At 38.6% G+C, this 142,228-nt stretch overlaps 12 protein-coding genes and 5 long non-coding RNA genes across 21 annotated transcripts in view; 7 read left to right on the forward strand and 10 right to left on the reverse strand.

Moving 5' to 3' along the window:
- Window positions 1-10,201: 10,201 nt before the first annotated feature.
- LOC141609329 (uncharacterized) lies at window positions 10,202-12,504 on the reverse strand. 2 transcript variants are annotated; one of them, XR_012527360.1, is made up of 3 exons: window positions 12,188-12,504; window positions 11,800-11,907; window positions 10,202-10,251 (listed from the first exon to the last, which is right to left on the reverse strand). It is a non-coding gene; the product is annotated as an uncharacterized LOC141609329 (long non-coding RNA). The 2 variants fall into 2 exon arrangements; XR_012527359.1 differs by having other exon boundaries at window positions 11,800-11,946; window positions 12,188-12,446.
- Window positions 12,505-22,320: 9,816 nt separating this feature from the next.
- Window positions 22,321-24,040, forward strand: LOC141609330 (uncharacterized). The gene is made up of 2 exons (XR_012527361.1): window positions 22,321-22,763; window positions 23,725-24,040. It is a non-coding gene; the product is annotated as an uncharacterized LOC141609330 (long non-coding RNA).
- A 2,137-nt stretch (window positions 24,041-26,177) lies between these two features.
- Window positions 26,178-28,846, reverse strand: LOC141609331 (UPF0481 protein At3g47200-like). Its single transcript, XM_074428423.1, has 2 exons — window positions 27,984-28,846; window positions 26,178-26,755 (listed from the first exon to the last, which is right to left on the reverse strand). The coding sequence occupies exons 1-2, from the start codon at window positions 28,785-28,787 to the stop codon at window positions 26,243-26,245; spliced, it is 1,317 nt and encodes a 438-aa protein (XP_074284524.1). The 5' UTR covers window positions 28,788-28,846; the 3' UTR covers window positions 26,178-26,242.
- Window positions 28,847-30,387: 1,541 nt separating this feature from the next.
- Window positions 30,388-32,144, forward strand: LOC141606362 (universal stress protein PHOS32). Its single transcript, XM_074425458.1, has 4 exons — window positions 30,388-30,757; window positions 31,402-31,511; window positions 31,615-31,733; window positions 31,863-32,144. Exons 1-4 carry the CDS (start codon window positions 30,577-30,579, stop codon window positions 31,930-31,932), a joined length of 480 nt encoding a protein of 159 aa, XP_074281559.1. The 5' UTR covers window positions 30,388-30,576; the 3' UTR covers window positions 31,933-32,144.
- Window positions 32,145-33,260: 1,116 nt separating this feature from the next.
- Window positions 33,261-36,639, reverse strand: LOC141606361 (jasmonate-induced protein homolog). Its single transcript, XM_074425457.1, has 3 exons — window positions 36,534-36,639; window positions 34,909-35,264; window positions 33,261-33,727 (listed from the first exon to the last, which is right to left on the reverse strand). Exons 2-3 carry the CDS (start codon window positions 35,242-35,244, stop codon window positions 33,530-33,532), a joined length of 534 nt encoding a protein of 177 aa, XP_074281558.1. The 5' UTR covers window positions 35,245-35,264; window positions 36,534-36,639; the 3' UTR covers window positions 33,261-33,529.
- Window positions 36,640-39,698: 3,059 nt separating this feature from the next.
- On the reverse strand, window positions 39,699-41,844 carry LOC141609332 (uncharacterized). The gene is made up of 3 exons (XR_012527362.1): window positions 41,581-41,844; window positions 40,600-40,730; window positions 39,699-39,721 (listed from the first exon to the last, which is right to left on the reverse strand). It is a non-coding gene; the product is annotated as an uncharacterized LOC141609332 (long non-coding RNA).
- Window positions 41,845-44,264: 2,420 nt separating this feature from the next.
- Window positions 44,265-45,512, reverse strand: LOC141609333 (jasmonate-induced protein homolog). 3 transcript variants are annotated; one of them, XM_074428425.1, is made up of 3 exons: window positions 45,425-45,512; window positions 44,818-45,187; window positions 44,265-44,532 (listed from the first exon to the last, which is right to left on the reverse strand). In XM_074428425.1, the coding sequence occupies exons 2-3, from the start codon at window positions 45,157-45,159 to the stop codon at window positions 44,341-44,343; spliced, it is 534 nt and encodes a 177-aa protein (XP_074284526.1). In that variant the 5' UTR covers window positions 45,160-45,187; window positions 45,425-45,512; the 3' UTR covers window positions 44,265-44,340. The 3 variants fall into 3 exon arrangements, with proteins under 3 accessions (XP_074284526.1, XP_074284528.1, XP_074284527.1); XM_074428427.1 differs by having other exon boundaries at window positions 44,818-45,161; window positions 45,425-45,505; XM_074428426.1 differs by having other exon boundaries at window positions 45,397-45,483.
- Window positions 45,513-49,562: 4,050 nt separating this feature from the next.
- LOC141609334 (uncharacterized) lies at window positions 49,563-65,240 on the reverse strand. Its single transcript, XR_012527363.1, has 3 exons — window positions 65,200-65,240; window positions 64,656-65,025; window positions 49,563-50,074 (listed from the first exon to the last, which is right to left on the reverse strand). It is a non-coding gene; the product is annotated as an uncharacterized LOC141609334 (long non-coding RNA).
- Window positions 65,241-73,266: 8,026 nt separating this feature from the next.
- Window positions 73,267-76,489, forward strand: LOC141606367 (mitochondrial import inner membrane translocase subunit PAM16 like 2-like). The gene is made up of 5 exons (XM_074425463.1): window positions 73,267-73,491; window positions 73,596-73,683; window positions 75,674-75,807; window positions 75,900-76,005; window positions 76,197-76,489. Exons 1-5 carry the CDS (start codon window positions 73,489-73,491, stop codon window positions 76,199-76,201), a joined length of 336 nt encoding a protein of 111 aa, XP_074281564.1. The 5' UTR covers window positions 73,267-73,488; the 3' UTR covers window positions 76,202-76,489.
- Window positions 76,375-78,393, reverse strand: LOC141606366 (mitochondrial import inner membrane translocase subunit PAM16 like 2-like). Its single transcript, XM_074425462.1, has 3 exons — window positions 78,226-78,393; window positions 77,338-77,471; window positions 76,375-77,095 (listed from the first exon to the last, which is right to left on the reverse strand). Exons 1-3 carry the CDS (start codon window positions 78,311-78,313, stop codon window positions 76,964-76,966), a joined length of 354 nt encoding a protein of 117 aa, XP_074281563.1. The 5' UTR covers window positions 78,314-78,393; the 3' UTR covers window positions 76,375-76,963.
- A 630-nt stretch (window positions 78,394-79,023) lies between these two features.
- LOC141606365 (universal stress protein PHOS32-like) lies at window positions 79,024-81,398 on the reverse strand. Its single transcript, XM_074425461.1, has 4 exons — window positions 80,945-81,398; window positions 80,719-80,828; window positions 80,482-80,600; window positions 79,024-79,336 (listed from the first exon to the last, which is right to left on the reverse strand). The coding sequence occupies exons 1-4, from the start codon at window positions 81,117-81,119 to the stop codon at window positions 79,246-79,248; spliced, it is 495 nt and encodes a 164-aa protein (XP_074281562.1). The 5' UTR covers window positions 81,120-81,398; the 3' UTR covers window positions 79,024-79,245.
- An 8,391-nt stretch (window positions 81,399-89,789) lies between these two features.
- On the forward strand, window positions 89,790-94,345 carry LOC141606368 (caffeic acid 3-O-methyltransferase-like). Its single transcript, XM_074425464.1, has 4 exons — window positions 89,790-90,304; window positions 92,910-93,220; window positions 93,620-93,684; window positions 93,798-94,345. Exons 1-4 carry the CDS (start codon window positions 89,895-89,897, stop codon window positions 94,092-94,094), a joined length of 1,083 nt encoding a protein of 360 aa, XP_074281565.1. The 5' UTR covers window positions 89,790-89,894; the 3' UTR covers window positions 94,095-94,345.
- A 21,671-nt stretch (window positions 94,346-116,016) lies between these two features.
- On the reverse strand, window positions 116,017-117,908 carry LOC141609335 (caffeic acid 3-O-methyltransferase-like). The gene is made up of 4 exons (XM_074428428.1): window positions 117,394-117,908; window positions 116,832-117,142; window positions 116,553-116,617; window positions 116,017-116,443 (listed from the first exon to the last, which is right to left on the reverse strand). Exons 1-4 carry the CDS (start codon window positions 117,813-117,815, stop codon window positions 116,138-116,140), a joined length of 1,104 nt encoding a protein of 367 aa, XP_074284529.1. The 5' UTR covers window positions 117,816-117,908; the 3' UTR covers window positions 116,017-116,137.
- A 3,070-nt stretch (window positions 117,909-120,978) lies between these two features.
- Window positions 120,979-123,295, forward strand: LOC141609336 (caffeic acid 3-O-methyltransferase-like). The gene is made up of 4 exons (XM_074428429.1): window positions 120,979-121,825; window positions 122,093-122,403; window positions 122,617-122,681; window positions 122,791-123,295. Exons 1-4 carry the CDS (start codon window positions 121,404-121,406, stop codon window positions 123,109-123,111), a joined length of 1,119 nt encoding a protein of 372 aa, XP_074284530.1. The 5' UTR covers window positions 120,979-121,403; the 3' UTR covers window positions 123,112-123,295.
- Window positions 123,296-127,456: 4,161 nt separating this feature from the next.
- LOC141609337 (caffeic acid 3-O-methyltransferase-like) lies at window positions 127,457-130,258 on the forward strand. The gene is made up of 4 exons (XM_074428430.1): window positions 127,457-128,052; window positions 129,105-129,415; window positions 129,617-129,681; window positions 129,784-130,258. The coding sequence occupies exons 1-4, from the start codon at window positions 127,625-127,627 to the stop codon at window positions 130,102-130,104; spliced, it is 1,125 nt and encodes a 374-aa protein (XP_074284531.1). The 5' UTR covers window positions 127,457-127,624; the 3' UTR covers window positions 130,105-130,258.
- A 7,507-nt stretch (window positions 130,259-137,765) lies between these two features.
- LOC141606369 (uncharacterized) lies at window positions 137,766-141,724 on the forward strand. 2 transcript variants are annotated; one of them, XR_012526694.1, is made up of 3 exons: window positions 137,766-138,031; window positions 139,954-140,451; window positions 140,825-141,724. XR_012526694.1 is itself a non-coding variant. In XM_074425465.1 (3 exons), exons 1-2 carry the CDS (start codon window positions 137,872-137,874, stop codon window positions 139,959-139,961), a joined length of 348 nt encoding a protein of 115 aa, XP_074281566.1. In that variant the 5' UTR covers window positions 137,766-137,871; the 3' UTR covers window positions 139,962-140,451; window positions 140,825-141,724. The 2 variants fall into 2 exon arrangements, 1 of the variants encoding a protein (XP_074281566.1); XM_074425465.1 differs by having other exon boundaries at window positions 139,774-140,451.
- The window catches only part of LOC141606370 (uncharacterized), a 1,311-nt gene continuing 285 nt past the window's right edge, over window positions 141,203-142,228 (reverse strand). The window contains exons 2-3 of the long non-coding RNA XR_012526695.1: window positions 141,500-142,089; window positions 141,203-141,278 (exon numbers count right to left, since the gene is read on the reverse strand). This is a non-coding gene — a long non-coding RNA (uncharacterized LOC141606370). The remainder of the gene's footprint in view (window positions 141,279-141,499; window positions 142,090-142,228) is intronic.

Genomic DNA, 142,228 nt, shown 5'->3' on the forward strand with positions numbered 1-142,228 from the left:
CAGAAGAGGTGGCAGCATCCACGACAAGTCATGTGCCAATTGATGGACTGGAGGATTTTCTGTTGAAACATCCTGCAAGTTAATTTTCCTAATTTTGCTTCTCTTCAGCACCCTCTCAAAGAATGTCACCGTGTATTAAATTCCCTCATATATTATAAGCTAAAACAATTAAATTTACTACATTCTTTGCCCACTAATGATAAGGTTAAAGTCGTATCACCTTAATCAAAGTAAACCTAAACTACTACTAACAAAATAGCTAGCGGTAAGTCAGGGTCGAATCCACAGGGAGGCGGTGATTATCTAGTTTGATTATATTTAATTTCGTCTTAAGGTAACCAATTTTGGGGGTTTGATCGTTTGTATGCTAATCAACTAATTGCAAGTAAATAAAAGATGAATAACAATAATATTAAAAGGTCTAGGGATCGGGTTCACTAGGTCGTCGTCAAAGGGTAGAATTTAATTCATTGATTGAGCAATGTATATTGTTGAAAGTCATATGATCGGTCGATTCAATATTTCTTTTAGATCTAATTTAACATGCGGTCGCTATCATTAAATTATCTCTATTCAATTATCGTGGCCTATACTAGTCTTAACCCGGTCGATGATAATCCTAGTTTATGCAAGACTAATTAATCAATTCTGATCAGTAATTAACTAATTGGAAGTAATACGATAATCAAACAACAATTAAGAGCAATTTAACAATCAATTCATAATAATCCCTTTTCTAACAACCTAGATCCCCTTTCACCCTAGATAAGAGATTTAGCTACGCATAATAGAAAGAAGAACAACAATAACATTAATAAGAAACATGATTGCAAGCATAAAAGATGAACAATGAAATAAATGACTAATAATAAAGGAAAGATTAAGAACAATACCGTAAATAGCTAGATCCGGAAGTAAGAACAATAAATAAACTAAACTAAGTATTTTAGAGAGTTTTCTAAGGTATCTATATTAAACCTACTGAAAATAAAGCATAAAATAACCTAGGGTACGAGTTTTGGTATTTATAGCAATACATAACCGACTTAAGGAAAGTTGCGGGAATTATAAAACTGGAAGGTTCCTCGATCGAGCCAAGGGTGACTCGATCGAGGCACCAAAGTTCAAGAACACCCAACTCTCGACATTGCGAAATTTAGTTTATTAGGTTGGTTCCTCGATCGAGTCGAGAGTGACTCGATCGAGCATGAAGTTCCTCGATCGAGCCAAGGTTGACTCGATCGAGGCACCAATTTCCTGCTTCGCGCACTGAACTTCAAACGGCCGCCATTTCTTCGTTACTTGTCAGAAACAAGCGATTTTCACGGCGTTGGAAAGCTAAGAGGATAGGCTTTCACCTCCAATTGGAATCACTTGAAAATCTGTTGTAGAACTCGAGATATGGCTCTTCAAAGTAGGCACTTGTAATAAGAAGCTCTTTTCTTCGTGTTTTCTTCTTAACTTCTCTTCCTTCGTTCTTATGGATTCTCGTGCCATGCTTCGTGTATCCCTTCATGCTCACTCCGCGATGCCCATTTCAATCCTTTGCTCCTCAAATGCATCATTTCTACATTAAACATCAAAAGGCGGAAGTATCAACATTCTAACATAAAAGGCATGTAAATGATATAAACTAGCACGAAAACCGTATCAAAAGTAATTAAGGGGAGGCATAAATATGTATATAATTATGACTCATCAAACTCCCCCAAACCATCTCTTTGCTTGTCCTCAAGCAAAACATCACGCAATACAAAAGGCAATCATACAAATGGCGAATAAACGACTCAGAGCTAATGTTTAATGCACATACAAATCCCAAGCTATCCATATCTCAGAATAAATTAATGACTAAAGTGTACCAATAAAACAAATTCAAAGGTACGGGAAATAGAAAACATAGCTCAAGTCTCAGTCACCATACTATAGACAAATGCCAAATACCTTTCGATCTTGCAAGACAAATTAGTCGGATTCTCGCGGATTCACTCATGCACTCATAAATATACAGGGTGAGTTATATGTGAAGATAGAAAGAAGTAGAAACACTCACTCAACTTATGAAACATGCATGCAATCTAATGTGATAGAGATTTCCCCCAACTAATATGCAATCACATATGTAGACAAAAGTACATGTATCAAGGACAATAAGGGTGGCAAATGGGTTAAAGGGATAGAAATGGTTTGTACCAAAGCACGTTATGGATATGTGGAGCTAAGACGGTAGTCGCAGCGCTAACCAAAACAAAAACAAAATCTTTGATAATAAATGCACCCAACTTAGAGAAATGATCTCAACTTTACAACATATGAGAGCTAATAAATTACTCTCCAATTATGCATTAGACTCTAACAACCATCCTTTTGATCCTTGACAAAACTAAATGAAGCAATCTCTTTTCTTTTCTTTCCTCTTTTTCTATTTTTCTATTTTTTTCTTTCTTCTTTTCTTTTTCTTCTTTTTTCTTTTTTCTTTTTTTTTTTTGCTTCATATTTTTTCTTTTTCCAACACAAGGATACAACACAATCGCTAAAAGTATTTTGCTATACCCACATGACAACAATAAGTCCCAACCCAACCATAATAGCAAAATAAACATGATAAACAAGCAACTGCGACTGTCCCGAAAAGGTAGGCAAATTCTTGGATTGTAGCTAATAGGATGTAATTAATATTGGCTACAAGGGTTCAAACGGGCTAACAAAAGCTAATGTAAGGCTTATTTGAACGATAAGAATCGCCTATCCACATGTACTTAGTCAAATGAAAGCAATAGAAGTATCAAGAAATCAATGTCACACTTATGCAGTTTGATATTACACATTCCACAAGGAGAAACCACACTCAAGCCTAATTGACAATGAGACCAGTTTATTGATGTTCCTGGCCTAGGAAGCTCTATAGACCTCAGAATTTAAGTAGTTTACCAACGTAATTGTGTCAAATCTAATCAATATAAGGCATGTCAATATGGTTAAGACTTGAATTATGAGCTTTGTTTTCATGGCTAACGAGTCAAAACAATGGACATGAACAACTATTTGGGATTCAAATGCAAAAACAATGCAATTTAACATCATTGTTATTCAATTCACCAAGACTCGACCTAAAACAAAGGAAAAACATGTTTTTTGTATTTTATAAAATTTTTAATTTTTATGGATTTTTTATATAAATGCACACAACATAAATAAAAAGCACACAACATTATAAAAGACCCTCCCCCAAACCTAAATGTCACAGTGTCCTCATTGTGACGCCTACAACATAGCAATCACACAAAAATCCAGCAACCTAAAGGACACAACTAACAAAAGGAATGGAGAAGAAAAAGCCAATACAATAAAAGAAGCTACAAGGGAAGAGAATACCGGGTAAGAACTTATGATTCCCCCAAACCAGGAGCAAAACGGGGGAAATGAATCATCCGCGCAAATCCTATCATCGTCTGGCTACGTTATTGACCCAAAAGACGAGGTGACTCGATCGAGCCTCATGACACTCGATCGAGGAACCTTCCTGTCGAGCAGATTTCCTGCATTTAAAATAAATGCGCATACAAGTCATAATCAATACAAGTTAAAGCTCGTAATAGTAAATCAAAAAGTAGCGCATGTGCTACACACAAACATAAGTAGCACCAATAAAAAGTCCAAGCAAAGAATAAAAACAATGTAAAATGTCCTGGCTCATCAAACTCAAAGTCTAATATAAAATATGAACAATGTTCATCGTTCTTCAGGTCATCTTCTTGAGGAAGGAGATAAGGCACTTCGTCTGTCATAAAAGCTTCATCAAAAACTCTAACTGACTCCTTTTTGAAAATCTCAGCTTCCAAAGCATCCAATTCAGCTTCTATTTCAACACTCTCAACACAAACAGAAACCATCTCGGAAGAGGATCATCTCCATAAATCAGCTTCTCTATCTCATCCACTTCCTTGCTCCATGGATATGACGCAGCAGCAGGGGCGTCATATGGATTCCTATCAAAACATAAAGCAAGACAATCATCAAAAGTAGGATCAAGAGCATTAATCATATGACAAGAAGCTTTTAAATCAGGAGGACGTTTTAAAGTATTATCAAGAACAAATCTAATAGTGTCATCCCCAACTCTTAGTGTCAGACTACCATCTCTAACATCTATGAGTGCTCCTGCAGTGTGAAGGAATGGTCTACCAAGAATGATGGGTACTTGAGAGTCCTCAGCCATATCCATAACAATAAAGTCAACTGGAATGAAATACTTCCCTACTCTAACGGGCACATCCTCTAAGACACCCATAGGTTTCTTTAAAGATCTGTCGGCCATTTGTAAGGTCATATTAGTAATACGGAGTTGACCCATATTTAACTTTTTGCAAATTGAATACGGCATGACACTAACACTAGCCCCTAAATCACAAAGGGCTCTATCAATAGCTATACTACCAATATGACAAGGAATAGAAAAACTCCCTGGATCCTTAAGCTTTGGTGGTGAGTTAGCTTGCAATGCGGCCACGCACTCCCGAGTAAATGCTACTGTCTCCACTTCATCAAAAGACCGCTTCTTTGATAAGATTTCTCTTAAAAATTTAGCATACGCCGCACTTGAGTTACCAATTCAAGAAATGGCACTCGTCACTTGAAGATTCTTTACTACCTCCATAAACCTTCCAAACCGCTTATCCAGCTTGGATTTTTGTTGTCGATGAGGAAAAGGTAGTGCAATAGTTATGGGCTCGGCTGGCTTGACCTTAGAAACAACTTTTGAAACACCGCCATCTGTCGAAGAGGTGCCTCGATCGAGTCGAGAGGTGACTCGATCGAGCACGCTGGTTCCTCGATCGAGCCGGGCGACTCGATCGAGGAACCTTTGCGGGTTCGACTCCTTCGTCTTTTTTGCTTTTCGTCAAATCTCGTGTTTCATCTTTGAAAGTTTCTTTTTCATCGTCACTTAGCTCCAAATTTCCCAACCCCTTAGGATGCATGTATGGAGCTTCATCATCTTTAATGGGCATGTCCGGACCGTTATAAGAAGTAGCGCTCCTTAAAGAAATTGCATTAACTTGCTCATGAGCTTGTTTACCTTGAGGAGGAAGACCGGACTGTTTTGATGGATTTTGAGCCGCCATTTGAGCAACTTGAGTATCCAACATCTTATTATGAGCCATAAGTTCGGAGATTTGAGCCGTTTGCTTTTGCAGCATCATCAAAGTTTGTTGCAATAGAGCTTTTAACTCCGATACTTCATTACTTGGAACTTGAGGAGGAGGTTGAAATTGTTGAAAACCTCCTTGATTTGGCCTTTGATAACCTCCTTGTGGCTGATTACCACGATTTGGAGGAATAATATAGGTACCTTGTTGAGGAGCTTGAAAGAAATTAGAATACGGTGTACCTTGCTTGAAAGATTGGAAGGCCTGAACTTGCTCAATAGTACCCATACATTTGGCCGCAGTGTGGCCATCTATACCACATCTCTCGCAGGACACTTCTTGTTGAACCATATGAACCATCTCTTGCTTACCCAAGGATTAGGTAGTCTTCAATTCAGCTATTTGAGCCAATATAGTCTCCAACGTGCCGCGACCGCACTATCTCGAGCCACTTCCTCTCTTACTTCCTCTGGGGGTTACCATACTCACCGTGTGAGTAGCAATCTGATCAATCAACTTCCAAGCATTACTGTCATTAGTGTTATCTTGGAATCTCCCATTAGCAGCAGAATCAAGTAAAGCTCTATGATCATCATACAACCCGTTGTAAAACTGGTTGCAAAGGAACCAAATCTCAAATCCATGGTGAGGTACGGACCGCACTAGTCTTTTGAACCGTATCCAAGCTTCATTAAAATCCTCAGTAGGACCCTGTTTAAAACTTGTAATCTGACTTCTCAATGCATTAGTCTTCTGTGGTGGAAAATACCTTTTGTAGAATGCAAGAGCTAGAGAAGTCCAGTTGGTAATCGCGTCGGTCTCCATGTCTAAGTCCCTTAACCACTCAGCTGCATCATCTCTCAAAGAGAAAGGGAAGAGAGTTTGCTTGACCCGATCTTGAGACACCCCAAATTATTAAAGGAATAGAACAAAGAATAAGTAACGAATTTCTCCATATGCTTTGCGGGGTCCTCTCCTGCTTTTCCTCCAAATAAATTCCTCTCTATCAAGCTTATGTAAGAAGGCTTGATCTCAAAAGTTCCCTTATCAGCGGTAGGGAGCTTGAAGCCTTTAGGAATAGAATCAACCGTGGGTTCGGAGTGACTTGCTAATGTAGGCATCTTTGGTGTTATAGAAGTCACAGCTGCAGAAATAAGTGTGTCCTCTTCTAAGGACGAGTCTTTTGCGAAAGTATACCGCTCGTAGTCAAGTGTACTCAAGTCTTCCACTTGACTTACTTCTCTTTGAAATTTTCGTCTGTAGCGAAAAGTCTTTTCTGGCTCGGGATCAAACGGTAGGATCTCTAACCTGTTAGACCTGGGCATACACGAAAACAACAAGAAAAGATAAAACTGTCTCAAGGAACTGAAGTTCCCTGAAACAAAAGACAAAAAAAAAAAACAAACAGAACAATTGTTGCCTCCCCGGCAACGGCGCCAAATTTGATAAGGTTAAAGTCGTATCACCTTAATCAAAGTAAACCTAAACTACTACTAACAAAATAGCTAGCGGTAAGTCAGGGTCGAATCCACAGGGAGGCGGTGATTATCTAGTTTGATTATATTTAATTTCGTCTTAAGGTAACCAATTTTGGGGGTTTGATCGTTTGTATGCTAATCAACTAATTGCAAGTAAATAAAAGATGAATAACAATAATATTAAAAGGTCTAGGGATCGGGTTCACTAGGTCGTCGTCAAAGGGTAGAATTTAATTCATTGATTGAGCAATGTATATTGTTGAAAGTCATATGATCGGTCGATTCAATATTTCTTTTAGATCTAATTTAACATGCGGTCGCTATCATTAAATTATCTCTATTCAATTATCGTGGCCTATACTAGTCTTAACCCGGTCGGTGATAATCCTAGTTTATGCAAGACTAATTAATCAATTCTGATCAGTAATTAACTAATTGGAAGTAATACGATAATCAAACAACAATTAAGAGCAATTTAACAATCAATTCATAATAATCCCTTTTCTAACAACCTAGATCCCCTTTCACCCTAGATAAGAGATTTAGCTACGCATAATAGAAAGAAGAACAACAATAACATTAATAAGAAACATGATTGCAAGCATAAAAGATGAACAATGAAATAAATGACTAATAATAAAGGAAAGATTAAGAACAATACCGTAAATAGCTAGATCCGGAAGTAAGAACAATAAATAAACTAAACTAAGTATTTTAGAGAGTTTTCTAAGGTATCTATATTAAACCTACTGAAAATAAAGCATAAAATAACCTAGGGTACGAGTTTTGGTATTTATAAAACTGGAAAGTTGCGGGAATTATAAAACTGGAAGGTTCCTCGATCGAGCCAAGGGTGACTCGATCGAGGCACCAAAGTTCAAGAACACCCAACTCTCGACATTGCGAAATTTAGTTGATTAGGTTGGTTCCTCAATCGCGTCGAGAGTGACTCGATCGAGCATGAAGTTCCTCGATCGAGCCAAGGTTGACTCGATCGAGGCACCAATTTCCTGCTTCGCGCACTGAACTTCAAACGGCCGCCATTTCTTCGTTACTTGTCAGAAACAAGCGATTTTCGCGGCGTTGGAAAGCTAAGAGGATAGGCTTTCACCTCCAATTAGAATCACTTGAAAATCTGTTGTAGAACTCGATATATGACTCTTCAAAGTAGGCACTTGTAATAAGAAGCTCTTTTCTTCGTGTTTTCTTCTTAACTTCTCTTCCTTCGTTCTTATGGATTCTCGTGCCATGCTTCGTGTATCCCTTCATGCTCACTCCACGATGCCCATTTCAATCCTTTGCTCCTCAAATGCATCATTTCTACATTAAACATCAAAAGGCGGAAGTATCAACATTCTAACATAAAAGGCATGTAAATGATATAAACTAGCACGAAAACCGTATCAAAAGTAATTAAGGGGAGGCATAAATATGTATATAATTATGACTCATCAACTAACCTTGTGTTTTTTTCACCCCGAGGCCTGATGCACCACTTGAAGCCACTAAAACCTGCAACAATCATGTTCACCCCATAAATTATACTCCCTCCCATCCATCCTTTTTTTCCCCTTTGAAGTGGGCACGGAGATTAAGGGTGGGGAGTATAATATTGATAAAGATATGAGTGGGGTTTGGTAGTTGGAGAGAGGTATGAATAATTATGATTAAATATTAATAAAGGAGATGGGTGGGGTTTGGTTATTGGAGAGAGGTAGGAATAATTAGAATTAAATATTAATAAAGTATATAGTGGGGTTTGATGAGTGGAAAGAGGTAAGAGTATAATATTAATAAAAACTTTCTCAAAAAGGAAAGGGGAAGAAAACCTGAATAATCCGTTTTAGGAAATAGGGAAGAAAAGAGTGGATAGGAGGGAGTAGATCTTTAAATAAACTTCTTCTCATTGGAATGCACCATTAGTTTATAAAGCCAATGATTAATCAGTAAAAAATCAACACTACGGAAAGTTCTTAGCAGAAGCTAATGGACAATAAATTTATAAACCTAAACTGGCAGCAATATTACCTCCACTGGAATATCACAATGTGCGTCCCTAAATCTCTTCCACTCTCGGCCACCACTCGCGGCCTTTGACTTAGATATCTCCTTCTCCAACCTCTGATACCCAGGCACCAACACCAACAAATATTTACCGAGCTACAAAAAAATATTGGAGTGTTGACTAAATATACAGAGTACTACTGAAAGTAAGGAACAAATATGGAATGAATAAACTGCACCACTTACATTGCCAACTGGATCAGAGTTCATCAGAAATCAACATGAAATTCACCTCGAGCAAAGAATATACTACAAAGAAAGAGGGAAATACTCCCAACATTTCCTATACTGTATGGAATTGGTTGAGGCTCACTTTGTTTGGTACCGCTGGTGAGCCCAGGCCGCGTTCAACAAATATCTCTATAACAGCATGCACTCTACTTTCTATACTCGACTTGTCATGAGCAAGATTCAATATCTGCAAATTACAAACAACACAAGTACAAATTATAAAACAAGATACGACTGACAACAATCAAAATTTAGCGTTCAGCTAGATTGTGTTTAAACACCAATAATTTCTCCACATATATGTAGACTTACATTGTAAAAATTCATATTGGACTGACCAGAACAACAATTGCAACTCTCTTATTTTAAAAATCGTAACTATTCTATTATGTGAGAATTTATCGTTCACGGTCAACGTCTCCTTACCCCGAAAGGGTGCAGGAATGCATTGACCAATGGCCTATCAATGCTAAACACAAGGAGTCCAAAATGAGATACTAAATAGGAACGATAGGGGGAAAAAAAAAAAAAACCTTAACCAGCAAAGAAAATCTACTAAACAGGCAGGACCGTCAACAACACGGAAGGCGTTGGAAGCTATAATAATAACCACCATTAGCATATCTAAAAATTATTAGCTAGAATCTAGCCACCAGCAGAAGTGTCAAAACCGGTTAACATAAACGATGGGATTGCGAAGTTCACACGGAACCGTAAACAACCAATATAAAACATAGGAAGCATTATAATGCACTGTGTCAACATAGCCAGTCCTTTTGCGTGAGTGCCTGATTTTAACTCATAAACCTGGACAATAAAACACCGTCCTAAACTCCAGTTTGACGAGAGCGCACCAGAATGGCTGGGCGCACGCTGTTTTCAAAATAAAATCAGAGACGAACAAAGAGAAAATACTGGAAAAATTAGGCAAACACAGTTTCCGAACCACCAAAATCGCAACAAGCAAGATAGATGTGATACTCAGCCGTGACCAAAATGATGATCCTAATTAGTGGTACACATTAAGGCAGAGACAATGACCAATTGAGTTAACCATAGCCCTTCAAAGGTAATGTGAATCATGTGAAATAAGTAATCGAGTAGAAATGAAATAAAACGAGCAAAGGATGAATAATTAAGAGAGAGCTAATAAGGCATTTGAGTGGATGGACGGTCACCAAATGCTAACTAACAATGCAGTTTAAAATGGGTAAATTGATAACACAACTGCGACACCGGTGTATCCATTTAAAACTATAGGAGTTGCAGGAATGAAATGCACATTAACAGGCAAATAAAAGGCAATGGCTCCCGATTCGCAACTCTGCATACTGACAATAAGAAAAAAAAGCCAATTTTAAATCTGAATCAAAAAAGCAAGACAATTTACGAGTAGCAGTCGGTGCAAAGAAAAATAGTCTGTCACAGAGGCACGCAAGTAACTTTCTTCCAAAGGGAAGGCAAAACATGTAACTTAAGTTTATAAAGGAACTGCCTTTGACTCTAAATACTACAATAGCAGGGCCCCTACATAAACAAATCGATGAGATTTCCAATCTCACACAGCACCAACAACAACCAATATAAAAAATGGAATCATTATAAGACCCTAACAAAAATAAGAAAGAAAAAGATCTGAATAAATGAAAAAAAAAACGGAATTCAGAGAAAAGACTTTTTAGAGGATTTGCTAGGGTTGGCGGAAGGAGTTGTATTAAGGAGTGAGAAGAGAGAGTTGGATGAGAATGAAAGGTTAGAACGACAGAATGGAAAGATAAGAATGTGGCTGTGAGTGAAGGAAAAAGGGAGGGTCGAGATACAAAGGGGAAGATCCAACGGCAGAGGGAGACTTGCTTGCACACTATTCATCGCTACAATTACTCCAAGTTCATTCTTTTTAAGAGTTTTAGATAGATACAGTTTGTCTGCTAAAGTCGTCAAGCCTACTGTACCGAACAATCCAAGATGAAAAGTAGGCTATGGAGATACTGGAGCTGGTGAAGAAGAAAGTAGGACTTGGGGAGATTATAGTTCCTTGAGTTGTATCACATTTTATTATGTCGTCGGGAGGTTTCTCTATGTTCTGAATTTTTAGAAATGTTGCAGTTATTGTATTTTGAATAGAAGAACCAATGAAGTCTTGGACTAATGACTGAGACTGAGGTTCGACAGTTTCCTGTTATCGAGTTGTAATTTGATTATTATGTTGAACCAAGTTTCGGAAATATAGTAGGATCCATTCGTGTCGAGTATAAGAACCAGCGAAGTCTTAGACTATTGACTGAGACAGAGGTTCGACAGTTCCTAGGATGTAGATTTATCTTTATCGAGTTGTAATTCGATTATATATGTTGAATCAAGTTCCGAAAATTTTATGATTTATTCAGTTGCAAAGTTCAATTCTAGTATCGAAAATATTATGATGATTTACTCAGGTGCAAAGTTCAATTCTTGGTAGGAGTTGTAATGGCTTGAGTTGTCGAGGTGTTCACACAATAAAAAGGGTAATTACATTGTAAGTACTCCTGTTTAAGTTATCAAGCCTTATTGACCCATCTTATATTAAGACTAATAGCAATTTAATTACCGCTATTTAAATAAACGACTTCAATTGACCTTTCAATTAATCACATGGAGATTTGAAGGATCCAGCTACACAATCAAAGTTGTCAAAACAGCGTAAGATTTAGCCACTGTTGTGGTGTTTGCTACCAACTTTCTGGTGAAGAAGAAAGTAGGCTATAGAGATCACAAACCCAATCAATACTCACCATACTAACCAGAACCAAACTACATAAGCCAGTAGGAAATAGCCAAACAAAACATACTAAAAGCTCGTAAAAGAACTGGATTGTAAATGTACGCAAGAATCAACATACCTGTAACTGTTGATGGTGGAAAAAGTAGCAGCGCACCGAAGTAGAGGAAATTCAGATTGAATTCCAAGTCCTAAGCTAAATAATATCCGAATTGATATGATCTAAAGCCTGAACAAACCTTATCTTACTCATCATCCGTCCCAACAACTACAATCAAATATCAAAGATCGCAATTATACGAGTATGTTGCTAAGAAAAAACAAATGAACCGAAAAACAAATCACATGAGTACACTCACCAAAGCAAGAACAAACAAATATAAAATCTAAACCAATACAAATATACAAACATTCATCAATCGAAATCCACACCAAACTAATTATTACTAAGCAACAAAAAACACACTTGAAATGAAATACACAAGCAGATTGAAAAATATACGGAGTACCTCTTTAGGAAGCTTCATGATTAGACTTTCGCTTGAATTTCGTTCCAACCATTGTACAAAATCAGGAACACCCAAAACTATTAAGAATCGGGAAAAGGAAGATTAAGGGTTAGAGAGGTCGATGAGTTGTTTGGTAGTGAAGAGGACTGAGATGAAAAGGAGTGGATGAGAGTCAAGAATATGTCGTAAAGGTGTGGTTGGGAGTAAAAGAGAAATGGAGGGAGGAGATTGCAAGGAGGGAATCCAACGGTAGAGGGAGAACTTGGCTATACACTATTCATTGCTACAGTGCAGCAAGTTCCCTATTTTTAAAGGGTAGAGATATATGTGTGTGTCGTATCGCTAGGTGTAATGATAAAATGACAACGGAGTGAATCACCGTGACACTTAGGTAGGTTTTGCTGGAGTAGCGTGTTAGCGAGTATCAATTGTGTGGTGAACATAGCTAATGTTTCACTTTTTCTTTCTAATATCTTCAACCTAATATCAAGTCCTTTCTCTGGGTATTCTATCAGTGTTATCTACAGAGTACTATTTTGATTGGTTTAACAATTGGGAAGCAGTATTGCGAACGATTGATTGTTATGGGTGTTCAGATTAAAAACTACTCAGTGAGCATGCATAATCTCATATCTATTAATGGTGGCTGACTGGCTGTCATTGCTAAATTAAGCGTACAACATGCTAAACTAATTGGATTTTTCACCAATTCTGCAGTATAGCTTCATTCTCATACTCGACAATTCGATCTCAACTATAATTTTGAATGCGCCTTTATGTTGTTCTATAACGGTGTTAGCATTCGTAATTACTACACAGCTAAGTCTGAAATTAATGTTTCTTTTACGGTGGAAGGTAAGAATAAAATGGGTAAGTCGTCCTTGCCGGAAATCTGAGGTGGTCGACGACAGTGGTGAAGGGTGTTCGTCAGACTATAGGTTTGGTGCTGGTATGGGGGTCGTTGGTCGAGGAAGGGGTGGTCGGCAGAGAGCATAGGGTGGGTATAGGAGGGGGAAATGGGTGCGTGGTTGAATTTTTTTTTTAATTTGTATCTTAACAGTGTGGGGGGGCAGCGAGTCTGGTAGGGGAGGGGTGGTGTTTCCCGCCGACGAGTTGGGCATGGGAGGGGCGGTGGGGAAGGTGGTTTAGTGGTTCGGTGTTGGTGGTTGGGTCACCCGTTACTGGGTGGTGGTTGAAACTTGAAAAACGAGTAATAATTAGAACGAGAATTGAAAGAGATGGGTTGAGATGGTAGGGGCATATTGGTAAATCATGTCCATGATTGAGTAAATCATGTCCATGAATGAGCACCACCCTTTTTTTAGGTACTCATTATTCACTATTTATTAGGGGTGTTCATAAAAAACCGAACCGGAAAAACCGCTTGTTTTTATGGTTCGGTTAACCGAACCGTTAAGCCACAACCAGTTCGGTGAACCGAACCATTACACATACAAGAACAACGGTTCAGTTTTGGTTCGCTATATAATAACCGCAGTGAACCGAACCGAACCGCTTAAATATACTTTCTTTTATTTTTATTAAAAAATATCTGACTAAAAAAATAAAACCATCACCCTCTCGAATCTCATTTTTTTCATTCTCACCACACATTCTAAATTTAAAAACCCTAAAACCTAATTCTCACACACATTTTGCATCGTCGTCTGCTTATTCCTTTCACTACCTACTCTAGCCGTTTGCTTCTTCCTCTCGCCGCCTCCTTTTGTCAGATCTCATTCATTATCTGGATATCAAACCCGTAAGAGTGAAAGTGTTCTTGATTTCGATTCTTGCAACAATTTCAATTCTTGCTCGATTTTCGATTCTTTATTTTGTTATTTAATTTCAATTCTTATTTCATTGTTGTAGCTTTAGGTGGTGTTTGGTTCAAACACAAAAGGTATGTATAAGTAGAGTAGGAAATGGGTCGTGTTGGGCCGGCCCGCGTGCCGGCCCATTGTGCCTTCCCCCAAAATTGGCCCGGCCCAGGCACGGATACTGGTCTCTTCGGGCCGTGCCGTGCCAGGCCCACTGATCCAAACCTACGCCGCGGCCCGCTCAAGGCACGACCATTTTCGTGCTCGGGTCGTGCCTGGCCCATAGGCTTTTCGTGCCTTGTCCGTGGGGCGGCCCATGTGCTTTAATATTTTTTTTTTATTTTAAAAAAAACGTTATATAATTGATATATTTTTAGTACTTTTTGTTTAATAAATGATGATTAATGGTTTAAATATATATTTTATTAAATATTAGTGTACTTTTAGTTTAATAAATGATGATTAATGGTTTAAATATATATTTTATTAAATATTAATGTACTTTTTATTTAATAAATAATGATAAACGGGTCATTTTTCGTGCCGGGCCGTGCCAAGCCCGTCGTGCCTGGTGCGTGCCGGGCTCCACCGTGCCTGGGCCGTGCCATGCCTAGGCACGGATTTTTGAAGAAAATCGCGTCGGAGCCCGTTCAAAGCCCATTTGTGCCGTGCCCGTGCTTCCTCGATTTTCTCGTCGGGCCGTGTCGTGCCGTGCGTAGTGCCTGGCCGTGCCACCCACTGGCCCGCGGCCCTTAATGCCAACTTTATGTATAAGGTATGGGTTTGAAATGAGACAAACACATACTCTCTCCTATTTTTAATCAATTGGTCTCCCTTGTGACGGGTTACCATTTGTGACGGATATTTTGTGAGATAAAATGGTAACAAAATGGGTTAGTGGAGAAAGGGGACCACATGAATAGTGTTGCAAAGAGAGAAAAAGCGGGTACATTGTGAGGTAAAATGATATCCGTCTTCAGCTTGTGACGGATATGTCATGTCTTCAATGAGAATTTGTGATTTTTAATAACCCTCCCCTTTCATGGGGGCACGAGAATTAAGAGAGGGGAGTATTATATGGTAAAGTATTGTAGTGGGTAGGAGATTGGAGAGAGGGAAGGTATTGCGTGATTAAAATAAGTATTGTTGTGGGGTAAGATGATTAAAATAAGTATTGTTGTGGGGTAAGGTATTAAAATAAGATAAATTATGAGTATTGTGGGGTATTGTTGTGGGGTGGGGTGATTAAAATAAGTATAAAAGTTTATCAAATAAGGAAATAGGGAGAGTAATGTGAATAGACGAAAAATGAAATAGGGAGAGTTATTTAGAATAGGAGGGAGTACAAAATTTTGTTTGACAAATTTGGAGGTTTCGTACCAATGTCTCAAACCATGAGGTATGAGCATCTCATACCCAAGGAGGGGGTGAATATGAGATTGATACCCATGGGTATCAAATTATAATAAACAAAAATGTGAAAATAAATATTATGACATAATATAAACGAAACATTTTATATAATTATTTGTTTAAATCTTTATTTTCATGATTTTATATGTTAAAATTATTATTTAAAGTATTGGATTTTACATATTTCAACTTTAACTTAGTTTCAAACACATACCGCTTACAATCGAAACACACACAAGGTATGGGGAATGGTGTTCCGACCCCATACCACTCAGGTATGATTAATGATTCCAAACTCATACCCATGCGCGAAACAAACGCCCCTTTTAATTTCAACTTATTGTTGTTTTCAGTTATTCCTATTTTCATTGTTGTAGCTTTAATTTCAATTTATTGTTGTTGTTTTCAGTTTAATGTTGATGTTCATTGTTGAAATCTCGACTCTTCCCCAAAAAAGTCGATTCTTGCGCAAAAATTCAATCTCCATTGTTGTTTCCGTTGAACAAAAAATCGTTTCTCACGGCTTATGGTTTACCGTAAAACCGAACCGTTTTGCGCGGTTCGCTGAACTGAAATGAACCGTATAAAACGGTTCAGTTTAGGTTCGCCTTGTAGCTAAACTGCATGTTCGGTTCACCGTACAAACAGTTCGGTTTGGTTCACCGTACAAACGGTTCGGTTCGGTTCACCGAACCATGAATGAACATCCCTACTATTTATTATGCCTTAGAGCATGTGCATTGGTGGATCCATCGATCCATGTCCCCAATTGAAAGACGTTAGAGTAAGATTGACCTTCCTTTGAGCATTCGCAAAAGAGAGAAATCACCTCCCTTTTTACCTTCTTTTTTCTCAAATGAGCAACCTCATTGTTGCACCAACCTCCCTATTATTTGGGGCTCCACTATTTTTAGGGAAGGTTCCCAAAAAAAAGTAAGGCAATTTGTGTTACTTTTGAAGAGGTTCCCAAATTTTTGTGTGTGTATTGGGGAACCTCATTGTTGCATATATGTAGTTATGAAATGAGGAGAATAAACGGAAAAGTTAGTGGAAAATGAAGTGGACGAATAAGAAAAAGAAAGAGAAAATATGAGGTGTCTCACGTTTGCGGATACTCAAATGTATACCTCGCTCATTAAAGTGTAACAATGGGGTTCCCCAACGATATTAATTTACACCCAAAAATTTGGTAGTCAAAATACCTTACTTTTTCTTTGGGGACCTTCCCTACAAATAGAGGAGCCCTATTTATTGGGTGTGTTCAATAATGGGGTTCCCCATTTGAGGAGAAATGGCACATGGTTAGGTTAGCTTCCCATTTCAGTGTAATTTTAGTATCCCAAATGCTACATCTCTCCTCTTATGGGGAGTCCCATGAATGCTCTTACTGTCCCAACAAATGGGGATGCCCAGTATATTGGGTAGGTTCCCAAAAGGTAAAAGCAATGTGAACAACGTATTTTAATTATCGAATATTATAGTCGAAAAATTTTGGTGGGCCTTAAAAAGGTAGAAAAATGACTTTGGGGAACCCCATTGATGTAGGGAATAATTGTGAAATGGAGAGGGTAGATTAAATAATTAGTGGAAACTGATGTGGAAAAGAGAGAGAAGATTTGGGGCACCCCATGAGAGCATGTGCATTGGTGAAAATTTAGTGACCCAAATGCACCCTCTCTCCTCATTTGAGGAGACCCATAAATGCATGTAGGTTTCCATTACATGGGGATCCCCTAATATTAGGGAGGGTTCCCAAATGTAAAAAAATACCATCTTTTTCACTTTACCCATTAATACCTAATAAAATAATATTGTTATAAGAGAGTAAATATGTGGTGGGACATATAAATGTAGAAAAGAGAAATTGTTGGAGAACCCCATTGGTGCAAGAGACGATTATAAAATGGGGAGGGTAGTGTGAAAAGTTAGTGGAAAGTGAGGTGGAAAAGAGAGAGAAGGTTTGGGTCACCCCATTGATGCATATGCTCTGAGTGCACATGTTGAACATGTGCATTGGCGAAAATTTAGTGACCCAAATGCACCATCTTTCCTCATTTGAGGAGGCCCATGAATGCAGGCAGATTTCCATTATATGGGGAGCCTCTAATAGTAGGGAGATTTCCCAAATGTAAAAAATAACATCTTTTTCCATCTATAAAATACTATTAAAAGGCATCCTAAAAATGCCAACTAGACAAAGCCACGTAGGATGTGGAAAAGCCACATAGACATTCACATTGTCACCTTGGTTAAGATTGACACACGTCTACCCAACCATTCTCCACGCAGACATCTATACTATATAGTTAAAATGCTACTTATACCATTTAATTTTATCCCACATGTTATTTTAGATTGGTTAATATTAATTAATTTTAATTTATATTGTTTGGTTAATGACAATTGACAACATAACATTAACTTATAAAATTAACATTTTAATTGAATGTTTTGTAATAAAACATGTTAATGAATTGATTAAAGTTTTTCATAGGTTTTTTTTTAAATTTATTTTCATATGATGAAATATTGGTTGAAAATATTGTAATTTTTTTTTTTTGGTAAAAAGTTAAAACTTAAATTTTCTGAAATTGTACCACTTAAAATTTACACCTATATCTATTTATTTAAGATCGTTATACAATTCCTTTTAACTAAAACTAAAATAATTGTGAAGTTTAATAATATTCTTAAAAGTAAAGGTATGACATTTTATTTCAACCACTATTTAAGATCAATAATAATAATAGTAATTTTCATTAATATTTTTTCCTATTTGTTTTACCTCTTGAGCTTCTCACTAATGAATTATCTTATTTAATAATAGTCATAACTCAAAAATAAATGAAAAGGCAAATTAAAAGATGGGAAGCAATAGTTTATAATGGCTATTAAACATACAATAGTTTTCATTCACTAATCCTCCGTTTAATAACTATTACTCATGAACTTCCAAATTACAAACTATATTTCATGGTTGAATTAAAAAATTCCAAAAAAAAAAAAATATGTAACTTATCAAAATTCACATCAAAATTTCTTAATTTACAATTAAAATTCCCATTTTGCAATAAAAAGAAATGTTAGTGAATCGATTAACATTTTTCATAGTAATATAGCTCATAAAAGCTATACATTTATTTATTTATTTAAAATTACACAAACTTGAAAAGAAAAATAAATGAGCTTAATAATATTCTTAAACGTAAAATTATGGCATTTTATATTCAACTATTATTTAAGTTCAACCCACGATAATTTTCACATAAGTCCAATGATTTTCTTAAAAGCATCGTCGAATTTTCTCACAAGTCTCTTCTAATTCCCTACCCTACCCTAACCGTTACTCCATTTAACTCTCATACTAATTTTGCAATAATTCCTACCACCATAAAGATTGTATAAAGCAACCCACTATATACAACCCTTTGAATGTTTTTGTATTTTTCCTAATTAATATTTATGTCATTTAAAGTTTGTGAACACTAATTTTCTTGTACATTATTTAACTTCCAAATTAACATTATTTAGCCCCTCCTATTTAAGAACGTCTCATTTGTTTTCCTCCAAAACGATCATTTGTGGATGGTAAAAATTTGCAGTATTTTCTTTAACTTGAATTTGGAATGACGAAATACTAATTTGTGTATTATTTTTTGTTGTACTTTTGTTTTGTAGGCAATACGAAAGGAAGACCTTGTGGTGAAGTCATATGGTTAGCGGTTAACTCTTGATGACATGCTCATGCATACTCCACAGGTAAATTTACTTTTTATACAGCTAGCAATTTCAATATTTTAATTTGGTTTTAAGTTTTCTAATTCGTACATAATCAAATTCTAAAATTTATGAATCTTTATTAGTTGATGATCAAAATTAAAGAATAGGCATATGATCAATGATGAAATAAATTCCGATTTCATTTGATATTCACAAAAAAAAAATCAACTATCTAAATTTTTAATTTTCCTAGAGATAACCCGTGATTTTCACGGGTAACAAAATTAGCTTTACCTAAAAAAGATAATAAAAAGAGTAAAAAAAACATGAAAAGGCAAAGTAGCAATTAATATACTGATTTTCCACATTATGTAAACCATCATCTTCCACGCATTACTTCATTTCATAAACACAATATCTCTACTTAATGCCAAACTTTTCATATTCTATAATTATGAGATCAATTCGATAAAATTTTGCCTAAAAAGATGATCAATTGATAAGAACTCTAACACATTCCTAGAAAAAAAAAAGAACATAAAAGGTTGTCTATTTTCACCTATATATTTTATTTTGGTTTGATTTTTCAAAAAAAAAATCATATTTTTCCTTTGTGGTGATTTGGAATCAAATTAATGGATGAGAAATTAAGGGATAAAAGGGAATTAGAATAAAAAAGAGAACAACATGACACGTATTCGTATTGTATAATTCGCTATTGCCATTATCGAATGTTGTTGAAGATACTTAAGATTGTCGATAATTAAATATAATTATCCATTATGCCGAATGGAGGTCCAACTTTGTTGAATAAAACCTTAACTTGATCAAATTGTATAAATTTTTTTAGTCTCACATTTTTTATAGCAATGAAATGTTTTGGGATATTTTTAATATATTCGTAACTGTTAATGTGTATTTAATTTATTGAGACTGATATTAACAACATGTTACAAATGCATCAACCAAAGCAAATTTAGTGTAAATATAGTATTCTTTATGTTTTTTTATCAAGTGACTTCAAAATAAATTTATACTTTCTTTGTAGAAATAGTATACCTTTTAATTTTAATGTAAGAAGGTTGCATGAGTATTGATGTTGCTTTGTCTATTGCACCCTTCTCATTTAAATTGTTTTTATTTGATTAAACGTTCCAACGGTTAATAGAAAATGAGGGAAAATAATAATTAACTTTATAAAATATCATTGTTATTTCCAAACGTACAGAAAAAAAAATAAGTATATATCTATGATTAACACTTCTTATTATCATTTTGATAGAGTTGGACTAAGAAAAATATAATTCAGTCATCGAGCAAAATTTATATAATTCCGTAACAAAAGCTAAAATTAGAATAAAAGAATAATAGGTTACAATAACACACACACACAAAAAAAACTCAACATAATTATGTGAATATCAAGCTATTACAAAAATAGTAAAAAATAATTTACGTGGTTTTCACGAGAAATTAAACTAATATATACTAAAAAAAAGACATGATAAAGCATCACATTCTATTTGACAGAATTTTTGCAAACCACATCGTTATGCATTTATTTTATTTTATTTTATTTTAGCAAAAAAAGAGAAATTGTTGTAAGAGTTTATAGGATTAAACACAATCATTAAAATTGGCTTTTCATTTTCAAACTAATTAAACAATCGTTAAACATCAAAATAAATACTAAATAAATTTTGAATTTTTTTTGTTAGAATAAATTTTACGGATAAAATAATATTTATTCTTTCAACGTTTATAATCCGCACCATATTCTTTCAACACAATATTGACCGATTAATCTACCTTGAATTATACTCCCTCCTATTCACTATTATGTTTCACATTGTTTTTTGAGTAGTTTTTAAGAGAATTGAGATTTGTGGTGCAAAATGGAGGGAATGGAAGGTAAGAGAGAAAATATGAGGTCATAAGTCCTAATAATCACAAATTATAGACTAATAAGGAAATTGGAAGATCTTAGTAAATTTTTCGTTGTAGAAAATGTGGAAGATGTTAGAGAATATGAGGGAGTAGTTCGCAAATAAAAATATAAAAAATTCTATTTTGAAAATTTATTTTTGGTTGAATTAATTAAGTAGCTCAACTGTTTTTAATGAAAGAACAATAAAATAAAATAAATGACTGGAATGGAGGGAGTTTAATAAAAAAAGACTTAAAAAAGTTCAAAGACAACAACAACAATAATAACAATAATCGTGGTAAAACACTAATAAACATAGCAATATTAGTGGCATTATACAAATATACGTATTGATTAATAGATTTTTGTTTCTTCTTACAAGGCCTTTTTGTCCTCAGTATTCAGTGCGATCGCAAACATGGGTTTGCATAACACATTAACAATCTAACACCCCAACATAGCTAGACCCGTGAATTTCACGGGTAATAAAACTAGTTTATTCATTAAAAGCTAATAAAATAATGTTGTTATAAGAGAGTAAATATGTGGCGGGACATAGAAATGTAGGAAAGAGAAATTTTTGGGGAACCCCATTAATGCAATAGACGATTATAAAATGGGGAGGGTAGTGTGAAAAGTGAGGTGGAAAAGAGAGAGAGGGTTTGAGTCACCCCATTGATGCATATGCTGTAAAAGCATCCACATCCATGAACCTCCCCCATATTTTTTTTTCATTCGTTCACATTATTTTCCACTAACTTTTCCAATTACCCTCCCATTTCATTAATAACTCTCGCACTAATGGGGTTCCCCAACAAAAAAACTATCTACTAATATTCCATGCCCCCACTTGCCACATGGTTGTTTTTTATTGGTCTTTCAATATGGGAAGGTTCCCTAAAACTAGGAGAGCCCCAAATTATGGGGAAGCTTTCACATTGATGAGGGTCATGAGGCACCCCAACTAAGGAGAGAGTGTGCATTTGGGGAGGTGAAAGCAACTAAGAGCATCCACATCCATGAACATCCCCATTTTTATTTTTATTTTTCATTCGTTCACATTATTTTCCATTAACGTTTCCAATTACCCTTCCCATTTCATTAATAACTCCCGCACTAACCGGGTTCCCCAACAAAAAAACCTATCTACTAAGAGCATCCGCAACACAGGGGTTCCCCATATTTTATATCTCTTTTTCTTATTTGTCCACCTCATTTTCCACTAATTTTTTCATCTACTCTCCTCAATTTATAACTACATTTGTGCAACAATGAAGTTCCCCATTTACATATAAAAATTTAGGAACCTCCCCAAAGGGAACACAATTTCCTCTACTTTTTTTTTGGGAAGCTCCTCTAAAAATGGTGGAGCCTCGAATTATGGGAAGGTTGGTGCATTTTAGTGAGGTTACCCATATCAGGAGAGATGGTGCATATGAGGAGCTAGTTTTCCACCTTTGCGGATGCTCTAATGTTCCATGTCCCACCTGCCACATGATTGTTTTTTATTGATCTTTCAATGTGGGAAGGCTTCCTAAAAGCATGTGTATTAGTTGAAATTTAGTGACCCAAATACGCTCTCTTTCATTAATTGGGGTGCCACATCAATGTGGGAGGTTCCCCATCATTTGGGGATTCCCTAGTTTAAGGGAACATTCCCAAATTGAACAACAAATGGGACACAGTCATGTGGCAGGTAGGACACATAAAATTAATAGAGGCATATTTGTTGGGGAACCCCATTGATGCAAGAGATAGTAATAAAATGGGGTGGGGAAATGAAAAAAATTAGTGGAAAATGAGGTGAACGAATAAGAAAAAGAGAGAAAATATGGGGAGGTCAATGGATGCAAATGCTCTAAGAGCATCCGCAAATGCGGAAATTTGCCTCCCCATATACCCTCTCTCTCATCATATGGGGCACCCTATTATTGCATTACCCTCGCCCCATCACTTGGGGTTCCTCTACTTTTAGGGGAGGTCCCCAAGAAAATGCAAAGCTTTTTTTGTGTTTTTTTGGGGAGGTTCCCAAAATGTTGTTAGTAATTTAATTTTGTTGGGGAACCTCATTGTTGCGGACATGATATTATAAAATGGGGAGGGTAGATGAAAAAGTTAGTGCAGAATGTGGTGGACGAATAAGAAAATGAGAGAGAAAATACGGGGAGTCTCACCATTGCGGATGCTCTAAAACTAGTGGAGCCCCAAATTATGGGAACCTTTTACATTGATGGGGCACCCCAACTAAGGAGAGAAAGTGCATTTGGGAAGGTGAAAACCAACCAATGTGGATGCTCTAAATGTAGATATAAATTGGAGAGGGTAAGTGGAAAATGAGGTGGACGAATAAGAAAAGAGAAGAGAAAATATGGGAAACCTTACCTTTGTGGATGCTCTAATAGACCTACGAAGAAAAGAAAGAAGAATCCACATGAGGACCCCAGCTTAGGAAGAAAAGAAAGATCACATGGGGACCCCAAAAGAAGTGGCAAGGTGACAAAATATGGGATTTAAATGACTTGTTTTGTTTGCAATTAAAAAAAAAATCTTAACAAAAGAAAATGCCTTGAAAAGCACAAATTCTGATACTTCTCTTCATTTCAGTCAACAACATGACCGAAACTCTTAATTTCATGTTGTAATTCTCTTTATTTCAGGCATCCCAGGGACTTGGAATTTTATCTGATGACCAAGGAAATGCATTCACCAATCCTCCAGGAAATCAGAGAGGACCAAATAACATAATGCCAATTCATCAAGCATCTAGTCAGCTTACTCAAGCTTCAGTGAATCAGCCCTGAAATTATTTATTTGATGTGCCAGACTTATATTATGATGTGTAGTATTTTGAATCAAGCTTTATTGTGTAACATTTGATGTCCCAAACTTAATGTGTAATATTTTGAAACAAGTTTGATTTGCACTCAATGTTTGTATGCATCTTACTTGTAAGGAATTGTCGACAAACATCTTCTGCAATTAATGTCAAACATTTCATTAGTTAGTAATCCTCACAATACAACAAAAGTACAATCAAATTTCAACAACAAACTCAAACACTACTCTTACACATTCAACAAATTGAAAAAAAAAAAGCAAAAAAATAACGGAATTTATTTTCGCAGTACAATTTTTACTCATAGTAGTACATTTTGTATCAAACTTTCCATTATCTACCCTTTGTTAAAAATCTTCAAACCTAATTCGCTCCACCTTCTCTCTACCTTCTCCTATTGTTGACACCCTAACTCTTTTCAATCTCCTTAAAATTCTTCAATTATGAACGATTATTCGAATAAAGATCGGGTATTTAATTCGTTAATCCCATATTAATAATTTAATTGATTCTTTCTTACAATTTTATTCCTTTTTAATTAAGGTTTATGCCTAAATTAATTACGGACTAATTAGCGTGACATTGTGTGGTGGTGATGTTTTATGGCCAGGTGTCGTCGATGTGGTTCGACGATGGTCCGCCGGCGACGTGAGAGTCGCTGTTGGTATGGTGGTATTGTTGTTTGTCGTATAATGGAGCATTACGGTGATTGGTGCGGGAGGGAGGGGCAGTTCGACACGGCAATGGTGGTGTTAGTTCGGTTGGCCGGTGAGGTAGTCGTATAGTTAGGTTTTTAATGATGGTCCATAGTAGTACGTAGTACGGGGGTAGTAGTGTTCAGCATAGTACATTGGTTGAATTTGTTTTTTATTCAATGTGCTGTATCGCCTCTATTTGCAGTAATGGCTTTGTATGCCTTTGATTTTTCTATTTCTTTATTCAATTCATTTTATGAATGTAATACATAATGTTTATGAATGCATTACATAGTATTTGTAATGTTAATTTACGATCAAAGTACATAATTTATCAATGCAATACATATTTATTTGTATTTTATCAAATTAATTTATCAATGTAGTACAAGATTACCATATACTTTAATTTTTTTTCTTGTGAAATTAGAGGGGAATGGATGTTTGAAATTAGAGAGAAAATATTAGAGAGAGATTAGAGAGGGAAAATAGGAGGAGAAATGAAAGGGGTATAATTGTCAACATGTATTACGATGAGTAAAATGTGTACTGCGAAAATCAGGACCCAAAAATAAATAAGCAAGAGACTATCAAGGCAATTAAAGCTGAGACACACAATTAACATTCATCGATTCCACCCATTAAATAAGGATCTATAAAAAAAAACATTCGATATACCACGCAATTTTATAGCTATAAGATCTGAATGGCTAACTTGAAGAGAATCATGTGCAATTAGTTTCGAACTTGGCATTGATTCTAAATGTTTAGGTTTTTAATTTTTTAAGGTTTTCGATTTTGTGAGAAAAGAGAGAAAATATAGCCATTGAAATGCACCAAAATTTGCGGCGGAAAAGAAAGGGAAGAAATCAGAAATAATTTTCTAGTCTAATACCATGAAAGTTTTCATGGATTTTGAGACTCCGATTGGTTTGATCGCCATTAATAAACTTGAAGAAATAATTATAAAATGAATAAACAAAGAATTTCATAGAGAATTAGAAAGAAACACAGAGTAAATATATAAAGTGGACCAGGTATTGAATGTGTCAGTCAATAGAAATATTTGACTAATAAAATGATTAAGTTAGATTATTACACTACTTGAGGGTGATATATATAAGGAGAGTTTCTCTCCCTTTTCTATAAAGAAATGGAGATTTGGTGGGGGAAATATTATTAAATGAGCTTAAGAGAGGAAATGGAGAGGATCCATTTCCGATATATATACCCAAAGCACCATAAGATTTTTGAAAGAAAAAGATTAACAAACTTATAACAACCTATAACTAACTTTGACCAAGGTTGATTAGTTAATTAAATTAGTTAAGGAGGTTAGTAAGAGATGTTGGTCAGCAGTATTTCCATCAAAAGTGGCCTTCCCATATCTTGTGTTAATATCCACTTTAGAATTGAATGGGGCGGGATTCGAATTCGTAATCTCTTGGTCACATTGGCTCTGATACCATGTCAATAAACCATCTCAATTTTAAGCTTTTGTTTTAGATAGTTTCTTGACAGAATTCAATTAAATGAAATAATCAAGTTATTTAAAGCAAATTACAAGTTCTAGGCATCATTTAAAACAACAATTCTCTTCAACTCTTCAAATACATACAAGTGCAACATTGTTCAATCCTCAAGCTAAGAATGATTATGACGGCGAATAAAAAGATAAAGTGCAGAAACCAATATACAAATCAACACAAAAATAAGAATTGCAACACCTAAAACAGCTCCAGAATATTTACAATGAATTCGTCTAGAATTGTGCTTCATTTTGTAACAACAAACATCCCATCTTGTTCTTCCATACCCATTAATTTCTTCCCACATTCCTTCATAATAAAACTTATCTAATTCCACATTTTCGCATAATTTCTTGAATACATTGATCACCTCTTCCTTTTTCCCGACGTAGCTAAGTAAAATTCTTCGTCGAAACAATAAGTTCACATCAAGTTCTGATTTTATTAGGCCTTGCATTAGGTACGCGTAGGATGTAACATGTTTCGTCTTTTCAACGTGACAATGTTCCATTGCAATAAGGTTTCGGAATAAAACTTCCATGTAATTATGGATTACTAAACTTGGGATGATTAGTGATCCTTGAACGAATTTTACATCTAATAAGCTTTCGGCTTCAATTGTTCTTACCTAAATTTTACACAAAGAGAACTATATCATTAGCATTGGACATCAACCAAGTGCAATAACAATGGATGATTCCTACTAATATATCACTCGTAAGTTATTATCAAAATATATAATAATAGAATTATTTATAAAGTGTTTGCTAAAAAAATGCTCGTGACCATCATACAAAAATAATAACAGTAAAGTAAAATATTTCTATCACATCATACGTATAATACAATAATTAGTGCAGTACAATTTCATTTATGTAACAAAATCAGAATATCTAATTAATATGTATGTCTATACAAATTGAAAAAAATAGTATACCCTTTTTAATTGCAGTATCTATTGTTTGTAATAGCATGTGTAAATATGATATAATCTAATTATAGAATACTTCATTTAGGCGAATTTTTTTTATTAATCTCTTATTCTTTTAGTATAAGAGGGATAAAAATGTTTGTTATAATTGTACGTAGCTATCATGATTAGTTTTAAAAATAATAACAGTAAAGTATTTTATTACATCATACGTATAATTAGTACAATTTCATTTATGACAAAATCAGAATATCTTATTAATATATCTATGTAAATTGAAAAATATATTATATATTATATATTATATATTATATATTACAGAATAAGAGATATTTATTGTTAGAAAGTATGACTCATTGTAGATATAATATAATGAAGTCTAATTATAGAATAAATCATTTAGGCGGGAAATTTTTAGTAATCTCTTATTCTTTTAGTAGAAGGGGGATGCATAATGCATATAACAGAAGATGTCAGTTAATCGGCTGGTAAATTCATGACAGGTGGTACTCATGAGTCATGACATGGGAGCTGTTACCGGCTAGTACCGTACCATGTCTCAATACCATCATACTCACAATTTTTTTTTCACTTTTGAAAAATCGTGTTAGTTTATCTTATAACCCTTTGCAAATTTTTGTTTCACATGGATCTTTCCGTCTTAAATAAAACGAACAAATATATATGACAATTTTCTCATAAAATGTAAATATTTTCTAATAAAATATTAACGTTGTTTTTTTGTTAATTATAACATTTTTATCAATAAATGATCAGTTTTTATTACCGAGTATAAAATGTTGACATTTTCTCATGTTATGTTGAGACCGTCTCAAGGGAGACCCACTCATAACCCTTTTACATTCCATAGAACATAAATTATTGGCACCACATAATTCATAACATATCATTTGATTTATCATACCTTGATTCCAGCTTCTTGAAGCTTAGAGGCACTATGAATAGTTCTTCCAAATTCAGAACCCTTACCTAAAGGAACTTTAGATGAAGAAGGAATATAACATTTCCATATTAAATCAAGCAAATGATTACTACCCTCAAAGTTATATTTTTCTTGAAGTAAATCCACATCTCCTGGTATCAAATTCTTGAAAAACCTCAAACTAAGCTCAGAAACATTTTTCTCACATAGCTTAGGAAGCGAAACAAGACGAAAAATCGCCCTTAGGACAAAGAAAGGGACTTGATTCTCTAACAAAATCAAGTCCCTTCTCAAAGTATGGAACTTTTCCGGTGACCGGAACAATGGGTCATCCCTCTTCCTTAAGCCCTTAATAGAATACCTTAGGAAGAGTTCTATGATAAACCCACCATCTAAGAGCATCATACGTAAAAACTCGTCACTTTGGATCGAAAAATTAGTTTTATAACAAGCTCTAATTTTCGGTTCCAATTCCCTCAAGGCCTTAACACATGAATCTATAATGGAGTTATATGAGCCTAAGTTTCTAGTCATAAGGGAATTTAGATAATCCCATTTATGATTTTCCATGTGTTGTACATGGGCTTTACCGTGGTGCATCGGCCCAATCGAGATTAAATTGGGCACATATGCATCGGCATTTTGAGTAAGGAACCGGGTTGGTACCGGGATGATAGAGCATGGAAATGAAATATCTTCCAATTTTTCTTTGATGGAGGAAGTAAGGTTAATTGGTGGCTCTAGTTGAGTGATTTCGAGCGCGACGTGATCACTACTTTTATCCATATCTTCTTAGTTCATATAGAGAAATTAAAATTGAGGTAATATGTTTTGGGAAGTTTTACAAGAAGGATTAAGCATGTAAAGATGAATAAGAGCAAGGTGGTATATTAGGGAATGGAATCTTAAGGTTACTTGATTACAAGGAAGAAGAAAGAATATAACACATGAGCTTAAGGTACATAATAGGACCTAAGTATCTCATGGAGTGTATGTAACTGTGTAAAGTCATTTGGTTACTTGAAAAACAATACAAGGACAAGTATGATAAGACATAAGCCAATTATAGTATTGAATTTTTAAGGTGAAGATACTCTTGGAGGTTATTTGGAAATTGGAATGAGTGGCGGTCTGGTTCATTTATTTACTTTTTTTTTTATTCTTCATGAATGATATTTTAATCAAAGATAACAAATGATTGGACGATAGGTCGATAGGAATATAATGAAAATAATACTCCCTCGCATCCACTCCAAATGTAACATCAATAGGTCTTGGTATAGACGGGTGGGGCGAACAGACGGGTAAAGACCTCTAATAAAATGGGTAGGGGGATAAGGTGGGGGCACCCCCATGTGCTTTCCACTTTATGATAAATGGGTATTTTGTGAGGGGAAATGGTATCCGTCTATACGTATAGACGGATAGTGTCCGTCTATAATGAGAATTTGTGATGTAACATGGACTCACTTTTCCTCTCACAAAAAGTGGGTCATGTTACCTTTGGAGTGGATGGGAGGAAGTATTTGATTGTGCTTTACTTGACGTGTTCAAGATAAGATTTTCACCATTTCCTAAAAGAAATGAATGGTTGATTTTTTCCATTTTAACAATTGCGGAGTATATAATAATGTGATGTCCTTTATACCCCATTATGCCTTTATTTTTATGTATAAATATGATCTTAACCGTTGAGATGAAATGGACTCTCCATTTCTTTTTAGGAAATGGAGAGGATCTTATTCCCACATGTTCATGGAAATAAATGGACCTTTACCACCAAAGACGTGTTTCCCATTATATGGTTACTAGGGTCGAGTCTGTTTGAGCCCGAGTCATTTCGAATATGCTTGCAAATTGCAATTGTACTTGAGTCGAGTCATGCCATTTCATAGGAGAGGATCCTATTCCGAAATATTCATGTAAATAAATGGACCTTTACCACCAAAGTTGTGTATTCCGTTATATGGTTATTAGGGTCGAGTCAATTTGTGCCAGCGTCATTTCGAATATGCTTGCAAATTGCAATTGTACTTAAGTCGAGTCATGCCATTTCATATTTGCGAAAGTCAGAGGTGTGTCGATCGATGTTAAGTCATTTAGGGCCAAAGTCAATTTAGGCCCAACAAATTTCCTAGTAAATACCGATTTTGTCTATCTATTCAATAAGTTATGACTAGCATCGGATCAAGTTATTTGAGTCGATCATGTCAAGTAACCATCTCGACCAAAAGTTTAAACTGATGGTCAGAGTTCCAGGATCGATTTTATACTTTAACAGATTAATGGTATCAAGTATCCACTAGTGCAACAATAGTCCATCATTCTAGATGATGTCAAATGATGTGAGATCCACATAAATCTAGAAATCAAGAAACTAAGACCATAAGAAACAAGAAAAAATAGGCAAGGAAAAGAAGAAATGACCGTAGTTGTAGGAATTTGACCAAGTCCCCATCATTTACCCACCCTACATTTTTCTCTTCATAATTACATATGTAAGTGCATCAATTTTACGCATTTATAATCACTTTACGTAAAACAAGTAAATAATAAATTTGAAAAGAAAGAAAATATGGCAGAGATGGGAAAAAGAGTTGGAGTTGCGGTAGATTTTTCACAATGCAGTAAGAAAGCGTTGAGGTGGGCAATTGATAATCTTCTTAAGAAGGGAGATCATCTTATACTTATCACCGTTCGCAGCGAGCATAATTACGAGTCTGGCGAGATGCAGCTCTGGGAAACCACCGGCTCTCGTAGGCACCCTCTTTTCTCACCTTCCTCTAGCTATCTTCTTTTTCATTTTTTTTTTGTTTTCAATTTAATTGTGTTTAATAAAGTAACGGCTTTAATGCAGCTCTCAAAATAACATGAAAATGATGACGTGGATCAATTGACGATAAATAGTTTGAAATGTACGCTAAAATGATAAATAGTTTCGTGAAAAACCCCAAAACAATTATTTTTTTTTTCTCTCTTATCATCTTGCTATTCGCATATATGATGAAATTAATGGTTTGAGTCGGGTTTGGGGTTGAACAGCTTGAGTCGGATCGGCTAACCCTCAGGTCTCGAAAGAAAAAAAATGACAACTTAGACCTATATTTAACAAGAAATAATTTAAGATATAACACTAATTTGATAAATAGTTTATTCTCGTAATGAGAAATAATTTAAAATAAACACTAATTTGATAAACAGTTTATTCTCGTAATAAAAAATATAAAAAATATTAAAAGCAAAAAAACTACTCACTACTTCACCTGTTATTTCTCCGTTGCAATCATTTATTTACACCGTTAGGATAACTTTTGCTTAAATCGACCATCTTCGTTGTTTGTAAGTGTACGTAACGTAACTTGAATACTATGTTTACGTACGTATGATTTGAAACATGCAGCTTTGATTCCATACAACGATTTCTCGAACCCTAACATCATGAAGAAATATAAAGCAGTACCAGATGAAGAAACCTTGAAGCTAGTAGACAACGCAGCCAAGGAGAAAGAGGCACGTCCAAATTAAATAGTCCATATTTATTTTATGTACTCATCCCGTCCCAATCATTTGTTTAATTTAATCTCGAAGTAGTAATCGTTTTGTGCATTAACAGATTACCGCGCTCTTGAAGATCTTTTGGGGTGATCCACGCGAGAAGCTATGTGAAGCAGTTAATAATATCCCCTTGACCTGTCTTGTTATTGGTAACAGGGGACTTGGCCCTCTTAAGAGGTTGGTTCATTCCGTTCATTTATTTACTTATTCTATTTCATTTTGAAAATGTTTTTAATTCGTAAATTGAACATCCACTTGCTTAATTAAATAGCTAATCGATCACTTGGTGTTACGTTGGTGTGACAGGGTGATCTTAGGGAGTGTGAGCAACCATGTGGTGAACACCGCTACATGCCCGGTCACTGTCGTTCATTAAGCAACTTTTCCGACTCATCTTTAGAAGAGGATCGATGGCCATATATACTAGATAGAAGCACATTTTTACTTAAAACTCGTTTTGTAATCCAAATACGTTGTATTCTTATACACCGGTATTTGTCAAAGTCCCGAACTTGACTTTCCGACTTGTTCTTGTTCAAGAACAAGTAAGTAAAATAAATTGAGAAGTATAATTTATTCGCGTTATGTTAGATGAAAGTGAGTTATTAGATTTCTTTAAAGTCGAGCCGTTTATCATCCTAATTTGACTGATAAGGTAGCTACCACGAAGCACTAACAATCCTAATTTAATTAATTAGATAAATAAAAATCGACAGACCCTAATTTTATCTTTAAAAAATAAATAATTTTTTTTGATTAATTAAAAACTCAACAAATAATATTAATAATTTATAACAAGTAAATTAATTTATTATTTGATAAGTTAGAATCCATCTTATAAGTTTCAAGTCATTTGAGCAATTAAATTATGTTTGAGGGGAAAATATTGATTTAAGAGTTCACTTGGTTCAGTTTTAGGTGAAAAGGGTACAAAATAGAACGTTATGAAAAAGTGTATGTGAAAAAGTAAAGTTCGTATATGAAAAAATAATTAGGTATTAATAATAGTAATATTAAAATTAACAATGTTATTAATAATATTATTATTAATTAATATTCATATTCATATTAATAATAATAATAATAATAGTAGTATTAATTATATTAATATGAATATTATTGATTTTAATAACCATAATATTCATAATAATAACAATAATGAGGATGATTAATTAATAATAAATTAATAATGATGACAATAATAATAAATTAATAATGATGACAATAATAATAATAATAATAAATAATAATAATAATAATAATAATAATAATAATAATAATAATAATAATAATAATAATAATAAAAACATTTAAGTTTAAGATTCGCAAGATTGAAATTGGTTGAATTTAGTGGAGTTTGAAAATTTGAACTGAATGGAGCCGAGTTAATTGAGCTGATCGAATCAATAGAACGAAATTTATCGAATTGCACTTGAATAGAAAATTGAACTGAATCGAAACTAAATCAATCAATAGAGATAAGTTGAAATGAAATGAACTGAAAATAAGCCAGAAAGAACAAGACCTTTGTCTCGCATCGGAAGAAGTAAAAGAAGAGTGCTAACTTTATGAGTTAGTAGCTTATATTCTTCTATCATCGTCAATCGTCAATCGATTTTATGCTTATGATCGATTGTATTTATGATAATATGATCTTATTCAACTCATGGCTGAACTAATAAAATGAGACAATACAAAGTTGAATAAAGTATCAATAACGGCCATACAACATTATTATTCATAGTAGGAAAAACATACGAGTCACATACAACACAACGAGAATACATTATTATAGGCTGCTATTCCCTCCGTTCCATTCATTTGTTCATTCCTTTTTATTTTTTTGAGTGATATTTTTATTAGAAGCAAATAAATAAATAACTAGAACGGAGGGAATACTTAACAAGTCATGACCACACACACGAAAGTTAAAACATAAGACAATCTGGCCGGATACATAACTATAAATATTGTTATGAGGTAAGTTTAAAGTCAGCAATAAGGGAAGCACTGGTGGGTGCAGCGGTATAGTCCTGGATGGTAGCGTCCACGCTGGTCTTTGTACTCGGGTCGGAGTCGGAATAGTCAGTTGGAGCGATATCTAATTTGGACAGTATTTGATCCCATGTTATTGCATCCATCACTTTTTTAGATCCACATTCAGCATATACCTGTAACAACCCAACATCTTAGTTATCACTATCCACTGGAACCGCAATTCTGGTTGAAGCCCAATAATTAGTTCTTTTACATTGTTGTAGCTTAAGGAAACTCCTTATATGTTACCATTATTATTGCTCTTTTTTTCCTTCTTGCTCTCCTAAGTCAACTTGATTTAGAATCTATTTGTATCAAGCAATTGGGGAGCTAGAACATATATTTTTCGAAAATTCAAATTTCAGAGGGTGGGTTCGTCTGGAATTAAAATGTAAGATATTCCATAAAATAAATAAGTGTTACATTAATATTTAATTAAGTTATTTTATGGAAATTAAATTGGTCCATTGTATGGTCGAATTTAGCTACGATTCCGTTTCCACTATTATCTCCCATAATTTATCATTCACAATGTAGGAAACTGTTCAGTTGATTCTTTGATGGCAAGAGTATATAAGGGGAACATATTTATTCTGATTAAATTCAAGAAAATACAACATCTAAATTGTGAGTCTGGAGGTTTAGAAGCCAAGTCGAATTGGGACATAAGAAATTGGATTATTCATTAGGACGGATTAATATTTTCAAGCAATGACTGGAGGTAAGTAATTGATCTCTTTTATCGCTTCTGCTTTCAGTTTATACATGTTCATCATGTTAATTTGGATTATAAAACTTACATAAAACGATGTAACTAGTTAACGATAACACTCTATGATAAAAAAATTTACTGTAAGTTTATATTGTTAAAAGGTACTCATAACAATTTTAGCTATAAATTTCATCGTCAGTTTTTAGTAAAAATGGTGACTTTTTTCTCATTTTAAGCAAACCAATGGTATATTTTTATACTCCCTCCTATTCACTATATTCTTCCCCTTTATTTTTTACCCAAGAAATAAGGAAGTGAATTTGGACCACACAAAATACACTACCCCACATGCCATTGAATTTGGACCACACAAATCAACCCAAAAAAGGAAATTAGGAAGAAAATCTGAATAACCGAATAAGGAAATAGGGAAGAAAACCCTGAATAGGAGGGAGTATGTGATATTGTGATACAATGATAATGATATTATAAATTCTTGTTTAAGACAGAGTAAACAAAGGTAATTTAAAAACCTATCAAGTAAAAGGGTAATTTAGTCAGACTTGTGCAGCATATAATGAGTAAGAATTTAAGATATCATACCCGATTAGGAGGGCAATCAGGTGGAGTGTCGTTAGACGGTGCGTTCCATGCAACGATCCAAGCACATAAAGCACCAAGCGCGTTGTACCCACTGTATTGTACCGCAGCAACTGACCCAAAATTACCACCTCTCACATGTGTAAATTGGGCCGTCCTATTTCGCGCAATAGTAGACGGAAATGAGCCGGTGGCCGGATGTCCTGCCCAATTCATAAACCTGTCGAGCGACATCTGTGATTGTGTTAGGTTATTTATGGTGGCCATTGTTCCGTTTTGAAATTGCTTCGGATTATACTCCTTTTTAGCTACTGCTTGGTGTACTTGCATTGATGCCATGTCTTGTTTATTAGCTTTGCCTACACACGCAACAACGTAAATAACAAGTGAGAAATAAGGTAGTTGGATACAAAGAATGTTATTAGCGGTAGTAGAGTTGCCTACACACGCAACAACGTAAAGTATGGAGACGAAGATTACGACACAACCCTTCTAAGGTCCGTCGATTCAACTGGTCAGTAGACGGGTTGGATAAAATGAGTATTTGTAATAAAGTGCTAATTAAATGTAGAGTAAATTGTAAATTACTCCCTTTTAAGTTCCACTTTTCTAAACTTACTCCCTTATAAGTTTTTTTTTTAAATTACTCCCTTAATTTGACCTCCGACCAAAAGTTGCTATCAAACTAATTCTCAGGTGAAAAAAATAAGTAAGTAGACAAAATTGCCCTTCGAAAAAATTACCCTTCATCCTCTTCCTCATTCCTAAATCCACCCTGCCGCCACCGGCCACCACATCACCGCACAAGCTCCACCACCGTCACCCCAACAACCTCCCTCCCACGACCTGATGTACGACAATGCCCCCACCGCACACGCCACCATCCTCATTTCAATTTGCCGACAATAAGCAGCACCTCGCTCCCTTCCCCACCTAACACACCGACGACTAACCCGACCACCAGCCCCATCATACGTCGGCATAAATTCAAAAAGTTAGATCTACAAAAAAACGACGCAAAAATTCAAAAAGCTAATATCTCCGACTACATCGGCAAAATTAAAGCCCAAAACTGGTTGCATTGACTCGTGGTTGAGTCGCCGGCGACGTCGCTCACCGGATGTGGCCGTTATCGACAAAAAACGCAAATGGGTCGGGCGAGAACGGAGAGATAAGCGCGGATGGTGGAGTTTTCATGAGGAAGGAGAAAAGCGGGGGCTGGGTGTTGGAGAGGAAAGGGGGGGCGGTGGCTGATGGGGCAGTTGAGCGAGATAAGGAGGAAGATGGGTGATTTTAACACAGTGAAGGAATTTCAGGGGCATTTTCGTCATAAATTTAGAGAAATGGAGGGAAAATTCAAAAAGAGGCGAAAATACTGAAAAATGGTAGCAACTTTTGGCCTGAGGTCAACTTAAGGGAGTAATTTTAAAAAAGAAACTTATAAGGGAGTAATTTTAGAAAACTGAAACTTAAAAGGGAGTAATTTATAATTTACTCTTAAATGTATACTTCTTTTATTTCAATCATTTGTTTACCTTATAAAAAAAAAAAAAAAGGTAAACAAATTAACAGGGCAAAGGGAGTACAAAGAAGAGCGAAATAAAAAAACTCGAATTCATAATGTGTACCTTAAGGTGGAAAGGGAATTTGTATGTTGAAAACACTGCCTTTTCTTACTTGGTCGACTCAAATAGTTTGCCATACTACGAATATATAGTGTTTTTGTTATGATTATAACATTAAGAATTCATTAATGGCGTATCTTGAGACGAGAAAAAGAGGACTAGCTAAGAATCGACTGTTGGACCAAAAATTGAAATAGGCCAAGTGTTAGATTTACTAATATTTAACGAATCTTTAAAAAAAATACCTCCTATTTAAGTTTATACCGAAGATATTTTAATTTAGGAGTTCAGAAAGAGGTATAGTGGACAATAACTTCTAGGTAAAATAAAATAGATAGACAAATAATCAGAATAAATGTAATATCTTCTGTTTAATTTAAACTACATTCTACAAACGGTCAATTTATAACCCTTATCATGTTAGAATCATATTCTTTCTCTAGTTGATTCAAGTTATTCACGAATCCCTTTGGTGGAGAATTTATCCAAATAAGAATATATTATTGCACCTTTTTTCCATTATAGCATTTCTTTTTGACATTGAGAATGTGAAGTTTAGGTGTGTCTTGTCTTACTATAAACGGAGTATATCCATACTTGTTCGAGATGACCGAAGGTATAAACGAGTTGATTTATTGTTAAATCATGCATGGACTTAGGTTATACCCGGATCCATATATACATAAGGAGGAACTTTTACGAATTCATTGACCTGGAAGTTAGCTTGTAACGGGTTATCCGTCACATAAGTCAACTAAAGTCAAGATATGTGACGAATCACCCATCACAAGCCAATGCAAGATTGTTATTGGCAGGAAACAGCAGCAGCTCCTGCTGCTTGCCCTAATGCTAGTTGCATTGTTTGAAACCACCAAAATCTGTAATGTCAAGGTCAACCGCAAGAGCGGAAATCAATCAACATCAAATTTCGTACCAACACCAAACAATGGGAAAACATTTAAGTTATTTATTTACATAGAAAGTTAGGTGAAAGTTTGTCAAATTCATACAACATTCTTTTTTTTTTTTTTTTTTTTTTTTTCTTTTTTTTTTGGTAACGAGAGTACACGCACTCGCTACCTTCGGTGCGCACTGGGTAAATCCTTGGTCGGGTATACGTGCGTGATAGCTTGCAAACCACGTATACCAGGCAAGCCACCCGAGGGTGACATACTCGAAGTCTATAAAACATTAACTCAGACCATAAATACTCCACAATATTGTTCTTGGAGAGGCTTGAACCTGGGTCTCCTGGGAATTTTACCAAGTTTTAACCACTAAACTCCACCCTTGCGGACTTCGTACAACATTCTAAATTACAAAGTTTTAAGTTTTGTGTAATACGCGCCCTATTTAAGAGCCCTTTGACCGACCTATTTACTTAAGGAGAGCCGTAGCAAGGGATACAAGAGTGATTGGTTGATCAACGGAGCTTGTTACTCGACCTAGTTAGGGTTACTCGGCCGAGTAACTGTGTTACTCGACCGAGTAGGACGTACTCGACCGAGTATGTCTATACTCGACCGAGTACCCCGTCAGTCAACACGTTATTATAAAAAGTGGAGTCTAAAAATGTAATTCACTTTTCGACGGTTCTTTTCTCTTTATAACCCTAACCCCTCTCTCTTCCAATCATCTCATATCACCTTATACTTCTCACATGGCCTTAGACACTAACCCAAGAAGGGAGATGGTTTGTGCATGAAGTCATCGAGTCGGGTTGTCGCCGTCGTCGGCATCGGCATCGGTTGCGTATCAAGGTGAGTTTGTGTTTAATAGTTATCTTTCAGTAGCTCTTGATTAGTTTAGTAATAGGATATGGTTGTTACTTGTAGAGCTCGTCTTGGAGTCTTGCGTGGCTTGTTTGATGGACGCACTATCATGGAATAGCGAAAAAGGTAGGGTTTCCCTACTCAGTTGCCTGTTTAATTGATTTAATTGATCGTGGTATTGACATGATTAGTATCATTGTTGGAATTGTCTTTCTTGGTTGTTGGATTGGTTGTTGTATGTCTATGTTTGCGAGGTCCTTCCCCGGCTGAGTGGAGTCATCATTCTTGAATGCCTTCACGCCCTTGATTCGCTCCTTGTGGTTCTTGTCACAAAGGGGGGTGTGCACATTAATGGACATGGGTTATTGCTCGTTGCGATGAGCGGGACTTAGTATTTCTTTCAGTTGCTCATGTTGTAATCTTTCACACGTTGGTTATGTTGTAAAGGATATTCAATAAATGTTCTGTTATTGTTTATTTCACTACTACAAAACTTGTGATGGACATCGGACTTTTCACTATATGGACATCGGATACACAACCGATGTAGAGTTTGGTCATGTCCATTGTGGATTAATGGACATCGGATTTTAAACCGATGTCCATTAAAATTTGCACATCGGATTTTTAGGAAAACCGATGTCTATTTGATCAATGGACATCGGATTTTTAGGAAAACCGATGTCTATTTGATCAATGGACATCGGATTTTTAGGAAAACCGATGTCTATTTGATCAATGGACATCGGTTTTTTGCAAAAATCCGATGTCTATAATTATTATTTTTTATAAAAAAAAAATATTACGCTGTTACCCATATTAGTCGTACACATGATGACAATGCAAAATAATTCCATAATCAACAAAAATATCTCAGATACAATCAATCGGTTATCCAAAGCCAATTACAAAAAAATTTCATCTACATAATGTGTCAAATTTACTTAGACGACTAACCTATACAAAAATATAAACCGATATGTAAACTGACTAATTGTTTTAAAAAAAAGACCGATGAGACAAGACTACTTGGCAGCCTCAGATTTGCTCATATAAAGAACATCATGATCCCACCTTCATATAGTTATGCAGATGGGTCAAATTCTCTGGAGCAGACTAACTCTTAAAATGGTCAAGAGCTACTTGGAGATGGTACAGCTTCGGTGCTAAACTCAAGTCAACCGCATTAATCTTTTCTCCACAAACATACGGCCCCTATAAAATTACACGATGTGAATATAAAACGAGGGCACCTCAGATTCTGAAGGTAAAAGAAAAAGGACAAACCATCATCAAGACGAGAAATATAGATAAATAAAATGGAAATGCCAAAGTACATACATGTGATTTGAGATGCTCATTGAGTGCCCTCAACTCATCAAGTAGAGTTTGCTCGGTCCCATCATTGGCATCTTTGCTCTTCAGAAATTGACAAAAGTCGAAAAGATTTTAGATCCCCTGTTTGAAGCAATTAGAAAACACACGCCATATTCGTGTCACGAAAACAAATGCACATAAGCTTTATTTAAATTATTTAATCATTAAAACATGCGAGTACTGGTCTTTTTTGCATCGATTACATACATCATCGTTAACAGAGGCTAGGTAAAACAAAAGGCGTCAATGGGAAGAATAGTCATAATCGTGTATATTTTATCACGAGCATACAGCCCATGGAAACAAATAAACAAATCGACAACCAACTTGATCCACAAACAATTTGCCGGAGAGAAACAATAAGTGTAATAAAAAAAGGCTTGTAAGTCTTGACCACCAAATTAATGCGATTCAAGTTACATATCTTCCATGGCAAGCCGAGCTAGGTAACAATCTAATGCTTAAGAGCAGGATCTATTACAAAGAAAAAAAACGGCATGCAACAATGTAAATTTTCAAAACTTTTTACCTTTCTAATTCATTAGTTGTTCCTATAATCTTTAAATGAAAGACATTGTATCAGCTTACAACAGGAAATATGTACAGTTACTACAGTACAACTGTACAACTGAGGCGGTATAAGCCTAAATTCCATTATAACCCAAGTATTTAATGGTTTAAGCCCAGTGCAGAAAAATCCAAGAACTTCATGTCTATACATATACTCGTACATCTTAAAAATTGATAGCTTAAGAACTTCATGTCTATGTTTTACAAACACCGGATCACCTAATTATTTTAAACACGAGCAATATACTAATTCAGTCTAAAAGCTTTCACACAACAAAAGACCGTATAATCTGACTTGGATGCAAGTTCACTTCATGAAAAAGAAAATGAATGGAAATGGGAAATCTTACAGAGGCGAAGTCGGGGTTAGGCGAAAGAGAAGGGTCGGGGTATTTCTCCTCAAGAAGGCGAACAATGACATCAGAATCAGGAATCCATTAGTCATCGAACTTGATCACGGGCAATTTGGAAGACGAGGCCACTGAAAGCAGAGCAACCAGGAACACTAGTGAGCCAAAGCATAAGTGCGTCAGTTACAACAACTCTTTCGGATTCGACAAAATAATAGAATAACTGCACCTCTTCTGATTCTCCTACTCCTACATACCTGCATGTATAATGTATTCTCCTACATATATATACTTCAAAGATATAAACTGTATATGATTAATTTAAAAAAAAAAGGAAAATATGAAAAGTACTCAGTTTCAAGAGTGAAGGGAAGATGGCCTTGATAACCAGGCAGATACTCGACAACAGCAGTAGATATAACTGTACCACTTAAAAATATAAATGGCAGTAGCAGTAACAGTAGCATTAGTTGCAGGAATTGTGTCATCCTCATGAGTTTAGTTTAGCTGCTTCTAATTAAAAAAACAAGTAGCCAAGTAGTAGGTACATAGATAAAAATCGTATACAAATCATACATTCAAACCTATAGTAGAGTACTAGGGACCACTGCCATTCACCAACTATATGAATCATATTAGCGTAATCACAAACTAATCAACCTGATAACGAGCTCTCACTACCAACCTCGTCTTTGCTACCTTCTCAACTCACGATTTTTGAAAGATCCCAATCTCTAACTTCAATTAAAAGTCCGAAATTGTTAATTAAAAAGAAAGACGATTCAATCATACCGTAATTCGTTCCCTATGAGCATAATTATACAACTAATTACACAAACTTTGAAGTTTAAACAAAAATCCCCAAGTCAATCATAAACCCTAATTCGAAATTATACATATTTAACCCTACAATTGTCAAAACCGCATAAATTTATTATGTAATCGATTGAAAGATTCAAAGCTTTGTAATTATAAAAATACCTGCGTTTATGAACAAGGGACGGGAAAGAGCTGAGATGCGGTACGGGAAAGAGTTGACTCAGTTGAGCGAGAAAGGAGACAGAAACAATAGATGTAGCAGGTCAAAGCTCGTTGTCATTGGGGTAGCATGTCGTCGCCGTTGAGAGTGCAGGTCGTCGGCGTTGAGAGTATCACGTCGTCGGCGTTGGGAGGTTTTTTTGAAATGAATGAATGAGGTAGGGAGAGTGAGTACGGGGTTTTGGGGGGTTAGGGTTTGGGAGTGAGAGTGAGGGAGGGGATTTGGGGAAAAATGTACTTAGTTGAAATTATAAGTGATAGTGGTGAGGCAAATATTTTTTCCGTCTATAATTTTCACTTTAGATGCACATCGGTTAAATGCAATGTTCCATGTCCATGACTTTTATATAGACATGGGTTTTATTAAATATCACATGTCCTTTAAAATCAAAAATAATGGACATGTGTTTTTTAACACAACCGATGTACATGTAATTATATGCACATCAGTTTTTTGTAAACAACCGATGTGCATGTTATGTACATCGGTTTTCCAGATAATCCGATGTCCATCGACTGATGTCCATAACGAGTTTTGTAGTAGTGTTTGATCTACTTACCTCGGGCAACCGAGATGGTAGCACTTTTATATGCTGGGGTGGTCCTTGGTAAGACACATTGATATTTGGACATATTACATTTTATCTTTTACATAACAAACTAACCTAAGATAACCTAAGATAAAGGCTGAACGTGTTTGCTTTTGTCACATACCATGACTTGTATAGGCCTGGGAATAAGGTATGTGACGGGTTATCCGTCACATATTTTCCAATTGTGATGGGTAGTCTGTCACGACCCGTCATATTGTAATGGCGTCATTGACTCTGGTCAACGTACTTTTTTATGTGGCGCTTGTGACGGATTACCCGTCACAAATACTTTTTCGTCACAAACCCTCACATTTCTAAAATACTTTTCCGTCACAAACCCGTCACATTTCCGAAAAATATGACGGGACTTTTTTTAGTCACAACTAGTCCATCACAAACCTTGTATTTTTTTTGTACCCGATACTTGTCCAATCTGATCGGCTTTTTAACTGAGCTTGGATAAGTATTATTTCAAGATTATTTCAAGAGAAATGTAAAAATGACTTTGGTTTAGATGGAGCCATCAAATTAAAACTCGTTATTATTATACCACGTCGACCTTTTTTTCCCATTTTTTCACTTCTATAACCAGCAGCGAACCTTGAGTAAAATGTAAAGGGGGTTGAGAATCGAAGTTGATACCTCTTACATACTTCCTCCATTCAACTCCACTCTACCACTTTCTTTTTTCACGTTTGTCAACGCGTGTTTTACGCGTTAAATATCGTTAGCTACGTATTTGCAAAAAATATAAAAGTTAGATATTTTTAATCGGTTTTCTATCCTATGCCCAGTGGCATAGGTTAAGAAAGCAAAAATGCAAAGATTTAAAATGTTTTCCTTGGGAAAAAAAAATAAAAGTAATTGTATATTACAATTTTCCATAAAGACATCATTAATTTCTTTCTGTTTTTGGCTTTCTTAACCTATGCCTAGTGGGCATAGGTTAGAAAAACCAATTTTTAATATACTCGTAAAGACGAATCAAACAAGATCCCACATGATTAAAATAGAAATAGAGTTGATGGTGGTGTTGGGATCGAACCCTGGTCTCTCCTTTGATTAGTTGCCTAGCAAACCACTAAACCACTTTATCAATCATACTTGACAGAGTCACTGCATTATGAATAACAAAAACTCTGGAATGGGCTAGGCCCAAACCCGTGTACCTTAAGATCCGCCTCTGCCTACAACCGATATAAGTTAGTCCTTCTCTCGATGAATTTCATACGTTTGATTTTTGTATGTATAAGAGAAAAGTTGTAAAAATACGTATGAAAAACAATTAAAAAGTTGTTACATTTAGGGGTTGAATAGTGATTGTATTAAAATATGGTCGTATACAAGAAGCATTGGCGCCACATACTCCCTCTTATTCAAATCAAAGATAACACTTGCTTTTTGACACTATTTATGGTCATTTGGGAATCTTTGATATTATTCTTAATCCATAAGACAAAATATAATCATGTGAGATCTTGTTTATTTATCGTCGTGAATGCTATAAAAATATCAAATTTTTATAATTTTTAATAATGTATAACTAAAGATATTCATGTTGCAAAACGTACCTCAGTGTGAAAAAGCAACTATTACCTTTGATTTGGATGAGAGAGACTACAAGTTAGTTGGGTCTTGCTTACAATTGACATTTGTTTTCATCAAAAATTTGTATGGTTTGAAAATTTTATGTCTTTAAGACCATAAAATAAAAGAAACCAAAGACAACTACGTCAAAATTGACCCCACAATTAAACGTTTTTGGCTGTGATATTGACAAGATGAGTCCATTATTGAAGGCCGCCCGGTATGGCGGTATAACTCCAATTTGGATCATCTCCATTACTTTCTCTCCATTACATTTGTAATACAATTTTAGTTGAATATATTCTCTCTCCATTCATTTAAACATTACTTTTATGAAATAATTACAACCACTAGATCTTCCCAAGATTTAATCTGCACCGTTTAAAGTAATGAATGTCCATTTATTTTCAAGTAATGGAGATAATCTGGATCGATATAACTCCCTTTATTAAAGCATCCCTTTATTAAAGCATAATTGTAAACATAACACATTCTGAAATACAATTTTACGTGGTGTTAACTGTTACGGAATAAGATTAAAGTTAACTAAGAGGGTAGCACTGTTGGGGATATCATCATGGATGTGAGCATCAACGCTGATCTTTGCACTCGAGTCGGACTCGCTATCATCAGTTGGAGACGTATCTAATTTCATCAGTATTTGATGCCATGTCATTGCATCCATCACTGTTTTAGGTCCACAAGTAACATATACCTGCAACAACCCAACATCGTAAATAAATCAAATGTAAACTATTAACTACTCCCTCTGTCCCGGTCATTTGTTATCCTTTTCCATTTTGGGGTGTCTCAATCATTTGTTGTCCTTTCTATTTTAAGAATGAATTTGATGAGTAATTTGATCATTCACGTCCAATTTATTCCACTTGTCATTTAGTAATTGGCCCCCTTCTCCTTTCCTTAGTCTTTGTGCCAAAATCAAAGGACAACAAATGACCGGGACGGAGGAAGTATAACAGAATTAGTCTTTATTTTATACCCGATTAGGAGGGAGAGGTGGATCGTTTTCGACGGGCGCTTGCCATGCAACGATCCAAGCACACTTCATACCAGTTGCGTTGAACCCACTGTATTGCACCCCACCAACTGACCCAAAATGACCATCTCTCAAATGAGTAAAATTGGCCGCACCATTAGCTGGAATAGTTGACGGAAATGAGCCGGTGGCGGCGGGAATTCCCGACCAATTCATATACCTGTCAAGCGACATCGATGATCGTGTTTGGTTATGCATGGTGGCTACTGTTCCATTTTGCCATTGCTTCGCTGAATTAAAGTGGTCGTCCAATGTTGTTTCTTTTTGTACTTGCATTGATGCCATGTCTTGTATGGTTGTTTTGTTCGATAGCCTATTAACACAACAATGGAAATCGTTAGAGCACAATAATAAAGATTTAATACAGAAAACTTTGTATATGCATGCATGGTTCACTTCTGAGTTAGTCTTGTATGAGACGTTTTTAGACTAATGGGTAAAAGGTTATTACTAAAAGATCGCGTTTTAAAATAAATTGGTGTAAAACCGTCTTATATACAAGTATCTGTGATAATCAATAACCTGAAATCCTGAATTCATAAATGTGTACCTAAGGGGAAAGGGGAAGTTGTGTGCTCAAAAACACTCCCTTAGTTGATCTATACAAAATTACAAATAATATGCCCACAAATATAGTGGTTTTTATAGTCTAAGAAAGTCATGGTTTCAACATCTTGATTGTAATGCTACCTTACATAATTGGGGAATCTTGAGGCGGAAAAAAAAAATACTATTTAGCCAAAATTTGATATATTCACCAATTAATTAATTATGAGCAGAATTAGTGCAGATTCCGCGCGTTTTCTAAATTGTGTTTTTATAGAGAATTTAACCATTAAATTGACTATAAGAAAATAAATTTTAATAATTTATAGTAATAAGAGGTAGAAGAGATAAAATTAGACATTTTTAGCCTGAATTAAATTGAGAGTTGAACTAAAATTTTTTAATGAAAAAGTTATTTATTATAATTAAGAATGTCAATTTAGCACAAATAACGCGTGATTCTTTTTTAGCCATATAAAGTAGTTTAGAAAAGTGTATAACTATTGTTGTAATTTTTGTTAAAACATACGAAATAACAAATATAAAGAAAAAATGCGAAAAACATACAATAATAATTTAATAATGTGAATAAAATTTACTATATAATTCATAAGATGTGCTAGTGGAAAAAGCGGGATAGTAGAACACAAATTAGTAACCCATTATTTATTTATTTATAGTTTAAAATTTAGAAAGGAGCTTAATTATAGGTAAATATTATTTAAGTGGAAAAATAAGAGAATTTTTTATTCTGGTAAGACGAGATGTGCCACAACATCCAAATTTTAGAGGCTACGATGCATCAATCGAAGAAAGACAAATAATTTATTACGTACAAGATATAAAAATTGAATGGTCTTCTTATCGATTTAGAATATGACAAAGTATGTTTGAAATGAATCATATTCACTCTTTTTGATTCGAGCTCTACACGAATCATTCATCCTTTTGAATTTTGATGGAGAATCTAATCTAATTAGAATATATTTTAGAACATTTGGAGCACTTGTTTCTACATAAGGTGGGGGTATAGGAGTGTTATCTTGATACCTACTCCCTCCCATTCTACATAAAATTCCCTCTTTCCTTTTTCATCTATTCACAATACCTTTCCTATTTAGTAAAGTTTTATACTTATTTTAATCTCCTTACTCCACAACAATACCCCACCTCAACCCACCACAATACTTATTTTAATCAACTTACCCCACAACAATACTTATTTTAATCACCCCACCCACAATAATACCCCACAATACATTTCCCCTCTCCAATTACCAAACTCCACTACAATACTTTACCTTATTTTAATCCATTTCCTTAATTCTAGTGCCCCCATAAATAGGGAGGTTTATCTAGAATAGGAGGGAGTATATTTTAACATTGTCGGCGTCTTACTAACTTGGTCGACATTTTCACATAAAGTTTCCAAACTATAATTTCTGCTCTTTCTCTTGCACTTTCACTTGCTCAACTCATTTTCCATGTAAGACTGAATATCGTCAACACCAAAGTTGGCTGGTGTAAGTGGTAAGGGCTCTCATCTCTTAAACAAGTGGTCAGGGGTTCGATTCCTGACTCTTGCGAATGAAAAAGCCAAAATTGGGAGGGTCAACCCATTAAATTGCCTTCAGTATCCCGAAAGAGATTTCCCCAGCTGTCAGTAGGGGATACTCCTGGTCAACAAAAAAAAAAAAAAAAAAAAACATTATTGTCATATATTACACTTAACTTTAATATATATATCGTCTCTTGCCCATTTCTCCGTCTATACTAATTTTCAAAAGCAGATCAATCTAAACTCAAAGCACGATAATTTAAGCATAAATCTAATATCCAAACACAATAAATTAAACAAATTGGATAACACCATCAACAACTTAATAATTTCGAGTTATCTTGAATTCCAAAAAAAATTAAATTCCAAAATTTTAATGACTCTATTTCTACTTAAAGTACCCGTATGAGTAAATTTATAAACTAATTGATGCATGTCTTAGCCTTAAATGATTTATAGCCCGTACATTGCACTCGTGGACCATGTACGGTTGCGCCTACTTATGACCATAGATCATCCGTGGTCATACCTAGGAACAACCGTGAATTTGGCTATAGATTATGGGATCCGGTCAAAGAAAGGTTGTGAGAAACCGAAATGTTGTATTTTTCGAGGATCAAGCAATAGAAGATCTCAAGGAGTATGAGAAGTCACAACCTCATATTATTATCCGTCATGATTCTTTACCATCGCATATCGTACCAGATGATGTAGGGAGAGAATAAAGAGGACAAAATCATGATGAGAATATTGAACAATTTGAAGCAGATGGGATATAAATGCTCTCGTTCAACCTAAACTACGTCCTAACAATAGAGAACGACGTTCATCCACTAGATGTAATGAAAAAGAGTATGAACTTATCGCTGATGCGGGAGAGCCTCAGAATTATAGAGAAGTACTAGCCGGCGATCATAAAGAAGAGTGGGAGAAAGCTATGCATGCAAGAAGAAATGCAATCCTTGCATGAGAATTACACTTATTATCTAGTGGAGTTATCTAAAGGGAAATGAGCGCTGAGATGCAAGTGGGTATTCAAGCTCAAGAATGAAGAGAACAATTCCAAAGCTCTAATTGTTGTTAAGGGATGCAATCAGAGAAAGGGGATTGATTTTATGAGATATTATCCCCCGTTGTGAAGATGTCATCTATTATTTGATGCGAGTTATAATGGGTCTAGCTGCTAGTCTAGATCTGGAGATTGAGCAACTCGATGTGAAACTGCATTTTTACATGGAGATTTATACGAGGAGATTTATATGAAGCACCATAGGGGATTCGAAGAGCCGGGTAAAGAAAATCCCGTATGTCGCCTTAACAAGAGTCCTTATATATGGTTTAAAGCAAACACCGCATCAGTGGTATAAGAAATTTGATTTTGATTCTTTCAAGATTGAGCATGTTTTTAACAAGCAGACTGATCATTGTGTATTCATGAAGAGGTACGCAAGTGGTGATTTTATTATAATATTGTTATATGTTGATGATATGCTGATTGTTGGGCAAGATAAGCTAAAAATTAAATCACTCAAAAAAGCTCTAAGCAATTCATTTGCTATGAAAGATTTGGGATAAAAAATACAAACTCTTATGATACAAGTTATTCGTGACCGAGAGGAGAAACTCTTATGGCTTTCCCAAGAGAGATATATTAAAAAAGTCCTTGAGAAATTCAAGATGAACAATGCCAAGTCGGTTAGTATGCCATTTCATGGACATATCAAGTTCAGTAAGAAGCAAAGTTTAGTTAGTGAGAATGAAAGACTCGAGATGCAAAAAAACAACCCCTATTCTTCCACTGTCTGATGTATGTCATGATATGTACAAGACTCGACATTGCTTACGCTATTTATCTAATCCCGAAAGGAAACATTGGTCTGCTGTGAAATGGATATTCAAATATCTCTAGGGAACAGGAAATAAGTGCTTGCTTATGTTTCGGGACAAAGAAATGTACTTTCATGGGCTATTCCGAGGATGAGTTTGGACATAAGCTGTGGGATCCAATTACCAGGAAAGTGTTAAGAAGCCGAGATGTTTTGTTCTTTGAAGATCAGACACTTGATGTTTTTGAGAAGGGAAACAAGTCTACGCCTTCTCCTACTCCAATCAACATTTCTCCTATTTTCCGTCAGGTCACTCGAGCTGATGATGAACATGTACCCGAAAATGATGGTAATGGTGATGTGGATCGTAATGAGCAACATGTAGAAGGAAACGTCCCAACAAATAGTTCCCATTAATTAATATACATCAATTCTCCTAGGCTCAACCCCTTCATATTAGGATATTCATAAAGTGTAGGAAGATAAATATGACCTTCGAAATACCATAAAAAAGAATTATGCTTGTTTTCACATAACTACATCTGCATGTAAAAGTAACGTGAAACCTGAATTTTACAAGACAGCGGGTAATTCTTCTAATTCTTCTATCGCCGCTTGATTTTATAATAGACTATCTTGTCACCAATCGATATCGTGAAGAGGCTTCATATAAATAACCAAACCGAACAAAATCATAAAAAAGTCGACAATAGCGGCAATATAATTATACAACATTCTTATTTCTTACGAGTGAAAAATACGAGTCAAATACAACAAGAGTCGATAATTATAGGCTCCTAATAACCCACATATTATTCCTATGGGTAATGCATATAATACATGCCCATATGTTACATTCGCCACACATATATTGTTTCGTAGCGTTAAGCAAGACACTCTTTATTATTAAAGCATAATTGTGATACTCTTTAAGTCTCGATCATTTGTTTATATTTTTAATTCTTTATGAGATATATTTTAATCAAAGGTAAACAAATGATTAAGACGGAGGAAATAATTATAGTAGCGAACACTCCAAAGTCTAACATTAAGACAATTTAGATATACGATTATAAGTAGTTTAGAGAAGACGAAAGGTAGCTATAAGAGTAGCAGTGTTGGGGATCGAATCATGGATGTGAGCGTCAACGTTGGTCGACGTACTCGAGTCAATGTAGCTATTATCAGTTGGAGACATATCTAGTTTCATCAGTATTTGATTCCATGGCATTGCAGTCATCTCTTGTCGAGGTCCACATGCAACAAATACCTACAACAAACCCAAAATTGATTACCTCTTCGTTATCTATAATATAATAATTTGACTCGGAAATATAAGATCGAAGTTATGGTTGAGTTGAGGTTTTCGCAAAAAGAAAAACCTAGAAAACCGTAGGCGACAATTTTTTTTTTTCTAAAATCTTAGATTACCGCGAGATAATCATTTTAAAAAAAAGATTGGTGATTCAAAATTCCAGTCTTGTGCTCAATTTAAATTTCTTTTTTTATAACGATAAAAAGGTCATGTTGTGCATGAAAATCATATTTGAATGTATCATGTAAACAAACTGTTCCGGGTGTAATTCCGGAGCAGAGTTTATGACCACGTAAGCTTGTTGAATGATGTATTTGGCTTGTCTCTTCCTTTCGCTCTCTCCTGTAAAGATGAACAAACTGAGGGCTCGGCTTGGTACCGAGCGTACTCACTCCGACGCTCAAGTCAGTAAACTTAAAGAGATTAAGTTGTGTGTTACTTGGCAAAGTATATTGTAGAGAGATGAGGGAGTTTATACCAGATTAATAGTGAGTTTTAGGATGAATTGTGGATCGTTTTCTCAATGATGATTGAGGAGTATTTATAGACTTTCACCTTTTGTCACGTAGTGGCCAAGTGGCCAAGTGGCAGGGCAGGTGGAAAGACTGTTCTACCCTCGGCCGAGGGACCCATGGCCGGCCGGCTGGCCTGGTTGACTCCATGCCGAGGGGACTGGATGTGAGTACGCGGATATGCCTCCCGACCGGCTAGTTGCCTAGCCGAGACCCAGTGACAGCCGACAAAGCTGCGTCGGTTAGGTCCGTCTAATACGTTGACTTGCAGTCTTTTGGCTTTGACCTTGCTCAATATGTTGACTCGGTCGTGGTGCGAATATGCCCCATCAATTTGCCCCAGCCGTAGTCTATGCCGTGGTATGGACCTTCGATGAGTGTTGAGCGTATTCTGCGCAAGTTGAACTTCTTTCCGCTTCTTCTTCCTCGGCTTGGTTCCTGTTCGGGCCGCATCGTATCCCCCTCCACATGGATGTGTAATGGACATCCGATGTGGAAAAGAAAATGGCGCTGGCCGAGACCAAGGTGGAGAGTGCCGTGTGCTTTCGATTGCCCCCCGGCCGGTGCTGTCTTTACTTTGTTGATCAGCTGGCCGTTAGCAAGTAGATACCAAGGAGCGTGTCGAAGAAGATTTGTAACTGTATGTCGATTGACATTCCGTGGCTGCATGCTCGACACGTGGCTTGGCATTGATTGGTGGACGTTTCATGGGCTTTACCCTGATTGGTCCGCTTCATGGGCTTTGCTCTATAAATAGAGCAGTGTGCCCCGTTTTTTTGCCATCAAACTTCATTTTCTCAAAAAAAATTTCCCCTCTCTTAGTTTTTTCGAAGAAATTTCTCTCTAATCTTCAAAGCGTTACTCGGCGTAGCACTTTTTCCAAGGTAAACAAACAAACTTTTCCAACTTTTAATTGTTAAGTTTTTGTTGTCACTATGTCTTATGCGGATGCTCAACCCAGTACCTCTGCGCCGGGGGGCGAACCGTCGCATCCTGATGAACAGGAGCCATTGGTTGTCACCCCGATAGGGTTTGGGGGTCCTAAGTCGCCTTCTCCTGAGATTGATCCTCAATTTTTGGAGGGTTTTGATGATGAGGCGACCCCTTCTGTCGTAGAGAGGCCGCATTTTTCGTGGCACGGTGATGCCTGCTCGATCAGTCCTGATCGTGCCTGGACGAATAAGTTCGCTAGTTGCTCCGGTTCTGATCTTTTTGAAGACCATTACTCCTTCGGCAGGGGGTATAAAATAATTATCCCTGAGGAGGGCCAGGCCGTCTGTTGCCCTCCCGAGGGTTGTATCGGCGTGTACATCAGACACCTGGAGTATGGGCTCCGGTTTCCTCTGAATGAATACGTTGCTGCCATAATTAAAGCCATGAATGTCGCCGTGGCCCAACTGCATCCGTTGGCCATCAGGACGATTATTGGCTTTGTATGGTTATGTCTATTTAAAGGGGAGGCCCCAACGGTGAACCTATTCCGCCGGCTCCACCATCTTCGGCAGGCTACCCTAGGTGGCACGGGGTGGTATAGCATACAGACCGAGGCGGGTTATGTCACCGTTTCCAAGTTGACATCTTGCAAGGACTGGAAGGGGCGGTGGGTATACGTCGAGGTTCCGGAGGACTATCCGCTGCCTCAGTCCTTTCAGAGCCGCGTCAATTTGCGGTGTGAGAATCAAGGGGAGCATGACAAGTATGTCTCCCGGAATAAGCTTAAGATGGACGCTATGAAGGTCTATCTTAATGAGGACGAAAAGCGGGCAATGAGGCTGTTTGAGGCTGAGAAGGATGGCACGCCGAAGGGATGGATGCCCCCGACGCAGATCGTTCTTCAGGATGAGCTGCTTTGCCACGTCGGCCTCATACCGGCCCTCAGCCAGGGTGAGTGGGGTCGGTATGAGGCCCATCTTTGCTTTTTATGTTTCTGTATTTTGAATTTTGGTTTATTTCTTTTGCTTAACTCCTGCTTTGTTTCTTTTGTAGACCGATTTGGCCCGGAACTGCCTGTCTCCGTTCTCCAGAGGCTGGGACTTGACGAGAACGGGAGAGTTGTTGAGCTGCATCCTAAGTTCTGCCACGTGATCGCAGACCGGCTCCTCACGAACTTATGGAGCAGCAGTTGAAGGCACTGGATGTGGCGGCGGCTCAGGCGCAGATTGCCGGTAACGTGCCGCGCCGGAGACCAAAGACAACGTCTACGGCGGCAATGGCGTCAACCCCAGCTCAATCTGCCATCCCCGTAGTCCAAAAGGAGCAGGTGAAGGGTCCTCCTCCTTCAAATAAGAGAAAAGAGGCCGAGTCTGCCGCCGCTGCTGTTACCGAGGATGGGAAAGGAAAGGGACCAGCCGGCCCTCTGCGCAAGAAGGCCAGGACTGGTACGGATCTTACCTATGGCTCGGATTTAGCAGGTTCATTGGGCATTCCTGATGACAGGCTCTCTGACATGTCAATGAATGTTGACATGGATGCTTTGTCCGGATTTTTGTAGATCGCCGCCGCCACCGTATCGTTCAGACTCGAACGGCAATTGGAGAAGCAGCCTGTGCAGACGGGCGATAAAAATGTCACCGCCGACACCTCATCCCAGAAGGTTTCCGCCGCTCAGCTTGTGGCGGAAGGGCACGAGGTTGTCCAAGAGGCTGGCTAAGTGGACTGAACTAGCCGGCAACCATATTATGGAGCAGGAACAGGTCATGGCTCAAGCTGCCCCTGTGCTTGAACGGCTTAGGAACGAGCTTGCTGCTTCTAAGAAGGAGGCCGAGAAGTCGAAGAAAGACTTTCAGGCCGCTATGAAGGACTTCCTTGCTGAGCGAAAGCTTAAGTTGGAAGCTGATAAGGCGGTCCTAGCCGAGAGAGCCAAGGTTGAGGATGCGTTGGCTGACGCTGCTAAGCTGCTGGAGGAGAAAGACAAATTTTAGGGCGGCTATAAGGCCGTGGTTGAGCAGAAGGAGAGATGGAAGGCTCTGCATTCGGCTGAGGCGAAGGAGCACAAGAACACAAAGGCTATCCTTGCCCAGAGGGAGGAGGACATTGAGACGCTGAAAAATGTCATCATCCCTGACATGTGTGCCCAGTACCGGGACCAGGCCGAAGATGCTACCAGGGATGTAATTAAAGAGCTCCTTCCCGAAAGCTCCTTCCCGTGGAAAGATTTTGACCGGCTTCTTGATGAGAAGGCGGCTGCTGCGGAGGCAAAGGCTGCGGAGAAGGCAAAGGCGGCGAAGGCCGCTGAGGAGGCTGCGGAGAAGGCGGCCCGGGATGCTAAAGTGAAGGCGGCCAGGGAGGAAGCTGAGAGGGCAAAGGCAGGTGAAGCTGCCAAGTCGGATTCTGGGCCGCCCACTGATGGTGATGCTGCTAGTGCAGCCGGTGGCGAGCAGAAACAAGCATAGGGAGACGGGCGGTCGTCACCAGATTCACCCGGCCCTTCAGACAGCTTCAGCTGTTCGGGGGCCAACTATTGAGCCTTTCCTCCCTGCCATCCTTTTGGCGCTAAAAAGTCTTATGTTTGTAACCTTTTGCTGTACTTCTTTGTTTTTTGTTAAGCTTTGGTGGGTTGTGTTTAGGCTATCCCTATGGGGACGGTCGTCGACTTTGTTTTGCCTCACCTGTAAACATTTTTTCAATAAAGTTTGTTTATTTTGCCTTCATCAAGTTGTCTTCATACGTTTCAACATATTGAGTGCTTTTTCGTTTTTACTTTCGGCTTGGCCGAGGCAGTTAGAAGGCGCATCTCAATTGTACTTAAACGTTTTTAAACATGTTGGCATGTCGGTCGCTTCCTCCTCCACTCCCGGTCTTAGCCGGAGCAGTCAGATTTGCGCTTCCAACCCGCCGTTGTGAACATGTTAGCGTATCGGTCGTTGTGTCCCCGTCACTCCCGGCTTTGGCCGAGGCAATCGAGGTTACGGCTCGACAGCGTTCGTATCTGTAGACATATTGATCGCTTCCTCTGCCACTCCCGGATTGGCCGAGGCGGCCAGATTTGCGTTTCTCAACTGTACTTATACGTTCCTAAGCATGTTGGTCGCTTTCGCGAGTATCAACTGCATTTGTAGTGACTACCGTGGCGTCTACTAAGCATGTTGGTCGCTTTCGCGAGTATCAACTGCCATTGCGGTGACTGCTCGGCTTTGGCCGTGGCGTCTACCTTGGTACGACTACGGAGGGGACAAGCATCTTGATGGAAAATTTGGATCATTCTTCATAAGGTATAATTACGCGCTGGGGTGTCCACAACGGTCTCGGACACCTCCGCCGCTATACAAAATATTTCCTTAAGTTGTCCGTGTTCCAGTGGCTCATTAGAGGCACTCCCTCCATGTCTGTGAGCCGGTATGTCTCCGGCCTCATTTCTTCAACCACTTTGTAGGGTCCTTCCCAGTTGGCCGTCATTTTTCCATGGATGTTTCCTTTGTTTGTTGCGGTCGACTTTCTTAGGATTAGATCTCCTACTCTTAAGTCGCTTTTGTGGACCATACGGTTGTATGCTCTTCTCATCCGGTTTTGATATATTGCCAAGTTTAGCCGTGCCATGTCTCGACTTTCTTCGACCAGGTCTAGGGAGGCTCTCAGGCCTTCCTCATTTTCGACTGGGTCAAAAGTTTGCGTTCTGAATGTCGGCACCGTTGCTTCAATTGGCAGGACGGCCTCAGACCCATAAACTAGGTGGATTGGACTGTATCTCGTTGTTTTTTTTCTCCGTGGTTCGAAGTGACCACAGGACACCGGGTAGTTCATCAGCCCATCTTCCCTTTTGATCTTCAACCTTGTTTTTCAACCCGTTCAATATTGTTTTATTGGCTGCCTCCGCCTGTCCGTTGCTCTGAGGGTGGCAGACAGAGGAGTATGCAAATTTGACACCGAGCTCCTCCAACCAATTCATCACCATGTCACTCCAAAACTCTCGGCCGTGGTCAAATACAATGACTTGGGACAACCCAAATCGAGTTATGACGTTCTCCCAAATCACCTTTCTTACGGCGCCGTGGTCTTGGCAGGTACCGCGACAGCTTCGACCCATTTGGTGAAGTAGTCGACAGCGACAATCAGGTACTTTCTTCCTCCGGAGGCCGTCGGAAATGGTCCTAATAAATCCATCCCCCACTGTGCAAATGGAAGGGGACTAAGCACCGGTTGCAGGTCTCGGGAAGGAGCATGTATCACCGGAGCATGCATCTGACAATTCTTGCACTTCTTGGTTTTTGCTCTGGAATCCTCAAGCATGGTAGGCCAGAAGTAGCCGGCTCAGAGAGCTTTGTGGGCTAGCGTTCTTGCCCCCATGTGATGTCCACAGATGCCTTCGTGAATCTCTGTCAGTATGAGCTCCGCGCCGGTTGGGCCGACACATTTCAAAAGTGGTCTTATCACGGACCTTCTATATAGTTCTCCTTCGAACATCAAGTACCTTGCGGCGATCCTTCTTATCTTATGGGAGAGACTGCGGTCCTCCGGTAACTCTTTTGTTAGTTTGTATTTCATTATCGGAGTCATCCACGTCGTCTCGGCTTCGATGTCGCCCACCATGCCGACGGTCTCAGTGATGCTTTTAGCATTCTTGATATCTACCTGTTAGGGTGCAAACCCTTGTCCCACATCGGTAGAATAAAGATGGAAGATCATCTTTATAAGTGTCCAGAAAATATAATAGTACGAGGCCTTTTGGGAAGGAGCCCAAGAGTAAATCCGTGAGGGCTTGGCCCAAAGCGGACAATATCGTACTATTATGGGTTGTGGACACAGATGCAGCAGAGGCCCAACACGGGATATTCACGCTTCCGCACAACAAGTGGTATCAGAGCTTCCGCACAACAAGTGGTATCAGAGCCCAAGGTTCGGCTTGGGCTAGACACGAGGATGCATCAGTAGGCCCAAGACTTGAAGGACTTGAAGGCGTACACTGTAAGACATGGAACTCCTAGCTCGGGGTGAGTCCTTGAGCAGACCCGGTCCAGGGTTAAATGGATTAAAGGCGTCATAGGTCTTGCGGGACAAAGACCATTTGTGTACTAGAACTGTTGATCAGGTGGACCCTTATCAGATTGGGTGCCACAGGTCTGGTGGGTCCTTTCCAGGTTGGATGCCAGAGACCGTTTGTGTTCTAGGACTTCTGAAGTGACGGACCCGGTCCAGGGTATATTGGATGCAGAGGATGTTTGATATGCATGTGTAGCAAATCCCCAAGAAGGGCATATGGACGGCTCGTGGTAGCATGGTTGTCTCGGCTAAGGGGAGGTTATCAAGACTTGTGATGTTTCGGGTGTCTAGAAGTTGGGGCTGTAGAGTGGGAGAGTCCTCCATGGAGGTCAAGGTCCGAGTCAAGATGATGGTCCTTTTGAGGGGAGGATTGTTAGGATGCAAACCCTTGTCCCACATCGGTAGAATAAAGATGGAAGATCATCTTTATAAGTGTCCAGAAAATATAATAGTACGAGGCCTTTTGGGAAGGAGCCCAAGAGTAAATCCGTGAGGGCTTGGCCCAAAGCGGACAATATCGTACTATTATGGGTTGTGGACACAGATGCAGCAGAGGCCCAACACGGGATATTCACGCTTCCGCACAACAAGTGGTATCAGAGCTTCCGCACAACAAGAATTTGTTAGAATATGCCTTGAATCTGTTCTGAATTTCGCATCTGATTTAGTTTCCTTATCTGTTTAGGAAACTATTATTTAGTTTCCTTGTCTGTTTAGGAAATTGTTAGGGTTTCCTAATTCTGTTAAGGAAAATATCTGTTATGAGAGTACTATATAAACTCTCATAAGCCGTCTATTTTATTCATTCGTAAATCTGTCAAAAATCTGAGTCGTCTGAAATCAATACTCTAACGAGTATACTCAAAATCTATAATCCTCAAGATCAATAATATTCTTCCCTTCTGCCGGTGGGACGTAGCTAACAAATTGTTAGTGAACCACGTAAATCATTGTCTTTTTCACGTTCTTTATTTATCTTTTTTACATCCGTTATAACAAACTCGCATCGAGCCGATTTATCTGGGCTCCTGAACTGGTAAGAAAGATGTCTGGGATGAGCGTGAAGATTGATAAATTCACGGGGAGGAATAGTTTTAGTCTATGGCAAATCAAGATGCGGGCTTTGTTGAAACAACAAGGGTTGTGGGCACCGCTTCTGAAGAAGGCGGCAGAACCCGTCACCGCTGAGATGGCTGTTTTGGAGGAGAAGGCACATTCAACAATTATGTTGTGTCTTGCTTGATGATGTTATCATTGAAGTCGCGGAGGAGCAATCAAGCAGGTCTCGTGGTCAAAGCTTGAGAGTCTTTATATGACGAAGTCTTTAACCAATAAGTTGCTTCAAGCAACGTCTGCTCGATCTAAAAATGCAGGAAGGTACTTCTCTCCGAGATCACTTAGATCGGTTAAACACAATTTTATTAGAATTGCGTAATATTGATGTTAAAGTTGAGGATGAGGATGCCGCATTAATTCTGTTAGTATCTTTGCCTTTGTCGTATGAGAATTTTGTGCAATCTTTCATTGTTGGTAAAGATACTGTGTCTCTAGAAGATGTTAGATCGTCTCTTCATACTAGAGAATTGCGCCATAAGGCGGCTGGTACGGTTACAGATAATCAGGCCGCAGGTTTAATAGCTAGCGGGGGTTAAGGACAGGGAAATTCTGGGAAGAAAAATTATAAGAAGCCGTCTTATTCTGGTTCTTCTAATTCTGCTGGTACCTCTGGTACATCGATTTTAAGGGTCCTAAACCTACCGATATTTGTAACTCTCGTAAAGGAAAGGGGCATTGGAAATTTGATTGTCCCAAGAAAAATAAACAGACAAAGCACTGGATACAAATGCAATAGCAGATACCAATTAAAGAAGGTGATTATGCTCTAGTTGCTGAAAAATACACGCATCCTAATGATGTGTGGATCCTGGATTCGGGAGCAACCTATCACATATGTCCGCGCCGGGAGTGGTTTACAACCTACAAGCAAATAGATGGTGGCGATATTTCTATGGCTAATGGTTCTATTTGTAAGACAGTTGGAATTGGCTCGATTAAACTACGGACACAAGATGGTAAATTCTGCACATTGAACGAGGTTAGACATGTTCCAACATGACGAAGAATCGATTTCCTTAAGTGTGTTGGACATGTAAAGGTTTCGATTTTCATGGTGAAGGTGGAGTTCTGAAAGTCTACAAGGGTTCGAATGTGATTCTGAAAGGTGTTAAGCGTGATACCTTGTATTGTTTTCAAGGTTCTACGCTGTCAGGTTCTGTTTCTGTTCCGCATAGCAAGTTCCAGCGCTGTTTGGACTTGCTAAATGTTAGGAGTATCTGATTGCCCCATGGTGGGCAATATCTGAGGCAGAAGGGAGAGAATTATCTGGCACTAGTTTAGTGCGTCTGATACATCTGGCACCGTTATGGTGCATCTGGTACATCTGTCTGATTGTGAGAGGATTCAAGTCAAGGTGAAGATTTGTTAGAATATGCCTTGAATCTGTTCTGAATTCCGCATCTGATTTAGTTTCCTTATCTGTTTAGGAAACTATTATTTAGTTTCCTTGTCTGTTTAGGAAATTGTTAGGGTTTCCTAATTCTCATTAAGGAAAATATCCATTATGAGAGTACTATATAAACTCTCATAAGCCGTCTATTTTATTCATTCGTAAATCATCAAAAATCTGAGTCATCAAAATCAATACTCTAACGAGTATACTCAAATCAGAATCCTCAAGATCAATAATATTCTTCCCTTCTGCCGGTGGACGTAGCTAACAAATTGTTAGTGAACCACGTAAATCTGTTGTCTTTTTCACGTTCTTTATTTATCTTTTTTACATCCGTTATAACACTACCAACACGGTTCGACTGACATTCTTGATGCTTGAACTGGCAAGTTTTGAGAGAGCACCAGCTCGGGTGTCCTCAGACCTGGGGATGCACTGTATTTGGAAAGATTTCAATTTTGCAGTGTCGGCTTTTACCCTTTCCAGGTATCTCACCATCCCGTCGTCTCGAGCCTCATACTCTCCTCTGATTTGATTGGTGACTAAGAGTGAATCTGTTTTCACCACAACATGCTCCGCCCCGGCAGCTCTAGCTAACTCGACTCCAGTTATCATCGCCTCATATTCGGATTCGTTATTTGAGGCCGAGAAGGTGAACTTCAAGGCGTACTCAAACTCGTCCCCGTTAGGGCTGATGATAAGGATGTCGGCTCCTGAGCTGTTTGCCGTGGAGGACCCGTCGGTGTATACTTCCCACACACCGGGATGTGATTCTTCTTGGTATGTGCACTCGGCTAGGAAGTCTGCAAGTGCTTGCCCCTTTATCGAAGGTCTCGGCTTGTACTGAATGCCGAAGCCGGATAGCTCCACTGCCCATTTGATAAGTCTGCCTGATTTTTAGAATTTTTCTAAGGCTTTCTCCAATGGCTGGTCGGTTAAGACCGTCACGGGATGTGCGTCGAAGTAGGGTTTTAACTTCCTTGCGGCAACGACGACGGCGAAGGCCGCTTTTTCAATCTGTGGGTAATTTCTTTCGGCGGGCAGCAGTGTATGGCTGATAAAGTAGATTGGGTGTTGCTGCTTGTTTTCTTCTCTAACGATTACGGCACTGACCGTGGCCGAGGTAACTGCTAAATATAGGTATAGCGTCTCCCCCAGCGTCGGCCTGGACAGGGTCGGGAGAGTTATTAGGTGGGCTTTCAGTTGTTTGGAAGCCGCACTCTGTTCCTCCCCCCAGCAAAAGTCTTTATTCCCTTTTAGAACCGTAAAGAACGGAGTGCTCTTGTCGGCCGACCGAGAGATGAAGCGGGCAAGAGCCGCCATCCTCCCGGTCAGTATCATAACCTCTTTTCGATTCCTCGGCTCCGGCAGGTCTAGTATTACTTGGACTTTCTCTGGATTGGCATCAATTCCCCTGGCGCTGACAAGCAAGCCGAGGAACTTGCCAGCCCGGACACCGAAGTTTCATTTCATTGGGTTATGCTTCATCTTATATTTCCTTAGTGAACAAAATGTCTCGCTCAAGTCGGCCAAGTGCTCGCTGTCAGACTTGCTTTTTACAATAGCATCGTCGACGTAAGCCTCGATGTTTCGCCCTTTTTGATCTTGAAACACTTTGTCCACCAGCCTAGTGTAAGTTGCGCCAGCATTTTTCAAACCGAACGGCATCATTTTATACATGTATGTGCCGTGTATGGTGATGAATGCGCACTTAGGCATGTCTTCCTCGGCCATGAATCCTGATGGTACCCTGAGAAGGCGTCGAGCAGGCTCAGCATAGTGTAGCCTGCCGTTGCGTCAATTAAACTATCTATTCGAGGCAAGGGATATCAATCTTTAGGGCATGCTTTATTAAGATTTGTAAAATCAACACACATCCTCCACGCCCCTGATGACTTCTTTACCATTATAACATTTGCTAGCCACTCAGGGTAAGTACAAGGCATGATAAAGCCCGCCTCTAATAGTTTATCTACCTCAGCTTTGATGGCCTCGTCCTTCTCGGCTGAGGAGTTCCTCATCTTCTCGCTGACAGGGCGGCGGTGGAGAGTACGTTCACTTGTGAACGATCACCTCCCACTCACGCCCGGCATCTCGGCTTTCTTGAGTATGCGAAGACATCTTTGTTCTTCCTCGGCCCAGTCTAGGAGGTCGGCTCTGAATTTTGGCTCCAGGCCGACACCGATGGTTACGGTGCGCCCTGGGTCAATTTCCACTTCCTCGGTCTCGGCTCCTTCGACCATGCCGACGTTGGTGTGCATCGGATCACCCTCCTGCTGTAAGGATGGGCTCTTCCCCTTCTCTGATTTTTTCGCCACTTTGAGGGATTGCATGTTGCACCCTCTGGCAGATACTTGGACATTGACAATTTCGTCTCTCTCGTCCTTTGAGACGAGCTTTTGTGCTTCCCCCCGGTCCGAGACATACATCAATGTCGGGGCCCGGATGGACATCACAAAGATCGGCCTCGCTCAAAGTGACCCGGCCTATTAGGACATTGTAGGCGGACGAACCATCAATAACCACGAACTCGGACCAAACATTTTTGGCGCATCCGCTTGGCGAACATCACCAGCGATCGATTGACCCCGGGGTACCATGCCGGCCCCGGAGAAGCTGTACAGCGGGTTGGTGCAGGGGCTGAGGTCTTCAATCTTCAGACCGAGATTGAGAAAGCACTCCCACGAACATAATGTTCGTGTAGGCGCTGTGTCAATCGTGCACCTCTTCACCAAGTGGTTGGCTATGTCTAGGTGGACTACGAGCGGGTCGCTGTGCGGGGCGATGACTCCTTCGTAGTCCTTCTTTCCGATGGTTATATCGGGGACGGTGGAAGCGGGGGTCGCTGTTTTGGGTACAAAGTTGATGGCTTGGTATAGCTCATTCAGATGCCGTTTGTGCCCATTAGCTGACCCACCGTTCTCGTTTCCTCCGATGACAACCTGGATCACTCTCATGCGCTGGAATACTAATTTTCTATTCGCCCCGTCGGAGCTTGTTTCCGGGCCTCCAGCTACGTACTTGCTGAGGGCCCCTTTTCGGATTAGCTCCTCGATGGCGTTCCTTAGGTGCCGACAGTTGTCGGTCTTATGGCCGGCTTGGCCGTGGTAATCGCAAAACTGGCTAAGGTCGCCGTCCCTCCTCGCCTTGAGAGGCCTTGCCCATTTCTGCCCTTCATTCTTGCTTAGGGCAAAAACCTCGGCCGGTGATTTGACCAGGGGGGTGAGACCGCTGTACCGCTTCTGGGTGTATGGTCCCGAACTCCCCCCGGCGCCCGCCGAGTTCTGTTTCCTATTAAATCTTTCAGGCCGTGACCTATTCATGTCATGGCGTCCTTCATCTGCGTTGTCCCGGCGGCCCCTTCTCTTTGGGTGCCCAGCTTCGCTGTGGCCTACCCAGGTCTTGTGGTAGTCCTCCACCTTTATGGCTCGGTCGGCCATCTTTCTGGCGGAGTCTAGATTGAGGTCCTCACACTTGATGAGCTCATTTTTGAACTCGCCTTTCGGCAGGCCTTTCATCAGTGCGAAGGCCGCCAGCTCGGTGTTCAGCTCACGGATTTGCTGAACGTTAGCGTCGAATCTCTTGACGTAGCTCCGGAGGGACTCGTCCTCCCCCTGTCGGATAGTCAGGAGATCTGAGGTCTCCACAGCCCTTCTTTTGTTGCAGGCGTACTGGGCTATGAAGTTGTCTCTCAGGTCGGCATAACAGTATACCGAACCATTAGGTAACCCCTTGTACCAACTTTGAGCCATCCCATGCAGCGTTGTTGGGAAGACTCGGCACCACACCTCATCGGGTTGCTCCCATATCGACATGTACGACTCGAAAGCCTCGGCATGGTCGGTTGGGTCGCTATCCCCTTTGTATGATAGGGGCGGCAGCTTCAGTTTAGTCGGCACCGGGACTTCGAGGACATAGGCGCTAAGGGGCTGTCTGACCACGTGCCGAATGACACGCGGCGATCGGCTCCTCGCAACCCTAGTCCGGCTTCTCTCCCCGTGGCGGGAAGGGCTTCTTGTTGTCCGACTTTGGAGAGTCGGACTTCTTTCTTCATTTCTCCGAGGGTGGCCTCGTTGACGCCGCGGCGACGCTGTCCTCCCGCGAGTGGGGGAAGGACTTTGGTCTGCCACTGGCACCACGGGCTCTGCCGGCGTCCTTGCATGCCCAGCTCCTTGTATTACTCCGGTCAAGTTGTTCGGAGTCACTTTGTGGGCCCTGGTCACCTATGGAGGCGCTGCCGCCCCTGTCGCCACGACAGGGGTAACCGGCGTACCACCCATCAGGTCCAGGACTAGCTTCAATTTGGCCGCATCGACCACATGTCCCATGACAGTGACTTGGCCGGTCGGCATCGGTGTTTCTGGCTCTCTTGGCATCCCGTACTTCACCGACTCAATGACTCGGCCGGTGGGGGACTGCCCGATCTCAGAATTAGGGAACGTGTCATCCTGGTAGTATGCGGTTTCGTCACTCACAATTAATTCTTGTTGTTTTGACATCCTCTTAGCTCTTTGAATGATTTTCGGTTTTTTTTGTAAGGTAGGTGACCAGCTTTTAGTATGGTTCCCACAGACGGCGCCAATTGTTCCGGGTGTAATTCCGGAGCAGAGTTATGACCACGTAAGCTTGTTGAATGATGTCTTTGGCTTGTCTCTTCCTTTCGCTTTCTCCTGTAAAGATGAACAAACTGAGGGCTCGGCTTGGTACCGAGCGTACTCACTCCGACGCTCAAGTCAGTAAACTTAAAGGGATTAAGTTGTGTGTTACTTGGCAAAGTATATTGTAGAGAGATGAGGGAGTTTATACCAGATTAATAGTGAGTTTTAGGATGAATTGTGGATCGTTTTCTCAATGAGGATTGAGGAGTATTTATAGACTTTCACCTTTTGTCATGTAGTGGCCAAGTGGCCAAGTGGCAGGGCAGGTGGAAAGACTGTTCTACCCTCGGCCGAGGGACCCATGGCAGCCTACCGGCCTGGTTGACTCCATGCCGAGGGGACCGGATGTGAGTACGCGGATATGCCTCCCGGTGCTAGTTGCCTAGCCGAGACCCAGTGACAGCCGACAGTGCGTCGGTTAGGGTCAGGTTGTCTAATACGTTGACTTGTTGTCTTTTGGCTTTGACCTTGCTCAATATGTTGACTCGGTCAGCGGGTGCAGAATATGCCCCATCACAAACTTAAATTTTATGTTTTATTTTTTTAGTATATATTGCTTATTCATTCGTCTTAAATTTACACTTCCTTAATTTTTCATATTTTATCTAATTATTGTTTATCAATATCCATGTGATATGTGATGATGGGAAATATATATATATGTACATACAAATTACCCATTTTATCCAATTTAATTCTCACACTAACCATTGTTGAAATTAATTATGTTGTTAAAACCTTATAATGGTTAGAATGGGACTAAAATTTGAAAATGGTTATTTTCAAAACACTTTAATAAAAATGGTCATTTCAATAAAAGACTCTAATATGGGAGTAACCGTGTAATTGTTAGATTTAACCGAATTAGCCTTATTTCATACCCGATTATAAACTTCGCAAGCTGTACTGGTTTGGACGGGTGCTTGCCATGCAACGATCCAAGCACACATCAGACCAGTTGCGTTGCGCCCATTGTATTGCACCCCACCGGCTGACCCAAATTGACCTTTTCTCAAATGAGTAAATCGGGCTGCACCATTACGAGGAATAGTATCCGGAAATTCGCAGTTGGCGGGTGCTCCGGTCCAATTCACATACCTGTCAATCGACATCGGTGATCCTGTTTGGTTAAACATGGTAGCTACTGTTCCTTTTTGCCATTGAAACTCTGAATTCAAGTCTTCCAATGTTGTTTCTTGTTGTACTTGCATCGATGCCATGTCTCTTGTTCGGGTTTTGCTGTTTGATGGCCTATTAACGCAACAAGGGAAATCGTTAGAGCGAAAATAAAAAATGACGAATACAAAGAATTTAGTCTGACCCTAACTCGGTCGATAAATGGCCAAACGGGACATTAAGCTCGATAGCTTAACGCAGAAAAACAACGACGAAAAAAACAATAACCGGAATTGATTAAATGTGTACCTAAGGCGGAAAGGGGAAAATGTATGTTCGAAACACTGCTTGTAAAGAATTGAATTGATAGTAATTGAATGAGATAATTACAGAGGTTACAATTGTGACTATTTATACATAATAAACTAGGTTAAAGCTAAGCTAACAACTACTAGTCTAAAGGCTAAAACTTAGGAGAGAAAATATGAACAGTAAATAACAAACTAGTAGAAATAGGAGAAGATCAAGGAGTCAAGTATGACTCGGTTTGGGCTCCGATATTGTTGACTCGAGTGTAACTGCTTGAGACGATAAATTATCCTTAATTCGCTCCCGCGAGATGGACGGCCGTAGAGTGAGTCCAATCTTGGAGGCAAGCGAGTTAAAACGAGCACTTAGTAATGGCTTAGTTAACATGTCGGCTATTTGATCATCACCATTAATATGTTGTATCCGAATGGAACCCGATTGAACTTGTTCACGCACAAAATGAAAGGATAGCGCAAGGTGCTTCATACGAGAGTGAAATATAGGATTGGCCGAATAATTTGTAGCACCAAGATTGTCACAAAAAATAACAGGGGTGCGAGATAAAGAAATACTTAGTTCAGACATAAGCGATTTTAACCACAGTACTTCAGAAGTTGTATCGGCCACTGCTCGAAATTCGGCCTCTGTAGAAGAGCGAGAAACCGCTCGTTGTTTCTTCGATGACCAGGAAATAGGATGTTGACCAATAAAAACAACAAATCCTGTAGTCGATAAATAATTAGTATGATCACCACCCAAGTCCGCATCACAGTAAGCATGGAGATTAAACGGGTTGTCTTTCCGAAAATGAATACCGTGATGAATAGTACCCTTCAAAAAACGAAGTAGACGTTTCAATGCACACCAATGAGAAGCAGTAGGGTGAGTAAGAAATTGAGCTAACTTGTTAACCGTAAATGCAATATCAGGTCTCGTAAGAGACAAGTATTGAAGACTACCAACAGCAGCTCAATATTCGGTGGGATCAACGATAGGTAAATCATCTTGACGAAGTAGCGGAGGATGAACAAGCATCGGGGAAGAAGATGGGCTGCAGTCAAGCATATTAAACCGAGTGAGAATGTCAGAGACATACTTGGACTGGTTGAGGTGAATACCGGATACAGTGGGAGTGACTTCCACGCCCAAAAAATAAGAAAGCGGACCCAAATGTTTTAGCGAGAACCGAGCTGAAATTGCTTGTATAAAACGAGACACCATCATAGAATCCGGACCTGTAATAATAATGTCGTCAACATAAACAAGAGCAAGTAAACGAGTGTCAGCACGGTCAAAAATAAAGAGCGATGAATCGGAGATCGAATAGCGAAAGCCATAGGACAGAAAATAATTCTTCAACTCCGTGTACCAAGCACGCGGAGCCTGTTTTAAACCGTAAATAGCTTTACCCAATTTACAAACATAATTAGGAGTGTCAATATTGGAAAATCCCGGTGGTTGAACCATGTAGACGGACTCAGTCAAAGTTCCCTGAAGAAAGGCATTGTTTATGTCGATTTGGCGCATGACCCAACCGTTGGAGATGGCTCATGAGAGAATGAGACGGACGGTAGTAGGTTTAACAACGGGACTAAACGTTTCGGAATAGTCAAGGCCGGGTCTTTGATGGAAACCCTTAGCAACAAGACGAGCCTTGTGTTGCTTAAGAGAGCCATCCGGATTATATTTAATACGGAACGCCCATTTACACCCAATAATGTTTCTAGCTTGGTCAGGCGGTACAAGTGTCCAGGTCGAGTTACGCATAAGGGCATCATACTCGGCCTGCATAGCAGCCCGCCATCGAGGATCAACTATAGCTTGCTTAATGGTGTTGGGAGTAACATAGGTGGATGGAACAGTGGACAGTTTTGCATATTTCGGATTCGGCTTTCGGATATTATTAGAGAGGCGAGTAACATGAGCGGGAGGAGGAGGGGGGGAGGCGGTGGAGGCGGGGCAGAGGTGGACGGAGTGGAACGTGAGGGGTGGCAGAAGAGGTAGGCGTGGAGGTGGAAGCAGGGGTTTCAGTAGTGGGGTTGACAGGGTCGGTAGCAGGAGAAGCAGAGGAAGAGGGTTGAGAAGTGGCAGGGGACGGGTTTGGAGAGGAGGGGATAGAAATAGTCAGAGAGCATCATTCAGAGGATGTCATTGAAGTGGGCTCCTGAGAAAGTTTAAGAAGGGTAGGGTACGAGAATGAATCATCAAGAAAGCGGACGTGACGGGATGTATATACTCGGGAAGTAAGAGGATCAAGACACAAGTATGCACTTTGGGTCGATGAATAACCTAGAAAAATACATTGAATGGAGCGAGGTTCAAGTTTGTGACGGGTATATGGTCGTAACCAAGGAAAGCAGAGGCAACTGAAGCTATGAAGTTTTTGGATATTGAATTCTTTATTAAATAGTCGAAAATAAGGTGTTTGATTTTGGAGGGTAGAGGTGAGAAGTCGGTTAATTAGGTAAGCCGCAGTAGAGAGAGCATAAGGCCAAAACGAGGTGGGTATTTTGGCGTGTGTGAGCAGCGAAAGACCCGTCTCGACAATGTGACAATGACGTCTCTCGGCAAAACCATTATGTTCCGGGGTGTGCGGAGGAGAAGTAAGAAAGGTAATACCGTTTGTATGTAAGTGTTGCGTTAATTTGACGAATTCCCCTCCATTATCAGAGTAAAATTGACGGATAGGTTTATTAAAGAATTTTTCGACAATAGCTCGAAATTTAATAAATGTAGAGGCAGTGTCGGATTTGTGCTTGAGAGGATAAAGCCAGATATATTGACTATACTGATCGACAAAAATTACATAATACTTAAATGAATCGGGTGATAAAATTGGAGATGTCCAAAGGTCAGAGTAAATTAAATCAAGGGGAGCGGATGACTGTAAAGATGAAACGGAAAATGGAAGCTTATGGCTTTTGTTTATATGACATGGAATACATTGCTCAAAATAGGAAATACGAAGATTAAATCTAGAATTTAAAATTTGCAAAGTTTTATTCGACGGATGACCGAGACGATGATGCCAAGAGGACGGGTTCGTTGAGGAGGCGACAATGTGTGCGTGAGGCAGAAGAGGTATCCAGACATACATTCCATCAATTAGGTGCCCTTGAAGAAGGACCGCTTCCGTCTGAATATCATGAAAAGAAAAGGAGTCGGGTAAGAATTTAGCAAAAGCATGATTGTCACGACAGAATTGAGCAACGGATAATAATTTGTGAGAAATACTAGGAACAATAAGAACATTAGTAAAGGATAAAGGACGAGAGGAAGAAGAGAGGATGAATGAACCAGTATGAGTTATGGTGAGAGGGGAGCCATCGCTAATGAGGAGGTCGTCGGGGCCTTCATATGGATTATGGATAGATAAGGTGTTGAGATCGTCATGGTGAGATGCCCCACTGTCGACAACCCAAGAACGAGGCGGCTGGGTACCGGAATAGGAGGCCGTATTAGCTTGAGGCCGTGGACCTCTGTTTTGACGGGTCGGGAACACAACATTTGGATAAAGCCTTTGGAAGAGAGAACCGTTGGAAGCAACATGACCGACTTCGTCACAAAAGTGACAACGACCACGATAGGGTTTGGAATAAGGCGGATTGGACCCCGTGGATGGCTGAGAGTTACGGTTGTTATTGGAGTGGTTGGGTTGATAGGAGGATTTTGGTTGAAATTGAGAGGTGCGGTTTTGATTTTGATGTTGGTACGGAGTTCGAGATTGAGAGGCAACGTGAGCAGCGGGTTGGAAAGTGGTGGTGTCAGGAGGAGTTTGTTTGATTCGAAGTTCTTGTTGAATGAATTTTCATGAAGGGTTCGAAGGAAATAGGCGTGTCACGAGCACGAACATGTTCGATGACAGATCGATAGGTATTTTGGTTAAGGTCGTTAAGTATTTTGTTGTTGATATCGTCGATATCCATGGGGTGTTCGAGTTGAGCAAGGTCATCAGTGCATGCCTTGATCGAGGTCATATAATCAGTAATGCTCATATTGTCGGTGTGAGTTATATTATCAAGACGGTCTTTTATTTGAAGGACGGTGTCCACTGGAGGAGTTGGCAAAGGTTCGGGTGAGGGTGGACCAAGCTTGATGAGAGGTATTGTCATTGACAATAAGGCCGGCAATGGGAGAAGAGAGAGTACCCGTAAGGGCACCAAAAATGAGTTGATCTTGGCGATACCAAGTCGAGTAGGCAGGGTTGGGTTGTGTGGTGGGTTCGGTTTCGGGAGGGACAGCAGCAACAGTTATCGTTTTGGCAGGTTCGGGGGTCGTGCCATCAAGAAAGGAGAAGAGTTGAAGTCCGTTCATGATGGCACGGACTTGAAATCGCCATTGACGGAAGGTTATTGTATCTTTGAGCTGGATACAATTCGAGAGGGTGACAAGGGTTAGAGGAGAGTTTGGTTCGGCTGCATTGGCGAGTTGAAGATGATTATGGGCCATGATGAAGAAAGGGGACGGGAAGGGTCGTTTGACTGAGAGCGAAAACAGAGAACGGAACCGGAATGCGTTTTATGATCGTGAGGATCGGTAGACTTGTGATACCATGTAAAGAATTGAATTGATAGTAATTGAATGAGATAATTACAGAGGTTACAATTGTGACTATTTATACATAATAAACTAGGTTAAAGCTAAGCTAACAACTACTAGTCTAAAGGCTAAAACTTAGGAGAGAAAATATGAACAGTAAATAACAAACTAGTAGAAATAGGAGAAGATCAAGGAGTCAAGTATGACTCGGTTTGGGCTCCGATATTGTTGACTCGAGTGTAACTGCTTGAGACGATAAATTATCCTTAATATGCTTAGTTGATCTACACAAATAATATGTTCATAGATCGAGTGGCTTTTATAGTACTCCCTCCAATTTCCTTTTATGTTCCCCTTTTTTTTTTACACAGAAATTAAGAAAGGGGAAGAAAGAAAGAATAAAGTAGAATAAAGTATTGTAAGTTGTGAAATTTATAGGGAGAGAAAATAATAAAGAATGAATAATAAATAAATAATAGATAAAGTAATGAGAGATTAAGAGGAGTTGATTTTTTAGGAGAGAAAAATTAATAAAAAAATGAATAAAACTTATCAAAAAAGGAAAGAGGGAAGATAATCAAACTTGTGTGAAAAAGAAAAGAGGGAAGATAATAGAAAATTGGAGGGAGTATTTGCTTTACATAATTGGCGCATATTGAGACAAAAAAAGAAAAGGCGACATTCGATTGTTTGGCCCAAAATTGATATAATCACCAATTAATTATGCGGCCATAAAAGTCAGTAATTTATTCTATAATCCGTTTCATTGTAGACGGACAGTATTCGTTTAAAGCTGTAAATGGATAGTGGTTCTCTTACAAAATGCAAGTGGCAGGGCAAGTGGGGGTGTCCATTTCCCACCAACTTGCACTATTCACTCTCACTTTATTAGAGGGACATTATGCGTCTATAGTTTTAAACGAACCGTGTCCGTCCAAAGTGAGAATTTGTGTTTATTCTATTCTTTGCTCAAAATGACAAAAAGTTTAGAGGATAAGACGAACGTATTGTGGAATGTGGACAATAGGTCCCCGGTTCAAATCTCCATCACCTCTGTTGTCTAAATATGTGCTTCGTTAGACCTAAAAATATAAAAATATACAAATTTTCGAGGTTATGATTTGGCAATCAAAAAAGGTAAAGAATTTATTATTAAAAAATCGATTAGATTTTTTTACGTTTCAGAATATGATGAAGTATGCGTGAATAGAATCATATGCTTTCTCTTCTTGGTTCAAGCTATACACGAATAATTCACTCTTTTGATGGAGCATTTAATCTGATCTGAGTAGAATATATTTTAGAACATTTGCGGCACTTCCTTTTGCATTTGGAACGGGGAGTTTAAGAGTGTTGTATATACTTGCACAAAATCACATTGAAGACGGCACGTATCCGTCACTTTGGAGTGACGGATACCATTTCCTCTCACAAATGACCCAAATAGAGGAGAGAGGGAAGCACATGGGGGTGCCCCCACCTTGTCCCCGTTATTCGTTTTGTGAGTGACATTACCCGCCACTTGCTCCGACCCGTCAAATTTACATAAAAAGAAAAAAATAAGGAACTATAAATAGAGTGTAGTATCTCCTTTAGTTTTTTGAAATGAGGAAATTTTTTTCATAGAATAATCTAATATACGAAATGCATAAATCCTTAAGTTCATACCTTGAAAAAGAAAACTAATAAAAAAGACAGGTTCTTAGGCAAAAACGAGCAGTTTACGCTTTAATAGCTACCGTTTTACTGATCACAAGAAAAAATCCCGGGAAAACCTCAGCGGAAGGTCCCCGCTTTTCTTAAACTTAAAAAGGAAGCACTTAACTTAGGGTAGCCAGTCTCACTTCACGCGGCATAGCGCCTTGCTATTTGCATTCATCCTTGTAACTTACCGAAGTGAGGAAAGCCACATTGGGGATCGCGAGTCGGGAGGGTGGCGGAAAAAGATTTTTTAAACAAACCCGTGTTTTTTCGGTTATTTGGTGCAAAAGCACTTTCATATGATCTTTACCGGGGTGAAAGCGCCAGTGATACCTTGTTATATGCGGACTCAGTCACAAGATTCCGAGGATGGGGAACCTGGGGATGGCTTTCCGAAAGCGTGCTAATCCCTATGTTGTGCGGAGCTGAGGATCTTCTATTCGCTAGGCAAGACTAACTGATATACTTGTATGCTTGACTTACCACATAAGTTTTCCTAACAATATTGTTTTTAAGCTACATACTCACCCAATGGTAAGCTACCTCTATACTTATAGCTTAATTGTGCTCACTTGCTTCACTACACATTAATTAACTAATACGGAGTAACAAGCAAGCTACTTTAAATCAAGCTTGTAGCTTGGTAGAATAGGTAAAACTTTCGAGCGGGTCGTATTTTTCCAACTCTAATGGTGAGCAACTCGTTTGAACATTTTAACAAATTGCAAATAAGTCTTATTTTGTAACCATTGGAACCCTTTTAATAATGTTGAAGTGGTAAACTCTTTCAGATAAGAGCATCTCCAACGGACAACTATAAGCCTATAATACATTGTAGTTTGGTTTACTACATCGATTTTTTAAGCTACCCTTCTTTTCGATTAGGTACCGCTTCAATGGGAAACCACAACATTTTGTAGCTTGTATCGGTCCCACATTCTTGTTTTCAGTAATGAAAATTTACCTTTTTTTTAAAAAAAAAAAACAAGCATGCAGTTTGGTAGAGCAACAATGCTGAGAGCATCTCCAATGAATGGCAAAATAGACTTGCAATTTTAAGAAATTACAAGGTAGTAGGCAGTTTTAATTTTATTGGAGTAGTCCATGTAGATTACTTTACTCACTTGCTTAAATGGACCCAGAAAAAGAACATAATCAATAGAAAAATAATGGTCTCATTTATAAAGTTTTAATTTTATATTTAGAAATTAAGAATTGAATAAATAAATAGAAGAGTGTGTTAGGCGGGTCTCATCAAGCGAGTAGTAAATTGGCTTTACCACTGTACTCCCTCCATTCAACTTCACATTACAAGTTTGCTTTTTCACGTTTGTTAACGCGTCTTTTACGCGGTAATTATCTTTAGCTACGTATTTGCAAAAATTATAAAAGTTAGATATTCTTTATGTACTACTAAAGACGAATCAAATAAGATCCCACATAAATATATTTTCACTTATGTATCGAGAGAAAATCGAAATTTAATGTTCACTTGTAAATAGTATACAAAATAGACATGTCAAAATTGATCTGACCAGAATAATTCAAACGAATAACCCGGCCCGAACCGATCCGGTTGACAAGACCAGAGGTTGACCGGAACTCCAAAATTGACTTGACCGAATATAACTCGGCCCGAATTTTAAATGTTGCAAATTGATTATTATTCATAAATAACTTGACACGGAGTAATAGTTAACCCGAAATAACCCCACTCGATACTACAAACCCGAAATAACTAACCCGATCCGATCCGGTTGACAAGTCTACAATTAATCAGTTTCTTGTTAGAAAAGATACGAGCACCACCAAATCAAACCGGTCTACAAATCAACTACTCCTCGCCGACCCATTATCAACTCTATCAAAAATCAAAAACCCTTCTTTTTCTTCAACAAAACATGAAGTAATTGCAGAAAAACAAACAAAATCATTAAAATTAAATCTAAACCCCTCCAAAATCTCTCAATTTTTCAAATTATTTATCAACTAATATACCTAATTTCGTCCTAGATACAGCATATCATCTCAAAGTTTATAACTTTCAACATGGTATTTAATTTTAACAAAAAAGATTTGTTCTTTTGTTGTTTTGATTAGTTTTAGCGATATGGGTTTTGATTATTTAGTTAATTTGATGATTTATTTTGATGCAGGCGTCAAGAATACTCGCTCAAGTGCTAGTAATGGGTTCGGGCGTGGTACTTAGGGCTTTTGCTCAAGCTTACCGTCAAGCTCTTGTTAGTAAGTTTTTCCTCCCAGTCGTATACAACCTCCGTCTCAATCATTTATTTATCGTTGATTAAAATACCCTTTACTAAGAAAAGGTAAACAAATAATTGGGATGGACGGAGTACTATTATAGTAGTAGTTGTCTTGTTTTGAATTGTGCTGTCTGTTGCGGATGTATTGTTAATATTTGTTGTGTTGAGAGGTTACTTAATAATGTTTGTGCCCTGTACACGCTCTGTCACAGTCGATTGTTTAACTTTTTTTCGCGTATTTTAGTTAATTTGAATGAATGATTGGGACGGAGGGAGTAAATGTTATTTTTAACTTAGCTATCCCTGTTTAAATTTAGGTACAATGATTTTATGGTGTACATTTAGTTTTTGAATATATGAAGGTACGGGAAGTCTTGCTTAAGACGAGCAATATCCGTCTGAAGGTAAAGACGGGTCAAATACTACCAAAGGCAAATTTTTTGGCATTTTCTAGGCAAAAAGCGGGATGATTTGCTATGTATTTGACCCGTCTCAAGCTTAAGACGGTTGGTGCCCATCTTAAATGAGAATTTGTGATGAAGGTAATGAGGCAGGGATTTCGATGTTGTGTTGTTTTTGGTGTAAAGGGCGTGTTTAGATACAAAAATTGGATGAAAAGGGGATTGAGGGGAGAGTTTCCCTATAAAGCTTTCCTTTGTTGGCTCGGTGTAATCTTAGAAGATTTTTATTAAGACTACAGATGATAGTTTTGGATCAGTGTATAGTATAAGTTTTCAGTTGGATGGTAGGTAAACAACAATAATATTACCTCGCTTTCAAACATTAGCTCAATGCCTCAAGGGTTCCAACTATTGGCGGGGCAAGGGGGATTTGGTTTATGCAGCTCAGAGCCTCAGAAACTATTTTTCAGATGGCTCGTTATGAGGATTGTGTTGATAATTGTATTAAAATTATAGTTACTTCACAATGAAAAAGAATTGGTGAGCTATTTTGCTTTATTTCGTTATATACGAGATATAATACGGATTATGGAGTACGGAGTATTATTTTGAGGAAGCATTTGAGAACTGTTCATGTGATAACTTGGGAATGATTTCATTTTGAAGTTTATCTTAGTATTGAGGTACACTTTTGGGTTTTCTAGCAGTAGCAGGTCTTTCTGTTAATTGATTTGAGATAGTGCTTCTGGTGGCTTCTGGTGATTTGAGATAATTTATGTTGTGTTTCGCTTCCATACACTTTAGACCCTATTACCTTGCATTAGGCCGTTGTAATGTGTTTGATCCCGTTCCACTTGCAAACATAAGCATTTTGGGTCTTCACTGTATAATCTAGCATACGCCATACACACTGTGTCATGACTTTGGATCTTATTTACGAGCCTATGATGCTTGAGGAAGTTAAATATGTAGTCAATCACTCCATCCTGTGGGGCAGAACTGGAGAGATATGTCTGTTTGGTGGCTCAGAAGTGTGTGCCAATGATTCTTAGGATCTTGGTCTGCCGATAATACTTCTGGCCGTAAGAAAAATTAACTAGTTAGTTATTCCATGTTTGATCATAAATTCTTCAAACGTTCTTATACTATGTAATACTCTTTCAATTTCCAAATTTAACAGGAAGAGCGGTTTTTATGTAGTGTGGTACTTGGTACTTGGTTTTATGTTGTTGACGTGTTTGCTTATGGAAAACTTGAACATAGGTGTCCTGAGGTTTGATCTAATAAGTTTGTGAACTGTAAATATGTAATTATATAGTGTGCTAGTTGGTACTTGGTTCTATGTTGTTGACGTTTGCTTATGTAAAATTTCACATAGGTATCCCGAGGTTTGATCTAATAAGTTTATGAACTGTAAATATGTAATGTCAATAAAAAAGAATATGATTTTGTGAGTAATGCATAAATATATGCCTCACTAGCTATTTCCTGTGAGTGAACGTGTTGAAGCTGTGGCCTTTCTAAAATGTCTTGATTCTCAGAATTATTGGCGGTGTTTGTTTATATCAGATGCCACGAAATCTGGTGCTGCTCAAGAAGCGGTCGGAAACACAGTACGTAGAGCAAGTAAAGCACTGACAGAGAAAGAAGCAAGACAGATCCTTGGTGTCCCAAATACTGCTGCTTGGGATGAAATTTTAAAAGTTCGTGCTCCTCATAGCCGTTTAAATTTATTTGTTGAAGTGTAAATCATTCTTTAGTATGCTGATTCTTATCATAATTTGTATTCATGCAGAAATACGACGTGTTATTTGAAAGGAATGCTAAGCAAGGGAGCTTTTACCTGCAGTCAAAGGTTCATAGAGCGAAGGAATGTTTAGAGGGTTTATATCAAACCAAAGGTTAGGGTTCTTTTACTCGAAAGCCTTAGTTCTAGATCTGACCCAATCCCGAGAAGAACAGCCAGAAGTAGACCCCAACCCAAAATTGACCCGATTGTGTTGCATATTCTGCTTAATTAAAAAGAATAAAAGCTCGATTGATGGTATTATGAACTAGTCTCTCATTGATACTCGTGATTGATTTGCTGCAGCTTGAATTTTCTCGTGGCTGCTTGTTGCATGACCGTTGTTACGAATATGATGCTGCTGCCTTTGAAGACGAATAACACCGAATGAGAGGATTAAACATACGGACTTACTTGAGCATATTGTAGCTCTACATTGTTTCAGATTCATTAGTTATCAGAATTTTATTAGCAAGTGTACTACTTTGACATGGAAGTCGGAATTCATTCATCTATTCATCATTGAATTTCTCCATGTTTGTAATAATTTTTTGAACTCAAATTGCAAGTCTCCAAAAGTACAATCTGTGCTTCAGTACTACTCCATATTGAATACACCTGACAAAAACTACCCAGTTGAATTTGCCAGTTTCAAATGACAGTTTGTAATTACATACCCAATCAGACATGCAGCTTGGCTCTTGTAAAAAAGCGCAACTATTCACTTTGTTGTACAAATATGCGCGTCTTGAAAATTTTCCTGATGAGTAAAGATCGTCATATTCATCAAAATGATTTGTAAATGCCCAAGAAGGCGATGTTTTGCCCAATACGGGTATCTTGCAGCAGCGCTAAAACTTATGATGGAGAGCTAGAATTCTCTACAAATGCAACTGGCCAGAATTCTTGTGAAAAACAAATACTTATTTGGGTCGCTACAATTTACTGTACTACATTAATCAAATTCCTGTTTGCGTATTTGATTATTTGGTGAAATGTAGTGAGCTCGACTGAACGGAGGAAGTAGAAAGCTTTTTCTCCCAAATATGTCATCCATAAGAATTGAATTATTGTCAAAGAGTTTCTTCTTCTTCTTCTCCTTTGTTCTGATAGAAATCCTCCAAACACTGCTTAGCATTATGCACCTTTGACTGCAGATAACAACTCCCTTCTTTCGCATTCCTTCTAAATAACACGTCGTATTTCTGCATGAATTACAAATATTAATAAGTACCTCGCATAAGCATACATCTCCATTTCAATCGACAATGTCGTCCCAATTAACATATAGAACTATTGAACTGAGTCTTAACTCTTAACCATCAGCTTAAACTTTCTGTTGAAATAGTCAGTCCTTATATGTTCCTCCGGCCACGTTGTAAATGGAAAATACAGATGACCATTTCAAGTACGAAATAAATGAAAAGGCGATAAGCAAGAAACTGACATGTTCAATTTCATCCCAATCAGCAGTATAAGAGACACCAAGAATCAGCCTTGCTTCATGCTGTGTTAGTGTCTTACTCTCTTCATGGACTGCTTTTTGCCCTGCTTCATCAGCGACTCCGGATGCAGCGGCATCTGATATAAACAAAAAGTTATTTGCTCATTTACTCACGTAATTATACATTTGTACGCCCCCAAACCAATGAAAAACGGAATTGAGATCATTTTCTTAAATAACAGAACGGAAACTCAACCGTAACATGTTACTCAAACTTATTCTCGATTGGTTAGGGTTTGAGTGAATTTGGTAACAGGCCGCTAAATGCCATTTCTTCATCATCAAATCATCATAAATTCGAAGTCTAACAACCTCTTTGTGTTGCTAATATAAGGGTAAGGTTGCGTACATCCGATACAATCCCCCACCATCACCCCGCAATATGCGGGAGCCAGTGAGGCAGTGCGGTAATGTTGTTGTTGGTAAAGACTACCATTGCACTTTCGCAAACAAACATCAATTCGACTTTTATAAAACTTGATTTTTAAATACTTATTATGTCTCAATCATTTGGTTACTCTTTTATTCATCGCTACTATAGAATTTTAGTAAAAAATAAATAAATAATTGAGATGTAGAGAGTAACAAATCGAGTGATTTCTAAATAACTTGATGAAATAGGCTACAAATAAGAATGTACCATGGCAATCGCAATTATTTTTGTATATGAACGAGGAAAAATAAGTAATTGCAAATAACAAACAAAAGATTTCAATTCTATACACATGCATAATAATTCTACAATTATCTACTCTCTTCATCCGAATCAAGGTAAACAAAAATAATTGAGATACAGGGAGTAGTTTTGGTGATGGAATTGAGAAAACTTACTAACAAGAGCTTGAAGGTATGCTTGGCGGAAAACCCTAACAAATATTCGTGTACCCGAAAATAGCATTCGTGCAACAATAGGATGCATTATGAAAACACTAGGTCTCTTGAGAGACTGTCTCGAGTGAAAAAATCTTCTCTTGATTTCTGGAATTAGGGATAGGTAAAAGAGTGTGATTTTTTTTTTTTTTTAGTGTGTAAAGTTGAGTAATTGGAGATGTAAAGATTTTGACCTTTTTGAAAAACCCTTATTTATTTGCATTGGATTGGATTTTTATCTTAATAGTTAAAAAAAAAAACAAATAGCTATATAAATCCGTAGCTCGAATATAATACGGTTATACGGATCAACGGATGGGTGAAGTAGGAATTAAGTATGTGTTTGGACTTTGGCCTAATTTTTAGGGCAAACACACATCTTTTGCAACTTAACTATTTTTAAAAAGCTCATAATTTTATGTTAAAGTACCCGATTTTTTTTAAAATTAGTTACCTATAGTACTCGTTTGCATAATGATCCTGATCTGGAGGATGGTTGGAGTAGACGAGTAGTTATATAAAAAAAAATTCAGTTAAAATGCGAATGATTAATTGGATTTTCCATTTTCATAAATCATGAAATGAAAACTAATAAAAGTTCAAATATGGATGACTAAAATATGGTCCCAACCTAGTATTTGTGATTCACACATACTATGATGTATACTCAGGGATTTCTCCGGCGCCCACCATAAATAACTGCTGCGGATTGTCGGATTCCCTCGTGATAAAAAATGAAGGAAACAATAACAAAGGAAATTGGTCAATGGAAAGGTGTAATTGCATAAAGGTTCAAAATCAAGAGTCAAGACCATATCCTAGAAGTTGAGGAGAATTCGCACACAAATTCCTGTTAAAGACGGGTGTATCCATCTTATTACAAAGCTTGAAAGTTACACAAACTAGAAATTAAACACGTCCGAAAAGAGTTGGGAACATTACTGAAGTTCGCCCCAATCTTTAACATCGTCACTAATTCATTCAGGCCTTTTGGAGTCCAGGCTCTTTGACAATAGTAACTGGTATTGTAGCGTTACTCATCACATAATTTGCCACGCTTCCCATTATTATCCTGCCAATTTCCACAATTTAATCAGGTCATATGCACAATTTCTTATCACTATACTCCCTACAAATTATCGAATAAAACCGTCTCAGAACGATCTTACATAACTTAATAACTAGATAATTGAACTAAGGTCTAATGAGTTAGATGTCACCAAATTTAGAAAGTACGCCTTGTTTGGATAGGAAAAAAGGAGGGAAAGGGAGGGGAGGGGGAAGGAGGGAAAAGAAAGGAAGGGGAGGGGAGGGGAGGGGAGGGAGAATGGAGGAGGTGATTTTTCCTCCAAATCTTGCCTATGTTGGTGGGAAAATAATTTGCCTTGTAGGAGGGAAATGGAGGGATCTATTTTCCCTCCCCTCCAAATCCCTCTACTTTCATTTTGCTAACCAAACAATGGATTTCTCATCCTTCCAATTCCCTCCCCTCCCTTTCCCTCCAAATCCCTCAATCTAAACACACCCGTAAAGTCACAACTTTCATCACCTCAAATCGAACTTTGTAAGCACTAACAAGTAACAATGCCCTTGTAACGATTCTTTAAAATCCAAATTGAAACATGACATCTAAAATAGAATGAACCAGAAAAACACTCGAGCCAGCCCGAATGCATGCATACTCTAATGACTCAAGCCTGAACTAACCCAACACATACCGATCGAATTAACCCCATTTATTCTCACAATCTATTTGAATACTAATTTCCCTTTTACTCTCATTTTCCCTTTATTTTTATGCGTAAATTTAGAACCGTTAGATGTTGTCAAAATGCGATTCGGGTCATTAATAGGTACTTGCCTCTCCATTTCTTTTTAGGAAATGGAGAAAAAATGGACTCATCCTAAAACGACTTAAATTTAGCCCCTCTTAACTTTATTCAATTATTCAAGCTTGACTCCCAAATTTTATTCTATTTGTAAAGACTAATCAATCATCTTCCTCCACAATTAAAAAATACAAATTAATTACATGCAAAGAGTTTCTTACAAATAGTGCAATAGCAAGTCTCTTTTAACACCCTCTAAACTGTAAAATAGATCTATTACTCATTACTAACCCCAGGTACATAAGTTGATTTGGATCCGTTGCACAAATATAACCGTCTTAAATAAGAATTCGTAATATAAAAAAGAGGGCGATCGAAAAAAAGATACCTTTTGAGACCAGTAAGTCCACGGCTACCCATGACCAAAGTATCCAATTTCAACTCATCAATAGCTTCCATCAATTTCTCCCTTGCATCTCCCCATAGTATCTTTGCCACTATTGTTATCTATATTATTTTCCCATCAATTTAATCACCATTATTAATTACTTAATTAAACACCCTTTCACTAATTAAAAACAAAAATTCAATATTAAAATTTAAAAAATAAAATAAAAAAATAAACCTGCTTTTGACGAGAAGCAGTGTCACACATATCAAGAACTTCACAATCAGTCTCAACTGCATACTTCTTCATGATATCAGGATCCCTAAACTCCACCAAAGGAATAAGTGCTGCATGCCCAAATCAGTCGATCAAAACACATAAAAAGAATACGGAATAAATGATATTTCAATAACTTAGTAAGAAACCGTCGTATGTATATAAGTGAAATAATCGAGAAACATACGAGATCCGGACTCAACCCAGAGAGAGTGACGAGATTCATCAGGAGAAGAAGGTTTAACATGGATGATATAAAGAGTATCACCCTTATCAGTTAAATTATCAATTGCCCATTGAAGAGCACACTTACTACTCTTTGAATAATCTACTGCTACCCCAACTGTCTTTGCTCCTACCATTTTTGCTTTTGCTTGATCTGATTTTGTTCTTTTTTTTTTTTTGTTCTTGTTTTTGCTTTTGATTGTTGTTTTTGCTTTTGGAAGAAGAAATGAAGTTGCGTTTTGTTTACTTTGTTGGTGGTGGGGACAATATAACAAAAAATGATACGTTATGCTATGTATTTAGATACTTTTTTTTTGGGTAAGGATGAAATGCAATCGCTATTTTTGGTGCTCTCGGCTACCCGAGTAGCTTGCAAATTCGGTATATCAGATAAGTTACCTGGGAGTGACAGGTTCGAAGAAGAATACTTGAATTTAGACACGTTATGGCAATTTATGAAATAATTGGTCTTGGTTAAACCATCTTAATTTCAAATGTATCGTATTATTCTATTTATTTAAATCAGTTGTGACTTGTGAATGTAGTCTTAATTAAAAACGGTCCGAATCTCTAGAATTTGTGTTTTTGGGGATGCACATCTATAATGAGGTGTGTTTTTTACTTGGGTCGGATCACGTGATAGATGACTCATTTTGGATTAACATCCTGGGTGTCGTTTGTACATCTGGTGCGACTATTTAATTTTAACATTGAATAATGGCACATTAGTATACTGTAGCATTACTAAAAAAAACGTTGATAACCGATTAAAAATGGTTTAAGAAACTGTATATAATCGCTCTGCAATTCATGGATTATACAACCAATTGTATCAGTTTATGTTAAAGAATATGAGTTTTATTATAAAGTATCTGAACTCATCCATTTACACATTAAAAAAATGACCTTTGAATTAGCTCAGAAAAAAAAAAAATATAAGCTCGGATTCTTATACCTTGGTTGTACAATGCTCTATATACAACTGAATGAATAATCTTATTTGTGATCGCTCTGTAGTTTAGACCACCCCCAAGCAAGGTCAATTGGTGAAAGGTCACCGTAATCCACATTTAAGCAAAAGATTAGAGTGATCCAAGGGTTGAAAAGGTGAGAAGAGGTCAATTGGTGACCTTCACTTGCTCAAATTGACCCAAGAATTGACCTTACATGTGTCAAATTGTAATTGGTTACAATATTTAAAATCCAATAAAAAAAAGAAAACTAATATATTAACATTAAAAGTACAAAGAGTATGCGGTTTTTTTAATGTATGCGACTTTTTTAATTATGTATGCGGTTTTTTTAATTATGTATACGGTTTTTTTTAATGTATGCGGCTTTTTTTAATTGCTCAAATTATGTATGCGGCTTTTTTAATTATGTATGCGGTTTTTTATTGTCAATGAAATCGGCTTTTCGATTATTAAATTTTAACTTTGTTATTTAATAATTTTTTTCCGAAGTGTACGTCATTAAATTAATGTTTAATATATTGGAGTACTTTTATTTTTTTAAAATTACAATAAAAACTTGTGTATAATTAGTTAGTAAATAATAATTGAAAAATGTAAGAGAGAGGTTTTAGTGGGTAGAGTGTAGAAAATGATTGAAAATGTTGAAAAGTGGAAAATGATTGGATTAATTGACCCAAGTCGTGACCTTTTGCTTGGGAGGGTGAACATGGGTCAAGTTAATAAGGAGTGATTAAGAGTAAAATTCTAATTGACCCGATTAAGTCGATATTTTGCTTGAGGATGGTCTTATGGGTGTTTTTTTTTTTTTTTTTTTTTTTTTTTTGAAACCCAACTGGGTACATGCATTAATTCGAAGTAATAAGCCGATCAACAAGCTCAGGTAGCTTATCGACCCAAACAATTCTACCAGACCCTACCGGCGCTACATGTGCTAACTCATGAGCCACCGAATTGTTCCGCCTACTCGTAAAGGACCAAGAAACAGAAATGAAAGAATTACACAACCGTAAAATATCGTTAATAATAAAAGAAAATAAACTACGTCCCATCTTGTGTTGCCTCAAAGCTTCAATCAGTTGCGAGCAATCACTTTCCACCACGATACGGTCATGACCCTTCTCCGCCGCGAGCTCGAGTCCTTCAAAGATTGCAGCTGCTTCCGCCACATGTACCTCCCAAACTTCCCTCCTACTATGCGCCATGCCCCAAAGCACCTTCCCTCCACTGTCACGGCATACGGCTCCAATGCCCACACCCAAGCCATCCTTCACCCCCGCGTCAACATTTAGCTTCACCCATCCCGTGTCAGGAACTCTCCAACCATCCCCCACCATCCCATCAGATAGTTGTTGCCCGTCCCCCTTCATAGCCCGCACCAACGACTCCCCTTCCATCTCCTCCACAACCCGCTGTATTCTTTTCACCACCTCCGCCACCTCAACCCGTCCTCCCTAAAAAACAACCCTATTTCTCGCCTCCCATACCGCCCAGCAAACTACCATCATTAACCCGTACTCCCTCTTTCCCAATTCACGCCAACACCCCTCCACCCAATCTCGCACCGAGCTAGCTCCCCCTCCTTCTTCGCCCAGCAACTCAACCTCCTCCCACACACTCCTTGCTACCCCACAATCCCGAAACAAATGAAGACCCGACTCGACATGACACTGACACAACGGACACAAGACATCCTCATGACCGACTCGATTATGTAAATTTACCTTTGTAGCTAGAGCGTCATTGCACAATTGCTAAAAGAATAGCTTGATCCGGGGCCACACTTGGACCTTCCACAAATTATTCCAAAGCCATTTGCTCTTCTCCCAATTCGAGGTCTCCATAGTCTCAACATCCTCCCCTACAAGCAGCTTATATGCTGATCGAACAGTGTATTCGCCATCCCGTTCCAAACTCCAATACCACGAATCCTCATACCCCTGACGACCCAAACGGATATTAGAAACTCGCTCATGTTCAAAAGGCAACAAACACTCCTCCAATTTTTCCGTGTCCCAAGCACTCCCATCACCCGTCATAAGCTCCTTCACCCTCATCTCCTCCCTGCCTTCAATCCGCGGTGATAGAACCTTCCCCGTCTGAGTACCCCCTATCCACGCATCCCGCCACACCATAGTTCCTAGCCCATTTCCAATACACCGTCGCAAGCCTCGAAACACCACATCCCGAGCTCCTAAAATCCCACGCCAAGTATAGCTCGGATTATTGCCACACCCCGCAGCTAAGAAATCACCCTCCCCGTAATACTTACCACGCATAATACGAGCCCACAAGCACTCCGACTCCATCAACAAACGCCAAGCTTGCTTACCCAAAAGAGCCCGGTTCGAAGCATTGAAATCCCGAAAACCCATACCCCCCATGCATTTCGGAGTACACATACGTTTCCACGACACCCATGAGATTTTCTTCTTCTTACCCTCCTCTTGGCCCCACCAAAACCTCGACACAATCGCTCTAAGTTCATCACAAAAGGAAGCAGGGAGTTTAAACACACTCATCACATAGGTAGGGAGTGAATTGACAACCGCCTTTATAAGAACCTCCTTACCCGCCTTAGACAATATTTTCCCGCGCCACCCTTGCAAACGTTTATAGTGCTTATTGCGTACGATATCCGTGATTGGCTTCTTCGACCTTCCCACAACAGTTGGTAAACCAAGGTAACGTTCTTGCTCCTCCACAACACGGACACCCAATCTTCCAGCAATGCGATTCTTCCTCTCCTCCGACATCCCACGGCTAAAAGAGACCGTCGTCTTATCCAAATTGACCTTCTGCCCCGAAGCCAATTCATAGCGCCCTAGAATATTCATTACCTCGGCTGCCTCTTCCTCACTCGCCTTTACGAAGAAAATGCTATCATCGGCAAATAATAAATGCGAGATAACCGGGGCCTGTGCCGTAACCCGCAGGCCATGAAGTGATCCCGCCACAACCGCCCTACGCATCAAATTAGACAAGACCTCCGCACATAAGATGAATAAATATGGGGATAGTGGATCACCTTGTCTCAACCCACGAGCTGGCTGGAAAACCTCCTTCACATTACCATTTATAAGTACAGCTGAAGAGACCGTCGTAACACACGTCATAACTCTCTCCACCCATCCTCCATGGAAACCCATGACCCGCAGCAGCTGTTCCAAAAAGTCCCATTCGACCCGATCATACGCCATCGCCATGTCTAACTTAACTGCCATATGCCCCTCCTTATGCCTCGAATTCTTCATAAAATGAAACAACTCAAAAGCGATTAGCACATTATCCGTAATTAGCCTTCCAGGTCTTATGGGTGTTTTAATTAGCCTAGTTATTTGATTCATGGTTTCATGTTCATGATAATAGCTCGTATGATTATATGACTTGTTAGTTGTTACACTTTAGTAGAGTTACATGAATTTATTCCAACCATGCTATATACAAGTACTAGAGTAGGATAATTTGATCCTTCATACTTAATTTGATCCACTTATTATCTAATTATTAATCCCATTCTTTTTCCTTGGTTTTTGTGCCAAAACCAAAAATAAAAAATCATCGGGACTCCCTCTGTTGTGGTCATTTGTTGTCCTATTCCATTTTAGGATGTCTTAATCAATTGTTGTCATTTTTATTTTAGGATTGTATTTGAAAAACAACTTGATCACCACACTCAATTTGGTCCACTTGTTAATCTTATAATTAGCCCCCTCCTCTCTCCTTGATCTTCGTGCCAAAACCAAAAAACAACTTAGCCGAGACGGAGAGAGTATTACAATATAGAAATTATAAACAAGATTTCGACCGGAGCTCTGGATCAACTCAGATTGTAGTGGCACAAATTCTCATTGAAGACATGACATATCCGTCACAAGCTGAAGACGGATACCATTTTACCTCACAATATACCCACTTTTTCTCTCTCTGCAACACTATTCATGTGGTCCCCTTTCTCCACTAACCCATTTTGTTACCATTTTATCTCACAAAATATCCGTCACAAATGGTAACCCGTCACAAGGGAGACCAATTGTTGTAGTGGAGCTCGGTTTGACAGAGCACTAGATGGGCTTTGACCGAGCCAATACTAAAAGCTCAACGAACCGGCTCAGATCATTTACAGGTTTACAACTCTATTAAAACGAGAGTTGCTAGAAGGTTGACAAGAAAAACCGAATGAAAAATAAGAGCAAAGTTGCTGTCAAATGAGTCGAAGATCAAATAATAGGCCCAAACCAAGCAAAGGCCAACAGAAGTATACGGGAAAATTCAGAGTCCTATTGCACTCATGGGCTCATGGCTCCACCTGGTCCTAATTGAGCTTTCACAAAATCTTATTTGTGACGGCACATATCCGTCACTCTTGAGTGACGGATACCATTTTACCTCACAAAATACTCATTTTTTCTCTCTCTGAAACACTATTCATGTGGTCCCCTGTCTCCATTAACCCATTTTGTTACCATTTTAACTCACAAAATATCCGCCACAAATGGTAACCCGTCACAAGGGAGACCAATTGTTGAGCTTTATCACAATGACAAGGTTAATAATGTTAAAGAGTTTAGAGTGGGATCTCTAACTAAGGGGTCTTAAAACAAATGGAGGTCTAATGCAACACAAAAAATAAGGCCCCAAAATTTTAATGTACAAGTGTATTATATTTTGAGATTTGTGGTGAATTTCATCAATAAAGGTTATAAATTCGATCACCAAAATCAGAGGCTCGGTTCATGCGCCCGTGATTGCTCATGACCTTAGATGCCCCTACTCCTAACAACGCTTAATGTTGAATACACTTACTATGACAGCTAGGGATGGCAATGGGTAGGGTTTGGGTAGGGTCCGCCTAGACCCGGACCCGACCCGAGATTTTCCCATTGGACCCGTACCCGACCCAGACCCGCAAGGGTCTAAAATTTGAGGACCCATACCCGGACCCTATGGGTAAGGGTAGGGTCCAGGTCTACCCATGGTCCGAGTTTAAATGACTTTAGTAACAAGATTAACATCTATGGGGTCTATAATATTAAAAAAAAAATTATACTACTTTAACATTATGAGTTTATTAATCTGCCGTTAATGGTGGTTGTCGGTCGCCGGCTATTAGAGATGTGGTTGTCAATCGCGTATCAGTGCTGTGGTGCTGGTTTTCTTGTGTCAGTGGCGGAGTGGTGGTATTGTCACTAGTTGGGTTTTATCACTTTATGGGATGAGGGAATATAAAGATACTTTAGTTGGGTTTCTACAGTCTGTCAGTATGAATTTAAAAAAGTGATAATTTTGATTTTTTTTTTCTTTAATAAAGGGTCTAAGGGTCGGGTATGGGTCTCATAACTTAGACCCGGACCCGGACCTGAAATATTTTCTTAAGACCCATACCCGACCCATACCCATTGGGTCTGAAAAAATGAGACCCATACCCGACCCATTAGGGTCCGACCCTCAGGGTCTGGGTCGGGTCCCCGACCCACTGCCATTCCTAATGACAGCCCACACAAGTTTGGATAGAAGAAAACATGGGCCTCTCATTCACCCCTTGGCTCCTGACCCAGTGGTTATTCACACAGATCCTTAGGCCCACACACTTTTGTACATTCTAGGTTTTCTCATCTAGGATAGTATATATACTTACCTTCTTATTTTTGCGTTTGTACATTCACAATTACTTTCCTCATATATTTGAATATAAGTCAGGTTTTCTTTCATCATCAATTATTCTCATACAATTCAGTGTTTTCGACTTTCATTATCATCATGTTGTACCAGAGATTTTATCACTTAGTTTCTTACTATTCCTAATAGTTTTTTTTTTTTTTTTTTTTTTTTTTTTTTTTTTAACAAGCACTGAATAACTTACATTATTCCAAATGTTACAAAGTAAGCTATTCGACTAAGTAACACCAGAAACCTGACTATCAAATCTAGTGCTACCAAGCCATACCTAGAGATAACATAAACATTAAAAATACTACAACAAGGCAAACTAGAGCATCGAAGGTATGTTGGTGAAGGAAGGAGGAAAAGCCACGGAAGGCCTCCAAAAACCGTCGATACAAACGAGCCGCAGAGTGACAATAACAAGGTCTATTCCTAATAGTCGATGTTCCTTAGTGTCTTAATCGTTGACAAAAGTATTATTACGTGAGACTTGGACAAAAATTCTAGAATGATCAAAAGTGAAAGATGTAGATAGAATATAGTGTGTACATGAAGGATATGATTTCAACTAAAGTTGGTAGGGAGAGTTGGTGGGAGAGTTGACGAGTCACGCACTAATTGCTTCAACACAAAATCTTTGTGGACTTGTCACTTGTAGTTGTGGCTCTTATAGTGTCAAGTGTGACACTCCATTTCCCGTTTGTTTAGATTCACTATCATTTCTAACCTTTTAAATTGAATGACTTCCATTGCAATGTTACTTCTTTGATGTAGCAAGGATATTGTCTTTGCAACTTCACTTACGAGTCTGAGTCTGACTCTCTCTGATAAACTATCTTAACTTTTTGATCGAGCTATTTTGAATTTTGATTTTTGAATAATGCATTTAGAACGTTTTTATTTATTTATTTAAAATGCACAAAATCTAAATGTTCAATAGTTTTAGGTTTAAGTTCATATTCAAAATTAGTCCACATAAAATTCGTACATAAGTCCTTGGTTATTGTAACATTTTACCGGGAATTTTGTGTTTGAATCAGGCGAGACTCTAATGTAACTTATGAGTAATGAATCTAGCGAAAAGAATTCTAGTTTGTTCTTTTTATATTGTAACAAACAAAAGTAAATACAATTAAAGTATCTAAAATCATAGAAAAATGAGAGAACATTATCATATGTAATGAGTTTTAGTATCACCCTCTTACATACATAGCTCATTATCATTGTCGTCATACTCAATACAAATCCTTTTCAACATCACACTTAAGTGTAACTGAATAATATAGTCTTCAATTATTCAAGGTAATTGAAAAAAGAAGCAACCTTCATTACTTAACACATACAACAATTTCCACAAATAATGTTGACAATCACCTAAACACGTACTCCATCCTTAAACATCCTTTAACAAAAAGGTAAAAACAATGTTGGACCCCTCCAACAACACCCTATCATCCTTTCGCAAATTCTCATTTATAACGGGCATATCCGTCATAAGCTTACAACGAGTCAAGTAATACTTATGTGGATAGATAAGACAAAAACTAGAATACTTGAGGAGTAACAATCTGTTTCGTCCTATCTAACCACATGAGAGCATCTACAATGGTAAGCTAGTTGGTATTAGCTTACCTTTGCCACATCATTTTTTTGAGCTACAATCATTTCAAGCTACAACTAACTCCAACGGTGAAGCCGATTTCCTACTAGCTTGATGTGACCCACCTAACATACTCTCCTATTTTTTTTATTTAATTTTAAATTTCTAAATATAAAATTAAAACACTATAAATGAGACCACTATTTTCCTATTGACTATGTTCTTTTTGTAAGTCCATTTAAGCAAGTAGTTCCATGGAGCTACTAGCTCAAATTTTTTTGAGCAAAGCTAATCTATTTGGATTACTCTAATGGTTGAGCTACTAGTTTGCAATTTCTTAAAATTGCAAGTAAGTCCTTTTTCTCAACCATTGAAGATGCTCTGAATAGTACTTGTACATGATAAGTGGAAAGCTCTAACGAGTATTCCATCACAAGGAAAACTTGCCGTCTTCATACTTTTACAAACTTTCATTTCTTACCAATATCAATAACAATAGGTCCATAGTGGTTGTTGGTTGGTAAGCCAAAAAACCAATATAAACAAACTCCACTACTTCCCTTTCTCACTACTCAATATCTCCACATTTCCCCTGTTTTCCTCTGTTTTCACCTTTAAAAAAAACTATTTTTTTTCGACTCGTCCTACATAACAAAAAAAAAAAAAAAAAACTTAAAATGGGTTCGACTTCAAATGACACAACCCAAATGGGCGAGGACGAGGCATGCTCATTCGCTATGACAGCGACAAGTGGCTCAGTCCCGCCCATGGTTTTGAAAGCAGTGGTGGAGCTAGAGGTGCTGGAGATTATTAAAAAGGCGGGACCAGGGGCTCATCTTTCACCAACCGAGATAGTAGCACAGCTACCAACTACTAACCCGGCTGCCGCGACTATGTTGGACCGTATGCTTAGGTTATTGGCTAGCTACTCGTTTCTTACTTGTTCCCTAAGAAACCTCCCTGATGGGCGGGTCGAAAGGTTGTATGGGTTAGCTCCGGTTTGTCAGTTCTTGACTAAGAATGAAGATGGAGTTAGTTTGAGTGCTCTTTCTCTTATGAACCAGGATAAGATTCTTATGGAGAGTTGGTATGTTCACTTGTTTTTTCATGATAGTTTTCTTTTATTTAGTAGCGGAGCTAGGATTTCCTGTTAGGGGGCGAAAAATTCTAGCAGGGTCGAACTGATAATGGCATATAGTAAACCTCGAAAATTTTAGCTAAAAAATTCGAAATTCTCAATTTTCAATTTTCAGCGGGGCGAGCGTCCCTGCTAGGCCCCCTAAATCCGCCACTGCTTTTAACCCTTTATTGCGAGCTAACTTTTGTGATTAAAGTTGAAGGGTACTAATAGATTAAAAGGACTAATAGTGATATTGAAACTCGATATCAGTCTCTTACATGCATTATATAGATTCATTAATAGAGAAAAAGTTTCGATAATCCTTCGCATGCTAATAATATGCTATACAAGAGAAAGACATGAAGATGATCAATTTTTTTTTGGGTGACAAAGAGAGCCTAAATATAGAATAAAGTTTCGATAATCCGTAGCATGCTAATAATATGTGATACAAGAGAAAGACATTAAGATTTAGTATTACTAGGTTTGGTGCCCGGCTTCGCCCGGGCTGCCTCTATTTACCGTTAAATTTTATTTTCAATGAAATAAACTATGTTGGAGTTGTTTAACTCACACGTTTACTATTTGTAATATATTTTTCTACGGCGTATCTTGTAATTATGATTAAATGTAAAATTTATTTTCAAATTATGAGACACGTTCACTACCCCGCTATTAATATTATTACTTTCACGATATTCTTTCTTAATATCATTACGTTCACTACTCCCGTGGTTACGATTGTTTCTTTTACTAATTCCTCTATTTTTTTTCTATTAAATTCATTATTCCCGTTAATTTTAGGCCGCCTATATTTAAATAAATAAAATATTTCCTTGAGTCAATTGGTTATTTATTTGTTCATACTTTTTCTCATTGTTACCACTATTAATTTCACTACATTCGTAGTTATTTTCACTACTCCACTATCATTATTATATCTGTCACTACTCCCACATTAATACCGTTAATTTTATTAATCTCGTCGCTGCTACTATTACTTTTATTACATTTAATTTAATGTATAATTCTATGATGATACTAATTAATTACATAAGTGGGGCATGTTAATTTTAAGGAAAATCACTATATTCTTGTGTTTTCTAAATTTAATTACTTTAATTTAATGTAATTTCCATAAATATTCTTCAGGAAGGCATCCTTATATTATACTTTTAACCAAAACTATATAATATTTACATTGAGGTCCCTTTATCAGGTCCATCACACGGTGCTATCGATTTAAAACTATGTAGTATAATTAATTTGTATAGATTTCTTTAATTACATTGAAGTCCCTTGGTTTCTGGAATTAATATATAGTATTGATAAGACTGAACTTCTGAACTTTAAAGAAGTGACTTTAGATTCAAAAGAATAGAGCCTAAATATAGAATAACGTGATATATTCATGAAGTGCCTACTGCCTAATATGTGATTAAACTTCGACCGAATTGTAATTATAAGTCTATTTCTCAAAATATCGTTATTTCAATTCACTCCCGCTATAATTTATATACTCCGTATAAAGCAAGATAAACGAAATAAACTAACTTTCTCAGCAACGAAAAACAAATAAACTATTTTTCTCGAAAGCTCGCTAAGAATGCCCGACGGCCCCAGACCTTCACAGTTCACACGATTGCGAAAAGGGATAATGAAAATGAAATGTAGAAATGGATAACTCACTATAACTTTAGCTTGTAGAAGAAAAGTAGAAACCTTATTTTTAAGGAATAGGAATTGGAGATTTTTCAAGTTTATGCAAGTCTAGTGGTGTATTTGTTATACATAAATTCTCATTTAAGACGAATATATCAAATAGTTACGAGATATTATGTTGTTTTCAAAAAGTTAGGTGGATGGGCCATTGAAATCGTGATACTGACCCACTTAAGTGCATGTAACAAATTCTCCCACTCATTATTCATATGCCAACATTGTCAATTTTTCATCCATTCAAATTTGATAAACTTGACAATTTGACATCCATGACCAACCGTCCATTAACAAGTGCTATTATTATTGTACAAAATTATAATGTCAAATATTTCTTGTTTAGATATTTATAGAATTATAGCTAATAATTACGCAATTGAAAATTAAACATTGAATCGATATATTGATTGGTTAAACCTTGAATTAAAAGTCAGGAGTCTAGTGTGATAGTTGCACACTCAACCTTGAGGTTAGGGGTTTTATTTGTTTGAGCTGGTAATGAAAACGTAGCAAACTTTTTGACGAGCCGTTTGTATTTTTGGAAAAGCATGCTTGCCCCAGCAAGCAGATTAGTCACTTTTGTCGATGAATAACTATGTTTAACAAAAAAAAAATGATCTTGAATTGTAAGTAAAGGTGTTGAGAATCGAACATTTGACTTAAAATTTTTAAGAAAAATAAACAGTTCTAGGTAAATAGTGATCACTTTAAAAAAAATAAGTCATTTTTTAGCCATAAAAAGTGGTCATTATTTAATCAAAACTGATAACTATTTATCAAAAACTGGTCACTTCTCTATTGGTCGCACAAGAGAATTTGTGCTAAACATTTAGTGTTCCTCTGTCCATTTTAGGTACTACTTGAAGGATGCAGTTCTTGATGGTGGAATTCCATTCAACAAGGCATATGGCATGACTGCATTTGACTACCATGGAACTGATCCAAGATTTAACAAAGTCTTCAACAATGGAATGTCAAATCACTCTACTATTACCATGAAGAGACTCCTAGACAATTATAAAGGATTCGAGGGTCTCAAAACCCTGGTCGATGTTGGTGGTGGTACTGGTGCTACTCTTAACATGATCATCTCTAAACACCCTTCTCTTAAGGGTATTAACTTCGATTTGCCTCATGTTATCGAGGATGCACCCGCCTATGATGGTATTGAACTCAATTCCATTATTTCATTACGAATTTTTTAATATTATAGTATTGAAACCCAGTACTACACAATTAGTATAATAAAACTGATATTTAACTCAATTTGAAATTTAATTGTAAATTTATTATTATTAATATTTTGTATTAACGGTGGAAAAGGGAAAGTTCAGTATAATTCAGATATAAATATAACATAATGAAAGACCAATAACAAATATGTTATAATAAAAGCCTAATTACAGATATGATATAATAAAAGCCCAATTATAGCAAATTCATTTAGGCGGAAAATTTTTGGAGAAGTCTTATTCTTTTAGTATAAGGGGATTACCTATGAATGAAAATCTATAATTAGTGACACTTATACTGTTACGTTATTTAACGTTTATGATTATTCAGGAGTGGAGCACGTGGGAGGAGATATGTTCGTCGAGGTGCCTAAGGGGGATGCTATATTCATGAAGGTGACCTTTCCTCGTAATTACTGCCTTCATTTCATTTTTATTGTCATTATAAAATACGAGTGATTATTTTCAAAATATTTTCAAAAATTAAGTCGAAATTGTTCATTGTGTAGTGGATTTGCCACGATTGGAGTGACGAGCATTGCCTAAGCTTCTTGAAGAACTGTTATTTTGCCTTGCCGGATAATGGCAAAGTGATCGTATGTGAGTACATCCTTCCAGTGGAACCGGAAACAAGCTATGCAGCTAGGACTGTTTTCCATGTAGACGCGATCATGTTAGCCCATAACCCTGGTGGTAAGGAGAGGACTGAGCTTGAATTTGAGGCCTTGGCTAAAGGTGCTGGTTTTCAAGGCTTTAGAGTGGCTTCTTCAGCTTATGATACTAAGATCATGGAATTTTTGAAATAGACGTATGTATCGTACTATTATTGTCAACTAAGGCCTTGGTTATCGAATTAAACGAAATTTACTAAATCTTAGTGTGGATTTTGTTATTGTGGCGGGATTTATCACTTGCGTATGTGTTGTGATTATGTTTTTTACAGTCCGTTCTGATCTGTTCCGATGTTTTTAACGCATGATTTGTGTTTTTGTATACTCTAATCCTTTTGTATATGTCTATTTTAATGAATAAAGTTCAATATTTGTATCTTTGCTCTTCTTCCATTATAAATCTTGGAGGAGACTCAGAGTATCATTGTTGATCGATTTTGTACATTAAAGGGTTGAATTTAAAAGAGCAATAGAACAAATGTAATAAAGGGACTAATTTACTACTACTTGGGACGAGAAAGAGCTGTGCTTTGTCTTATTTCATGGCTCAAGGCTATTTCTTACAGTAGAAATCAGTAAAGAGGAGATAAGAGGAAGATAAGGACAAGCTGCCATTTTCGTTGGACTGTTTCATGTTTTCAGCATCTTTTGGTTGCATTCTTTGTCTAAAAAAGGCCTCCTTCTATTGCTCCATGAAGCTCACATACTTGGGACCAATGTAAGGCCACTCCTCATACTTGAACGTTTATTTTAAGGCATGTTAAATAGACAGGAATACCCTTGTTGCACATAGGTACTAACAGGCCATTACATAGCATTTTTGGAATCAGACCTGCCTTGCAGACCCATACCTTGCTCTTTGGGTTTGGGATGAGTTAGAATGCCCCATAGGTACCAAATGAAAGTTAAAGAGTTAGCTTTCATTTCCAATTGGAATCACATGAAATAGGCTCCTCGATTATGATTTATGTACGTTTGAGTGCTAGCAATTGTCAAGGCTGAACTACTGTGCTGTAACAGTTCAGCATTCAGGGGGCATTTTGCAGACTTTATAACTATTGCTTCATGATGAACCACGAGGTGTCCCATATACCAAATCGAATCTACATGAGTTTTCTACACTCTCTAAAAATAATTACCTCAAGATGTCTCGTGGTATGGGAGATACGAGCAGCTTAGTACTGAATTGACCTATAGTTGCATTCTTCTGCCAAGGCTGAGTATATGGACCTGAGTCCCGCTTTCGGTTTTAGCTGGCATTCCAAGCTTTCCAAACATATAAAGAACATCAAGAATGACTGATTATATATTTATTACGACGGTTTCTCTAAAAACGACTTCAAAAGGTAAATTTTTTTGCCCTATATTCGAAAATAAGTCGCCTTTGATGGCGGTTCTTCATCAACAACCGAGGTTATAATTACCTTTAATGGCGGTTCTTTAACAACAACCGACGTTATACTAACCTTTCGCGACCGTTCTGTATCTACAACCGACATTATAGATCGACTGATCGAGAACTTGTAGCGGCGGGTTGTGGTACAAAGTTATTATTGAAATACCTATGGTGGCGGTTTTCGAATAATAACCGCCACTATAGATGAGTTACAGTGGCGATTCTTGTCTAGCAACCGTCGTTTTATATAAATCTATAATGGCGGTTGTACAACCGACGCAAAGTATATACGACGCCGTATGACATACCCTAAACCTTTAAAAACCGCCACGTACAAAAGGACATTTAGAACTATCACTGTATGAGTTTTTTCTACTAGTGTTAACATGTTTAGTGTCAAAGACTAATGCTTTATCACTTTTATGAATATAAATAGTACAGTCATAATTAGTGAATGGTCTTTTAACTAGGGTGTGATTAATCCCCCATATGAGTAGTTAACTTAAGTAATCCCATTTAATTGATATATTATTGAGGGGGTTAGTTAGGATTTACCAAAGAAATTGTTGGTTAAATGTTCTAATTGGGATTCTTGTTGTTTCTTATCCCTTGACTATCAATGGAAATTTATTAGGTTGAGAATTGACTCTTGTATTTAGTCTACTTGTTGACTTGAGTTAAATCCAAGAGGGGGAACTTAAGGAGGGTACCTTTAGTTAGCAGTTTGAACTTTGTCCTTCGAAAAAGGATTGAGATGACCGGGGAATTATTGTGGGCTAACAACCTTAACGTTTGCTGGGGTACATGAGAATGGCCCCGTTTTAGTGGACCTTAGGCCTTGGATTGAGGAATTCGACTTACGTGCCCGGAAGGGAGGTAGACCGGGAATTCTAGTGTCCAAACACGAATTCAGGAGGGAGGTGTTCGGCGAATTAGAGGCGTTTCTCCCTAATACACATCCCCTTGGCTAATTGACGGGATTAGACAGGGTTTGCAAATGTCGGTGGAAAGATCGTGTCCTAGGTCCTTTATTAATTGAGTAAAACCTTGTTTTTGAGAGAGAGTAAAACCTTGTTAATTAGCTTATCATTAAGGGGGCGTTTGGTTGGAGGTCTATAAGAAAGGGAAAGGGAAACAAAGTTATTGATTTCCTTTGTTGGTGTTTGTTGGACACAAACAAAGAGAATTAAATTCCCTTCCTTACCTCTCAATCCACCTTATTTCTTACCCCCCACCCCTCCAAGGTATGAGATTTCATTACCCTTGTTACCCTTCAACCACCTTATTTACCTACCACTACACTACTCCCACCACACCCGTCACCATCAAGACGCCATCGCCACCACCACTACCAAAAACACCACCACAGCCACCCCACATAAACCACCACCACAACACCACCGCCACAACCACCATAACGCCTCCACCACCACCACAGCCACCCCCACTACTACCACCACCACCATGACGCCACCACCACCACCATCACCATTACCACCACAACCACCCCACCTAAACTACCACCACCACCATCACCACCAATGCCACTCCACTGCCACCACCAACACCACGCCACCACCATCACCACTGTAACACTACGGATTTTCTTTGGTGACTACTCGACCGAGTAGCGCCTACTCGGCCGAGTAGTGCTGAGGTTGTGTGTTGTTTTGGTTCTGCCGAGGAACACTCGGCCGAGTATAGTTAACACTCGACCGAGTATGGGACACTCGGCCGAGTATACACTTACTCGGTCGAGTGTCCGGTTTGGCGGAGTGTTATTTCGACGGTTTGATTAGGGTATGTTTAGGGTATTTTATATTTCCGCGTCAGTTTCTTATATCATTTGAAAGCTTTATCATTCTACGATCTCTCCCTAATCACTCCCTAATCATCCTCATATCTCGTTGTGTGTGCAAATCGTCGTGATCCTTGCGTGTAGTCTCTTATTCTACTGTTGGTAAGTCTCATTCCCTTGTCATTTGTATTCTTTTGGGGTTACTGTATATATGGAATTGGGGAAAATGGGATTGTGCAATGTGTAATTGTAGTATGTGATTATTGTTGTAGGTGACGACGTGATATTTGTTATGCATTTGTGTGGTTGATTACAGCATAGCGGATTGCGAAAAGGTAGGGTTTCCCTACTCGGTTCTTCACAATTGATTTGAGATTGTGCTTGTTGTAATTGTTGTTATCTGCTGATCATCGGAGTATGGAGATTGTTGTGACGATGTTGGTAGGAGCGGATTGAGATGGCTGTGATGTCATGTGATTGTGATTGTGGTGGAGTCACTTGCGGGAGTGGCTTCACACCCTAGTTCGCCCTCCGTGGAACCCGCCACGGGAGGGGATGTGCACATTAAGGGACAGGGATGGTTAGTCGCTCGTTGATGAGCTGGACTAGGTGGGGATGGGCTGCGGTCACCCACTGGCGGCGAGGATTACCTGTTGCGATGGGTAATCTGGCAGGGCTACACACTTCGGTGTGTAGTCGGTTACTGTGCGTGAGATCGATGGTCAGCTAGCGGTAATGTTGTTGTCTTATATTGATTGAGTAGTACTGACCCCGTGTTGTTGTTTTGTAAAACCTGCGGTGATCCATTCGGGGATGGTGAGCAGATATGACAGGTAATGCAGATGTTTAGTTATGGGACGGACATGGGGAGACATCGCTTCGAGTCTAGTTTCCGCCGTTACGAGTTTAGCCGTCAATGATTTCAGTTGTATTGAAGTTCTTACACTTTTAGTTTGAGTTGGTTTGAGATAATGTATTCGTTAACTCTTTATACTTTAATAAATGTTGTTTGGAAATTGTAACTTTGATATACTAACCTCGGGAAACCGAGATGGTAACAGCCTTTCATGCTAGGGTAGTCCTTGGTAAGGTACCTTGGTATGAGGGGGTGTTACAAAGTGGTATCAGAGCCGATGATTCCGGCACCTAAAACAAATGAACCCAATGAACTTAGGGAGTCTAAATAAAATGAACCCGGGGAGAGTTGCTTGGAGCTACCGCAAAGACTTGGGAGACGTCCCGGAGTCGCACTAAGGCCCTTACAATCTCAAGCCGGTCACATGGGGGAAAATTTTGTATGTTGAGTCATGTGTGTGTAATACTTGTAACTTGAGCCTTGTATTGTTGTTGGATGAAACGAAAGGATCTGACCATGGGGGTATATGATAAAGGAAGTGCGTAGTTGCGTGTGACAGAACCTGGAGCATGTTAGGTGGTTACTGCTTGGCTTTTGAAACGGGGTGTGGAGTGTCATATATAGATGGAAAATCTTGTTTAATTGTGTTAACGAAAGGTGAAATAATTGGAGTATATGTAATGTGAAGTAGGATGTATTTATATGATCATGATGATGTTAATGTTTGGTTGTTAGTAGTAGCATGTGATTAAGCTCATGTGTCTATGCATATGAATGTCGTGTTTAATTTTCATGTGAGAATGATAAAAGTTCATCCATGTACTGGTATTTAGAAGTATTAAGTTGTTTTTGTTGCCTTATGCATGTTCAAGTTGTTTTGGCATTAGAAAGCTTGATTTATCTGAATACCGATTACGGAAGGGTTGTCTTAAAACTGTTATAAGTCAAGTTCGAGAAATGATATTGCTGTGATTCCAAGTTGAGGTGATAGCTTGTCCTCTTACGATTCTAACGATAGGTCACACGCCCAGATTGACCAAGTAACGAGCGAGATATGACTGTTTTACTTAAAACTGGACGGTCTGAGAATCAAGCTTATACTCGACCGAGTAGTCCCTACTCGGCCGAGTGTCTTTCATACTCGACCGAGTATTCCATATTCGGCCGAGTAATCTCTTTGTGATAATACTGTTTAGCGTCTGGAGTTGTGAACTCGGCCGAGTAGTCGTATACTCGACCGAGTAAGGTATACTCGGCCGAGTATTCCCAATACTCGACCGAGTAATCCTTCTGCGGCAATTGAGTTGCTTCTGAGTCGAAAACTCGACCGAGTAATATAGTTACTCGACCGAGTACCTTGTACTCGACCTCGTATGTTATGTACCCGACTGAGTACCTCATTGGGCGGTCACTTTGAGTCGGTGGCTATGTTCTCACTTTTGTTTTGAGTCGGTGGCTATGTTCTTACTTTTGTTTTGAGCCGGTGGCTATGTTTTTACATTGTTTTGAGTCGTAGGGTAAACACCCATGTATGTTTTGAGTCTTAACGCATTCTTTTATATGTGAGACGGTCTTGATACGTAAGTTACCGGAAGTTATGACCTGGAGAATGATGGCTTATGAGGGACATGTGTTGGGTAAGGAAGACATGTGTTAATGTGATTGTGAAGGATAGTGGAAAAAGAAAAGGAAAGAATGATGAGCTAATCGAGGTAAAGAGCATGTTTTGTGAGATATGATGAGTGAAATAGTCGAGAATTGAGTAGTATAAAAGTAAGTGTAATACCCTGACTTTTAAATAAATTATTATGAGCCGATCATGTATGTCGCGAAATAATATAATATTACAATATAATAAATAAATCGCAAGACGGTAAATTTAATCATGAAAGTAGGTACATAATTATGTTACTCAGTGTCGGGATAATACGGAAGTATTCTCGTAAGTTTACGTTTCACATAAGATAATTAAATATAGGATTCGGGTATTGGTTAAACACAAATAAGAAACCAATCGGACCCAAAATGAGTATGGGAAATCGTATTAGGGTGGTGTTGCGTGCCATTAGACAAGATATATGCATGCTTGATTATTTTTATAAAACTTAGGCACCCCATACTCCCTTGTTCACAGCAATTCCCACACCAACTCCACGCCTACACCAACACCCATACACACCATACTCCATTGTTCTTCTCCTTCTTTATTAAAAACCGACCACCAACCCTTCTTCCTTCCATTTTTACACACCCCTACGGTGCAAGTGAGAGAGAGAGAAGGAGTGCGGTGGTTGACGGCGCAGCAGGGACGACCAAGGAACTATTGTCGACGACCTAGGGTAGCCGTGGTGGCCGTAGTGGTGGCAAGAAGGTAATGAAACCACCTCCCTCCTCTGTTTTTGTATTAATGTCGGATTTTGTTTGTTTGTGTCGTGTCTTATATTGTCGTCTATGATGGTTTTTGTTAGAGTATAAGGGTAGTGTGGTGAGGGACGGTTGCCATGGTGGTGGTTGGGGTCGTGATGAGGGGTGGTAGTGGCCGTGAAAGGCGGCAGTGACAGGGGTAGTGTAAACAAGTTCGTAATTAGTTTTAGACGGGTTTTTATTGGGTCAGTCTTGGGGTGGTGCCACCATTGACTCGGGGGAGGTCGATGTGGTGGCACCACGTGCTTTGTGTAGGGTAGTTGTCGGAGATGGTGTCAGAGGTGGTTGTAGGTGGGGTCGTGGGTAGTCGTAGTGGTTGCAGCGGGTTTGTTCAGGGATAGTTGGTGCGTTTGTGGGGACTGGGTGGTGAACCAGGCCAGGGTATGGCCGTGGTTCGGCTTGTCGGCGGGAGTCGACCCATTTCTGGGTGTCGGGGGGTGGAGCTGGTCGAGGTTGGTGCTGGCGTGTGGTGGTTGGCGGTGGTTGAGGGGCACGGTTTGATTGATGACACGGGTTGAGGGGTGTGTGTGTGTGTGTGTGTCGTGTAATGAATCCGAGTCGAGTTCTTCGCGGGCTAAAAATTGTGGTGTCGGGTTTCTTGTTTGGATATCATTATTACTATTGTTATTATTATTATTAGTATTATTATTATTATGTTAGTATTGTTAGTGTGTTACCATTAGTATTATTAATATTGTTATTATATGCTTAATTAATTAATCTAGTTCCGAGTTATTAGCGAATTAAAGACGGGGTTTTCATAGTTTAATTAATATAATCCGTTAATTGGTCGTATTCTTAATTAATATAATTCCCGTGTTGTTAAATAATTGAGTTAAGTTAATTCTCGAGTTATTTAATATAATTAGAGTCGGGATTGTTCGAGTTGTTCAAGTGTTGATTCGTTTCACCATATAATTCATTTAAACCGTTAATTATCGTTTTGGTTTGAGTTCCGAGTTATTTAAAATAAAATAATAATTAATAATGAGTAATTAATTAAAGACGGGTTTTGAGTCGGGTTTGTTAAAAGAGAAAAGTTTCTATTTTGGGCAAGGCTACCATTTCGGGGAAGTTTCTATTTTAGGAAAACTTCCCACTTTTAGAAAGTCACTATATTTGGTATCATTGCTATTTTAGAATGGGGGATAATTGAAGGAATAATAATTAATAAATATTATATGTTTAGGTGACGGTTTTCGCGTGGAGTATTTTTAGCAGCTGTTGGATTGTCATTCTGCAATTTGAGGTAGGGGAAATAGACTGGGTGTGTATTTCACTTAAATGTCGAATTGAATTCTTGAACTGTCTTGAGAATTACAGGTGATATTGTTTATTATATTAATCTTTGTTATGTTATGCAAATCTTATTACGTTGTGATATGAAGCGGAGATTATTCAGGGTATGTGATATGGAGCAGAGATTATTCAGGGTATGTGATATGGAGCAGAGATTATTCAGGGTATGTGATATGGAGCGGAGATTATTCAGGGTATGTGATATGAAGCGGAGATTATTCAGGGTATGTGATATGAAGCGGAGATTATTCAGGGTATGTGATATGGAGCGGAGATTATTCAGGGTCTGTGATATGGAGCGGAGATTATTCAAAGTCCGTGATACGGTGTGGAGATTATTCGGGGCTGTGATATGGAGAGGTGGAGGATGCGACGAATTGGAAATAGAGTTATGCATTTTGTTGTCGTACTTATTCTATTTTCCTACTCAACTTCATAGTTGACCCCGTGTATTCGTGTACGCCTGTGATGAACCAAATTATTGGGGAGCAGATTGACATGTACCTGAGACCATGGAGGCTGGATGGGAAGAGAGGGCTTGGATCCGGACCAGACTAGAGTCTAGATCACTTTAGTAGTTTCATTTCATGTTTTTCAGACATTCACTTTATTTTCCGAGGCAAACTTTATTTCAGTTGTAATGACATTACCTTTGTTTAATAAAGTACTGCGCTTCTTTCCCTTTGTTATCTACTACCTCGGGAACCGAGATGGTAACAGTCCGTTTTATTGGAGAATGTCTAGACGATGACTTCTTTAATAAACCGGGGTGTTACAAAGTGGTATCAGAGCGAACGATCCTCAGGCCTAAACAAATGAATCCAATGAACATAGGAAGAGTCTAAATAAAATGAACCCCGGGATAGGACTGTTAGGAGCACACTTAAGGTAAGGGATGAGTTAGGGGCCCCCTCACACCGAACCTTTTTGGCCCTCTCAGTTTTACCCGGGTACCCCGAGTGCATACGAGAGAAAGGGTAGAATAGGAAAAGATGAGAATTTTGGAGATGATAAAGGAGTTATTAAGATTTCTTGGTTATGTCAATGATAAGGAAACCGAGGGTTTGTGAAGGAATGCTTAATGTGCTTCAGAATTAATTACGATATATGACGGTGTTGTGACTAGTGAAATTATGAAATTCCTTATGTTGTGTAAGTATAGTATTCTGTCTAGTGATATGCGGCTATGTGATCCCTGAACCATGTTTATATGTAGGTTGTAGTGGGAATAGTTGCGCATGTTTATAAAGGGGGTGACTATTATGATTTGGGGCATATAGCCTAATCTAGATAGGTACTCTTAATCAGTGAGATTTACATATTTCCTTTAATAGTATAGAATGCCTACAGCAAGGAGGGGACCAGTAGTTGACATCACGCAAGAGGAGCTAGATCTGTTGCTAGCCGAGAATGCGGCCCTAAAGGCCAAGCGTATGGATTCTGCTAAGATGAGCACGTTTATCGCGAGGCACAACCCTACCCAATTCACTGGGGATGGAGAGCCTCACTTGCTGGGAGAATGGTGCCGGGAGTTCAGTAATTTATTCGAGCTTATAGCTTGTCCGGAGGAATTGCAAGTCGATCAAGCTGCTCATTATCTCCGGGGTATGGCTGGAGATTGGTGGTCTGCAAACAAAATGTCTATTCGTGAGTCTGCAGCAGAGCATGGGAGTGAGTATGTAGAGTGGGATGTGTTCCAGAGGATCTTACATAATATCTTCCTTCCAGAATTTCAGAAGGACAAGCTGAGAGAGGAATTTGACATCTTCAAGATGGCAGAGGATATGACAGTGGAAGAATATTATAAGCAATTTACCCAGTTAGCTAAACATGCAGGAGAAATGGGCTTCGATGAAGCAATGTTAGCTATGAAGTTTGAGAGGGGACTGACAATTGGCATCAAGAAAAGACTCATATCCGCTCCGCCCACCACAGTCCGTAACATCTACCTGAGGGCTGGGGCGGCGGAGAGGCTTGCTGAAATGATTAAGGATGAGAAGAAGACAAAGGCTGAAAAGAGGAAAGCTGAAAGTGAGAATGCTGGGTCGAAAAAGCAGAACTCCTACAGGTACAGTGGGTACTTCACCAACAATGCTTCAGGAGGTAACCGCAATCAGGGTGGCGGTGGCTACAAGAGTGGTAGTACGGGGTCCGGTACCGTTGGGATAGTTTGCTATGGTTGTGGAAAGACGGGGCACAAGCAGGCTGTATGCCGATCATCTGGTAGGAATCAGTCCAGAGGATACCACACATCTACCTCTGGATACAGTGGTTCGCGCATGCATGCATCTGGAGGTAGTGGATACCGTGCCCCCATGTCAGGCTATGAAGGAGGTATGAGGTCTGGGGCTAGCAGTAATTACCAGCGGAGCTACAACAATTACCAGAACCGTGCTCAGCAGAGTCGATGATAGCAGTGGAAATAATCAAAAGACCTAAATCGAGGGGAACCAAGAGGTGGGGTGGCTACTACCGGCCAGTGGAGCTAAGTCCAGTGGCAAACTTTATGCCATGGGGAAGCGAGGACTAAAGATGATGCTCATGTGGTGACTGGTACATTTCTTGTGAACTCGAAACCTACTTTTGTACTTTTTGATTCCGGAGCTACCCACTCCTTTGTGTCTAGAGAGCATGCTAGGATTTTGAATCTTGAAATTTTTGATTTGGTTGGGGATTCTGTGACTATACCCTCTGGAGAGTCTGTGTCCTGTAGTAGAGTTTATAGGAGTGTGCCAATTAAGATCGGGGGGGGGGGGGGTGTCTTTCATTGTGACCTGATTGAGTTTCCCTTGGGGGGATTTGAGGTGATTCTGGGAATGGACTGGTTAGGGAAGTATAGAGCTTTTATCGACTGTCACCAGAAGAAGATTTCCTTAAGGGGACCTAAGGGAGTGAGGGTGTCTTACAAGGGATACCTGGTCAAACCTAAAGTCAAGTTTATTTCTGTTAACACCCTTAAGTCTAGTCTGAGGAAGGGGGACCAATTAATCTTGTGTCAGATGTGGGATTGTGAGGCGGGGACCCCTAGGGCTAGTGAGATACCTGTTGTACGAGAATTCGAGGAAGTATTTCGAGATGATATCCCTGGGTTACCACCAAAGAGAGAAGTGGAATTTTCCATTGATCTAAAGCGGGAGCAGGGGCGATATCTAAATCACCGTATCGGATGGGACCGAGAGAGATGGATGAGTTGAAGAAGCGATTGGATGAGTTGGCGAAAAAAGGATTCATCCGACCTAGTGTGTCACCATGGGGAGCACCGGTGTTATTTGTAAAGAAGAAAGATGGGAGTCTGAGGCTTTGTGTTGATTATCGAGAGTTGAACAATGTGACCATCAAGAACCGATATCCGTTGCCTAGAATTGATGATCCATTTCGACCGATTAAGCGGAGTGGAGTTTTCTCAAGATTGATTTAAGATCGGGGTACCACCAATCGTGATAAAGGATGAAGACATTCCCAAGACCGCTTTCAGAACAAGGTATGGCCACTATGAGTTTGTGGTAATGCCATTCGGGTTGACTAATGCACCAACAGTTTTCATGGACCTGATGAATCGGGTATTCAGTCCATACCTGGATAAATTCGTGGTCGTGTTTATTGATGATATCCTGGTATATTCCAAGAATGAAGAGGAGCACGAAGATCACCTAAGGAAAGTATTGAAGGTACTAAAGGAAAAAGAATTGAATGCAAAATTGAGCAAATGTGAGTTTTGGCTGAAGAAAGTTGCCTTTTTAGGGCATGTGATTTCTAAGGAAGGGGTGTCCGTCGATCCAAGCAAGATTGAGGCAGTGACTAAGTGGCAGAGGCCTAAGAATGTGAGCGAGATTCGAAGCTTTTTGGGTTTGGCGGGTTACTACAGAAGATTTGTCAAGGACTTCTCGAAGATAGCTAAGCCCTTGACATCGTTGATGAGGAAAGAGAATCGTTTTGTTTGGGATGAGAGTTGTGAGAAGGCATTCTTAATCCTTAAGGAACGCCTGACAACAGCTCCTATCCTGGCCTTACCAGATGGGAGTGAGAATTTCGAGGTTTATACTGATGCTTCCAAGCATGGTCTGGGGTGTGTATTGATGCAAAATGGGAGAGTGATCGCTTATGCTTCACGACAGTTGAAGACCTACGAGGAGAATTACCCTACCCATGACTTGGAGTTGGGAGCAGTGGTCTTCGCACTTAAATTGTGGCGTCATTATCTCTACGGGGCTACTTTTAAAGTATTTTCAGATCATAAGAGCTTGAAGTACATTTACACCCAGCGGGAGTTGAACATGAGGCAGAGGAGGTGGATAGAGTTGATTGGAGATTATGACATGCAAATTATCTATCACGAGGGCAAGGCGAATGTGGTGGCGGATGCACTAAGTAGGAAGTCCATCCATGCTTTGTGTAGTGCCAGATCGAGAGTAAGATTGTATAATGAGCTGAGAGAGATGGGGATTTACATGATCCGGAAGGGAGAGACCCTTGGGGATTTGACTGTGGAGCCAGAATTGTATGGAGAAATTCGAGAGTTGCAGAAAGACGATGTTAGAATACAGAAGTGGCGTGAGATGATTGAGAGAACTGATGGAGGGGTCAAATCCAAATTCAGCATTCATTCCGATGGTAATTTGAGGTTCAATGGGAGGTGGTGCATTCCCGACAATGAAGGATTAAAGAAGAAGATTTTAACCGAGGCTCATGCCACGCCGTATTCCATTCACCCGGGAGGTGACAAGTTGTACAAAGATCTTAAGAAGACTTTCTGGTGGCCAAACATGAAGAAGGAAGTTGCGGAGTTTGTGTCTCGATGTTTGACATGCCAGAGAGTGAAAGGGGAGCATAAGAGGCCGCAAGGCAAGGTTCAACCTCTAGAGGTGCCAGAGTGGAAGTGGGAAAGTATATCTATGGATTTCATTGTGGGGTTGCCACGAACTCAGAGAGGCAACAATATGATCTGGGTGATTGTTGACAGGTTGACTAAGTCTGCTCACTTTATTCCTATGAAGGATACCTGGAGTAAAGCTGAGTTGGCTAAGTTATATGTTCAGAATGTGCTCAAATTGCATGGTGTGCCTAAGGACATTGTTTCAGATCGAGATTCGAGATTCATATCTAGGTTTTGGCGGAGCCGCAATCCGCATTGGGTACTCACGAAGATGAGTACGACTTTTCATCCAGCTACCGACGGTCGGGACCGAGAGAACTATTCGGACCTTGGAAGATATGTTGAGAGCTTGTGTCTTTGGAGTTTGGGGGATCTTGGGAGGATCGACTGGGGTTGATAGAGTTTTCGTATAACAACAGCTATCATGCTAGCATTGGGATGGCCCCTTTTGAGGCCTTGTATGGGAGGAAGTGTAGGAGTCCTGTGTGTTGGGATGATCGAGCTGATACGGTGGTGTTGGGACCAGAGATGATCCAAGAGATGGTGGAACAGGTTCGGGTTATCCGGCAGAAGATGAGAGCTGCCCAAGATAGGCAGAAGAGCTATGCTGATCTCAAGAGAAGTGATATTTCTTTCGAGGCTGGAGAGAAAGTTTTGCTGAAAGTATCACCGATGAGAGGGGTGATGAGATTTGGGAAACGGGGAAAGCTGAGTCAAAAATTCATTGGACCATATGAGATATTGGACAGAGTGGGAGAAGTGGCATATCGACTAGCTTTACCTCCATCTCTAGCTAAGGTCCACAATGTATTCCATGTCTCACAATTGAGGAAGTATGTGAGTGATCCTTCGCATATACTGAACCATGATGTTGTTGAAGTAGACGAACAGTTATCCTATGTGGAGATGCCAAAAGAGATCCTGGACAGGAAAATAAGAAAAACTAGGAAGGGAGAAACAGCTTTAGTGAAAGTTTTATGGACTAATCACAATGTCGAGGAAGCTACGTGGGAAACTGAATTGTCTATGAAAGAGAAGTACCCGCACTTGTTCATCTAAGGTGAGTTACGAGGACGTAACATTTTTTTTTAGGGGGGTAGAATGTAACATTTCGAAATTTTTACGTGTAGCTTTATAAAGTACAACCAAATAAGGAACAAGTAAAGGAAGCTGAGTTAACCTTTAAGTGGTTACGTTGGGTGAACTTCGGGACGAAGTTCATTTTAAGGGGGGAAGACTGTAATACCCTGACTTTTAAATAAATTATTATGAGCCGATCATGTATGTCGCGAAATAATATAATATTACAATATAATAAATAAATCGCAAGACGGTAAATTTAATCATGAAAGTAGGTACATAATTATGTTACTCAGTGTCGGGATAATACGGAAGTATTCTCGTAAGTTTACGTTTCACATAAGATAATTAAATATAGGATTCGGGTATTGGTTAAACACAAATAAGAAACCAATCGGACCCAAAATGAGTATGGGAAATCGTATTAGGGTGGTGTTGCGTGCCATTAGACAAGATATATGCATGCTTGATTATTTTTATAAAACTTAGGCACCCCATACTCCCTTGTTCACAGCAATTCCCACACCAACTCCACGCCTACACCAACACCCATACACACCATACTCCATTGTTCTTCTCCTTCTTTATTAAAAACCGACCACCAACCCTTCTTCCTTCCATTTTTACACACCCCTACGGTGCAAGTGAGAGAGAGAGAAGGAGTGCGGTGGTTGACGGCGCAAATAGGGACGACCAAGGAACTATTGTCGACGACCTAGGGTAGCCGTGGTGGCCGTAGTGGTGGCAAGAAGGTAATGAAACCACCTCCCTCCTCTGTTTTTGTATTAATGTCGGATTTTGTTTGTTTGTGTCGTGTCTTATATTGTCGTCTATGATGGTTTTTGTTAGAGTATAAGGGTAGTGTGGTGAGGGACGGTTGCCATGGTGGTGGTTGGGGTCGTGATGAGGGGTGGTAGTGGCCGTGAAAGGCGGCAGTGACAGGGGTAGTGTAAACAAGTTCGTAATTAGTTTTAGACGGGTTTTTATTGGGTCGATCTTGGGGTGGTGCCACCATTGACTCGGGGGAGGTCGATGTGGTGGCACCACGTGCTTTGTGTAGGGTAGTTGTCGGAGATGGTGTCGAGGGTGGTTGTAGGTGGGGTCGTGGGTAGTCGTAGTGGTTGCGGCGGGTTTGTTCGGGGATAGTTGGTGCGTTTGTGGGGATCGGGTGGTGAACCGAGGCCGGGGTATGGCCGTGGTTCGGCTTGTCGGCGAGTCGACCCATTTCTGGTGTCGGGGGGTGGAGCTGGTCGAGGTTGGTCTTTGGCGTGTGGTGGTTGGCGGTGGTTGAGGGGCACGGTTTGATTGATGACACGGGTTGAGGGGTGTGTGTGTGTGTGTGTGTCGTGTAATGAATCCGAGTCGAGTTCTTCGCGGGCTAAAAATTGTGGTGTCGGGTTTCTTGTTTGGATATCATTATTACTATTGTTATTATTATTATTAGTATTATTATTATTATGTTAGTATTGTTAGTGTGTTACCATTAGTATTATTAATATTGTTATTATATGCTTAATTAATTAATCTAGTTCCGAGTTATTAGCGAATTAAAGACGGGGTTTTCATAGTTTAATTAATATAATCCGTTAATTGGTCGTATTCTTAATTAATTAATATAATTCCCGTGTCGTTAAATAATTGAGTTAAGTTAATTCTCGAGTTATTTAATATAATTAGAGTCGGGATTGTTCGAGTTGTTCAAGTGTTGATTCGTTTCACCATATAATTCATTTAAACCGTTAATTATCGTTTTGGTTTGAGTTCCGAGTTATTTAAAATAAAATAATAATTAATAATGAGTAATTAATTAAAGACGGGTTTTGAGTCGGGTTTGTTAAAAGAGAAAAGTTTCTATTTTGGGCAAGGCTACCATTTCGGGGAAGTTTCTATTTTAGGAAAACTTCCCACTTTTAGAAAGTCACTATATTTGGTATCATTGCTATTTTAGAATGGGGGATAATTGAAGGAATAATAATTAATAAATATTATATGTTTAGGTGACGGTTTTCGCGTGGAGTATTTTTAGCAGCTGTTGGATTGTCATTCTGCAATTTGAGGTAGGGGAAATAGACTGGGTGTGTATTTCACTTAAATGCTGAATTGAATTCTTGAACTGTCTTGAGAATTACAGGTGATATTGTTTATTATATTAATCTTTGTTATGTTATGCAAATCTTATTACGTTGTGATATGAAGCGGAGATTATTCAGGGTATGTGATATGGAGCAGAGATTATTCAGGGTATGTGATATGGAGCAGAGATTATTCAGGGTATGTGATATGGAGCGGAGATTATTCAGGGTATGCGATATGGAGCGGAGATTATTCAGGGTATGTGATATGAAGCGGAGATTATTCAGGGTATGTGATATGAAGCGGAGATTATTCAGGGTATGTGATATGGAGCGGAGATTATTCAGGGTCTGTGATATGGAGCGGAGATTATTCAGGGTCTGTGATACGGTGTGGAGATTATTCAGGGCCTGTGATATGGAGAGGTGGAGGATGCGACGAATTGGAAATAGAGTTATGCATTTTGTTGTCGTACTTATTCTATTTTCCTACTCAACTTCATAGTTGACCCCGTGTATTCGTGTACGCCTGTGATGAACCAAATTATTGGGGAGCAGATTGACAGGTACCTGAGACCATGGAGGCTGGATGGGAAGAGAGGGCTTGGATCCGGACCAGACTAGAGTCTAGATCACTTTAGTAGTTTCATTTCATGTTTTTCAGACATTCACTTTATTTTCCGAGGCAAACTTTATTTCAGTTGTAATGACATTACCTTTGTTTAATAAAGTACTGCGCTTCTTTCCCTTTGTTATCTACTACCTCGGGAACCGAGATGGTAACAGTCCGTTTTATTGGAGAATGTCTAGACGATGACTTCTTTAATAAACCGGGGTGTTACAGTAAGTGTATATGGGCAAGGGTGATGTAAGTGTAAAGAAGCATGAGAATGAAAGATTGAGATGAGAGATACGAAATGTGACATTTCGGGATGTGTAAGGACTTATAGAGGGAGACGGTTAGCATTGTGTTGCTTAAGGATGTATGTAATGAAAGGTTGCTTTGGATGGATGGAGAAGAGGGGTATATAGTGAACTTAGATAGAGATATGTCGCGACGTGGAATTGAAGATGGTGACCAAGTTTGGGAATTTGGAATTTTCACGATGTGAGCCTAGTGAGTAATTCTTTGGGCAGCTAACGGTATGAGATGAATTTTGGTTTCCTAGTGATGTAAAAAGGGAGATGAAATTGTTTGAACTTTAAACGTTGATTTTATGGATAGATTAGTGACAATTGGGAGTTATAGTATAATGAGAGAAGACCCATGGTAAGAAAGGGTGAGATGATATCGACATAAAATAATGGGAATTGAGTTTGGAGCAATGTGAGGGTAACCGGAGCACTAGAGAGTTAGATAGAAATAATGAAGAGTTGAATCATTAAGGGAGTTTGTCGAGGGTAAAAGAAAAGAATAAGGGGAGTAAAACTAGGAACATGTTCACTGAGGAAATATGATATAAGAGTAAGGAATCGTAGAGATGTATGATACTATCATGAGGATTTGAGTTACAGTTATGTAGAAGTTCCAGGACAACATGATAATCATGAGTTTCGAGGAATTAAAGAAAGCAAAAGTTGGGTAAAGAATTTGTGCGATATGAGATTTTGGTGGTGAGTCGGGTGACGATACAATTACGGATGAAATTGGAAATAGTGTTGAGGTGATTTTTGTTGATATATTTGATGTTTGTTGTTTGGGATGAGAACCAAAGGGAGGAAAAGGATTGTTATATTAAGAAGTGATAGTAAGCGAGTAGTCACATGAAAAATGTTGGTGTCATAGTATTGTCACTAGTGGTTGAGGATAATGTTATTTTGGGGAAGTTAGTTGTTCTAATGAGGTTGATTTTGTGAAGGTGATTAAGGTTTGGTTATGAGGGATTTTAAGGTATGGATATATGAGGTATTCGTTGGTAGTTGGGTACAGATGATATGACTACGTTCGCCGGGTGGTGATAATTGTGTGTAAAAGAAGATATGTTATGAAGGGCACCTGAGTTAAGTCTGGATAAGAGATATTCTTTGTCAAGTGGTAACTTACGTGATCAGGATTGACTAGTTGGATGTGATTACGGGTCTATGATATGTGTAAATGTTTGTGTGAGATTCTAACCTCACAAGAAGTGGTATGGTGTGATAATTATAAAGTTGTTATATGAATGTTTTGTAATTTATGTTGGGTACGGTATACTATTGGAATGAGGTTCAAAAGGTAATAATTTGATTGATCTGGCATGGATAGTTAAAATTGTATATGTATTCATGATATATGTTTATTCCATGAAAAGTATGGATGGTATGCATGCGATTCTTGCCTATTTATTCCGTATGATATATGGTGTTGTGATCTGGTAAAGTAGTCTTGAATAAGTTTTCTCGTCCGTGATGTTATATTGAGTCAGTGTTTAAGGGATTGTGTATGTCGTCATGTCTATCAGTGTGGGTGTGGTGCCTCGGGTGGTGATCCGGGCACAGTACTTAGTGTTGTGATGCGGGCATTTTCGCACTGCGGTACGGTTGTGGTGGCGGTTTTGCGATGCCGTCACCGGTTGTGGTGGAGTAGGTGAGATGTTTATGTTACGAGTTTTCGAAAGTGCTTACCAGTTAAACATATATTGTTGTTTGTTTGTTTGTTCTTTGTTCTGGTAAGTCTTGGTTGAACATGCGATTTGTTGTTTTGTTTGTTGATGTTTCTTACCGATTTCGGTTTGGGAATGAGGGTAGAGTATGATATGAAAGAGAGTTGTATATGTTTTTGTTGTTGTCATGGTATAGTGATATTTTGTTGATAGGATACGATTGTGAGAAGTTATTCTGATAATTTGACCTTGTTTCAGGATGAGATATCGGTAGTCATAGTCATGACAAGTGATTCGTGGAATATGTGTTATAATGATCTGAAAGCGGCAGGCGGTTCATAATCTTTTGTTGAGATAGTGAGTGCAGGATATTGGGAATTGGTGTCATGTTAAGTTATGTATGAGTTTTGCGGTAATGAAAGAAAAGAACTTGAGGATCTAGTATGAGTGTACGTAACAAGTGTGGAATGTGAGTTATGCTTTTGGTGATATGAGTTTTATATAGTTTTTATAGAGAGGTGTGTCATGTTGCGGTAATGTGGAAGATTTGAAGTTTTGGGTTAAGCTAAAGATTTTGAAATTGAAGGATGAGAGTTGTTTAAGTAAGAGAGCCTAAGATATATGCATGGCGTCTGTTCAGATTATAAGTGGTTATCTTTGACACGCGGTGGTGATAGGGATAATGAGAAAATATAGCTAGGATTTAGTATTAGCGAGTTACGAGGACGTAACATTTATCTTAAGAGGAGTAGGATGCGATAAAGGATAAAAGGGATTTTGATGGTTGTACATATGGTAGTATAATTGGAAGTAGAGTGTTGGTGTAGCATAAAGGTCGGATATTTGTTTTGATCAAAGGTCATGATCGTGCTTGTAGTAGTTCGATGTTTAGCAATGAGAGAATATTTCAACAGTGTTGATAGTTGAATGACAATGACTATGAGTCCAATAGTTTTGACAGTTGGAAGATGATGTTTATGTGTGTGAGTAAACTTCGAGGACGAAGTTCGTTTTAAGGATGATAGAATGTAACATTCCGTTTTGATGATTGACCTTCTTTTGTGGTTGAGTGCGATTGAGTGTTATGGAAGTGATACAAGGTTGGCAACATTATATTGTGGTTATTGGGTAATGTTATGGAGTCAGTATTGAGAGCCTATGCCATAGTTGAGACGATATCGTGAGCCATGTTGTGGAAGGAAGAGTGGTTTGTGGAGTTGGTGTTAAGTGTCCATGTTTTATAGGTTGGGTTGGATCTTCGCGGTCGTGTTTTGTTTTGTTTGTTGTTTTGCTTTGAGTCGGGGTAAGAATTCTTGTGGAGACTTGTGTAGTTCCTTAGTGTTGTTATATGTGGTTGGTTTAGTCTTGTGGCGTAGTGTTGTGCTTTGTTTTATAGTAGAGTGTGAACTTCGGGACGAAGTTCTTTTTAAGGGGGGAAGATTGTAACACTACGGATTTTCTTTGGTGACTACTCGACCGAGTAGCGCCTACTCGGCCGAGTAGTGCTGAGGTTGTGTGTTGTTTTGGTTCTGCCGAGGAACACTCGGCCGAGTATAGTTAACACTCGACCGAGTATGGGACACTCGGCCGAGTATACACTTACTCGGTCGAGTGTCCGGTTTGGCGGAGTGTTATTTCGACGGTTTGATTAGGGTATGTTTAGGGTATTTTATATTTCCGCGTCAGTTTCTTATATCATTTGAAAGCTTTATCATTCTACGATCTCTCCCTAATCACTCCCTAATCATCCTCATATCTCGTTGTGTGTGCAAATCGTCGTGATCCTTGCGTGTAGTCTCTTATTCTACTGTTGGTAAGTCTCATTCCCTTGTCATTTGTATTCTTTTGGGGTTACTGTATATATGGAATTGGGGAAAATGGGATTGTGCAATGTGTAATTGTAGTATGTGATTATTGTTGTAGGTGACGACGTGATATTTGTTATGCATTTGTGTGGTTGATTACAAAGATAGCGGATTGCGAAAAGGTAGGGTTTCCCTACTCAGTTTACTGTCAATTGATTTGAGATTGTGCTTGTTGTAATTGTTGTTATCTGCTGATCATCGGAGTATGGAGATTGTTGTGACGATGTTGGTAGGAGCGGATTGAGATGGCTGTGATGTCATGTGATTGTGATTGTGGTGGAGTCACTTGCGGGAGTGGCTTCACACCCTAGTTCGCCCTCCGTGGAACCCGCCACGGGAGGGGATGTGCACATTAAGGGACGGGGATGGTTAGTCGCTCGTTGATGAGGCTGGACTAGGTGGGGATGGGCTGCGGTCACCCATGGCGGCGAGGATTACCTGTTGCGATGGGTAATCGGCGGGGCTACACACTTCGGTGTGTAGTCGATTCTTGTCGCGTGAGATCGATGGTCACTAGCGGTAATGTTGTTGTCTTATATTGATTGAGTAGTCTTGACCCCGTGTTGTTGTTTTGTAAAACTGCGGTGATCCATTCGGGGATGGTGAGCGAATATGACAGTAATGCGGATGTTTAGTTATGGGACGGACATGGGGAGACATCGCTTCGAGTCTAGTTTCCGCCGTTACGAGTTTAGCCGTCAATGATTTCAGTTGTATTGAAGTTCTTACACTTTTAGTTTGAGTTGGTTTGAGATAATGTATTCGTTAACTCTTTATACTTTAATAAATGTTGTTTGGAAATTGTAACTTTGATATACTAACCTCGGGAAACCGAGATGGTAACAGCCTTTCATGCTAGGGTAGTCCTTGGTAAGGTACCTTGGTATGAGGGGGTGTTACAACCACCACCGCCACCACCTCACCTAAACCACCACCCATACACCAAAACAAACCACAACCCACCACACTTTATTTTCTTGATGTAACCAAACAACTAGTTAAGTTTTAGGTAATCTCTTACCTTTCCCCCTCTTACCCTTTCTAATTTCCTTACCCTTTCCCTTTCTCTAACCAAACGCCCCCTAATTAGTCTTAGAACTCGCAATCTTAGTCTTAGTTACTCTTCATTTAGTCTAACTTAATAGTTAAACAAAACATCAAATTTGTATGGACTTAGCTAAACAATTAGAATAAAAACAATTGGTGATGACCCTTGATCCTTGTGGTTCGACCCTTGTTTAGTGCGATGATACCCGTACACTTGCGAGATACTCCACTAAAAACCCTAACAGGAAACCAGAAAAGTAAAGATGATTTTGATAATTGGGTTCCGGATATGGTTAAGATTGCTAACGGGTTTTGTATTTCGAGTCGATGGGTCGGAGGAAGAGTGAGCTTAGAGAAGCTGTTAGAATGATGGTTGAGCTTCCCGGGCCTTACTTGCTCCAAGTTATTACTCCTTTCCAATAAGTGGACGGATTACCTATTATGATAGGCAAGTATTGATCGAGGTTACATTCGGACTTCAGAGGACACTGGAAAATCATTGTTCTTGGATATTACTCCCTCCGTTCCGGTGAATTGTTGTTTTTTTGCTTTTGGCACAAAGACCAAAGACAGAGGAAATGACCAATTACTAAATGACAAGTGGAACAAATTGAGTGTGTATGATCAAATTGTTCATTAAATTCATTCTTAAAATAGAAAGGACTACAATTCACTGAGACACCCAATATGAAAAAGGACAACAAATGACCGGGACAGAGGGAGTAATACATATTTTCGATCAATGAAAACTAAGGATCGACGTATTTAAATAAGTTGTTATAAACACTCCTCATTAGACAGTAAAATAAAATACATGTAATAGATCGTCTATAGCGCACGCTAAAATGCAAAAATAAATAACATGATTGCATTACAAAGCATCAAATTAACGAGGCTTTTTTATGAACTCTATGACCTTAGTATCATAAGCTGAGCACGCTACAATCGGACTGTCGAATCCAGCTCCTTTAGCCAAAACCTCAAATTCTTCTAGTGTCCTTTCTTTACCTCCGGGACTATTAGCCATCATAAGAACATCATATTGGAAGACCGTCTTGGCGGCATAGCTACTCTCCGGTGAAACCGGTAGTATATAATCGCACACGATCACTTTACCGTGGTCCGGTAAGGAAGCATAGCAGTTTTTAAACAATTTCATGCAATGCTCATCACTCCAGTCATGAGTTATCCACTAAATTAAGCACATAACATTATTTATCATAAAATTTGATACTTCATATAAAATCAATTTTAACAAAATTGTTTGCTTGAAAATTTCTTAATTATAAATTATAACTTACCTTCATAAACATAGCATCTCCTTTTGGTATACTCACAAACATATCTCCCGGAACATGCTCCACTCCTAAACTTACCAAGAAAAAAAAACATGGTTATATACAATTGTAATTGATCAACTTATTTTTGATACTATTAATAAAAAAAGTGCGTTACAATATAACCTGGTAAAGTTACGAGAAGTGATACTCATGACCAGGGCTCAAATCTCATTTACATCAAATTTGCCCTTATGACTCCCTTTACACGAGAAAAAAAACAATATAAAATGTTTTACGTACCATGATATGCCGGAGCAGTAGCAAGAACATGAGGCAAGTCCAAGTTAATGCCTCGAACATTAGGGTATTTTGATATGATCATGTCTAGCGTTGCACCATTGCCGCCTCCAATATCAACTAAGGTTGAAATTCTTTCGAATCCTCGATAGTTCTCTATGATTTTCTTCAACGTGATAATTGAGTGGTTAGCCATTCCATTGTTGAAAATTCTATTGAATCTAGAATCCATCCCGAAATACTCAAACGCGCTCATGTTGTATGCCTTTTGGAATGGAGAACCGCCATTAAGAATCGCATCTTTCAAGTGATACCTAAAGGAAATCAAGGGACAAATTAAAATATCATAAGTTGATGCAGAGCACCTCTTGCACAATGAGTAAAGTCATGAACAATGATACTCAAACGCGGTCATGTTGTAGCTTAGCGCCTTTAGCGCTTAATTAGTAAAGTCATGAACAATGATATTCATGGTTCGTCTTTAAGTTCCATTAGCTCTAAAACCGTTCTCTTTAATATATTACGATAAATTAACTATAGTATGTTGATATGTATAGAAACTCACCAGCTCTCCATGATAACCTTGTCCTGCATCACAAGGCCTATGGCACCCAATGTCACACCATCATCATCCTTAGTCAAAAATTGACAAACCGGGGTTAACCCGTAACACCTCTCAACCCGCTCATTAGATCCAAGTATGGTTCGGGTAGAGCAAGATACGATTGAATAACTTGCTAGAAGCCTGAGCATCCGGTCCAACATGGTTGCGGCCTCAGGATTTGTGGTGGACAAATGGGCGACTATTTGGGCCGGCGTGAGAAATGCACCCGGCCCAGCTCGTTTTATGATCTCAAGAACATCTAGCTCAATCACCGCGTTGAGTACCATGGGTACTACTGTTCCACTTGTTATGCTCATTGCAAATGAGCATAACTCATTTTCCTCCATTTTTACATTGTTTTCATTACCTAAAATTGATCCCATTTTTTTTCCTTACACTTTTATTTCCTAATGTTTTGTTAATTTGTGTCTATATATAGAACAATATTTGTATGCTTCTTGGTGTATGTATTGGTACACTATCGGTTTCATTTGTTACTTGTGAAACAGAGGCGATTCCAGGATTCGGTCGACGGAGATGCGGAAAATTAATGAAATTACGAAAGTTGCGGATTTATGTTTTTTAATGAAAAATATGGTTCTAAGATAATAATTTGTTATGTGATTGGGCGTAATATACATAACACAAATGGTGTAAAAAACATTGAATAAAAAATTTTCACAAGAAGTATTGAACCCGTGACCTTGAACAAAGAAAAACTACACAAAACCACTAGACCAACATAGAACTACTATACGTGGTACCAGACTACAAGATAGAGCCATGAAAATTTTGATGTTTTTAGTTAAAATTTATGGATTACTAGTTCATTTCGACGGGTTTCGGTGATTTTTGTCTTCGTAAACTGTAGTTTTTTTTTTTGGTACTTTCATAAACTGTAGTTTTAAATCCTGATTTCACCACTGTTTGGGACGTACACGCTTAAGTAACAAGAACTTGCCGTACCTTTCCATATCATGCAATATGATGTGTAATTGAGTCATGATAATGATATCATTATTGAAATAACATTGAAGATTTGGAATTTTCTTGGTTGGACACTACAAATTGAATTAACTAATTTAGCACACCATATTATCATTGGATAATTGGATTTGATCTGTTTAGCATTATTGAGCCTTTAAGTCGACGAAATTGCAAGAATATCACTATCCATTACTCTTTTTGGAACAAATGACAAGTGGAACAAATGGAGTGTGAATGATCAAATTACTCATTTAGTTCATTCTTAAAATAGAAAGGACAACAAATGACTGAGACACCCCAAAATAGAAAAGGAGAACAAATGACCGGGACAGAGGGAGTACTATTTATGTCATTTGGCTTGTGATCAACTGATCACTGTCGACACAACGATGTCTACAAAATCAATAGTTAGATCTCTTTTTAGGGTTAAGACTTGCATCATGTTCTCTTTATATGGAGCCCTTAGTCCATTGGAACAGTAGAGACTTTGATTAATGAAAAAACTTGCTTTGTGCAAAAACCCTTTTGTTCGCGGAGTGCCCTTAATCTCGATCTTCGTGGTTTAATTAAGTAGAAAGATTAAGTCTTTCATATCTTCTTTATTGCTTGTTAATTTCGTGCTTTAGCGTTCTTATTACAAACTAGAAAATCCCTCCCCAAAACATTTGGTTTTCTCTTTGCCCTCTGTTTTACTGCTGAAAGGTTTAAACCTTTATTCTTCATACTTTATTGGTTCTGAACATCACAAAGCCCGAATTAGAATTTTTTGGTTAATGAGTGTTCATTAACAAGCTAATTAGGGAATTAGTGTTAGTTTCAAATTATTTTGGTCCATAGTGTCCACGTCATCACTTTTTATTTTTATTTTCAATTTTGATACAAAACACTAAGAAACCTAGCGGCTTTACAAAATGTCGTCGTCCAAATATTTGTATCTATTTTATTTAAAAAAAGAAATGAAAAGCAATGCCGCTGAGAACTTCAACGGCTTATTCCAACAATTTCCAACAACTTGCATTAGGACTACAAAATGACAGTACTGATATGGTAAGCCGCTAAGTAGATTCCTAGTGGTTTTGACTTTTATATAAAAACTAGTATTGGTGCCCGGCTTCGCCCGAGCTAACTCTACTTACCATTAATTTTTTTTATAAGTTTTGAGACAAATTCACTACTCCCGTAAATTTATCATTAATATATTTTTTATAACATTATCCTAAAATTATTTTTGTATGTTAAATAATTAACATATCTATACATATAATAAATTATAAAGTTTAATAAAATTGCATAGATTTTAAATTTAATATATAATTTTATGATAATAATAATTAATATCATAAGTGTGCATGTTCATACTAATTAATTGTTTTATTTTAAGAAAATTGACTATTTTCTAATCTTCTATAAATATTTAGGAAAATTAACAGACATCTTCTTTCTTTTAATCTCCTTGAAATTGACCATCTTAATTAATTATTTTAGTTTAAGGAAATTGACCATCTTAATTAATTATTTTATTTTATGAAAATTGACTATGTTTAGGAAAATTACCAAGCTTCTATATAATTTAATTTTAACTCAAACTATATAATATTTGCATTGAGATCCCTTAGTCGGGTCCATCACACGGTGCTATTGATTTAAAACTATATACTCCAGTATAATTAATTTGTATAACTTTCTTTAATTACATTGAAGTCCCTTGGTTTTTGGATTTAATATATAGTATTGAAAACTAAGTGAAGCCGCTAGGTTGCTTAGCGGTTTCATATAAAAATTGGAAAAAAATAAAAAGAGATAACGTGGACACTATGAACCCAAATAGTTTTAAATAAACGTTAATTACCTAATTATTTTGCTAATTAACGCTAATTAACCAAAAAAAATTCCCCAAATTATATGCTGCCTAGGTCATCTACCAACATTGTTCCATCTACTCTACTAAAATGCTCAATAATTAGTTGCCTTGAAACAGACGAAAAAATGCACAACAAAGAGTAATGGATAATGTTCTTGCAATCAAATCCATTAATCCAAATCTTTAATTATTGTTAAATAATGATATCGTTATCATGATCACGTACACATGACATTGCATGATATAGATAGGTCAGGCAAGTTTCACGGTCTGCCTTTCTTCTGACCCTTTTTAGGTGGAACCGGGATTTAAAGTTACAGCCTACGTCGGAGCCAGTTGCGGAATTTTGGATTTTTCTATTTTAGGCGGGCTCGCCTCTGCTAGCCCCCTCGCTCCACCATTAGTCGGAGCGAATTAAGAAGGAAATTTTAACTATAAACTTCAAAATTTTCGCAATCTAACAAGGCAAGTGCCCCTGCAAACCCAACTTAGATCCACTATTGCAACCAAGTACTCCCTTTGTCCCCAATTATTTACCTTTTGACTATTTTTGAAAGGTATTTTCAAAATAAAAAATATTAGGAGTAACTAATATTGTATGAGGTGCATAAGTGCGTTCCATTATTTAGGATACATGCCAAAAAAAATGCTTATTTAAATATATCCTTTCAGAGGCGGCTATAGAGGGGTGCAGGGGATGCACCCACACCCCCTTTGTTAAAAAAATAAGTTTAATTTGTGTAATTAGGGAACATATTAATTATGTTGGTTTAGTGGTTTTGTGTAGTTTTTCTTTGTTCAAGGTCACGAGTTCAATACTTCTTGTGAACATTTTTTATTCAATGTTTTTTACACCATTTGTGTTATGTATATTACGCCCAATCACATAACAAATTATTATCTTAGAACCATATTTTTCATTATAAAACATAAATCCGCAACTTTCGTAATTTCATTAATTTTCCGCACCCCCGTCGACCGAATCCTGAAATCGCCCCTGCTTTCACAAGTAACAAATGAAACCGATAGTGTACCAATAAATACACCAAGAAGCATACACATATTGTTCTATATATAGACACAAATTAACTAAACATTAGGATATAAGATTAAGGAAAAAAAAATGGGATCAATTTTAGGTAATGAAAACAATGTAAAAATGGAGGAAAATGAGTTATGCTCATTTGCAATGAGCATAACAAGTGGAACAGTAGTACCCATGGTACTCAACGCGGTGATTGAGCTAGATGTTCTTGAGATCATTAAGCGAGCTGGGCCGGGTGCATTTCTCACCCCGGCCCAAATAGTTACCCATCTGACCACCACAAATCCTGAGGCTGGAACCATGTTGGACCGGATGCTCCGACTTCTGGCAAGTTATTCAATCGTATCTTGCTCTACCCGAACTATGCTTGGATCTAATGAGCGGGTTGAGAGGTGTTACGGGTTAACCCCGGTTTGTCAATTTTTGACTAAGGATGATGATGGTGTTACATTGGGTGCCATAGGCCTTGTGATGCAGGACAAGGTTATCATGGAGAGTTGGTGAGTTTCTATACATATCAACATATGATCATTAATTTATCATAATATAGCTTTTTTGTAATATATTAAAGAGAACGGTTTTAGAGCTAATGGAATTTAAAGACGAACCATGAATATCATTGTTCATGACTTTACTAATTAAGCGCAAAAGGCGCTAAGCTACAACATGACCGCGTTTGAGTATCATTGTTCATGACTTTACTCATTGTGCAAGAGGTGCTCTGCATCAATTTACGATATTTTAATTTGTCGCTTGATTTCCTTTAGGTATCATTTGAAAGATGCGGTTCTGAATGGCGGTTCTCCATTCCAAAAGGCATACAACATGAGCGCGTTTGAGTATTTCGGGATGGATTCTAGATTCAATAGGATCTTCAACAATGGAATGGCTAATCACTCAATTATCACGTTGAAGAAAATCATAGAGAACTATCGAGGATTTGAAAGAATTTCAACCTTAGTTGACATAGGAGGCGGCAATGGCGCAACGCTAGACATGATCATCTCAAAATACCCTAATGTTCGCGGCATTAACTTGGACTTACCTCATGTTCTTGCTACTGCTCCGGCATATCATGGTACGTAAAACATTTTATATTGTTTTTCTCTCGTGTAAAGGGAGTCATAAGGGCAAATTTGATGCAAATGAGATTTGAGTCCTGGTCATGAGTATCACTTCTCGTAACTTTACCAGGTTATATTGTAACGCACTTTTTTTATTAATAGTATCAAAAATAAGTTGATCAATTACAATTGTATATAACCATGTTTTTTTTTCTTGGTAAGTTTAGGAGTGGAGCATGTTCCGGGAGATATGTTTGTGAGTATACCAAAAGGAGATGCTATGTTTATGAAGGTAAGTTATAATTTATAATTAAGAAATTTACAAGCAAACAATTTTGTTAAAATTGATTTTATACGGAGTATCAAATTTTATGATAAATAATGTTTTGTGCTTAATTCAGTGGATAACTCATGACTGGAGTGATGAGCATTGCATGAAATTGTTTAAAAACTGCTCTGCATCCTTACCGGACCACGGTAAAGTGATCGTGTGCGATTATATACTACCGGTTTCACCGGAGAGTAGCTATGCCGCCAAGATGGTCTTCCAATATGATGTTCTTATGATGGCTAATTGTCCCGGAGGTAAAGAAAGGACACTACAAGAATTTGAGGTTTTCGCTAAAGGAGCTGGATTCGACGGTCCGAGTGTAGCATGCTCTGCTTATGATACTAAGGTCATTGAGTTCATAAAAAAGCCTCATTACTTTGATACTTTGTAATGCAATTCTGATATTTGTTTTTGCGTTTTAGCGCGCGCTAAAGACCGTTTATTATTACATGTATTTTATTTTACCGTATAATAGGGAGTCTGTATAAAGATTTATTTAAATACGGCGATTATTAGTTTTCAATGATCGAAAATATGTATTAATATCCAAGAACAGTGATTTTCGAGTTTCCTCCGAAGTCCGAATGTAACCTCAATACCGGCCTAACATAATAGGTAATTCATACCAAAGTTGGTTGGTGTGAATGGTAAGGGCTCTCATCTTTTAAACAAGTGGTCAGGGATTTGATTCCTGACTCTTACGAATGAAAAGCCCAAACTTGGGAGGGATCAACCAATTAAATTGCCTTCAGTACCCAAAAAAGATTGCCCCAACTGTCGGTAGGGGATACTCCTGATCAACACAAAAAAAAAAATTTCTTGGCCACACACGCCTAGACACTTGTCCAAAACCATGATCTTAACCGGTATATCCTCAGCCGCAACCATTGCCAATTCTTATATGTTCATCATAAAGCTACCATCCCCATCGAGGTCGACCACCACGCTTACCAGCATAGCCATGGCCGCTCCCAAGGCAGCCCGGAGACCGTACCCATGGTACCCATCCACCCGAGGATATTGGAAATTATAGTTATTGTGCAACAAACATTTGATGTTGTCCAACTCAAGTTGTTATCATTGCCTTACCTTGAGTTATTTCTTCTAAGACCTCTATTGCATATTGTAGATAGCTAGCTTGATTTTTTCGAGTCCTCGGTTCTTTTGGTAAGTTAATGGGTGGTTTTGTTTTCGAGTGTTGGAGGAGGGGATATAAGGTTCGAGCCTTGGACCTTCAAGTACTATACTAATATCCTAATCATTGAACCACTTGTATTTATTACTTATATTAGTACTAAAATGTAATATATATTTTCACAAGATATATTTATGTATTATGACGAAAAATAGCAAGCCAATATCCCCACACATTGTGATTTTTGTTTTTTAAAATATGGAGTAGCAATTAATCCGTGCTATTATAGAGTCAACATAGTAATGATAAATGTAATAGGAAATTGAGTTAGCATTATCGAGTGATGCCCAATCTCAATACCACTCTTTACGTATATTTATGTATCACTTGATGCGCCCTATCATTATCCTATTAAGAGAAATATTGAATTAAGTGAAATTAACTCCTATGCACATACAGTGGTGGAGCTAGGGGGGGCTAGCAGGGGCGGTCGCCCCCCCTGGCGGATGAAATTTTCGAAGATTTTAGTTAAATTTTTCGAAATTTTTTTGGGGTGCCTTATGAAATTAGTCGTTCGCCCCCTAAAATTTTTCGCCCCTAAGTTCAAATCCAAAACTCCGCCTTTTGCACACATACACATTGAAATCTAAGAAAAAAGAAAGTGTTGATTTGTTGATATATATTGTGCATGAACATGATTACATTAAAGCCTCAGCCCTCATACTATCGTATTACATGAGAAATCACGTAAGGGTTGTAGTAATAATGCTTTACGGATATAGTTGTTGATTTGTAGTTGTGGAATTTTTATAGAGTTGTACATAAGACCCTAAGTTAAACTTTATCCCCTTCCCATTCAATAATATTATTGTATATTGTGGACGCGGGTTAACGGGGTCGCTTGGGAAACAAACGTTTGCATTTGTGGAGTCGCCACCCATTTATTTTGGAAAATTGGAAACCGTTCGAATACTTCGCGTCATGTCAAGATTCAAAGTAGTGACATAGATACCAAGGATTCGTTACCCTTAGCATTCTATGTCTAGAATGACTCTCGTGGATGCCAATGAACACGGATGTTCACAGAGATTTGGAGTAAGGGGTGAGGGTACGTATTAGGAAGCTCTTTTGATCGAACACTTAATCCCGCCCGTGTCGATAGCGGCCTCTACTAATGATTAGGGAAAATCATCTATACTTGATATGTTGTCGACTATATGCATGCAAAGCAACATCCAATAAATTAATCATAACATGTGAGAATTAACTAAGTCAGTGATCATGTAATTTAGCATACAATAGGGTCGAAGTAGAAATTTAGGGTTGATTACATGTGAAAACATACAAAGAAACGTTAATAAAGAATACGATAAAGTACAATAATAAAAATTACAACAATTACAATGATTTGATCGATTTACGTCGAAAATACATTTAAAACGGATAATTTGAGAAAAGAAAAGAGAAAATAAATTAACGAACAGATTAAATGTGATAATACGGATAATAGTAGATTAATACGTAAGCTAATAAATTAGGTCAAAGCAACAACGGAAGTTCAGAGACAGAACTCAACCCGGAACAGGCGCAGCAGAGCTGCGTGACCTGCGTCCCTTGGAAGAGGCGCGGTGGTCACTGCGTCTGTTCCTGAGGTGAGTTCTGGCTGTGAAGCCGGAACTACATATTGTTAATGTTCGTTGGTGAATTTAATGATAAAAAATGATTTGCGTGACATTAAGATTTGGATTGTCAGATGGGTGAAGGTATAAAGGTGATGTTATGGGAATGGTCTTTAGACCGGATCCCTTTGATGATTTGCCGTCCTCCCCTACCATGATGAAGCCGGCTTAAAAAAAAATACTAGTGTGAATCTCGTGTAAAAGCGCGGTTTTTTAGATAAAGATGTTATAGAATCTAACAGTTAAACTAATGGTATTTAATACGGAGTATTATTTTTAAGAGGGTAGCTTGGTAATTTGTTTGGTTTATTTGAAAGTTAAACAATGATTTTTGAAAATATTATAACCATAATTATCGTCAAAATTTGTTATAGAATTAATTAGGAGACAAATATTGTGCAATAGTAAATATAAATAGTGGGACCAATTAATTAGGATGTAAATATTATAAAGTAGTACGTCACCTAGGCCGGAAAATTTTGAGATTTCTTAATCTCTTAGTAGTAGGGGAAGTAGTTGGGGGGGGTGTATTCAAAAAAATATTTTAACATAATGGTTTTATTTTATAAATTTTCTCATATTATTGTAATAATTTTATTTGTCACAAACCCAATTAATAATAACATTTATGATTATGTATAATTTATAGTTTTATACCAATTTTAATTTATTTTAGTTAAAAGATTATATTTTAAAGTTTAATGATAAAATATTATTTTTAAAATGAAAAATTAGGTTAATTAAAGAAAATTCAACCTTATTTCCATATTTAAGTTAAACCATTTGGAGGGAAAATTTTTGAGAATCCTTATTCTCTTAGTAGATAGGAGAAGTAGATAGGAGATGTTTGGATTGATTTGTGCTCACGATACCATGTGAAAACCTAATGACAGTGGAATGAGGAAGACAATATCTTTTCTTATTGATCATAGGAACGTCAAACCCCTACCTTGGAGTATACAATACTAAACCATATCAAATCTTCTACCTCCTATATTAATTCCTATAAGATAGGCAACTATATTATACACTTGACTTATATAACAAGATTACATATAATACAATATATAGTACTCCGTATAAGATAATATCTTAGATATTTATTCTTTCATTAATTGAGGAGACAACTCCTTACAAATTTTCTCCATCAACGACTTTTCCCCCAAAAAACTTATTGAAACAGAAAAATGACCCATCAACGACTATTCTACTGAAATACTCAGTTATGCCTTCAAAAAAAACATGCACAATTAATGGATATGTTCTTCGAACGACGGTGTCCAAACACAATTGGTCTTCCTTGTGACGGGTTACCATTTGTGACGGATATTTTGTGAGATAAAATGGTAACAAAATGGGTTAGTGGAGAAAGGGGACCACATGAATAGTGTTGCAGAGAGAGAAAAAGTGGGTACATTATGAGGTAAAATGGTATCCGTCTTCAGCTTGTGACGGATATGTCATGTCTTCAATGAGAATTTGTGGTCCAAACAAGAGAAATCAAAATAGTTGTACAGAGTATTATTTTTTAATAACGGTTAGTCTTGCTGAAAACGGGTCGGAGCAAGTGACGGGTAATACCACTCACAAAACGGATAGGGGGACAAGGTGGGGCACCTCCATGTGCTTCCCTCTCTCCTCTATTTAGGTCATTTGTGAGAGGAAATGATATCCGTCACTCCAAAATGACGGATACGTGCCGTCTTCAATGAGATTTTGTGTTTCAATAATGACATCATTATTGTAACGATCACACATGACATTGCATGATATCGATATGTCAGGCAACTACTCGAGCCCAATGAGAAAGAGATGGCCTGCAGTTACATCCACATTTCATGCCCATTTGTGTGAAGGGTGTGTTCGAGATTATAAAACGATTTTGGAAACCATTAACTTAAACTTTTAATTGAGATGATTTCTTGACACATTTTAACTGTTCGTAGATAAATAACAATGAAACCAATAGTCTACCCATAAATGCACTTATTTCGGAGAACCATATGTAGACACAAATTAATCAAACCATACAAACATTTTCTTAGCACAACTAATTTATTAAGAGCGACGTAAAAAACAAGGAACAAAAAATGGGATCAATTTTAGGTAATGAAAACAATGTAATAATGGGAGAAGATGAAGCATGCTCATTTGCAATGACCATAACAAGTGGTTTAGTAGTACCCATGATACTCAACGCAGTGATTGAGTTAGATGTTCTTGAGATAATAAAGCAAGCTGGGCCGGGCGCGTTTCTCACGCCGGCCCAAATAGTTGCGCATATGTCGACCACAAACACGAATCCTGAGGCCGCAACCATGTTGGACCGGATGCTAAGACTCCTAGCAAGCCATTCAATCCTATCTTGCTCTACCCGAACTATGATCGGAACCAATGAGCGGGTTGAGAGGTGTTACGGGTTAACCCCTGTTTGTCAATTTTTGACTAAGGATGAGAATGGTGTCACATTGGGTGCCATATCGCTTTTGATTCACGACAAGGTTTACATGGAGAGCTGGTGAGTTGTTACACATACCATCATTAATTTCTCGTAATATATGTAATAAATCAATTAGTTTCTTGTAATATACAATCATTATTATCTATAAATCTAATCACTAATTTCGAGAACGGTTTTAGAGCTAATTTAACTTAAAAATGAACCATGAATATCATTGTTTATGACTTTACCAATTAAGCGCAAAAGGCGCTAAGCTACCTTATATCATCGACATTTCATGAAGATGTAATGAGTATATGTATGTAGAGGTGGTAATCGGGTCACTCAGGTCCGTTACGGGTCGGGTTAAGTGGGTCAGGTCATATCGGGTTCTGGTTATGTCAGGTCAGTGAGGGGTTCGGGTCGGTTCGATTCATGTCGGGTCATCAATGGATGGCAACTCGGGTCGGGTCATTAGCGGGTCAGGTTATCAGCATATATTTTATGCTATATATTTAGTTTTTTATGGTAATTTTATGTTTAAATGATAGCTAGTTGTATTAATTGAGTTTTAATTGAAAATAATTAAGATAATGTCAATTTGGGGTTATTTAAACCATTATTCAGCTAATTCATTATCGATCGGATCATCTATCGGGTTGGGAAAGTATCAGGTCACGGGTCGGGTCGGTTCAAATCGATCGGGTTCGGGTTGGAAAAAATAAGGCTGTTATCGGTTATCGAGTCGGAACGTGTTAAGATATGGGAGAAGAGAATAATGCATAAATGAATTGTATTATTGATTCATATTGTTTTCTATCGATATGCTGAGGTATTTATAATACCTCCCAATTTAATGACACCTTAACCCTAATATGGCCAACCCTAATGGTAGTCGGGCTTAGTATAGGCCCAATCTCCTAATAGATCGGTTTCGGTTCACCCAATTTTTAGGTTGTATCGTGTCGGGTTCCAGGCAAGTCGGATTAGGTTCCTCGGGTCGGGTCAGCTTTTGACCGCTCTAAATGTATGTTGGAAGTATAAACGTGGTGGTGAGTTGGTGACCTCGTGTATATGTCCAAGACGTACCTTGCATCAACTTACAATATTTGTTGCTCGATTTTCTTTAGGTATCACCTGAAAGAGTCGGTTCTTAATGGCGGTTCTCCATTCCAAAAGGCATACGACATGACTTTGTTTGAGTATTTCGGAAAGGATTCTAGATTCAATAAGATTTTCAACAATGCAATGGCAAACCACTCAATTATCACGTTGAAGAAAATCATAGACAACTATCGAGGATTTGAAAGAATTTCAACTTTAGTTGACATAGGAGGCGGCAATGGCGCAACGCTAGACGTGATCATCTCGAAATACCCTAATGTTCGCGGCATTAACTTGGACTTGCCTCATGTTCTTGCTGATGCTCCGGCATATCATGGTACGTAAAACATTATACGTCATTTTTTGGTATAAAGGGAGCCACAAGAGCAAAATTTGATGCTGATGGAATCTCAGCCCAGGTCATGAGTGATATGATACTCATGACCTTGGACTTTTGTACCTCTAGTAATAATAATATGAAAAATAAGTTGTTTAATTACAAATGTAAATATAAAACCATGATTTTTGTTAAGTTTAGGAGTGGAGCATGTTCCTGGAGATATGTTTGTGAGTATACCAAAAGGAGATGCTATGTTTATGAAGGTAAGTTTATAATTTAGAATTACGAAATTTACAAGCAAACAATTTTGTTAAAATTTATTTTATGTCTAATTTATGATAAATGATGTTATGTGCTTAATTCAGTGGATAACTCATGACTGGAGTGATGAGCATTGCATGAAGTTGTTTAAAAACTGCTATGCATCCTTACCGGACCACGGTAAAGTAATCGTGTGCGATTATATACTACCGGTTTCACCGGAGAGTAGCTATGCCGCCAAGACGGTCTTCCAATATGATGTTCTTATGATGGCTGTTTGTCCCGGAGGAAAAGAAAGGACACTACAAGAATTTGAGGTTTTCGCAAAAGGAGCAGGATTCGACGGTCCGATTGTAGCATGCTCTGCTTATGATACTAAGGTCATTGAGTTCATAAAAAAGCCTCATTACTTTGATACTTTGTAATGCAATCTCCAATCGTGTTATTTATTTTTTCATTTTAGTGTGCGCTATAGATTAGACTGTTTACTATATGGAGTAAACTCCACAACAAGAACCCCAATTATCAAAAGATGTTGCTTTAATGACCTTAATTATTATTAGGTGACTTTACGGACTTCACCGCATAAATTTGACCAAAATACCCTTGATTTATTCTCCCACCCTTTTTTTCTTCCCAGTTTGCTTTTAAGGTTGGGCTGACTTATTCCTAAATTAACATGCCAAAGGGCGGCCAAGGTTTGAAAATTGAAACCAGGACCCGACCCTTGGATGAGACACGCTTGGTGGGTCAAGAGAAGAGTCGGACCGGGCCAATTGTGACTCGTGAGCCAGGTTAACCCATTCATTTGGCCAGCTTTACTAATAACTAGATTTGGCAAAAGTATACCGAACCTGAAAAATCGATCAAAAATACCTGAATCGACACCTGCCCGTACATCCGAAAGGTGTAACTGAACTTCACCCTGAAACCTGGATTGACCTGAATTGATTCGAAATCGAACCGAATTTGTAATATCTGAAATAGACCCAAGATTGAATGAACATGAACTGTTTCAACCTTAATTGTTTTAATCCGAACCGATATATACCTGAACAGATTTCAACCCGTATATTGATGAGTGAAACACAACATTGAAACCTGAAATGACCCGAATGTACCTGAGCGTCGTAAATAAGGTGTCCTTTTGTACATGATTGTCACTAGGGATGTCAATGGGGCGGGGTGGGTGCGGAGGAGGGGTAACCTGCACCCGCCCCGCGAGTCTATAATGCGTACCCACACCCGCCCCGCGACCCGCGGTGGGTTGAACTTTTCAAACCCGTTCCCTGCGGGGACCCGTTGACCCGCCAAATTACCTATCTCCTCATAAACAATTTTTAAAAATATAAATCTAAAATCTAAAATATACTAGTCGTACTACTTATACAAATAAGTTTTCGCTAAATATACATTTAATTAACTAGTACACAAGTTTTACAAACAATGAAACGCATGTCCAAAGTAAACAAAGCTGCTTGATCAAATTAACAGAGCTTCACTCATTGTTCACTCAAATCATCTAAAGCTCCGTTAGCATTCTTACCAAGTATCATTGGTTTGGGCTTTTTATCCTCTTGTTATAATTTTTTTTTATTATTATAGTATAATTACTACTACTTATTATAGGTGGGTTGGAGATTTGGAGATGAGTGAGGCGGGTATAAGCGGAGCGGGGCGGGCAGGGTGGGTATGGGGCGGGTTTCATGTGATACCCATCCCCGCCCCACGACCGCGACGAATGGTACTTTTAAAACCCATCCCCGCCCCATGACCTGTCAAATCATTACCCGCGCCCGCCCCAAGTGGGGCGGGTGCGGGGCGAGACCCGCCAAAACCCGCCCCACTGACATCCTTAATTGTCACCCATTTGACATCAATGAATTAATATTATATCGTAGTTATTAAAAAAAACATTATATATATTTTTTTTAATTATTTGTATTATATCCAATGTTTTGAAAAAAGACCAAATCGCTTGACATCCGATCCGATTATGAGTTTATGACCGGACTTGAATCTCATCTACTCTGAAATTGACCCGACTCGAACCTTATTTGCTCCAATATTGACCTGGCTCGAACCTGAACCGACCCGAAATATGTACAACCGATTAAAAGTGAAAACTGAATCCAATCCGAGTTGAGTCGAATTGAAATCGAAAAAAAAAAGATAAACCGAAATAATCTGATCCGAAATAAGCCGAACCAAAACTGATCCGATTGACGCGTTTGCCACCTCTACTAATAACCGTTAAATGTTTGTTATTTACTTGTGACTTTTCTTTGTTAATTATTATGGGGTTAGAGTAGGATCTAAGTCTTACATGTGAGACCCAAACTCACACTCGTAAATTTTTAAGATAACATGTATCCAACCCATACCCGCAGGGTCTACAAAAATGGGACCATACCCGACCTATTAGGATAAGACCTAAAGGATCTGGGCAGATCCTGTACCATGGGTCATTGCCATCTCTATCCCACTTGGCCACTTGTAAAGCTGAGAAGTCTGACCTGATGTGAAACCGAGCAAACTTGACCTGATAGAACTCGAGAATTTTGCAAATTTTGAAACCGACATGACTCGGGCCGATGATGACTTGTAACCCAACACTACTCGATGATCAGTTAACCGAACCAGAACCCAACCCGATATTAACCCGACCCGAGATCGACCCGATTAAATTGATGATCCGATAATTATTAAGCTTAAATTGAATTGAATTTTTAAATTGATACGTTTGACCTAATAATAAAGTAATTAAAACAAATAATGGTTAAAAATCTAAATTTAATGATCAAAATTGAATTAATGCGATAAAGTAACCGGACGCGATAATAACCAAATCCGATACATCTGATCCGAAATAACCTCACCCGATTGTCACCCCTGAACACCTTTCTTGTAAACCAAGAGGAAAAGAATTATGACGACTCCATCCCAATCGCCACCTTCCAAATGTCTGCATTTTCAGTTCCTTCCATTTCTCCAAACCAAAAACACTCGACATTTACATAATTATGAGACCACCTGACTTCCTGACCACAAGAAATGATTGTTTCAATCAATTAATTCTATTTCCCGAAGTAAATAGAATTGAATTGACTGTACAGAAAATTGATTTGATTGATTCAATTATTTCAGAGGACACCGCCATGGTTAATGAAGAACTCGAATGGAGAAACGCCATTACGTAGTAGCTTGACGGAGAAGAAAAAGAATATAAGAGATGATTATGAGAATGATTGAATGCTTAATTATTAACAATGAAAGGTATGGTATATATACAAACTACAGGAAGGTACTAGAGCTATGAAACTAGGAAACAAATATTAACAAAGGATATGCAAAGATTACAAGATAACAATAATATTACAAAAGATTATGTATCCTTAATACGCCCCCGCAAGTTGGACAATCCGGAGGATAGACCAATCTTGGATAATAACGATACGAACCGTGGACGCGGCAGAGGTTTAGTTAGAGCATCTGCCAATTGATCATTTGTATGCACATGTTGAACTCGGACATCATTATTACGAACATGTTCCCGAACAAAGTGAAAGGATATGGCAACGTGTTTCATGCGGGAATGAAAGACAGGATTTTCCGAGTAATGTTGTGCACCTAAATTGTCACAGTAGATGACTGGAACAGAGGAACTTTGGAGCTTTAATTCAGAGAGCAGCGCGCGCATCCAAATAAGTTCAGCTGTAACATCCGCAACGGCACGAAACTCCGCTTCAGTAGAGGAACGAGCCACAGTTCTCTGTTTCCTAGAGACCCATGAAATGGGATTTCGACCAAGATATACAATGAACCCCGTCGTCGAGATAGAGTTAGCTTTGTCGCCAGCCCAGTCGGCGTCACAAAAGGCATGGAGAGACATAGAGGATCGTGAGTGTAATTGAAGACCAAGATCAGTAGTGCCATTTAGATATCGTAACAGACGTTTAAGGGCGGACCAATGACACTCTTTGGGAGCATGGAGGAATTGGGCTAGGCGGTTTACTGGAAAAGCAATGTCAGGACGGGTGAGGGCAAGGTATTGGAGCGACCCAATGATAGCTCGGTAGTCAGAGTGGTTATCAATAGTGGGTCCTTCAGAGGGAAGAAGAGGGGGATACGGGTTAAGGGGTGTGGGAGTTGGTTTGGAGTCCGTGAGGTTGTATCTAGTGAGCAGGTCATTGATGTATTTGGTTTGGGTGAGGCAGAGGCCGTGTTTATTGGGGGTAACCTCAATACCGAGGAAGTACGATGGTGGTCCAAGATCCTTTAAGGAGAAGCGATGTTGAATGTGGTGCAGAAAAGACAAGAGGTGAGCGTGAGAGGAACCAGTGACGATAATGTCGTCAACATAAACTAGTAGATAGAGAGATTGAGATGCGGATGTAAGATAGAAGAGTGATGGGTCAGAGATGGAATTAGTGAAACCATACGAGAGGAGATAGGTGCGGAGTTCGGTAAACCAAGCACGAGGTGCTTGTTTGAGTCCGTAAATAGCCTTATGGAGGTGACAGACATGAGAAGGAGAAGATGAGTCAGTGAAACCGGGTGGTTGAGACATGTACACGGTATCGGTAAGAGAACCTTGAAGAAAAGCATTGTTTACATCAAGGTGACGGAGGGGCCATGAATTACCGAGAGCAAGAGAAAGAATAAGGCGGACAGTAGCGGGTTTTACAACGGGACTGTAAGTGGCGGTGTAGTCAAGACCCGGGCGTTGGTGAAAGCCCTTGGCAACGAGACGAGCCTTGTACTTGTCCACGGTATTATCAAGCTTGTATTTTATACGGAACACCCACTTACAACCGATGGTATTGAAATGAGATTGAGGGGAAACCAGAGACCAGGTTTTATTTTGTAGGAGTGCGTGGTATTCGTCCTCCATGGCTGCACGCCAACGGGGATCAAGAAGTGCTTGCTTGACAGTGGAGGGAAGCGTGTGAGACAAAGGATGAAAGGTAGCAGTTTTGGCATATTTGGGATTTGGTTTTATAATGTTATTTGAGAGACGAGTGATGACTGAACGAGGTGGAGGAACAGCTGTTTGGGCAGTGATTTCAGGCGAATAGGAGGGGTCAGAGGAGGGAGAGGAGGTACTGGACAGAACAGGGGTTGATGTGGGGTTGGAAGTAGCAGGGGAGGAAATAGTGGGGGAGGGTATAGATGATGTAGGCGATGATGGAGTGGAGGTCGCAGGAGAGACAGGCGATGAGGGAGTGCGAGGGGAAGCTGGCTGATTTGTGTGCGGCTGAGTCGTGTCTGGACTGGTGGGAGTAGGGGACGAGGGAGATAAAATAGTGATGGATACATCACACCATTGTGACGGTGAAGGCAGGGGAGATGGCGTGGAGGATTGGAGAGTGTGAAAGGGGAATTGATTTTCTATAAACTGAACATGTCGAGATGTGTAGATGCGATTGGTTTTGGGATCGAGACAGTGATAGGCACTCTGCGAGGAAGAGTAGCCAATGAAGATACATGGAATGGACCGGGGATCAAGTTTGTGAGAGGAGTAGGGTCGAAGCCAAGGGTAGCATAAGCACCCAAAGCTACGTATTTTGGTGTAGTTTGGTTGTGTGTTGAAGAGTTTAAAGAAAGGAGAGACATTATCAAGGGTTGGAGTTGGCATTCTATTGATGAGATAAGTAGCAGTTGCAAAGGCGTGAGGCCAGAGTGTTGTGGGTAGATGACCGTGGGACAGTAGGGCAAGTCCCGTTTCAACGATATGTCGATGACGACGTTCGGCATAACCGTTGTGCTCAGGAGTGTGAGGAGGGGAGGTGAGGTGACCGATGCCTTGAGCACCGAGTGTCGGGGTTAATTTGATGTATTCACCCCCATTGTCGGAGTAAAGTTGAATGATGGGACGATTGAAATATTTTTCAACGAGAGCTTTAAATCGTAGAAAGATTGCTTCGGTGTCGGACTTTCGTTTTAGAGGATATAACCAAATGTATTTTGTGTAATGATCAACGAAAATAACATAATACTTAAAGGAATCATAAGATAAGACGGGAGAAGTCCATACATCCGAAAAAATAATTTGTAGCGGAGCAGTAGAATGTAAAGTAGAAATAGAAAAAGGGAGCTTATGGCTCTTATTGATAGCACACGCATCACATGAATTAAGTTGGAATTCTTTAAACGAAAAAGAAGCTAAACGGCTAAGAGCATGTAGAACTTTGGAGGATGGATGGCCAAGGCGATGATGCCATAGCGCAAGAGAGGCAGTGGAGCTGGAGTGTGCTTGAGGCGGACAAGGGGACCATTCAAACAGTCCGTTCCTTTTGGTGGCTTGGAGAAGGAGAGTCCCGGTCTGAATATCCTTAATAAGACAAGAAGATGGTGAGAAGATGGCAATAGCATTATTGTCAAAACATAATTTGGGAATAGAAATGATATTACGAGAGATAGAAGGAACATGAAGTACATCTTTGAACTGTAAAGAAATAGTAGAGTTTGAGTAAGAAAAGGAACCTATATTAGCAATTGAGAGAGAGGACCCATCGCCAATAATTAGATCATCGACACCATCGTACGGGTTGTGTAGGGCGAGATTGTTGAGGTCGTTGGTAATATGATGTGTGGCACCGCTGTCAAGGAGGTAAGTGTTTTGGTTCGAAGGTTGGGAGGCCGTGGCTGTGTGGGCTTGGGGTTGAGAGTTGGAGCGTGGCATAGGAGGGAATTGGATATTGGGAAATCGTCGTTTGAAGTCTCGACAAATTTCCACGAAGTGACCGGGTTTATGACACCATTGACAGCGTCCCTTAAAGTTGACAGGGGAGGGGGTATTCTGATTCTGGTTGTAAGAGTGGGAAGGTGGTGGTGTGGGTAGTATACCAGGGGAGTTATTGGGTGGTGGAGTGCGTCGTTGGTGATTGGCATAGTGAGCCGTGGCAGGGAAGGTTGGTGGGGAAGGGTCGGGTTTGTAGGTGAGGTCATGATGTATCAATTTTTCATGAAACGCATCAAAGGAAATAAGAGTGTCACGAGCACGTACCGCATCGATTACGGATTTGTATTTGGCGTAATCAAGACCATCAATTACCTGACCTATTATGTCTTCAGCATCCATGGGCTTGCCTAAGTGAGCCAATTCGTTCGTACATGTGCGAATCTCTTGCATATAAGCCGTTGCAGATTTGTCACCTTTGGAGATCGACTTGAGTCGATCCTTGACTTGAAGAATATGACTTCGAGACGGGTTGCCATATGTGGATTTAAGCGTGGTCCACACGGCATGGGAGGTTTTGTCTTCGAGAAGGAGGGGAGTGATGGACGGGTCAATCGTGCCAAGTATGACACCTTTGAGAAGCCTATCTTGACGAACCCATGTATGATGTGCCGGGTTCGACACTTCTTTCTTTTCAGCATCTATTTTGGTTGAGGGAGGGCAGGGATACGAGCCATCAACGAATTTGAACAAATCAAATCCAAGAAGGAAATCAGTAAGTTGAGTAGTCCATGATCGATATGTTTGCGGAGTTAGTTTGATGCATTGGCTCAGATTGATGACAATGAAAGGAGAAAGGGGTTCGAATGGGTTGGGAAGGGTGGTGGAGGAGGCTGACATGTTGTAGGGTTTGCGAGAGAAGAAAAAAAAATTTTAGGGAAAGAATGATCGTTGGCTTGATACCATATAAGAGATGATTATGAGAATGATTGAATGCTTAATTATTAACAATGAAAGGTATGGTATATATACAAACTACAGGAAGGTACTAGAGCTATGAAACTAGGAAACAAATATTAACAAAGGATATGCAAAGATTACAAGATAACAATAATATTACAAAAGATTATGTATCCTTTGTTAATATTGGCTGACATGTTGTAGGGTTTGCGAGAGAAGAAAAAAAAATTTTAGGGAAAGAATGATCGTTGGCTTGATACCATATAAGAGATGATTATGAGAATGATTGAATGCTTAATTATTAACAATGAAAGGTATGGTATATATACAAACTACAGGAAGGTACTAGAGCTATGAAACTAGGAAACAAATATTAACAAAGGATATGCAAAGATTACAAGATAACAATAATATTACAAAAGATTATGTATCCTTAATAAAGAAGACGCAGGAATATATAGCAAGGTACTTAGTTTCAAGGGAACATCATTTGATAAGGAGTTTAGGCGACCAAAATTACCCAAATTCATCATTTGATCAAAGCTCCGCCATGGCAGTGGACCAGACCGGCGCAAGCATCTTATTCTGCGCAATGCGGGACGGTTTCTCTATTTTGGCTCAGCAAATTCTGACGTCCGGTCTACCTTACAGTTACAGTGGCAGTCGCGATAATCCGGAAAATCCTCTCCACTATGCATCCAAATCCAACTGTATGTCTCTCTTTTTTCGCACTATGTCGCGTGTAAGAATCGAACCCAACCTCAGCAGTAAGTTAGTGTTTGAGAATTTGTAATTATTTTTATTTTCGTAAATCTTTTAGATCTTCAGTTATTGGCAATTTGGCATTCTATTTCATTTCCCGTTTTGAAATGTTGTTTGGGTGTCATTTGTTGTCCTATTCCATTTTGGGTGTCTCAGCCAATTGTTATTCTTTCCATTTTAAGAATGTACTTGTCATTTAATATTTGACTCACTCCTCTTTCCTTGGTCTTTGTGTCAAAACCAAAGGACAACAATTGACCGGGACGGAGGGAGTACAATATATTTTCAATCAGGGGAATATTAAGGTTCTGGTTTCTGAAACGCTTAATGTCGCAATTCCGGGATTCAATTCCAATGTCAAGTTTCGAAACATACCATAAGTCAAATGAATAGTAATCGATGAAGCAAGGTAGTGTTGTGACTTTTGGGTACTTGGAATTGAGTTTGTTTCTTGAATGTGTGTCTTTTTCGCATTCAATTCCGAAGCTCTTTTACTATAGGCAGAAGATTTTGTCAGACTACTTGCTAATCATCGGTTAGACTAGACTATTGGGTATAGGATTGAAAAGCCTGTATTTTAGAATACTTTGTACAATAATTTTGTTAGTTTATCTCCTTTCAGTTGGCCTTGGGTAAAACCAGACAACTGACTGACACTCGGCATGGTCCTCATTGTTGACCACACAACTCACCTCCTGGCTCCTCCCACTGGTTGGGCGTCCTCAGTTGTGAAGGGCATTATGGGATTATTTGAGACCAGGGATTGCAGTATTGTGGTGGCAAAAATGATGGGGAGGTTCATTTGGTAAATTAGGCTGCGGTGGTGGACTGGTGGTGGTGATCGTCACAGTTAAAAGCACCGGTCACTTTGGTTGTACTATTCGTAGTAACAAAGTCCATTTTCTCTCCTGGACACTTTAACTAAGAGTGCTTAATACTGATTAATCTGAGGATAGGTAACTAGGTAAGTATCGCGCAATTAAGCCTACGTGTGCAGAAGGACTTGTGCTAGTAATTTGGTATGTTAGGGTTGTGACTTATGACGCAGTCTAATGAGTTTCCATAGCCAAGAGTCGTGTCTGGTAATGAGAGCAGGGTGAGTCAGGTTATCCACTTAAAAGATGGATTCTTAGGCTACAAAGTCTACTGATTAGCTTCCCAGGCGTCGTGTTTGCCTGAAAATTTGGACTCCCTTTTAATTGAATTCAGTTATGAAACTTAACGTAAATAAAGCTTGATCCGTTTATTTTAAGGCTTAAAACATCAAACCCGAATTTTCATTTTGTACACTGTGAAGAAGATTTTCAAAATTCAGCAAATATGTGTTTTCCTTTTTGGCGTATTCATTTTTCATGGGATCAAGCAAAATGATGCAGTGCAAGTATCCAGGTTGTAAAGTAGCCATAAATTTTGCATTTTTGAGCTATAATTCTATAAGAGGTCATCTCTCTCTCTTTTTTGGCGTATTCATTTTTCATTATATGGATAAGGTTGCGTACATTCGACTGCAACCTGACAATAGGCTATGTTTTTCTAAAGTAGCAATCTGACATTAGACCACGATTTTTTTACGTTTCAACACTTGAAGTTGATCATGTCTATTAGATTTTCAGATTTAGATTAGGAATGATGGATGAAAATCTATTACAGTAAGACAAATATTTACCGTTTTTTAAAAACAATGATGCAGTGCAAGTATCCAGGTTGCTGCTTGAAAAGCATCCAAAATTTATTGAAACAGAGCCTGGTTCTACTGGCACAGTGCTTAATAGAGCAGTTGAAGATAATGCTGATTGGTTGGTTAAATTGATGCTTTTAGAGGAAGAGGGCACTTTCGGAAACTACCCACACCTTGGAACAAAGCGTGCAGGAGACTGATCTGGCACACGAATTCCAACTCATCGGGTGATACTCCTCTTCATGTTGCAGCAAGAAAGGGCTACACTGAGATTGCAAAACTTCTAGTACATGGGTACGAGTCTGCTATTCGAGATGAAGCTGAAGAGTGGGATGTTCCGAAGGCTGAAACTGCGAATGATAACCTGGGTGTTAATCCTTTGAACATTGAAAATTCCCAGAAGGACATACCGTTGTTTGTGGCCTTGAAAAATAAGCATGATGATGTTGCAGTGTACTTGCTTTCGGTAACCAGTTTTAAATTGATGTATTTGAAGGATAAAGAAGATAAAAATGCTTACGAGATCGCTGAACAAAATGGATGTGAAAAATCTAAAAGTTCGATATTTGAGAGGTCAGTACGTACTACTGCAGAAGATTTGATACACTGGGGGTCACAACTCACAACAGGGTGACAAACTCCATCCCAGTGTTCTCAAGATCGTCCACCATTTTGCTTCCGGAGATGCAGGTTTAAGACTCAAATTACTTCATTGATTACAAAGCTTACATTTCCTGTCTAAATTTCTAAATGAATGATTTTGTAAACCGACTTCTTCTAACATGGTATTCAATGCTGTTTTCAACTTACTAATAAAAATGAGATGATAAAAAAGAGAATGGTTGAAAGAAGTCTGATCTCTCTAAACTTATCTAAGATACTTCATAGAGGAGTGTCTTTTTTTTTTTTTTTTTTTTTTGCACCACCCTGTTCTATTCGGTTTTAACTCCGCATCCCAGAGTGTGTGGTTAAGATAAATCAACCCCTTACCTATGATCCGAGTGTTCAGGGGTTCAATCTTTCTATGTTTTGTTTGCTAAATCTTTCATTTTGCTTCTGCAAGCGATGAGTCAAATGTTAAGATCAGAGAGTGCCGGAAGGCTTGCAATGAAAGGACTTTCCATATTCGAAAAAGACCCAAAGAAAGATGCAAAGACGCACCTTGAAGGGTAGATTGGCTTGTAAAATTGCTTTTGGAGGGAGACAGTACTTTGATAAACGATTCTACACCAGCATGGCAAATAGCATGCGCCAAGGGTCACTTATCCACAGTTTTTGCCTTTCTTGAGCAATGTGATCATCAAGAATTCATCAAGCTTTGTCAAAACAGCGAACAAACGCCTCTTCACCATATAGATTTGCTACAATATGCGCAGTATAAGAAATTGTTGGCGAATCCAGTGATGCAGAAGCTGAAGAATCAACTTGACAGCAATCATGCCACTCCATTGCACCTAGCCATTTCACGGATGAACTTTGGTCTAACAAGGGCATTGCTAGAAACTAAGGGGATAACGCTCGACATCCCAGATCAGAATGATAAAACAGCTTTAGAATTACTAGAGGAAAAGTGCAAACCCAATCTTGAGTTTTTTTAGCAGTACAAAGAGTTGCTAGAAAAACCAGTTATGACGCAGGAATTGAAGAATCGGGGTGACAAGAGACTCCTTTGCACCGAGCAATTAAGAAGGAAGATATTAAGCTGGCAAAAACATTGTTTGAGACAAAGGGGGTTGACCTCGACATCCCAGATAAGGATGGTAATACAGTCTTGGATTTACTCGAACTACGGCTACAACGCAATGATGAAAAATGGGAGGTTTGTCATTCAAAGCTGGTTTTAACAGTAGTAACCATCCGGGAATTGCTGTGGGTTAGAGAAAACTGAAAAGTATATATATGCATTGTTGTTAATAAGCACCATTATTACATAAAATAATAATCTTTTAAATTTAAGTTACATGCACATTTAATCTTCGCATTTCATACATATTCTATAAATATATAAATCCACATAATAATTAGAACCGTTCCACGGGAAACTCTACAATGTCGAAAGTAGGGTCCACCAAATCCGTCATGTTTCTATATATAGCTCGGTTCTAATTTATTTGACGAAGTCATGAACCACTGAAACTTGAACTTAAGTGCATTTCTGAGGAGGGTTCGACATTCCTCGGGTAAAGCCGCCAAATTCCCGTTTGTAAGTGGAACACCCCACGCGTACTCCACATCGAAACTTTCCAATTGAAGCATCCAACAAGGATGAGTTAACTGCTCATCACAGATACTCTCTTCTGCTTTCCTAACCAAGTTTTCACACAAGTACTGCAAACACAAAAGCAAATTAGCAATACAAATTCATACACCAAATCAGAATACAATCGAGGTATTAGGAACGACAGGTTCAAGGTTCGAATCTTCCTATGTTCTCTAAACTAGTCATTCTTCTTTTTATCGTAGAGCA

The sequence above is a fragment of the Silene latifolia genome, chromosome 10, assembly GCF_048544455.1.
Source record: "Silene latifolia isolate original U9 population chromosome 10, ASM4854445v1, whole genome shotgun sequence".
Taxonomy (NCBI): Eukaryota; Viridiplantae; Streptophyta; class Magnoliopsida; order Caryophyllales; family Caryophyllaceae; genus Silene; species Silene latifolia.

Coding starts and splice junctions, on each gene's coding strand:
- LOC141609331 (XM_074428423.1), bottom strand. CDS start 28,787: ATGGATAAAAGTAGTGATCACGTCGCGCTCGAAATCACTCAACTAGAG. Junction 26,756..27,983: donor TTCAAGAAGCTGGAATCAAG/GTATGATAAATC, acceptor TGTAAAATTTAG/GTAAGAACAATTGAAGCCGA.
- LOC141606362 (XM_074425458.1), top strand. CDS start 30,577: ATGGCAGAGATGGGAAAAAGAGTTGGAGTTGCGGTAGATTTTTCACAA. Junction 31,512..31,614: donor ACGCAGCCAAGGAGAAAGAG/GCACGTCCAAAT, acceptor GTGCATTAACAG/ATTACCGCGCTCTTGAAGAT. Junction 31,734..31,862: donor GGACTTGGCCCTCTTAAGAG/GTTGGTTCATTC, acceptor TTGGTGTGACAG/GGTGATCTTAGGGAGTGTGA.
- LOC141606361 (XM_074425457.1), bottom strand. CDS start 35,244: ATGGCATCAATGCAAGTACACCAAGCAGTAGCTAAAAAGGAGTATAAT. Junction 33,728..34,908: donor CTGATTGCCCTCCTAATCGG/GTATGATATCTT, acceptor GGGTTGTTACAG/GTATATGCTGAATGTGGATC.
- LOC141609333 (XM_074428425.1), bottom strand. CDS start 45,159: ATGGCATCAATGCAAGTACAAAAAGAAACAACATTGGACGACCACTTT. Junction 44,533..44,817: donor CACCTCTCCCTCCTAATCGG/GTATAAAATAAA, acceptor GGGTTGTTGCAG/GTATATGTTACTTGTGGACC.
- LOC141606367 (XM_074425463.1), top strand. Junction 73,684..75,673: donor TTACCGTCAAGCTCTTGTTA/GTAAGTTTTTCC, acceptor TGTTTATATCAG/ATGCCACGAAATCTGGTGCT. Junction 75,808..75,899: donor CTTGGGATGAAATTTTAAAA/GTTCGTGCTCCT, acceptor GTATTCATGCAG/AAATACGACGTGTTATTTGA.
- LOC141606366 (XM_074425462.1), bottom strand. CDS start 78,313: ATGCATCCTATTGTTGCACGAATGCTATTTTCGGGTACACGAATATTT. Junction 77,472..78,225: donor ATACCTTCAAGCTCTTGTTA/GTAAGTTTTCTC, acceptor TGTTTATATCAG/ATGCCGCTGCATCCGGAGTC. Junction 77,096..77,337: donor ATTGGGATGAAATTGAACAT/GTCAGTTTCTTG, acceptor TAATTCATGCAG/AAATACGACGTGTTATTTAG.
- LOC141606365 (XM_074425461.1), bottom strand. CDS start 81,119: ATGGTAGGAGCAAAGACAGTTGGGGTAGCAGTAGATTATTCAAAGAGT. Junction 80,829..80,944: donor CTGGGTTGAGTCCGGATCTC/GTATGTTTCTCG, acceptor TTGGGCATGCAG/CACTTATTCCTTTGGTGGAG. Junction 80,601..80,718: donor CTGCTTCTCGTCAAAAGCAG/GTTTATTTTTTT, acceptor AAAATAATATAG/ATAACAATAGTGGCAAAGAT.
- LOC141606368 (XM_074425464.1), top strand. CDS start 89,895: ATGGGTTCGACTTCAAATGACACAACCCAAATGGGCGAGGACGAGGCA. Junction 90,305..92,909: donor AAGATTCTTATGGAGAGTTG/GTATGTTCACTT, acceptor TGTCCATTTTAG/GTACTACTTGAAGGATGCAG. Junction 93,221..93,619: donor GGATGCACCCGCCTATGATG/GTATTGAACTCA, acceptor ATGATTATTCAG/GAGTGGAGCACGTGGGAGGA.
- LOC141609335 (XM_074428428.1), bottom strand. CDS start 117,815: ATGGGATCAATTTTAGGTAATGAAAACAATGTAAAAATGGAGGAAAAT. Junction 117,143..117,393: donor AAGGTTATCATGGAGAGCTG/GTGAGTTTCTAT, acceptor GATTTCCTTTAG/GTATCACTTGAAAGATGCGA. Junction 116,618..116,831: donor TACTGCTCCGGCATATCATG/GTACGTAAAACA, acceptor TGGTAAGTTTAG/GAGTGGAGCATGTTCCGGGA.
- LOC141609336 (XM_074428429.1), top strand. CDS start 121,404: ATGGGATCAATTTTAGGTAATGAAAACAATGTAAAAATGGAGGAAAAT. Junction 121,826..122,092: donor AAGGTTATCATGGAGAGTTG/GTGAGTTTCTAT, acceptor GATTTCCTTTAG/GTATCATTTGAAAGATGCGG. Junction 122,404..122,616: donor TACTGCTCCGGCATATCATG/GTACGTAAAACA, acceptor TGGTAAGTTTAG/GAGTGGAGCATGTTCCGGGA.
- LOC141609337 (XM_074428430.1), top strand. CDS start 127,625: ATGGGATCAATTTTAGGTAATGAAAACAATGTAATAATGGGAGAAGAT. Junction 128,053..129,104: donor AAGGTTTACATGGAGAGCTG/GTGAGTTGTTAC, acceptor GATTTTCTTTAG/GTATCACCTGAAAGAGTCGG. Junction 129,416..129,616: donor TGATGCTCCGGCATATCATG/GTACGTAAAACA, acceptor TGTTAAGTTTAG/GAGTGGAGCATGTTCCTGGA.
- LOC141606369 (XM_074425465.1), top strand. CDS start 137,872: ATGGCAGTGGACCAGACCGGCGCAAGCATCTTATTCTGCGCAATGCGG. Junction 138,032..139,773: donor CTATGCATCCAAATCCAACT/GTATGTCTCTCT, acceptor ACAATGATGCAG/TGCAAGTATCCAGGTTGCTG.